Below are 144179 nucleotides of genomic sequence, written 5' to 3' on the forward strand. Positions count from 1 at the left end.
ATTAGATATTAGTTTTTATTTTAATTAGTGGCACTACATTGTATTTACTTGTAAATATATTTTTATTGGATAATATACAAAATGAACTGACTAAACTTTTGTATTATACATATTTTACTGCCATGATCTGAACAGGGAAATCTTTCTATGATTTTAGAATTATTTCGAGTCCGACATTGGATTTCTATAGTCGTATAAAGTATATAGTAGTATAAAGAAAACGAAAAAAAATTAAAGTAATTAATTCTAGGCTTTGGTACTTGGGAGTAAATATTTATCGTATCTATCATATACACAAAACATGGCCTTGAACTTGGATGGCAAATGTAAACAAAAACATCGCAAAAAATACCCACTGTAACCTGACCCCGTACCACCCTTATATTGTGTACTTTTCAAGGGGTTATATTAGATGGCAAGGGTCAAAAGCAAATGGTCAACTATGTGTGTGGTGAATCATATTGGTAAGTTTTACGCAACCTATATAAGGTTGGGCATTCGGGCGCGGACACCAGTCCAAAGCTCGACGTTGCCAACGCCATTGCAATTCATATATTTACAACTTATTATCTTTTTAAAATTAAATTGTTCACTTTTTAAAAATGCGTGTACATTTGTGTATTTTGGCGGTCATCTGCGGCGTTATTGGCGCGTCCGCGGCTAATTTGCGTAAGTGTTAATTTTGTATTTATTTTTATTTATATTTTATACGTTGTATTATATTATTGTTGTTGAATTAAAAACTTGTATAACAAATATATTTTCAAATTTTTCATATAATTTTCGGTGTTCGGCACTTAATATGTAATACTAAATGTTTAATGGTCTGTTTAATAAATATATTTAAGGCTGGGTTAGCAATGATGAAATAAATAATAACTGATTAAAACTAAATTAACAAATAAACTTAAAATTGGTATTAAGATTGTAATTTTAATAAATAATATTTTAATAAATAATATTGTCTCTCAGCACTTTTAATAAATAATATTGTCTCTTAATGATTAATTATCATAAAAAATAATTTAACTTTGATGATTGATTTCGAAACCATCTATAATAATAGTTCACATTTTTTGTGAAGTTACACTGGTAATTATAGGTGATTGGAAAAAGTGGTCCAAATGCGTAAATCAAATTTGTAAACAAACAAAATCGCAGACAGGAGGAAGATTTAATTTGAGAAGATCTAATTTCATGGTTTTATTTATTATTTGACAATAAATAGAACCATAAAAAACTACATGAATCCTAGATATTGTGCGTTCGTTTTAAACTATTTTATCGGTAGGATAATACAATTATTGTCGCTGAAAACTATTCATAAATCATGATAATTTATTTTCAGTGAAAACATTCAGGTATTGTAACCAGGTTTCAAATAATATAATGTATGCACTTTGCCTGATTGCAATGATGTTACAAAGAAAATAGCAATATATTAATTGTGATTTTATAAATACCTAAAAAGCAAAGTGCATCGGTTTATGTAAATGTTGTGATGAAAATATGTGATAGTTGACCTAATTAGTAAGTATTTAGCATTAATTAAATCCAGATTTGGTTGAACAAGCAATTTATGAATGGCACAATAGTAAAACCAAAGAAAGCATGCACCAGCTGGTACTTTAAATCACTTTACAAATGAAACCAGTTTGCTTGTTAATGAATTTATTCAAGAATGCGTTGTGTAAGCAACACCGCATTTAACTTGTACTTATTTGTTTCATCCAATATGTTTTATGTCAATGTCCAAAGAATTTATAAGAAATTAGACCTTCACAGGCAATTTTTCACGTCAAATTTTGAAATAATAATATTTCTCCAATGTCGAAGTTCATTTAAAAACAATAATGCACCTGGGCGATTTTGAGAATCCCACTATTTGCCTTTCGGCTGGCCAAATCAATCTGTGGTCGATTTGAGATGATCTAAGTGAATTAATGTTATATTCAGACGCTGGTTTTGAAGCCAAGGCGAGTGACAAACACACACACAAGGTCACCGACCTCAGACTGCATCTCGGGAGATAGCACTCGTTCTAAAGCCTAGTTGTCATTTTAGATTGGTCGAGTAGAAAGGCGAGTAGGATGCATTTTTTGTTTGTCTTTCTAATAAGAATATATAGCACTTATGGACACTATAGTTTGCTTTGCCATCACCACGAAAACGTAAGCGGAGAGAAAGTCATTATTCATCATGGAGTCTGAAGCTTGCATAACCCCACTTGACAAATATGAACTCTACTTCAGCTCAATACTAGGGCATCATTTGCTTGGCCTCGAGTCGTTTGCTTAACTCAATAAAGTGTCAACTTGGAAAGATTCCACCAGGGCTTGCAGCTTTGAGGTTAGGAGACGCGGAATGTCAAGGTTCTCTTAGTTCGGAAGGCTGGTGCGCGCGCGCCGGCTGAAGTTGTAAATTGTTTATCTTGGTTCCGCTTGTTATAGTGCTTCTTTTTCTTTTTGCTGCTAATACTATTAGATCCAATTTTATACTCTGGTCATTGACTGTTCCAGTAAAATAGAAACTCCCACGGGCATCGTCTAGCCAGTTGGTCTAAGTCAGTGGGTGGCTACGACAGTACAATATATAATTTTGATTTCACGTCTTATGGAGAAAACGTAAGAAAATTTATGTACTTCCATAGTTTAATAAATCTAAATGTTATAAACAGAAGTCGTCCTGTCCTCCGTACCGTACGTTATTGAATAACGTACGGTACGGTTTTCACCAATAGATTGTGTAATTCTAGAGGAAGGTTTAGGTTTACCATTTAATGTGGTTTTACCCCAATGAAGCCGAAACGGGCCGCTATAGTGCTATATGTACATATAAATGCTGTGAAATGAATTTACGTTTTGATGGGCAGCGTCGGCATCTTTGAAACTGCTGAAGCATTTCTGTAGTTCTAAGTAATTTTTAGATTGATAAATGTATTTCTATAATAAATAAGGCTATTATTACTAAAGAGGAAACTAAGATTTCTTGAACATTCTACAGCTGTCCTAGATAGACGCAGATATCCATCAACCATGTAATGTGGATGTTTCGCCAATAGGAACTGCTGATTCCGGTCCGATTTACCTTTCCTGTGCTCGATTGTTGACGATACAATTAATGCAAAAGTAACTAAATACTTAGTTATACATAGGTACCTATATAAGTACGCCCAAGAAGTATGTTTGCCTATATATAAAACTACTTATTTCGTTTTATATAGAAATATGTAGCCACATCCATAATCACGGTCTCGAAACGATTTAAAACAAAATTGTATAAGAGCAAGGAATGAGAAATTACTATAAAATAATTATTTATTTATTAAACTTTATTGTCCCAAGTAAAAACAATACTTATATACAAATGGCGAACTTAATGCTAAAAGCATTCTTTTCCAACTAACCATTAGTACCTAATCAATTATCCAACAATCAGTTGTCTTTTTTCATAGGCAATGGGCTACCATCCTGTAACGGCTTTAACATGCCAATTCCGCAAATAAGCCCGCTACCTTGTCTTTATCACATACAGTGCAAGTCTACCCTGTATGGGAGCTTTTTCCCATGTAAATGAATCTATATGTAGCCTCGTCTAGGAAAGTTACATCTATTCAGAACCTCAAAATTTCCACGAGAACTAAGCCACGGATACGTAGGCTATTATATTCCTGCAAGAAGATATGAAATTTTCCCTTAAATTTTATCGGAGCTTTTTATTCTGAAATAGACATTGTGCAGTCCAACTGCGGCATTGTACCTATAATAAATAGTATGTATTACTGCAATAGTAAACTGTCCATTACATAAGTAATACTTAAACATATTTTTTAAAATGTATAGGCGTGTGTACTGTAAATACAGCACATTATTTCCGTGTCGACATTAATACTTGTTTAGCATAAGTAAACTTATATTATTAAGGGGAAAACCGTGGCGGAATCTTCGGAAAATATTAAGAAAATCGATTAAATATGTACCTACCCATTTTATACCTTACGTGGATACATGTTCCTAGAATTATTACTTTGCGTAATGTGAGTTATGATTACCTGTAATGTGGTATATAGGTATTGTTTTATATTTGTGGTTGAACCTTGGCGTTGAACGCCATAACTAGGTACTGGGTGTACCAAGTCTAGATTTCTACGAAGTATTTATACTTCTTAGAAATCTAGACAGGATAGAAGGATATTAATCCTTATTGATATTTACCATACAAGTTATATTTGCCTATTAATCAGGCACGTGTCATCAAAAACCGTGTCGAAGTCTCAATGTCTTATGAGAATCACATTTATTTTGGAAATATGGATATTTTCTCAGCAAATTATCTTTTATTCCTTTACGTTTACGTACGAGTACGTGCTACTTAGTATGTAGTCTTTAACATGAAATTTTTTACTTTTCAAATTTTAAAATATATTGTAATCTTAATAAAAGCAATCAATTGACATTTACGGAACAACCACCGCTGAGAAGTAATGCCGAAAGAAATTATCTAAACAGTGTTGGTCACTATCATACCAGAAGGATAATTCTCTTGGAAATCTGCGGGAATTATTAAAGGAGAAAATATCTAAAAACAGAGAATTTATAGTTAACTCAGTTATTTATATTATATGGCAGTTGGACATCCGCGAAAGTGTTAATAGCATAGAAAAAGTGACCTAATTATAACAATATTGTTGATAGCTTGAAATCGTTATTTTTTTACAATTGCCTTGCCAATTATATCATTAACCAATCAAGCTTGTAATGTTTGATAAAACATAACGAATAAATACTTAAACCAATTGTATCTTGGTAAACTTTCTCAAACAAAAAAATGTTTGGAGCAAAAAACGCGCGTGCGCAGACAAAGATGTCCGGCTGATAACAATTATTTTCTTATCGCCAGTTCCCATGATTGTCTATTGTATAGCGGATGTATCCTATAAAGTAGGTGTCTTGATTAACCGCACACTGGATACTAGGTGTCACATCGTAATATTCGAGATGGTTCACGATTTACCGATATAAAAGCGAAACGACCACAGGTGAGTGTTTTGTTTTTCTCACTCTCATCACGAAATCTCGAAAACTACGAAATCAATAAAGATGTAATTTGGCACATAGATTGTGATTGGGGGACTTCCCCTAATGATTTTTGGAAATTTCATTTCTAAAGGGGTGTATCAGAGGTTGCGTCTTTGTATGAAACATTAGTATTTTTGAAGAAGACACATGAAATATTCACGCGGGCGTAGCCGAGGGCCCTAGTTAATATTTTATATAATAACAATTGCCGAATTTCTTAAATAGTAGCAATGTAAGTATTTGTGAAATCAATTCAAGTAAATGAACTTATGACACATGAGTTTCACAATGTACCTGATTTCATGAATTATACTCAAATAGTAATTATGATGAAGCGGTGGTGGTGTAATGGTTAAGACGCCCGCCTGTAGATCAAAAGGTCCCAGGTTCGAATCCTACTCGTGCCATATGAATTTGTATACAAATCTGACTCATATATGATTTCATCGAACCACTTGCTTCCGGTGAAGGAAAACATCGTGAGGAAACCTGCACACTGGTTAATTATTAACTTGTGTGTGAAATGGAAAAGGCAATGGCAAACCACTCCATTAATAATGCCAAGAAAGTTGTTGTGTGTGTGTGTGTGTTTCATTCCACGCAATGACCACGACCCTCAGCCATGAGGAATACGACTATGAAGAATGAAGAAGTATTTATGAACAATAGAAATTCCGAAAACATATTTTTTTTGTGGAATTCTGTATTCTTTTACATCTTCGTTTCAGTTCTTTGTAAAAATATTTAATTTTCGAAAGAATTAAAGAAGAAATTAAATAAACATCCTATTTAGAGAAGTTGATTATCGTTACATATCAAAACTTAACTTTTGTATTGCGTTGCATGCATTCCATATAGTTGTGCAACCGCTTAGTAAACGTAAAGGTCGATTAAGTAAGAATTCAATGTCAAAGCCCTTATGCCCTATCGAAAGCAATGTGAAAGAAAATTGTATTTAGGTATCTAATTAAAAATGTATTAGCGAAGCCCCGAAACTAATATACCTATTTTAAAAAGAAATCCCCCTGTCGCGTCTGTTTGTATGAAAACAATAAACTCAGAAGCTACCGGGCGAATTTTTATAAAGTTTTCACCAATATGTAGTATGATTTCTGAGGAAGGTGTAGTTATGGTTTTACCCAAGCGGGATAGGTCTAGTATTGTTATATACTAAAGTAGATTTAAATCTAGACGATACACTACCAATGTACAAAATAATATTCATATTCGTTTTGTACCAATTGACTGACGAGAATCGCAAAACTAAATCACATTTTTTTTTACGTTGCAAAGGACATAACCTACTTTTTATCGCGAAATATATTAAATACATACATGGCATCATGTGAGGTGATGATGTGAGATAAGGCAAGAGGAAAATTCCTTCTCCTATCTTATAGAAACAACTCACGTTCAGTTTCTTGCGTGGTGTGTGCTGACTGAGGCTATGTCCGACCAATAGGAAACTACCTTGGCGATTTACTTTTCGTAATACACTCGTCTCGGGTCCTCAAAATCACTCGACGCTAAGTATGCTGTTAATTGAACAATTCCATTCTACCCGTAAAACAAAATTCATCGGAATCCGCCCATTAGTTTTGTGAGAGAGTGTCATAAACATTCGTTCATCAGGCGTGACAGAAAACACCAGTTTCAATAATATAATTATTTAGATTTACTTGCCGTGATACGACCATGAAGCAGATTAGAGGTGTTTGAGATCTAAGTAAATGATCATCTTGATTGCGGTGTCAACAACTTGCGTGTTTTGTAACAGACAGACGGACGGAACCAGTCAGGGCTGATACTTAAGAAAAAACTTTCAAATAACCAGTGACGATATGAATTTCAGTTGCTGACATTATTATAGAGACCAACAGTTACATAAGATTTTTTTATTATTATTATCTTGACGTGATAAAGTTCCAATAAATTTTTATTTTCTAAATATTTAAATTTTTACCCACCCAGATTACCCATCTTTATGAGATATGAATGTAATAATTACCCATCTAGGAAGTATTTCATTTTAAATTCTCGTTTTATGACAATACTCATTTTTTCTCATGGTTTTGTCTTTGGCTGGAGCGTCGACGTGTCTCACATTCGTTGAACTCTTTCGTAGGGCAGAATAATATTCTTCAGTTCATCATGACAAAACACCGTGCGGAAAACTGCACACTGTTTGACAATTTAAGTTTACTAGGTACTTGTAAAAGTCTTGTCAGATCCATTTAGAGGTGAATTTCACGACAGTTTGAACGCGGCGTGTAGCGTTTCATTAGTGTCGCATATTTTTTTTAATAAAGGATTTATAAAAAAATTAAATATTTATAAAATTAACATTGTACCAGTACTTTACCGACGACCTTTATTGACGACCTCGATGGCGCAGTGGTAAAGTGCTTCCCTCTGAACCGAGAGGTCCCGGGTTCGATCCCCGGTCGGGTCATGATGGAAAATGATCTTTTTCTGATTGGCCCGGGTCTTGGATGTTTATCTATATATGTATATGTTATAAAATATAGTATCGTTGAGTTAGTATCCCATGACACAAGTCTCGAACTTACTTTGGGGCTAGCTCAATCTGTGTGATTTGTCCTTATATATTTATATTTATTTATTTATTTACTTATTTATAACATAGGATAATTAAATTGATTACTGTGTATGGTACAATTTAATAAAAACTAATGATAGCCCACGGCGGCGTTCAAAACGCTCGTGAAATTCACCCTTAGCGATTTAAATAAAATCTGATAATAGTAACAAATAAATAATTTAAAAAAGTAGTCAGCCCTAGTACAGTCACGTGTGGCACCAACACGCAGTCCGACATTGACCCGGGTCGCGCGTCTCGTGCGGTCCACCGAGCGGTCGTTTGCCACACTGTTACGCAACTCGCAAACAAACCATTCATTGGATGACGAACTATTCACTGTAATCAACAGTTTTTCAAGTTTTGTGGATCGCTTCCGATGAGATTTGGAACTATAATCTCGAGACCGATTCCTAGCGCGGACAAATATTTACCTAGTACTTGGTTTCGCAGATATTTTTCTACGGCTATGGCTGTGTTGTGCTCGTTTCTGTGTTTGTGTCCATCGGTCCTTCGACTAAGCGTCTTGCTGTGAACAGAAATTGATGAAACAATGTCGTCTATTTTGTATCGCCGTTATGTCATTGAGACTCCAAATAAATTCGGACAAGTCAACAATTTTGTTAGAATATAAATAAGCAAGAAATAACTACTCCTGCTACAAGTTTGCGTTAGTTAATTTAAGTGAATTTCATTAGGATTTAAGTAATACCTACGATTTTCAGTAGTTACGGCAATCGCCGGCAACTTTTACAATTTCTTCACAGTCACCCTTGGCACAATAATCTCGGCTTATAACTGGATTTACGGTGTCGGAATGTTTTTATCCGGTTTGTTTTTCAAGATCACAAATCAAGTTTTACCATTTTTGAGTTACTTTATATTTTGCTGCTGGAATTTCTTTCTTTTGTCAAGTTCCATTCAAATAATAATAGGTAGTATTGTTTGTTCTATCACTTTTTGTTAAAATATATAAAACTAGCGACCCGTCCGGCTTCGATCGGGTAAATATCTATACTTATAATAAAACTGTGACTGGACTATGTCTGTACATTGGAGATATTTACGAAAAATAAATAGGAGAGGACTATTTAGGGTCAATAGAAGCCAAAACATTTTTTTTTAGAATTTTGTCTGTCTGTCTGTCTGTATGTTTGTACGCGCATCACACAAAATCTACTGAACGGATCTGCGTGAAATTCGGCACAGAGATAGAATGTGGCCTGGATTAGAATATACTACTTTTTATCCCGAAATTCTATCCCGAAAGGGGAGAAATAGGGAGTGGAAATTTGTATGAAACTTTTGTTATTTTTGAAGTGAGACACGAACATTTTTAGATTTACGTTCATTTTTAGGTTGAACTTTAAAAAACAAGTATGTAATTATTTATTTTATAAGTAATTATTTCGAAATTTATACGGATAATTAGTTTTCCTACCTGATAATAGATGGCGCCACATGTGAACTCATAAAATTGAAAATAAAATCGTGGAAATATTTTTATTATAGTTCCCATTAAATATTTTTTGTTAGAAAAAAAAATGCTGTTTATTTCACTCTCGCCATCGAACTTTCACCATTGAATATAGAAGCTGAACTCGCTTCAATTTTAATCTGATACAAGATGGCGCTACAAGGAAATAAAAAAAGCCCGCCGTGTCCGCCGGGAAATTATATCAAACTCGAAATACGTACCGACCTTACTGAACACTGAAAACCGCATGAAAATCCATGTAGTAATTTTTGAGTTTATCGCAAACTGATAGACAGAAAATGATAAATAAATATATAAGGACAAATCATATAGATAGATAATAATGATAGATCTGTATGTTCAATACACCACTCTTGATTATTATTCTTTTAAAAATTGAGAAAATCTACGATTCGAACTTGAAATTTTTTTGGTCGTGGTAGAATAGGGCGCCAGTGTTGCGTTCACAGGCTGCGGTGCGACCGCGCGTTATCATGGCCGTATGCCTGTTTGCCTACTTATCTTAGTATACAATAGACGTCATGTCTCAACCCACACTGCAGTATTGTCAACTACAATTTACAAAATATCTACAACGTCTCAGGGCCATGTTTCGGAGATAGCCACACATTCACCAGCAAATGTCAATATTTCGCCACGATGCTCCAATGAAGGCCATTTCACTTGATGCTGAATAGATGGGTAAACATTCACAATTATTGACACTCAAACGTTTAAAAAAAATAAACTAAATATACATTACAATCTACCTATACAGGATAGTTCCTGTGTTCTCAGATATAGTTATCTAGGTATTTACTTCTGGTATTTGAAAACAAAAGCGATGTTATCTCTTCTCATTTCCTAAATATGCTACCATAATCATAATAATTGCATCCAGGAAATAGTTACGATAATGGGTAAAATGGTCCCAGAATGGAATCACCTGTCCGGCTGGCGCTTGCGCTGGCGTCCCCAACCTGCCTCCATTATTCGTCGACCTCGGTGGCGCAGTGGTAAAGTTCTTGCCACTGAACCGAGAGGTCCCAGGTTCGATTCCCGGTCGGGTCATGATGGAAAATTATCTTTTTCTGATTGGCCCGGGTCTTGGATGTTTATCTATATATGTATTTGTTATAAAATATAGTATCGTTGAGTTAGTATCCCATAACACAAGTCTCGAACTTACTTTGGGGCTAGCTCAATCTGTGTGATTCGTCCTAATATATTTATTTATATTTATTATTATATTCCTTACGAGTCCTAATATTAAACAATTATCACAGTACACATTTTTTTAATTTTTTTTGAAAATAAATCAAATTAGTTCAAGCCTGTTCATACATTCTAAGCAAACACGAAGTAGTCAAAAAATCAGAAAAGACATGTAAGTACTTATTCTTTAATTTCCAATGTTACGTAGCTGCAGTCGCCTAAAAGCCATTGAAAAATTCAAATTAAACTTGAAATAAACAGACAAACGAATAATAAAATATGAAAATGAAAAGAAAAGAATGAAATACAAATGAATAAACAAACCTTACAATATTTTGTGCCCATCCAATTATCCCTAGGTGTGGCCTCATCTCGAATCACGTGCAAGTTGTTAACACAATTACCAACTAACTGTTGCTATTAAGTTATAACTAGTAAAATAACCGATAATGGGCCTTAACAAGCTGATGAGCAACATGACTTTTCTATATACCTAAGTTATAACCTGTGGTTATAACACAAACGTTCATCTTTATCGTTCATTGTTCGAATATGCTCATGAATAAAGCGTACAATAAATCATGTGCATGATTTATTTGTTGCAATATTGTTTCCTTCTATAATGATGGTGCACAAATTGGAAAATCTATATTGAATACAATGTACTGTATATACGTAATTTATTTTTCGGTTTGAATGATATATTTTACTATTTATTTGAAGTGATTTTAAAAGAATGTAATGCTATCAAAAGCCTTGCGTAATTATGAGCTGTAATTTTGCATACAAATGAAAATGCAATAATAAATAAAATATAAATAAATATATTAGGACAAATCACACAGATTGAGCTAGCCCCAAAGTAAGTTCGAGACTTGTATTATGGGATACTAACTCAACGATACTATATTTTATAACATATACATATATAGATAAACATCCAAGACCCGGGCCAATCAGAAAAAGATCATTTTCCATCATGGCCCGACCGGGGATCGAACCCGGGACCTCTCGGTTCAGTGGCAAGAACTTTACCACTGCGCCACCGAGGTCGTCTCGAATAACATTACATTTGAAACTGTTGTTTTACAATGATGGCAAAAGGACGCTAAATCTTGTGTATCACTCCTATAACAGACAGACTGTCGCTTTTAGATAAAAAATATATAAAACTAAGTCTACTGCCGACTTTCAAAGAGCAATTGAAGAAGATTCGACGCCTCTCTCAAAGACTTCCACAAATACCGATTTAAGCAGCTTTCCACTTAGCCTCTGCTAAATCTTGTAACAAGAATATCCTTGTTCCAGCGTCGTACTTCACGGCATGCTCGGAGTCAGACCCGAATCTGGACCACTGCATCGAAGACGTCATCAGAGCGGGCGGGCCGCAGTTTGCTGATGGTATCCCCGAGTTGGGAATCGCCCCTCTGGACCCGCTGCAGCTGGGGAAAGTGGTGGTGAATAACCCTTCGCTAAAGCTGACCTTCACTGACACTGTCGTCACTGGCTTGAGGGGATTCCGGGTCAACGCTTTCAAGTAAGTCACATTGCTATCTCTGTTTGGTCTAATGGTTGACTGATAAAGAATGCTAAGTTCTTCATTTTGTATCCTACACAATTTTGTACATTAAAGTTTTAAATAAGTTACTAGGAACTGATGTGCTTCCGCCAACAGTGACACAGAACGATACGATCTTTTTGAGGCTGTCTCTGAAAGATTGCTTGGCCATTCGTCTAACATGTGACGAAATGTTTCTCGGCTGCACCGTTTCTCTCTCATCTGATCGATTTCCCGATTCCTTCCTCAGAACCCATGCACCGCTTTCCTTCTCTTTCCTCTTCACTTCGCACGGCCTTCGGCTTCTCCAGTATACCTATTCAACTGTAAAAAGTTAATAACAGGGACCCACTTACATTATAATTTTCACCTTAATTTTTCAATTGCACTTCTGACGATGCCAGCCCAGGAACTGTCAAAAAGTGATTCAGTAGATCATATACTTAGTTTATGTGTTAATAAGTTGTATTATTTGTCTTAAGGATGCAGGCTGCCAAGGGCAAGGCCATGATCGACTTCACAGCCAACGTGACCCTGAAGGCTCACTACGATATTGACGGGCAAGTGATCATCCTGCCCATCAGGGGGAATGGACCCGCCAAGATTAGGATCAGTAAGTATTTAATTTTATAAAATGTTGCCTTGAAAGTTATTTATGAAATGAAAGGGCAAATTACGTCTGTCGTATCCTATCCACTAAATTGATCGCGGCGACCTAAATAGAAAATTTTTGCAAAATCCTTTTTTTGTCAAATTATTATAGGTACAGCGGCATCGACGCTTTACCGGGATAAATATGTTATGACCCTAATAGTTACCAAAAACGTTATATACCTATCTACAGGCAGACGCTATCTGTGAGAATTTACTATTAAGATGGTTACGAGTTCATGAGTCAGCTGTCATAAGGTTGCCATTTGGTTTTAGTTTTCCTCGATCAAAAGTATCCGATGTCCTCAGCTTTAGGACACTGTGGCCTTTCTCGAGACTCGATTAGAATTTCAATTATTTCCTATTTTGCTTTGTAGCGCCTACACAGGTTATATAATAGCTGAATTGCTGCGTTACTTAATTGGGTGGTTTGTTATGAAGTAAAGTCAAGGTAATTAATGACAGATGAAAATTAAAAGTCCATTACTATAGACCATGATTATAAACAGGGATAGATTGTCCTTCACTGTAATGTTCTAATATTATGTGGGATTGTCAAATAATACTGAGAGAAACGGGCAGCTGATAGACACATTTTCGCCACTATTCTCCAAGCACTGCATACAGTCTCTTACCATATCGTGCACGCATCTTGTAATAAAAAAGAACTTGTGGGCGCAATTACGTGTTTTGTGTTTCATAGTAGCCCCCCGGGTGTCCTTGTACATTTGCGCCAGAGGTCAAATCTCGGTGTAGACACACCGAGTCATCTACGGACCGAGCTGACATTTTACCAAAGTATTTTTAATGAAATAAGAAAGCAAGCCAAATTTTAAACACCACTTCAAAATCGAAATCAAATCATTTATTCAGAAATTTGGCCTTCACAGGGACTTTTTCACGTCATATTCTAAATTGAATGATGTTTACCAAAGCTACAAACTACTAACATTTCGGAAAGACCACTGCTGAGAAGAAATGCCGAAAGAAACTCATTCAAACAGTGTTGGTCCCTATTATGCCAGAAGGGCTTACCATTTTTATTAAATATAAATTTATGTATAATTTTTTATCAGTAATATAACAATGTACACAACACAATAAAGTACATGGTCAAAAGGTATACTGAAACATATTATGATTGTGATCAAGTGCTGATGAAAGGAAATATATATACTCGTATTAACCGAACAAAAAAAATACTTTTAATAAAAGATCGAGCTGACCAGTTCCCCCGGCAGCACCCGTTCACGAGTTGACGCGTGAGTCAGCCATCGCGAAGCTCAACCACAATAGAGGGAACCTCCCGACCCGATCCACACCGCCGCTACCGGTTTGACCATTTGAGTGTGCATGACGTACTCGATCTCCATAATCTAACATAATAGATACCTATGTTACTTTCAGACACTTGAAGATCACAAATCACGTATATGTTTTACAAGTAAATGTCAAAAGCAAGCAAATGTGTCTCGTTGTACATTTTTCCCCGTGACGAATATAGAAGCGTTTATGTAAAATGCGTGTAGTTCCAATCAATTATTATTTAAATATCTCTGGATGTGTCCAGAGTCTTTACTATATATACCATAGTAAGTTATGCTTGACTCCCGCAGCGAACCTGAACATCGTGATCAAGTACGACTTCGACACGCAGGACGGGCACTGGGTGGTGACCAACTATAAGGACACGTACAAAATGGACCGCGCTCAGTTCAAGTTCTCCAATCTCTTCGGTGGCAACAAGCAACTTGGTGAGTTACCCAGACGATAGGTTTATTATCGTTAAACCAAGAACACAAATCACAAAGCAGGCAACGCGCATGATACACCTGATGTTACAGGCGTCCTCAGCATTTACCGTCAATTGGGCCGCAGAAAAAGAAAGAAGTCCTGGGTTCGAGCCCTGACCGCATTATGATACGAATAACCTCCTGACCTGATCATTGTTTTAGAGTTGTTATTTAAGTTACTTAGGGTACATCTTGTATCCTTCAGTTAGATTAAAAAACTAGAAAAAATTATGGGTCTTAGAGCTCAGTGCCTGTCTATAACTTGACTATGCCCCTATTTGTTTTCATTATCGGTCCTACACATACTTCGGTCAAGTTACTCTACAGAAAACTAACTATGACATAAAACTGCCGTAAATATTTCACCATAAACATTAAATATCTTGACATCTATACAAAATACTATTTCTGTACCTACTCTAACAATAATGAAACTCTTCATCCAATGACACACATTGTGCACCGGTCTTCCAGCGGAGACGACCCACAGGTTCACGAACGAGAACTGGGAGATTATAATGTCGGAGATCGCGCCCGGCGCCATCAAGGGCATCATCAAGAGCTGCGTGGACGTCGTCAACAAGTTCTTTAGCGTCGTGCCGGCCGCTGATATGTTCAGCTCTTGAATGGTGGGGCTTTTTGGGTACATCATCATCGTTAATCTTTGCATGTTCAATGTGCAATCATTTACTGCTTCGTCATCATAACAAGTCAAAACAACATAACATGAGTAAAATATCGTATCCATATTGACTTAACATCTCATTTAGATGGTAATATATATTGACATCAGAACATCTTGTCAACATTTAACCAACCAGTATTAAGATAACAACGCCTCACTAACAAAATATGTATTCGTAAGTACTTATAAGTAAATAACGATTATTCGCGAAAAATCAATAGATGTAAGTAAAATAACTACTTCCTGGTTGAAACTAACGAGAAAATTATTTATTTAATGATGTCAGTATTATTTAATAAGTATATTATTTTAATAATAGTCATAATCATAAAAAGTCCCTTTTCTTATAAATTCCACACAAGATTTGTAGAAAACGGAGGGGGGGGGGGCTTTGGCCCAGCAGTGGGACACATCAACAGGCTAGATAAAGAAAAATAGTCATAATAATACATACATAAATAACAATCAAAACTCTCCAAGGGACCTCTGTGTGATAGACCTCTCCTGGTGTATTATCCCCACGCAAGCCTCAATGGACCGGATTATGTGACGCGTGAATTCCAGGAGAAACGTCAAAATTAACGAGAAGGAAAAGTTAAAAAAGTGGATCCTAGGCTCCAACGTCTACGGAAGAAGATAGAGAAAGAAACACTTAAAAACCTCTGAAAAAAAGAATTATAATTTTTAATTTGCTTATAATCTGAGCCATGCTGAATCGTAACGATTTCTTAAAATTATGTGGTTTCAGCGTACATTGCTGATTTTTCCTTGCAGTAAATAAAAGATCTCAAACATCCAAGCTCGGCAATAGTGTGAAGCCAGCATATGTACTAGAGTGAAAAACTGACACGATTAAATATGCTTTCAGGGGAAATAATATCAAAGGCTATCAACGAGAATTGGGAGCCAGTGATCAGAGACATCGCGCCCGTCGCCTTCGAACAGATCATCAAATCCTGCGTGGAGGAGGTTAGCAAACTCTTCGACCGGGTTCCTGCTGACCAACTGCTGCTTGCATAAAGGCTGGAAGTAACATATGATGTGCGATGGTCGGTCCATGGAACTGAGAAAAGATATGGTTTACCTACGTTGCATTTAGCTCTAAAATCTAGAACTACCAACAAGCTAACTCAGCACGAACTTAGCACGACTTAGCATATTAAATGTATGAAATGCATCTCTTTAACTGACAACAAATAGTAGCAATTCCTCGAAGCGCAACCATTTTACGCAAGCTATTCGATCGCACCTTTTAGTTGCTAAGTTCTTCTGAGTAAAATGCCCTGTGAGTGTGAGTGAAAAATTCTTAGCCTTTTGAAGGCCGGTTCATACCGACTACACGTGGTTTACAAATCTATAAAAAGGCGCAAGCGCACGTGTCACTCAGTCGGTGAGCACCGGTCTTAAAACTAAAAATGCTCGCAATATTGTAATTCCGGGGTTTTTTTTATTCTATAAGGTACAGGTACAGTCGCATCCATTGATATGTATATGCATTCAATTTTAGACTTTGTCACATTGGCATAAGAACCGATGTGTAAACAAATTAGTCCTTGTCTGTACTTGGACCTCAATATACTTTCTCAGTTGCCATAACGTTTGCCTCGCACCGAAGTATGTTACAAGCAGTGTGTGCTCACTGATTTAATTAGTTATTTGCATAACTGCTATTGTTTGCACTTTAACGGGTTTAAAACGTTGCCTAAAGGATCATTTGTGACTGACGAAATTTCCCCCCGTTACAATCGTTTCCTTTAAAACCGTCATATTAATTATGCGACTCATATTCTTACTTGCAATAGTTAGTGTTTTGTAATTATGCCATGAGTAACGTACAGTCAACTACAAATTTATTGCAAAATGATTGACTGCATTAGTGCTTTATGTAGCTGACTAATTTCTTTTATTAATTTAGTTTGAATGACAAATCTAAAATTGTAATATCGAATCATAAAAAATGGAGGCAAATCTATTTAAATAAATAGATTATAATTTGATCTACAGTTATCAGAGAAATAAAAATAGTCAACATATCAAAAGATCATAAATAATGAATCTTGTAAACTACAGAGTATCTTACTACAAAATAATACACATCTTGAACACTATTAAATTGTTATATTCTTGAGTTGATATTCTTATGACCTTCCTGATAAACAAATCAACATTTTCAATGAGGTTCAATCATTATTATAAACTTTACATCATATTGTGTAACCATTTAGAAATATGCACATTTCAAGTAGGTATATCATAATATCAACTTCTAGGCAGGATCAGATAAACTTCAGAATTTGATAATGTGTTTGAAGGCTGGACTAGCACAAATTAGCTTAAGTAATGTGATAATAAGTAAGGTATAGTGTAAGGACTGATTTAGATTTAAGTATTTAAAATAAATTACAACCACAAGTTATTTTGCTTTTTATTTTTAAAATAACAAGGTTATAACAAAATATATGAACACATGGACATCCATATGACACAAATTATAGGTATATGAACGTTTTTACTTAATCTATAATATATAAAAATTTTATTGTACAATATTCAAAAGGTTTTAGACACTTTGATCATTGTAAAATGCTTGGATTGAAAAATTGTAAATAGTAAAAAAAAAATTAACATGTATTTTATTAATAAAATTATCGTGGACACATGGCATGGCGACCACCGTCTACAGGCACACTGGCTCCAGTGATATTGCTTGCTAATTCACTGGCCAAGAAAGCAATAGTAGCTGCAACCTCCTCCGGTTTTCCCGGCCGGCCCAAGGCATGTGTCTCCTTGGTTCTCTCCAGAAATGCTGCATACTGCTGGTCGTTCAAACCCCCACGCTTCTGCAGTTCTGTCAAAATGACTCCTGGATTCACACAATTAACTCGTACCCCTTTCGGGGCCAATTCAAGTGCAACACATCTTGTAAACTGATCTACAGCTGACTTCGAAACATTGTAAGCCAGTACACCAGGGAAAGACCTGATCCCATTGACACTAGATACATTCACAATGTTACCTTTGGTTTTGAGAAGGTGTGGGACTGCCAGCATGGTTAAGTAATAAATTGAGCGCACATTTGTATTCATTAACCTGTCGTACTGGGCTAACGATGTGTTTTCGATGGAACCAGTCTCAAGAATGCCAGCATTATTGACCAGGACGTCAAGTTGGCCGTATTTATCAATGGTGCTTTTAACGATATTTTCAATATCTTTTTCTTTGGTTAAGTCGGCGGCGATGTAGTGTGTCTGGGTGGATTTTTCGCAATCCTGACTAACTTTCTTAAGATTCTCGACGTTACGTCCCGTCAGAGAAAGCTTAGCGCCTAGTTTCGATAGGAACACAGCTGTAGCTGCTCCAATACCGGAGCTAGCACCGGTTACAATTACAACTTTACCGGCGAAATTCATGATGATTTTGCAAACGTATCAGCTTCTTGACAATATAATAACTAATCTATTATCACTGAGAATAACAGTTACGTAATCGTCGTAATAAAATTCTACGGTTATCACTCCAAACAAACAATAAATCTGATCACTTAATGTACCGTACCTATTTGTTGCTTATTGAACTATCAAGTATGTTCTCAATTAAAGAATCTATAAGAGACTCGCTGACCTTCAAACCAATCTTTATTACGATTGGCTGTTTAAAATATTGAAACAATTTTACCCAATAAAAAAAAATGTTATCTCAAATATAAAACAAACCAACCAAATCAAAATATTAATCTATAATGTGATTGATGCAGATTAATCAATGTCAGATTATCTGTCAATGTCAAGTAACGTGAAGTATGTAAAAAATGTTTCAAGATCAATAAGCCATGATCACAAATCATGCAGCCATGCAGGCTTTGTCAATGTCAAACTTTATCGTAACGCAACGTAAAATAATAAAATATTGTTGCTAACAATATTTAACTATTTTATGAAGAAATTGATATTAAACAAAATTTTATATTAGGAACTTGGCCTCATAGATTTAATTATAGGTAATAAACACACTGTCACATCTTCTCACAGATCGTAGGTACTCGTGAGTACAAAATGACATTTTGATTATTTTTAACGTAAATATGTTTCTATTAAATATTTTGGAAATAAACATGTAAAAAATCAAGAACATAACAACAATTCAAAATTTTTCGTGAAATTTATTCAAATTCATGGCAGTAAGTTAGGACAAACTAAATATTTACAGCTGGAAAAACTTCTTAGAAACTCTTACAAATCAGTTTATTGTTTCTTCAGAAAGAAGTTATTCATATCCACATCGGACAAGCGGGTGTGCAAGTTGCTAATGCATGTTGGGAATTGTATTGCCTGGAACATGGTATACGTCCAGATGGCATCTTGGCCTTTAATAACCATGATGACACCAGCCATGGCACATTCTTTAATGGTACTGGTGCCGGGAAGGTGATACCAAGAGTTGTCATGATAGATTTGGAGCCCACACCAATAGGCAAGATATTAAGGAACCCATTAAATTCACTCGTATTTACATCACAAGTTACATACTATATTTAATGGTATCATATTGATTCCAGATGAAATACGAACAGGAACTTATCGCGAACTGTTTCATCCAAATTCATTATTAACTGGCAAAGAAGATGCTGCAAGTAACTTTGCTCGTGGATATTTCGGCGTTGGTCGAGAGATGATTGATTTGGCTCTCAATAGAATTAGGGTGACAGCTGAGCAATGCACTCATCTCCAAGGATTTATTATCTTCAGATCCTTTGGAGGCGGGACTGGTTCTGGGTTTACTGCACTTCTATTAGAAGGACTCACCAAAGATTATGGAAAGTTGTCCAAAATAGAATTCGCAATATATCCATCTCCTCAAATATCGCCTATTATTGTGGAGCCATACAATGCTGTATTGACGACTCACGCTTGCATGAATACCGAAGACGTTTGCTTTATCTTCGACAATGAAGCACTTTATGATGTTTTAGCCAGATCATTAGATGTGCCAAGGCCTACTTATACCAATTTGAATAGGCTCATAGCTCAGGTACAACAGAATTTTAAAATTGTTGTATTGCTTGTTACACATATCTTACTGAAGTTTTATTTACCACTGTATATTTACAGGTGGTATCTTGCATGACCGCTTCCTTACGATTTGAAGGTTCTCTGAACGTTGAGTTGGTGGAGTTCAGAACTAATCTTATACCGTACCCCAGAATCCACTTCCCTTTGGTCACGTTTGCCCCATTAGTACCTCCCAGCAGAGGTTTGCACGAGAGTAATACCACTCATCAGCTATTGATGTCTTGCTTCGAGCCTGCTAATCAGATGGTGAAGTGCGATCCAAGACAAGGCAGCTACATGTCGTGTTGTCTGTTGTTCAGAGGAGATGTAAATACCAACGATATCAATTCGGCTATCAATCAAATCAAACAAATGAGGAGCATCAAATTCGTTTCATGGTCTCCCACTGGATTTAAGGTAAGACAAAAAGTAAAAACCTTACAATAGTACGTCTAGATCTAATAACTAGCTTTTGCCCTGTGTGAATTTCTCTGCGAAAGCGGAACAGACACGATTTTCATACAGATTTAACAATAATATTATTTTTTTCGTATCTTTTGAGATTTTGATGGATTTTACAATATATTCTCATAATGATTATTTTAGATTGGTGTAAACAACCAACCACCACTTACAGTACCAGGTGGTGATTTAGCTGCTTTAGAAAGAGCATGCGTGATGGTTTCAAACAACTCCGCAATACGAATTGCTTGGGAGCGAATCAGCAGAAAGTTCTCGTTGATGTATGCTAAGCGGGCTTTCGTCCACCACTATGTAGGGGAAGGAATGGAGGAAGGAGAGTTCAAGAATGCGTTGCAGAATGTGAAAGCGTTGTCCAATGATTATTTAGAAATGGATGGTTAATTTTGTCAGTGTATTGACAATAATCTTGCTTGATGCACGTTGTGAATAATATAACTTGTTGAAATCATGAAATTATGACAAAGTACTTATGTTATGACAATAGAACAAATAAATAATTTATATTGAATATTGTGGCTATTTTTACATATAAGTACCTATTTTATACAGAACGAGTAACCCCTACCTTCAACAAGTTAATTTCATAAAAACATGCTTTTCTGCATCTCATTCTTGAGCCTATATTACTATAGGCTCAAGTCCACAATACAAAGTGCTCCAATTTACGAGCAAATATATTCTTATTGTAGCTATATCGGTGGTCACTATTTTAACACATATATAAGAACTTAAATGTTGTAAGCATAAAAATAATAATTTTGGCACTTTTCAATAAAAAATAAAGAATGTCACTGTCAATTCTCACCCCGTTCAATCAAGTGTCATGTCAACTCGACCGACCGAGACGACTTAAAATCAGAAGTAAAATATTGTGATGTGACTGATTGGTGTTGTTTTTAATGTTGAAATAAAAATAGATAATAAATGTGAACTTCCGATAGTTGGAGTCATTGCGATTTATTCTGGTATCATATTCACATTCCAGGTAAAGAAACAGGAGTTACAGAACCGTAAATATAGCAATATTTTGGATAGGTTATGTCTGTATTGAAATGCGCTGAATCTATTTGTTATCTTCTTTGTAGCGCGCACTCTAAAGTTGACTAGATATCTCAATTAAACAATGATATTAAGTTTAAGAATCTGTAATAATAGGTGGAAATCCCTAGTCTCTGTTTACCTCCATGGATGGGAATTGGGCGTGATAAATAATAGAAAGTGATATGTATGTAAATAATACCTATACAAAAATTACTACAGTTTTGGTTCAAATTATTCAATAATACCTAGGGACAGTCAGAGTATAGATAAAGAGTAATGAATTTAGGATTGAAAACCTATTTAGAAATGTATCTGTTTGATATCATACTGCTACATAGAAACTAAACATAGCACTCATAACATTGATTGTTTGCACAATATTTGTACCTAAATGTGAAGTGTTGAGTAAACATTTGCTAATGCTAATGACATTATGAAAGCTTATCACACAGGCAATCTGTTTTGTGGATACATACTTATGAATAAGCTCTTACTTATAACATTATTGACTGGAAAAGATACATTCGTTGGATAAGTTAGCCATTGTCATAATTTTTTTACAAACATTGTCTTAGCAGCATGTTGATCGTGTCACACCTGTGCCGCTGCACTCAGCCGCTGCGAGCTGTGCAGAGCAAGCTGCTACTTTCCGGAACCAGGAATTCATTCAACATTGGCAGTAGGCAGCTTGTGACGCCAGTCAGGAGTTCTAATGGCAGACTGGGGAATAAGGGTTTTAGGGTAAGTTTTGTTTTATGTTATTTATGTGGATTTATGTGGATATTGAATCAATATCAACAATCACTGACAGGATCAAGATTGGTTTTTACTAGTAATAGTGGATTTGATAGTCTATCTAGACAGAGAGAGTAGACTTATTAGTCTCTAAATGAATAATGATAGAACAGGTATCATAATACCTGATGAAAAGCTCCCACCGGGTGGAGAGTGCAGAGTTTCCCTGGACAGTCTGGAAGTCTCCAAATAAGGCCTAGTTTTTTTATAGTAGGCAAATGAACATAGAAAATTAAATTAAACTTTATTTACAGTTAAGTGAACTAGTCAAATCAAACGGCATGGTTGCTCGCTTCTGTGCAACCACTCCCAAGCCGAGGCCTCCCAAAGTGGTTGGCTACTGGCTGCTGGGCTGCAGCGGCATGGTGTTCACAGCGGTGGTGCTAGGTATGGTGGCTGGGTACTTGATATTGCTGTACTGTGTATATCATGTTGTTAATCTGGCTTTGAAATCTACCAATGGTAGTAAGTAGGATTTTGTTTTGCATTAAACAAGGAACGATCTTTATATAGATTATATAGATTAGGAATTTTAAAATGTTTTTTATATATAAATCGTTTTGGTCTCTTATCATGTGATAATTAAAAAAAATAGGATTAAGTACAAACTTAGGACATTGTTAAAGATTCTGAACATGGATTCTCAAAATTATATTCAGTACTTAATTGGTTTTAGTTTTAAAATGAAGTAGGTAGCAGTCAACTAACTAGGGTTAGAGGCATGTCTCTTGTCATTTATTTATTTTTCTTTAATATATGAAGCACATTAATGTAACTTTACTTTGAAATAAATCATGTCATGATTTATTGTTGTTTTCTTTCAAAATTCTGTTAGCCTGTTTTAGGAGTATCAACTTTAAAATTCTAAAATAGTGTAAAGTTTTCAATTTTGATCTAGTCCTAGGCTTGCTTAAGTTCTCTATTTTTATGAACATAGGTACTTACATAAAAAAATAATTCAAAACAATACATCTTAGCATGGAATATGAGATTATTTAAAAATTTGAAAAAAAAAATACAATCTAGCCATTTTGTATATAATAAAAATCTGTCTAAATCTTGAATTTTTACATCATCATCATATTTTGATACCTATTTATATTTAACCGACCTAGACCAGATCTTTATACACTCAATTCCAGATAAAAAGCAGGTAGTTAAATAGGTTTTCGCTATTTTTAAAACAATATTTGTGGAACACACTGTAGTTCTACCTTTTGGTGATGTATCGGAATAAAAAAATATTCGAATGGGTTAACCTGTAACAGGTCTTTATATGTTATTTTCATATAATAATATTAAGTATTTTACATACTGAAATTGAATGATTCCCACTTCGGAAATGAATATTCATTAGAATATTTATTGAGAAAACAACACAATTACAAAATACATAACAATGCGAAATACAGAGGAGGAAAAGCAATATTTATTTAAATAAATGTGCTCGAATTTTGAAATGAACCCATCTCAGCCAATGTTGTTTACCTCGTGTTATATACGCAGTGTTTAGTTGTCATATTTTTTCAAAACGGACGATTATATTGGGGTGATTTTTGGTGTGGTGTTAGTTGGAGATCTGGAAAGTGACATAGATTTATTGATTATGACAATGGCTTTTCTTGTAATCTAAAAAAAAATGAAGCTTTAACCTTTGATGTGTTTGTTATTACAAATTGTTTCGTGTAAAATATACGTACCTAGTTATGCTTACTGTAGGTGGCGTAACTAGACTGACGGAGTCTGGACTGTCGATGGTGACGTGGCGGCTGCTGGGGGAGAAGTTGCCCACCACTGAAGAAGAGTGGATGAGAGAGTTCGAGAAGTACCAGCAGTATCCTGAGTATAAATAGTAAGTTCAATCGAGTGTATGTTCTACTACTTATTGATCTTTGAAACAAGAGTAATGAATCTCTCTTATGAAATACGATTGTTACTTTTGTGATGAATTGTGTACAGGTGTCGCTTAAAGGCCCGGCGGATTATTTCACTGGATGACGGATTAAGTTACGAAATAAGAAGTTATAAACATCTAAACAAAAACAAAAATTTTCGACAGCAAAAACCAGCACATAACGTTATCAGAATTCAAATGGATTTGGTGGATGGAGTTCGCGCACCGCTCGTGGGGGCGCGCAATCGGCGCCGTCGTGCTGCTGCCAGCCGCCGCCTTCTGGGCACGGGGACTGCTCGACCGCCCCATGAAGATCCGCGTCAGCGTGTACTGTGCGCTCGTGGCCGCTCAGGTGAGGACTAGCACAGTTTGGGGGTATAGGCTAGATAGATCTCGTTTTAGCCATATATATTCGTAACCTCTTTTTTCATGAAATATTAATTTTTAATATTAGTTAAGTATCTATTCATCATCATCTTTAGCATCTATAGTGATTTTAATAAAGATTTTATTTAGATAATTGAATGAGTTATTCTTTCGAGTCATACAAGAGAATTATTTCTAAATAAATTAATAATGTAAAGGGGCATCGATCACGTTAAAATTTACGTTGTGATAATTTTATTTGTGAATCGAAATATATTTCTAAACATGGATGGATGGAAACAGGCTGATAGACCAACGTTCCACACTTATATCAATCTGAAAAATATAATTTTCCATATTGACTCGACCGGGAAAAATAATGCAACAGAGATCATCGAGACAGGAGGGAGAGAGGTGAAAACCATCAATAGCCGGTACCGAACCAATAATGATCGCTCATCGCCTGAACAGGGTCTAATGGGCTGGTACATGGTGAAGTCAGGTCTGGAGGACCGCTTCCAAGGCCCGTCGGACGTGCCGCGGGTGTCGCAGTACCGGCTGGCGGCGCACCTGGGGCTCGCCTTCCTGCTGTACGCGGGGCTGCTGTCCGGCGCGCTGCGCGTGCTGCGGCCGCCGCGCGCTGTGCGCGTGCGCGTGCGCGCGCTGCGGGCCGTCACCGCGCTGGCGCATTCTGTCAAAGCTATGGCGTTCTTTACCGCGTTGTCAGGTGGGCTTTGTGTGTGGGTCGTGAAATCGCAGCTGAACGTTTGTTGTAAGATTTGTTTACGCTATCACCGTGCTTGCGGCGGCACACGAAAGAGATCTAATCTGCGTTACTCGATATGAATATTATAAAATTTACGTAGGTATAAATATACTTTGACATGATAAATTAAAATTAGAATGCCAGATGGCAACGGCAAACCGCTCCCTTAATAGTATAAGGAATACGACTACGAAGAAAGAGACCCGAATAAAACCTCGCCTAGCGTGTTGAACGAACTAGACGTAAATTACGCGTGACACGCACGGCGCATTTTCACTAAATAAAATGGCGGGGCGTTACGTCTTTTTTTCCAGTCTGAAGTTATCATTATGAAATTTATTTTCACAGGCGCGTTCGTAGCGGGTTTAGATGCGGGCCTAGTCTACAACTCGTTCCCCAAGATGGGTGACCACTGGATACCGTCAGACATTTTAGAATTCTCACCAAAGATACGTAATTTCACCGAAAACCCGGTTACAGTGCAATTCGACCACAGGATATTAGGTAAGTCCACTGAAATAGATTAAGCGCAAGGCACACCTAACAGGTGTGAAAATGTAACGAATACTTATAACTTTAAGATCAAGTTTCTGGATGAACAATTGATCTTCATATTGCTCGATAAAAACTCACCGTTTTTTCAGAGTCTATGCACGGGTGCGAAACTATTTTGTGATTACTTAGTTTTACAATAACAATTGCTTTCGTAAAATGCCGGTGTTTCGCTTGTCTCCCCTCAAGAATAACGCCAAACCAACCAACCAAACCACGATAACCAAAATCACGATGAACAACAATTTATAACAGGAACAACGACGCTAGCGTTGGCGACAGCCCTGTGGCTGAAGGCGCGGCGCAGCCCGCTGTCCCCCGCCGCGGCCCGCGTGGCCCACGCCGTGGGGGCCATGGCCTGGCTACAAGTAAGTAACCCTTTATATGTATGTGACGTTCCACAGGTAAGGTATGTTATGGTCGATTTATTTACGAATATTTCTAAAATTCGCTACTCAAAAACTGTTTAGATCAAAAAATACACATACAAAAATCCTCCATAAAATACCTTCTTACCTAGCTTGAAACGTCATCACAGAATATATAACGAAACACGATAATCAAATGTCAATTAAATCGATCAATTTTATTTATAACCAGCTACCCCCCGGGGCTTCGCTCCCGTGAGATTTTCGCAATAAAAAATTTAAGGTTATTTTCTACCCGTGTACCAAATTTCATAACAATCGGTCCAGTGATAATGCGTGAAGAGACAACAAACTTACTTTCGAATTTATAATATTAGTTGGGAAGTTGAGATAACAATTAGTATTTTTGTTCTCATTAAAGTATATTAAAAACGCTTCTTGACTACAACATTTGTAACGTCACTTGTGCCCACTGTCATACAACACAAGTGCCCAGATATATATTTTTTGACTTGATGGCATACCTTATGTACTATGTAGCTATTTATATAGAAACAAAATGAACCAGTAATTGTTCCCAACAGGTGGGGCTGGGCATCATGACTCTGCTGCACTACGTGCCGACCCCCCTGGCAGCGTCCCACCAGTCCGGGTCCCTCATGTTACTGTCTTTAGCGATTTGGTTGACGCACGAGATTAAACTGCTCAAGTATATTCCTAAGTAGGCACATTCAAAGTTTCGTTAGGCTATAAAACTGATTTAATTATGTCTGTATCTTTTAAAAAATAAATGTCGTTCTGTCTACACCATATATATACAAAAAAAAAAACTGTATAGTTTAGATATAAGCGCGAGTTTGGGCGTCTTCATTTAAAATCACTTTTAAAATATGAGATTTTTGGAAAAGTAGTAAGCCATAAGATTTATTATGGCAAAGTTTATTTGTAAAGTTAAAGCAATTATTTGATTAATTTCAAACGAGCTAAAACATTCTATATACTGTCTGTCAAGAAAAAGAAAAAATGCAGTTCGTTCAAAAACGGATTTGTGAACATACTAAATTTCTTTGCTATTGCAACCATTCCATAGAATGGTCAAGATTGGTCGATAAACACTCAGTATTGCCAGCCAAAAGCGCCTTCTTGACAGACTGTATGTTCGTTTTGAAAAAACCTCGGAGTGTTTGACAATAAGAGTCGATCTAAACTAACGACACCCTAGGAGATTTTCCGTCAACAATAATTCCACTATTTTTAAACAACCTCTGGTGTTACTATGGGCAGGTCTATGTCGACGAGAAAATGTGTAAAATAAGTTCATTATTATTTTATTAAAGTGCAACAATTGATTTGTTAAATTGATTTTGCACTTTTTGACTCGTATTTTTTATTTCAATGTTACATCGCATTTGTTCAGTCTTACTCTAAATGTGATAATTTCCAACGATCTCTATATGTTTACAAACAGGGATTTACATGTTTAAAACTAAACCAATATTATGTTTTCAAAACCCTTAGATAATCGAAATAGTTCTCGATTAGACAGAGAGATCCGATAAACATCCTTCAGTTTTGAATCGATTTTTATTGTTATTCCACATTTTTAAAGGAAATTTGAATACAAATTTTCAGTTTCATGCATATTCCCTATTCCATGCAAAGTTATGTATTATGAAATACTTTCAAATTTATTTTATACGTTCAGTATTTAGACAAATATAGACTGGAAATATAGGAAGAATTTTAATTTGACCTTCTATTTTAAAAGGGCTTTGGAGGAAAACAAAGGTTGCGGTTAAATCAATATTTACTTGAAACAATACTTAACAAATGACAGTACAGAATAAAACGATTTAAAAATTACACTTTTACAAGATAAAGTAAAACAGTGCTAACTCCTTTTCACACTTAGGTTGTATTCCAGAATGAAGAAGTTCCATGAAGTTTTAATTTTTAAAACACAAGTTTTATTTGTAAGGTAAATACATGAAAACGTAGTCGAATGGAACTATAATAGCCAGCCCAGTCTGTTTAAAAATATATTTTTTTTATACTTGATGCATCAGGGACATTCAACTGGTAATATCTCACAAAATTTAATTTGAAATTAAACACGGTCTCCTTCACTCTGTGATCATCAGTTACCATGATAAATAGGTCCAAGCTCTCTGTTAGTGTGAAAAGGGTTTCAGAAAGTGTCAGGCAGGTGTAACAGACAAACTCACAATTTACATCACATCACTGCAGGACGTGCGGTCACTCGGAACGGACAGTCTACGAAAACGAACGTAAATTACTTTTTTATATAAAACTCTCTTAAAATCTACGTTAACTTAGCGGAGAATTTACACAATCCTTTAGTTTTTAAGGTAAAATTAATTTCGAGATATTTCTTCCGGGACCTTATTAGTTCCTAACGTTATAATATCTACGCGCTAGCTTACGACGTAAAGTTATAATGAACTCTCGTCAAAAACAGTAAAGCTCAGTTTAGCTTGACGGCATACGCTGGAGCGTAAAATGAAAAACGTTGGAACTAAATAAAGGACACAATACTTCATCAAAACAGACTTTATGCGAACGAATTCAATTTTAACCCATTTCTTCACATACGCCGCTCGTAAATTTTAAATTTATTTCCTCCGAAAGTCGTATAAAGTCTGAATTTGCCTAATTATTATACCACTAGTCTCAAATAGTTATTGTTCCGTATCGTTCCTTCGTTAAATACTGGAAAGAGACAAAACAAAGAGTAACTATTCCAAGCCTAACCAGAGCTTAATATATATCAATAGTTTAATAACCAATCGTGGAATGGCTAGCGAAACCAAAATAGCTTAGAAATAATTTATATTGCCCAAACAGCTCAACGATAGCCAAAACCTGCTTCAACACTGTGCGTTAACTAATTTTAGTACAAAGCTAGAAGTGAACTTTCGTAGATACACTCTTCCGCTCAATTTTGTGTAGGGTTTAACTGTTAAGAGAATTAAATTGTTAAAATCATCAAGAAAAAACATAGACAACATTGGACAGAGGCGGCATAAAATTTCTGATAATCTGGTTTTTATCGTGATCGGAATCGCTATAAGTTTAACATGCTGTACTGTCCACATAAAGTTGGATCGAGGTTTAACTATTTAAAAATTGAATGCATTAAAGAGATAATTTTGCCCAGCAGTGGGACCTCAAAACTAAACTTGAAAAAACCTGTTTATGGAAGAATCAAGCGGAATAATCTAGCTTCGATAAACAACATTGAGGGCCACTTACTGATAAAATATCATATTGAAATCTGTCATGCAGATGCATCCAACACTTCTATACTTTATTAGCAGGCGGTGAAACGGGCCCTTACACGTAAAGCACGCGCGTGCGCACTCGAGAAATATCGTCACATACAATAGTAGCTCAACCACAAAACGGGCCGGCCTCAGCGAACCGAACACATTTTACATTTTTCACGTTAAACCCCTTCCACACGACACAATCTGATTGCCCAATTTGATTGCTGATTGAATTGGGTACAATCTGAGCGGACGTATACAACTATATCGCCAATTTCAATATTTGACTGAGCAATCCCAAATCGGGCGATACCGACCACCCAATGACTTTGAATTTCATACTTCCGTCCACACGACCCAATTTTACTGTCAATCTAATCAAATTGGGCGTAAAATTGGGTCGTGTGGAAGGGGATTTACTATACTTTGAAATTATAGTTTTAAAGTTAATGGTACAATATTTACAGAGCAATTTATATTGCATCACAAAAACATCTTATACTTATTTGTTTTCACGTAGAAGGACATGGTAATCGTAAAAAAAAACTTTACTTGCGCTATATATCTGAAGTGTATTGGATATGTACAATAAGTCAATAACAGCTCTGGTTATACTATATGGCGTTATAAAAGGAAAATGTTATGTTCTATTTCAGTCTAAAATATATACATATTTTTAAACATCTTTATTCTGGTCTCAGTTTGTCTCATTTTGCAAAAAGCAGCTTGATCCGCTGAAACCGGCAGCACCCGACATTATATTACAGCATGCAAATTAACGTCTAGCGATCATTAAAATAATATGTTATACGTAAGTATAAAGTAACTAATCACAATACATGGCAGTCGCTTTATGTACGCAGAGCGGAGCGGCGCGTGACGCATTCTTTTATATATTATATATATTCATGTGATACATGCCAAATTTGATGTTTAATGCTTTGACAATCCCTTAAAAATCGTAAACAAGGAAAGCTATAGACATCGTCATATTTCTCGTCTCGCTTATATAAAAAAGAAAATTGCGTATTAGAAATGCACGAGAAGTTTCGGTGTGCTATTCATAGCACTTACCCCTCGTGTGATCGATTTTACAACGCCATGAGATGGGCCGGGAAGTTATATGTATGTTCTATCTCATTTGGCTACGCTAGCACGTCGTCTTTAGTTTCCTTTGATAAAAATATTGATAAAGTCCAACAAAAAACCATATCTCGTGAAACTACTACAAATCAAATCAAATATAACGAATATTTGATTTGATTTGTAGTAGTTTCACGACTGAATTAACTGGCAGAAACATCAAATTTGACTTAGCGCGCCATTGCAAATAACTGGACCAGACATGATCATGTCATTCCCAGCTAGCCCGGCTTCAAATCCATTTAGCATACCACATATACTGATAAATAAATATAACCTACTGCAGAAAATGGCAGCGCGCCGCCAATAAATAAATAGTGAAATAGATTAAATCTAACTAAAACAATACAGCGTTCGCACACCGTTGGAGGTAAATGATACAACAACCATCTACATATAGATAAATATAAAAACTTGTGCTTGAGACCACACGACAGACGCGAAAACATTGCACTCTGTCGCTTTCTTTATCGACTCGAGCAGAGTATACCCTAACGAGCGTTTTCGTTTCGGTTCAGTCTCATCGAATACCCGCAAAACTATGTGCTCTTTCAGATGTTTTCACTTTTCTCATGTGATTTTATGGACTCATTGAGCTAGTCTTGGAGTAATGTTCTTATCTAACTCGACGACTTATTGACAGTCTGTTCAACAGTCTTATAAGTAAAAAATAATATACCCAATAAAAATAATATTCGAGGTTAAAATGGATGTTGTTGCACCATTCACCTCCTTACAAAATCTCATACGCACTTACCCTATATTCCGTCCCAAATAACTTTACACTACATTGGGGCTTCCTCGATAAATACGTGTTATACAAAAAATTACTTTATTACACCCTACTAAGTAGATATATGTTTGTGACGAAACTTAATATAAAATCAGAGGCCACAATAGTAGTAGACAAATCGAAACACGTAAGTAATTATTGTAAATTTAAAAAGTTGTAATTCTGTCAGTCCGTTGTTTCAAAACTGAAGTATTTACTATTTTAAAATCTCCAATAATTACTTACTAAAATTCCATTCATACAAGAAAATTACAATAAATTTATCCCAATAATAAATAAAATTTATACATAATATGTGCTCACAAAATCTTAACAATCTGTTATAATTTTAAAATTTAATTACATTTACCTAATATAAATGTATTATTACTGCAGTGATACGAAATACCTATATTAACTTTCAGTTGATCAATATGGTACCTACATATATTTAGAATATATCTATATATGTTTTATTCTGATATGGAATACGTAGCGATGAGAAAGCACGAGTATTCGTCCTTGTGATATAACGTATGTAAATAAATAAATCAAAAACGCTATTTTACGTTATACCCAAAAAATATAAGGAAAAAAGTATAATTACATGTAAACATAACTTTTTACTATAAATTAAATATATTAGCCTTTCAACTGAAATCAAGAACAAACATAAATTTGTTACACATAGAGAATAGACAACCAACTCATTCACTCAGACGAAAGAGCGTCCAACACAAAAATATCCGACAAAATATTATATATCTATCTAACTATGTACAGTTACCGAGTGCTAAGTAATGAAAAGCAGGCTTTCAAAGGATTGTAGAGAGACAAACCGGTATAGTGACGTCTCTTTCACTCAATTCCTATGCAACATTAAACATTTGGCTTGATTTTTACCGCGTATTAAGCGATGATATTCTTGCTAATGTTGACAAATATCAAAATAGAAACTACTTTGACTTTTTTCGGTTTCACACTTTTTCGAAGTGCGAGAGAGAAGGATTTACATCAAATCGATCTACTCCTTAAACCTGAAATGCATTATTTACCGCCAGGTACATTACAAGCCAACGAAGACCGAGGGAAGCGATTGCAAATCAAGAATTTACTTTATTACTCAAGACATAAAGTGCAAATTCGGTTTCAATGTAACAACTCACCCTTTCGAGACACACTAAAATCGCGCTAAACAGAGTAAACATAAAGTTCTTCTCTTTTTTGAATGTTCCTAATAGGTATCTCTTCCTTCGGTTAACGTTGACGATATCGCATACACAGCACAAAGGCGCGCACCCGCAACGCGCCGCCAAACGCTGCATATTGCGTTCGCCGTTCGCCGCCAACACAGTGAGTGTTCGTCAACCCATGAGCCGTACATGCATGAAGTACAAGTAGGTATATCTGACCCAATATCTTATAACGTCTTGCGCAAACGTCGCATTGATTAAGATTTTAGCTAAATAGTAGCAAAAACTATACTAATCAAGCGACCTTATTTGTACAAACAGAATTTTTGCACTACTTCGATTTTAGACGGGCTCACAAGGTTATTGACACAAAATATGTATGTATACTACATAGTTATATGCTTGTGACAGCTGTCAAAAATGTGCATTGTGCACGTTTAAATCGTTCACATGTCACACAGGTATATAAGGTTTTTGTACAATGTATAGCCTGGATTACCTAAATATGGCAAACAATATGTTAACAGTCGGACCTGCATGGCGTCGAATCACGTCTACATCGTAGTAAATGCTATTCAGGGCGCATCACTTTAGATAAACTTCACATAAGGTCTACACATGTTTGTAAGTTTGTCTTTAACTTCAGTAAGATTTATAAACTATCGCCATAACATTGGACCGAATTGGAGTATTGTGACATATATTTTTGTCACAAAATACTGTACCCAATTTTGTAGTGTCGCAGAATTGGAGTATTGTGACATATATTTTTGTCACAAAATACTGTACCAAATTTTGTAGTGTCGCAATGCCACCAAATATTATAAAAAAAAATGGTTTATAAATCCTATGATGTCATTCAAATTTTACAAATTCCGAACATTTTAATAATACTACCTTTGAAGGTAGAAAGTTGTGAAATTCTATGTGAAGCTCGTGCAATCACGAAATCTCCCTTGAAATGTCTTTCCTTAAAATGTCATTGTCAAAATCATCGCCCACAGTTTTTTTTTTCATAATAAATCGAGGGAATGGCCTTTATTTTATTAGATACAGTGTCATTTATTTATTTTTACAATAATAACAGAAGTAATAGGGACTATTGTTCTAAATTGCAGTATAGGGTACATAGTTTTAGTTGACAGATTTACTTAATACAATAAAGTTATGAATAAAGACCAATCTTGACACAAATGACTTAAATCTTAACTTTAGTTATATTCACCAAATTATACATTTTATCTTTATTTTAAACTATATTTTGTTTCTAAAGGAGTAACCGGCAAAGTGGATGAGAATTGAAAATTAACTCAATATCGTTCCTTCATTCACAACTTTGTCAACTAAAATCTCTCGGATCTGATCATAGATTTATTTAAAAACAAGCAGCATCTATGTAAGTAGTAATGTTCCCAATTTTCCCATGTTTTATTTTACAGCATTACATCAACCCACCAAAATTAATTGCGAATTCGCCCTATTACTGCAAAAAGATCTATGCAAAGTTACCGTCATGCGGTCGGTACATGAATTTTGTAAATATATAAATTAACTATACAGGCGTGTTTGAGTGTGACGGACATTAGAAGACAGACACAGCCGGAGGGCGCGACTAGCTGGGCTCGGCGCTGACGATGACCTGCACTACGTACCCGGGCGTGATGCGCGCCTCCTCCACCAGCAGCCGGTCGCCCAGCAGCTTCCCGCCGTAGAACCAGCGCTGTCGCCATGGCTCTATGTTCTCTTGTGCCTGGAAGACCGAGTTTTGTGTTCATTTTGTGTAGGCGCCACACTATCGCAGAACTTTGACATATGTCGACGCGAAGGCATGAAAAAGAAAATGAAATAAATATACCGAATACGCCAAAGATTGTGCGAATTGTTCGCGGATAGTGTGTAGCCAGCCAATTCTAATTTTGATTATATAAACTGACTGAGAGTTTCCCTGCGGTATGCGATACTGAATCGATACAGTCCTCTATTTTCTTTTCCCCAACCTGTTTAAATGTCGCACTGTCCCATATCTTGGCTTTTTTATATTTGGTACAAGTATAACCGAAGCGTAGTTAAAGTCTTTTGACTTTAACTACGCTTCGGGTCTATTCAGTAATACCTCACAGGCGATTTAGATTATCATGCTAATTGTAAAGTGCTAATTACTAACTAGACTAGAGTATGTATTAATTAAATATCTAAGTAGATCTCACAAATCTTCATTTATACCAGGGATCCACTACGATACACTTGATTAATCAAAATAAATAATTAAAAAACCATTTTAAGATCAAGTATATCAAGACATGTCGCTTGACCTACCTATAAGCTATATTAGGCATGTGATTTTAGCAACATTGGAGGCCACGAGCGCTCACATCTTTGAATCAACAAGGCGCGGCGACGCAGCTGATGACTCACGCGATACAAAACATAATAAATTAGCTGCAGTGCGCACCTCCGATTTAGAATATTGTCCAATCGATCCACGGTAGCGACTTGTTTGTTAATGCCTTGGAAGATACGGCGCGTGAGTGTCGATTGACAGCGCTCTCCTAATGGGGACTAGATTCAAATGATTAGAGATTTAATTTGCAAAAGAATTATCTCAATCAGCATCTTATCACATGAATAATAATTACCACTATATTGCAAACGCCAAAATCAAATCAAGTTTTATTTTTATTATTACTTTTCCAAAACAATCACCCATCCCATAATCACCCCCCCCCCCCTAAAAACTATTTTGGTGTTGCCTGCTGTCTTAATACTTAATATTAAGCAAAAGTGAGTTTATTTGTTATTCTTAACTACTGTTCTACTACAATCGGAAAGATATGTAATTAGGAGTACGGATCAGACAGGGTGTAAGTAAAAAAAGTAAGCTACTAAACCACAAAGGCAGATCCTATATAGAACTTTCATCCTGAAAACATACTGTTTCATACCTACACCTGTCAAGTAAGTACATTTAACACATTTAATAAAATCTAACTCCACAGTAGCAATAAACAAAACAAATGCCCCATAAATGTTGATGCACATTGGTGTCGTCATCGCAGTTCAATGGCACATTGCTACGTGCGTGGACTGACAATGGTATAGTGAGTGTCCACCTGGCCATAGTTATTGTATGTAATTCGTAGATCAGCCAATCAAAAAACGTCGTGTGAATTGTATGATCGGTGCCGCAATTTTCTTTATAAGTAGCTGTATCCTTATAGGAATTTCAAAATCAAAAGTCCTAATGGGATATTTTAGAAGTACATACATCAAATTTTACCAAAAACTGTCTATGTACAATACACAGTCCACAACAAGTCAGCTGAAAATGTACTATTTTGACTATCAGCGACAAGGCTATGTATTCCTGCCGCCTTATATGACGTGACTACACGAGAGTAGGCCTACTATATTCTCAAGGAGGCTTGACGTCAGGCGGCCGGTTGTAAAATAACAGTCGAATCATCAAAGTTTAGTTTTTTTTAACATTGAGTCTCGGCTTCGCGGCGGCACAGCCCTGAATGCAATCGGAAAGAGGCGAAGAGGAAAGGGAACAATGAAGGAAAGAGACTCACATGCAGCTTATTCTTGCAGTGCGCGATGGTGTGCCTGGAGCAGACGGCGAGCTCGACGTCCTTGCAAGTGCTGGAGAGGCGCAGGCGCAGCGCCAGCTCCGCGCCGGCCTCCACCGGCTCCGACCACTCCGCCGGCGAGTCGCGACCGTGCGCCTCCTTCACCATGTTGATGGGCGGGGACAGGCAGTATATTGGCACCTACCACACGAGAATGTAGCAGCGTACAAAAACAAAAGGGACAGGAAATATATATTGCATACACACACTCAACAGACATTTTACAAACTTAACACAAAGAAAACTGTGTTAAGTTTGTAGTGTTGTTTCTCTCAAGGGGTACCATATTTTCTAAGACTGTTTTAGATGCTATTTTGGCGTAGCTTTTGTGATTCCAGAGGAAGGTTTAGGTATATAATTTATTATGCTCTTACACAAGCGAAGCCAGGACAGGCCGCCAGTAATAAACAAAGTTAACGCTGCAATGAGGCAGTTGACTTTGTTCATTTATTGGGTTAATGAAAATGAGATTTTTATTAACAAATTAGACCTTCAAAAGCAATTTTCCCTATCAATTTACAGAATGATCAATATTCAATAACATTTACAAGAGAATTATTATTGCTGAGAGAGTAGTATGAGGAAAGACTGGAAAAAAACTCAATGTTTCTTCAAACTTCAAATAGTCATTAATTATAATTCACAATGCTTCGATAAGTAGGTGAATTTGTAAATAGTTTTAAGACCAAATGTACATCTACAAATTATGTGAAATAAATGAGTAGGAATGAGAATGTTGTTACTGCACCTTCAGTAACAATTTTAAGAAAAGATTACACAAAATCTCCAAACTTCAAGACCGACAATTAAATATGTAAATAAGTAAATAAACTTGTTAAACAGTAAATCTAGCAAGTTACAATAAATTTTAATTACAACAGGTATTCAGACCACGAAGTAAGTTGATCCTCAAGCACCTAAGCACTAATAATATTAGAAAAAAATATTAATTCACTTTTACTAAAAACTATTTATACATTACTAAGAACCCCACAACATAGAGAGTAGAAGTATTCAAGGTGAGATAAACATTGTATACTTTATGGACATGTTTGACAGACAAATATGGCTTAGTGATAATTTGCAGAAAAATTGGCTGACCATGGCAGTATTCATAATAAATGGCATGGTAACAAATGACAGTACAAGTCCTGTCTGGCAAATTAATTAACATAGCACACTATATCATAATGTTTATATCTGTATAATTGTACCTATGTTTAGCAAATAAATTTATTGATTAAAATATGATTGTTTATTCACAGCAATGGTTGCTCTGAAATGTTAGTTGTTTGCCTGGTTGACAATTGATGAGAAAATGTACTTTTATAGGTATTATTCCTGAACTTGGATGATGATAATAAATATATTCTATTAGACATTAAGTTTTAGATAAAATATTTATATTTACCTATACATTATATTTTGAGGCATGAAATAATTCTAAATATTATTAATTTATATAATATAGAAAATTCCAGTCAGTATAGAGTTGAGGATGACCTGTTTTTAATTATAGTGTTCTACATCTAAACACATTCCTGAAAAGGAAAACACCACAAGGAAAGCCACACTTTAGGATATCCAACTAGCAGGTGAAGGTAAACCACTCCACTAAGATCAAGAAAGTTACTGGATGAGTGACTGACCTTTTACATAATTACATTCTTTACCATTGAGGAATACATCTATGGAAGTAACAATTATAATAAAATAATTCCAATGCTGGTTGCATTTTACCTGGTATCTAGTTCCCCACTCATCATAGCACTCTGTCAAGTACCCATTAGGCACGGAGACACTAGCTCCGTCCAGGATCGCCTGCGCGAGCTGGAAGTCCATGGCTTCAGCCGCCACGGCCGCCGCCCGCAGCGCGTCCCAGATCTCCTTGCGACCTTCAAACGCTGGCGCAGTGTCCCAAAACTCATCTCGTTTACTCCGCAATTGACCCTCTGTCAATGGAACGTCACTTTTCCACCTGATTGTCTCATGACACAATAACTGGTTTTTCCTCAGGCCACCTGTAGTAGAATAAGTAAGATTAGTGAACGTAGCGTTGATCCACGACCGTCTCCACGGAGACAGCCTATGCTCACGTACCGGAATTGGGCCGCGATACGGTCCCCGAAGACTCCTCGATCGGTCCGCTCCTGCTTCTAGTTATTCCTATGCATCCACCCATTGTGATCACATCATACAATTGCTGTTTTAACAAATATTTACAAAAAAATATCTAACAAATAACATATTTTATCTCCTGTGCACTTCTGTCAAAAAAGATTAGCTGTTCAAGTTTTGTGATTGCATTGATTGCGTTGTGAAAATGACAATCAGAACAAATTTTAAAATAATGTATTTTCAAAAGATTTAATTACTTTAAATGATTTTTACATTTGATACAAATTTTGCTCATAAAACTATTTGATGGTAGTACCTAGTCAAATAAAACCTAATTATTTTGTACGTTCATTTACGAATTTGTATTTTGTTTTGTAGGTATGTAGAATGTGAGTGGTTAAAACTAAACGTACCTAGATATTTTTACAAGCAAAATATAGCAACTAGCAACACAATCATTGCGTTTTATTATTGGTGTCAATGTATACGTAGCGGTGTAAATGTAACAATGAAATTATAATATCAATTATATTAAATTATATCATTATATTATATTAAAAAAAAAGAAATGATTTAGGAAAAATGTAATGCAAACTTTTAATTAAAATATTATGTTTGAAACATTTGGAATTTTTACATTTGGAATATAAACTAAGCGTTGTGCCGATCTGTCAAACTGACAGAACAGAAAGATTGTCATTGTCATCTGTTATTGTTTTGATTCTCTCCGCTTCTTGTTTTTTTTTGTTGTAAAAAGTAGAATTCTACTGTACTTTTTGTAATAAGTTTCATTGAAAAATAATTGTATAATGTCTGAAAATAAAAGTTTCTCTATTGACCATTGTATAGTGCAAAACGTAAGTCTCAGGGGGAATAATCAAGCCACAAGCATAGTTTTTTTAACCAGTGTTCAAACAATTGATGATTTGTGCTTATTATTTCTAGGTTCCGCCGACTGCCTACTATATACCTAACTATATATCGGAAAAGGAAGAGACCTCTTTAATAACAAATATTTACTCTGCGCCGAAACCTAAATGGACTCAGTTGTCCAACCGGCGACTGCAAAACTGGGGAGGGATTCCTCACACCAACGGCATGATAGCCGAGACTATACCATCCTGGCTGGATGACTACCTCGACAAGATTCATGCATTAAATGTTATGGATGGTAAAAGGCCTAACCATGTCCTAGTAAATGAATATCAGCCTGGCCAAGGTATTATGCCACATTTAGATGGCTCTTTGTTTCATCCGACGATTACTACCTTATCTATAGGCTCTCACATAGTACTGAAATTTGTAGAAACAAGTTCTGAAGAGGATATAAAAACTTCAAATCATGTTTTTTCTTTACTTTTGGAGCCGAGGAGTTTATTGATACTGCAAGATCAATTATTCAGTTATTACTTGCACTGTATTGATGATATCACGGATGATGTGCTAGACGATACAGTAGCCAACCTCAATATGTGTTCAGGACCTTATGTGAGGGGATCTGTGGCACGCCGTGACACCAGACTGTCACTCACCATCAGACATGTACCAAAGACTACCAGTTTTAAACTTAACATTGGAAATAAAAGATGAAATGAATTGTTTTTTTCGATTATTTATTTTAAAGTGGAAACATCTACTTACTTTTCATTTAATAATAATTTCTTAGTAAACAAGAATTCACATAGCTTATCACATTCACATTGATTCGCACGGAAATAAATGACACACTTGGAAATAACAGAAAGAATGTGCAAAGAATGGGAATAAAAGCTTGGAAGTGAATTGACTCAGGAAACACTTCTTTTAGATCTGTAAAGAAAAATTGTATCAAAATAATAACATGTTTTAGTAGATTGCTTGTTTGTTGCAATACAAAACTGCTTGTTCATTGAATTATAAAAAAGTATAACAACTGTGTTGTATTCTACATTCAAATCAGACCCAAAATGGAAAATTACAGAAATCTAGTTGGTTCCAATTAAAATTAATGAGTAACAAAATTTTTGTAATTATGTAATTTTTTTTGTTCAAAATGAAATTTTTAAAATTATTTTTGAATAATTGTGTTCCTCGGGGTGTAACATTTTTGAGAATTGCAAGACCTTACTCTCAAGGGCCGCCAACCATTGAAAATCAAGATGAACCACCCTTGGATGGAAATAAGGTAATAAAAATTTTGAATGTTAAATCAATCTAAAATTATAAATGTGAAAGTGTTTGTATTTTGTCTTTGTCTATTTTTCACATCAAAAATCGGTCCAAGGGCTTTGCCATCTCTTTCTTCTTTTGCATGGCATCAGATTTTATAAGTAATCTTGACATAACTTTTCAGACTGCATATCATGTCTAGTCGCATTCACGCTACTGAAATAAACTTATCTGTTAATGAAATATCCTCACGTGTTATTTATCGACGGAAAGTCGACTATAGTTTCAGTCAAAATATCTACCTAACCTCTTATGCATAAAAAAGTTGAATGTATACTTTATGCAAAGTATGTTTTGTCTCGATTTGTTAATGTCTACTAACATTGTAAAGTGCAATAGTGACAAAACATACATTAGCTTAAAATATTCTTTGACTTTTTTAACCCCCGACGCAAAAAGAGGGGTGTTTGACCGCTAAGTGTGCCTGTCTGTGTGTGTACGTGGTACCGTAGCTCATCAACGGGTGAACCGATTTGGATGCGGTTTTTTTATTTGATAGCAAATTTTTATGTGGTGGTTCTTAGATATGTTTGATCAAAATTGGTTCACCTTGCAGCGAAATGAATATTTAAAGTCGGGGTTTGTTTTAAATTTGTCTAACAAATAGACTTGTTATGAATATGTGGACTGTTATCATAGACTCGTCGTGAAAAAGGTCTTATAATAAACAAAAATCATAATCGAATTTTCCGTGAGTGTGGTTAAATTTTCTTGGATATTTTTATTTTTCGTGAACAATCTCTTGTTTTATTATTTTCAATGAAATTATTATAACATTTTTCTTAAAGCCACAAACACTAGTGTTATTTTCTTTGAATGTTTCAGAAAGGCTTGGTGGTGGGGGTGTACGAGTCGGACGGGCAGTTCGAGCTGACAGAGGTCGCCGCGGAGATCGACCAGAAGTCGGAGGGCAAGCTGAGCCAGCAACTCTCTGAGTCAGTATATACTAGATATAATAATGTTTAGGAAAAATATACATGCGTTAGGTTGGTATACAAACTCATGTGGTACCTACGAGTAGGATCTGAACCTGGAACCTTCAAATCAGTTAAAATTGTCCAGTACCTTCCGGTCTTAACCACTGGACGACCACTACCTCAAATAAAGCTGACGTGCGTCCTGCCTTTTGGTGATTTTATCTGATCTTTTTTTTTCAAGTTTACTCTGTTTTTATAGAGAACCCCCAACGGCCTACACTAAACACTAAGCTTGTAACTCGGGCCCGATGGACACAAACACAGAAACTTACAGGTGTGTTATACACCTAAAACTGCAGACAAGTATTTGTGACCATATGGCCCGCGCTGGGAATCGAACCCAGGACCTCCAGATCGCGGACGGGCGTGATGACTGCGCCACGGAGGTCGTTAGTGTCTCTAAGGAGGAAGTTGGTTTAGAAGTGTGCTCAACGTAGTGACTTCTAGACTATCGTGCCAGCTGAAGCTGGGCCGGGCCTTCGCGATCACGGGCGTTGAGGGCTACAGCGCCGTCGCGCTCGCCAGCTTCGGGCCCAAGGACGCCTGCTTCAACCGAATGGAGATGCTGGACGAGTCAAAGGTATGTGGAGATGGAATTACTTCTTACAGGCAGCAGTTCACTCGATCGTGAGGTTCCCTCTATTATGGATTTTCTTATTCGTTTTTGGCCATGTAAGATGGATGGACTATGGAAAGCCACTCTAACGATGGAACACTTTTTATTCGTTTATTTACTGGACAAATGAAGGAAGCAAATTATTAAGTATTGTTTTGTTTTGTATCTAGTTACTATGTAGTTAAATATTTTTTCAACCTAGCTTTAATCATGATTTATTAAACTTAAGTTTCCTTAAGCTGTTCCCAATGGCCTTGCAAGGAACACGGATCCACTAACACAGGAGTTAGTATAGTGGGCGGCAGATAAACCTGACCCAAGTATATCTGCCCCCGACTGTACTGACCAACATTTGTATGGGAACAGGAGAATGTCCGCTGGGGAGTGGGCGCGGGCGTACGACTGCTGCAGTCGCGGGGGTGTGGGGTTGTGGAGGTGGACGGCGGCGGGCAGCCGGACGCCGCAGCTGAGGCGGCACAACTAGCCGCTTGGAGGTACCTACTCCACACTAGACTTGCTACACTATTCTGACCCCAATAGATAAATACTGATCTGACATTTAATTTACATATTTTTGTTTAAATTGTAATATTTAGAATAGGAGTTCCGAATATGTTTAGAACTTATTTAGTATCCCATAACACAAGTCCCGAACTTATTTGAAGATAACTCAATCCGTGTGATTAGTTTGAATAAACATACAGTGACTGGTCAGATTCCAAGAGTTCCGGTCGTGCAAGGAGCCTCTCGTGCAGCTGCGGCCGCGCGCGGCGGCGCCGGGCTGGGCGGCGGGCGCGGCGCGCGGTGCGGCGCAGAACTGGGCGCGCTTCCTGGCCGACATGCCCGCCAACAAGATGACGCCCATCGACCTGGCGCAGGTCATATACTAAACATACATATTATGGATCGTTTACATATTTTTGCTACAATTGGCTATTTGAATGGATAAAAAATAAATACATAAAGGTAAAAGTTTAATTAAATGTCACTTTAATTTACAAGTGTTATTAAATAATGTACCTTTTATATATATTATTCCTAGGCGGCCCTCGACGTCCTTTGCCCTCTGGGTGTGGTGGTGGAGGCGCGCGATCGCGAGTGGATCGAGACTCAGGACATGCGTGCCTTCCTCACAGTAGCTCAAGGCTCTTGTGAAGAACCCGCCTTCTTGGAATGTCGGTATACGGGGGCCAAGGAAGGCGCTCCGCCTGTATTGCTGGTGGCGAAAGGCGTCACGTTTGACAGGTAAAAGTAACGATGTATATAGTACTTTGATGTTTCGATCTTGCCAAGGCGTTCGATCCGACTGATGATTCGACCATCGACCTAATTGTATTGCGATTATAACAAGTAATGGTAAATAAATGAGACGGTTTATATTACATTTTGATCTATAAAAATCTACTGGTGAAATAGGTATTCCGCAAGGACCTATCCTGGGTCCATCGATCGCAATAATTATGAGAGTAGAATATAGTTATGTTATGTTACAGCGGCGGCCTTTGCCTGAAGGACGCATCACTAATGTGTGAGAACCGCGGCAGCATGGCCGGCGCTGCTGTCGTGCTAGCCACTCTCAAGATACTCGCTACTCTCAAGGTCAATACAGATGTATATGCGTTTGTGTTGTCACTACTTTGCGTGTGAACGGCGTTTAATGGGAACAGATCGAATCATCTGTGTTCTCCCACTTTACATGAGCCAGATTGGTATACCTACACATTCATGTGGCGCGAATAGAATTCGAACCTGGGACTCGATCATCGCGTCTTTATACTAGGCCACTATGCCATTTTTATCATTTTTTTAACGAAAATAAAAAAAATGGTACTAAAAATTTGCTCCACTATTGATTTTATCTACTTAAGTATAAAGTATTATACTTTTCTATTGAATACAATTGTGACAATTTGCTAAAAAGTAAACGGTGGCCTACAAAATCCTTGTTGTAGTGACCACATTGTGTAATGGATGGACTTTACGTAGGTACTGTTAACTATTATGATGTGGTATTACTTTATTTTTCGCTATAAATAAAAATAATTTGAGAACATTGTGTTGAAGTTGAAGGTGGCTCTGTTCTCACGAATAAATGATTGTATCTCGCAGACGCCGATCAACGTGGTGGCCCTGATCCCGCTGTGCGAGAACATGATCAGCGGCCAGTGCATGAAGGTGGGCGACGTGGTGCGCGCGCTCAACGGCGTCAACATACAGGTCAGGGCTGCGTGTCTTGTCGATCGTACTCGAGTCAGCTTTTGGTGGTCGAGACCCTCAGCCGGAGAATATAATCATATTATTGTTTAAGTAATGAACAAATTATTTGATCAAATGTGTGAAAATTGCATTGTACATAATGTACATAGGTTGATCCGCCCCTTTTGTGTTTAAAGAAATTTATTTTCTCTCAAAGAAATTTACATTTCACTTACAGAGAAAAAGAAGAATATTATTAAGCATATTTGTTGGTGTGAACATTCAAATGCATGCACCTATGTGCATTTGATTAAAAAAAAAGTATGTAATTGCGTATCGGTGTAAAAGATGCAAAACAACATTAGAGTGCTCATTCACTGGCATGCAATACAAATAACACGAGGATGAATTAGTACCAATTAATAGTCTGTACTGTAATTTGATTGTGTCGAAAGTAGTTTACATCTTCCAGATAGAAGATACGGATATGGAGGGTCGGCTGATGTTGGCCGACACGCTGGTGTACGGACAGACTATCTACAAGCCCGCACTAATCATAGATGTCGCTACTTTCACGCGTGAGTTGTAGTTTGCACAGGATGATGATGCTATTTACAATACATATGCTGTTACTTTTTTGGACGAAGCAACTTATATATTCGCCATTTCTGTCCGAGGCCTAGCTCAAAGATTACTCGAAAAACGTTAGAAAAATAATTTCTGCTTCGTCTACATTCCTATTTGCATTGATCTTGGGCCTTTGGATAGCTATTGTTGTCTAGCACCTAGACAACAATAACCAAGGCTAGGAGTTCTTTAATCGCCTTCTACGACATTGGGTGGGAATATGGAGCGGTTCAATTCTATGGCTGAACTACACGCAAAATAGCTCTTATTTGTGTGGACTACGGTACCTACCACGTAAAAACAAATTATTTATGTAGACTTTGTGGTGTCGTGTTTTTTGAAGATTATGTCACACCAGATATATCATTTTATTAAAAAGTATTATAATAGTGCAGCATAACATAGTGATGTGGTGTGGTGAGGCAGGCGGCGTGCTGCTGGCGACGGGCGGCGGCGCATACGGCTGCTTCAGCAACAACGAGGCCGCGTGGCGCGTGTTGCAGCGCGCGGGCGCGCGCGCGGGCGACCGGCCCTGGCGCTTCCCGCTCTGGGGCTACTACCGCCGGCAGCTCGTCGGTGAGCCTCACTACACTACACTCTACACTATCTGCAGGAGGCCTCTAACTCTATCTGGAAGAGGCCTCTAACTCAATCTGGAAGAAGCACACAACTCAATCTGGAAGAGGCCCCTAACTCAATTTGGAATAGGCCTCTAACTCATTTTATGACCATAAAATAAATCTTTATGGAATTCTCATCAGACTACTACTACGAGTCATCTAAAGTTTATATGTAACATCTAAAGCACCTAACGGATTGGCTATCATTATTTATCTTGTTTCTATCGCTATTCTAAATGATTTCGGTACCACTTATTGCAGATGATCCCTCTGTGGACCTGAGAAACAAGGGCTCGGGATCGGCCACTTCTTGTCTTGGCGCAGCTTTTCTTCAAGTAAGTCAAATAAAATATTTCTTTTATGTACTATACCATTGTATCATATTACATACCATTCGTGTTGTGTTCAGAGGCAAATAAATTGGCTTGAACGTCCCTCACGAAGCAAAACCAATGACGTGTTATTACATTTTCCATTTCAAGTTGTGTGCGCACGGAAAGGGGCGGGGCCATGGCGCCGCTTACCCCACTTGTCTGCCTTAACCTCGCGTATCGTAACTTTTCCATTAAAGAAAAGAAATAATGTTACATGTAACCGACATTATCAGAATCAGCAAGCGGTGAAACATGTTTGTTTATGCTTCGAGGTACCTATTTAATCGCAGCGTTATCGAATTATCGATAGTTTCAATCGAAAAAGGCCGTACTATCAATGAGCTTATCCATAGTACGGCCCTTTTCTTTTTCCTATTTGAAGCAATACTACTATTGATAAAAAGAACAATACTACTGCAATATTACATAAACTACAATCGATCGTGACAAGTAATATTGCAGAGCAATACAGTCTATAGTCGTATAGTATTGTTCTTTATCAAAAGTATTACACTAACATCGGCTATCGATAGTATGCAAAACTATCGATATTCTATCGAAACGCTATCGTCAATGGAATATCGAGCGAGAACATTAGTATCATGTCCTTAGCGCTTCGTGTGCTGCGACTGGATGCACGTGGACGTGACGGGGGTGGGCAAGGTGGCGCACTCGGCCCCGCCCTACCTCCGCAAGCACCGCATGTCCGGGCGCCCCACGCGCGCGCTGGCGCTGGCGCTCGAGGACATCGCCGCTGACGCCGGGGAGAAAACCGAAGAGTAACAATACTGAGACCGTAGTGCGACTTTGCATCTCACAATCGAGTCTATTCGCAGTCAGTGAGTAGCTAGCCACAATTTGATTGGTTGTTCTACGAATCGATTCGATAGTGACAAGTGAAATGCAAACCCGCACTATGACTTCGAATCGTACTTTTGAAACTATAGATTATACTGAGTCTAAGAGTAGACAATAAAAGAGGGTGCTGTATCTTCTTGACTGACAATTTTCGACTTCTTTGTATCATACACAATGGACGGTTGCAATTCAGTGTTTAGATAATCGTTGAAACTATTATATAATGACATTTTGTTTTGCGAATCATATTATCCATTTTAACTAGAATTTCATACTAAATACTCTCAAAAATTATCTAAACGCTACCTATACTATAAGTTTTTTAATAATTTGAATTTTTTGAGTGGTCTGGTCTCAAGCCTAATTTTCATAAACTAGTGGCGCAAAAATGATTACCGTCAATTTCGTCAGTTTCACGTCTACACGTCAAGTTTTTACGTGAAACCAATACATGCATTTCTAAAACTGTCTCGCTACTACTCTAAATGAAAATTAGGCTTTTCCAGAATCACGCTCATATTAAGTTTAAAAGTTCTGCTTAGGCATCTTTATATTACTTCTGAATTTAGGTGTCTCGTAATATTTAATGTCATTAATTACAAGTCTGGTAAGAATCTAGTCTCGTTTGAGGACACTGACAAGAATGTGTGTAAAAAATATAGAATATCAAAGATATGGTTTAGTTTAGGGTAAAATGTCCGATTGGAAATATAGGTATACTTCAAAATTAGAAATATAATTACACGAAGCGTTTGTGAAAAACAAACACGTATCGGACAGAGTCAAATCACAATGTGTCAGTCCGGCTACAATAACATTTCTATGAAAATCATGTAATTTTTCTCAGCTGTTTTGTATATTGTGCAGTTTTTTTATCTTTTGAAATAATTAAAATCATTTATACAGACTGCTGATTTTACTTATTCAAAATGAAAATAAAAATAAAAGAAAACAAACATTCAATGAGATTTGTATAGACTGTATTGTGAATATTAAAATGTGGCTTGAGTTTTTATAACAAAATAAAAGCCAGAATTTGAGGACATGCCCATTTAAAATGGTTAGAGCCTATGGTTTCAGCGGTAACGCGGAACGCACAGCTCGACATCGAGAGACAAATATATCGTACGTCGGTCAGAGGGCGCACTATACAATATACATAGACAAACTCCAAGCCGATGTAGATTGTATTTGTAGTTTTACAATAATACATTAATTAACTAATAACAGGGTAATTATGACTAAGTAAGTACCTATTATAAATACACTAACAACAATAAATCACGATTCCGTAACGGATAGGGCGCGGCGCGGGGTCAACGAACTCAACGGAGGCGAAATGAAACATCGATGCTTATTGACCTAAAAATGAAGAAACATTTATTTTCAGTATGTCTTTTGTAAAATTTAATAACAGAATGAATCAAATGTGAGATAACAGAGCGGAGTACTTTCCATTTCGATAGAATTAGTTTCACCAACAATAGAAATATAATATTTATCAAGTCATTTACAGATACGATACAATTAATGCAGTACCAATAAATCTAATTTATTCGTTTATTGAGTTAGTTAAATGTAAACATTTATTACGATGCAATGTACACGGATGAGGGCGGCCGAGCCGCGGAAACGGGCACAGTATATTTTTTTTGGGATTTTTTTCAATTTTATCTTCACGTACTTTATAAATATCTCATACTTGAAAAAAATTTACATTAAAATGTATCGGAAAGGTGCGGCCGCTAGCACCGCATAACCTAGGCGCGACGCAAACACACGCACGCACACATACATAATATTACAGATCGGAGCGACCGACACAAATATACACAAATATAAATAATGAGCCGACACGAACCCAGACTGGAACCATCACTTTGCGACGCACACCTATTCGTTTCCCTTTGTACCGCTACAGTTAAAATTTTTCTTACATAGTAAAATTAACGGAATACTTTAAAATCTAAATTAAACGGCGGCCGCGCCGGGCAGCGCCAACTCAAACGATGACAATATTTAATTTATCGCAAACACTAGAGAAATGCAGGTCCAATACGATGGTAATATTGTGTGTCATGAAACAAAATGTATAGTTAAATTCTCTGCTTTTTACACACACACACTAGCCGGCGGCTCACTTCGACGTCATCATGGTGACGAATTCTGAAAAGAAACAGAATGCATTAGTCAGGCACAGTACAATCTCGGTAAATTCTAGGTAAATAACACGGACGCGAAAAACATGAAAGTACCGTAGGCAACGTCGGTGGCTTCGCGCACAGTTCATTTTGGAATGAATTCTACATTTACTTTCCGCCATTTTGTTAAATTTCTAACCATGTTTTTACACGCCCATGATAAAATAATTAATAGAAGTAAAAATAGGCAAGAATTGTTTCACATAAACCCTTGCATAACATGTCTAAGATAAAATGTTAACACACAAATTAACACAACGAAAATGACCGACAGAGAGACAAAGATGCACTAGAGACAGAAACTCTATGAAGGCGAGGAGCGGCCACCTTGAGAGGAGGTGACGTCCCAACAGACAACATAAACCGAACAAACTTTACCTCGTCATGCCACTACAAGGGGATTATGTGAAATACCACCCTCCGGTTACCGTTTTACATATTTAAAAGTAATAATAAATATTGAGAATAAAATGCCAGCCAGTGCTGTGTAAATCCGAAATTGTGCCGTGCGTGAACACCTAAGTTAATTGCGATAAAGTTTCCATTTCGTAACGTTTGCTGCTCGTTCGTCAGAGTCGGGTGTGAAGCATATGTATGTACAGTCAAGCACTGGGCTACGCTGGGAACACCAGGTGGTATTTCTAAAAGAAAACTATACAAATATTAGACACATGCGGTTGGTTACTGTCCAGCGAAATGGCAATAGGGTACATTAACCCGATATCTAATTGTCCTCATCGCTTACATAGAAGTCATTTAATTTAAAAATTACAAGGTAAAGCCAATAAAAACAGGGGACTACGCGAGAGGTCGAAAGTACGGCAAATTACGGCCTAAAACTTGACCTTTTCCGGGTACTAAAGAATCCGGCTTTTGCGTCTAGACAATATACCAATGTCGGAAGATAGATGCCCCTCATACCCATTTTATTGCATAATTGTTATTTACGCCAGTATGTGACTATATTCTTTAGCACAGTTGATAGATCATACTTGAGCGAAAAGGCCGACACTACAAGCGACAAGGATAGATCAATTCAGGTCAACGTCCGTTATTGCCAGCTCAACTGGCAGCGGGCATAGTGCGCGCAGGACCAGCGAAGCCCTTTCCTTCGCTGGTCCGTCGCTGGTGAGTAGACAGAGATCACAATACTCAGGTGGTGAACGTCCCTAATTAGAGTGAGGGCAGGGTAGCTCGGGATGGGAGCAACTAACATATCCAAGGAACAGTTATTAACGAGCAGCAAACCATTAAGATTAACACTGGCATGTACCTATTGTCGTACCGCACTCGACGTAGGCCGTTGGGGTCATTGCTACACACTACTAGGGGAAATCGTTTCGAGATCACAGCGAGTCTTTTCTTATTGTTAGTTACGGAACTAATATCACAAGAACGGGGGCGGGCCGCGGGCTAACGGCTGCCGTCGCCGCGACCGAATATGATTTGGGCGAGTGCATGGAAGTCTGCAAGAGAGAGAACGCGGCTCGTCACTCAGTTCCTGAGGCCGGCCAGACCAGCGCTCGGCCCGACTGGCCGGCTTGCTAGCATAATCAGATGAGTAAGATATGTGCGGATTTCCAATATATTTGCACGAACTTGCTTGATGATATTCTCATGTTTTTGTGAAAAAAGGAATCTTTCACATTTAAACAAAAGTTCGTGCAAACTGGGCTAGTTGTTCAGCACATGGCCATGTATTACGTCAATCTTATACAATATTGACTGTGGGATCTCAATGGTATTGAAGCGTTACGATTTTCCAATGAATTCTTACTGTTCTGATCGTACTGCGTTTGTTTGTGTACGTAGCAGAGCGGCGGCCGCGTGACGCGCTGGCGACCACCCAAATGCAGTTTTTTCATCATAACGTAACATAACACTGATGCCATGCGCAACGGGCAAGCGTCGTTTTACCAAGCAATGAAATACGCTAATTGTTCGTGATTTACAACCACTGTGACTCACTGGTGGGTTTGAGACCATAGCAATACTCGGGTGTCAATATTAAATACGGGCAGAATATTGGCCGAAAATCTGGGCAACATTTGATTTTTTTCCTAAGACTAAGAGAGTCGTAGTAGACTGACCTTTTTTGATAATGTTCTTGTAATATTAAAATAATATGTTTGACCAGATTTTCGGTCTACTGTGTGTAAATTAGCTACGCCAATCTCATTTTATCTACATTTGATATATTACAGAAAGAAAGTACATAATTGGAAGTGTTTGTATTGTACCAATTAATTTTCTAACCTAACTTCGTTATACCTAATTGTATTTAATATAAGTGTAGTTAATCGAGATTATTTAAACTAGTATATAGTATAGTGCTGAATAGTTTCGAACCCATGAAAACGCGATATTCGTAAATCACAAGCAAAGATAAACATTGCGCTCGGCTGCGACTTTTTATGAGGAAAAATACCTACCATCATATAATCATTAATCTTGTAGACATGGCAAACTCTACCAAGTAGACTGATTAATCTGAGAGACGTCTTTATAATAAGTTAGCCGACACCGAAGAGGGTGGTATTGCTTCTTTTTGTATATACTAACCGCTGCATACATTCGAGAAATTCACTTGTGATTTATGTGTAGTAAACATCTGACAGCGAAAGATAAATCATTAGTTTTTTTACAAACATTCACAAGTGAAATTCTGCAGGTGTTTTCAAAACTAAGGCTGGCTTCTACCAATGCGTTTGATTGAAGAATGAGTGACGAAAACAACAAACATGACTGCTTAATTTCTGTAAAGTGCATTAGTAACCAGACAATTTTCAGCATTGGTGGAAACGCCTCTTTGACACAGATTTCGTGTGCTTGTTGTGCTTACATTGTTTAAACCTTTGCAAAAACGATCTGTATTCTCAATTATAGATACATAGTGCTTATAAGTATTGTTTATATCAAGTGTTTAATCAATTGATGATAGATGAATCACAATCGCATTGCAATACAAACTTCCAAGGCTTGTATTGCAACAATACTGACCTGAAAAGACTTTTTACACCAATATCTTGTCCACTGACAATACACATGCTATAAACAACACACAACCTTCACCTATTCAGTGCACGCGTACTCAACAAGCAGTACTGACCTTCGTAATTGACCTGACCGTCGCCGTCGATGTCGGCCTCGCGGATCATCTCGTCGACCTCCTCGTCGGTGAGCTTCTCCCCCAGGTTGGTCATGACGTGGCGCAGCTCCGCGGCGGATATGAACCCGTTGCCGTCCTTGTCGAACACGCGGAACGCTTCGCGGATCTCCTCCTCGCTGTCCGTGTCTTTCATCTTACGCGCCATCATCGTGAGGAACTCGGGGAAGTCTATCGTGCCGTTGCCTGTAACACGATATGGAGTAATGGTTAATGTCTGAACTAACAAAAGTTGTATGGTTACTTCTGCTAACAGCTACTTCTTATAATTGTAGCTTCAACAGGCGAAAGCAATCAGACAAATGGGTATACAATTATCATCACATGCACAGTCGACAATGTGCTATTCGCAGCGATGACTCCAGTTCCAGTCCATCCAGATGTTCGCTATCACCGTGCACACGCCCGATCAAGCAACTAATAGGAATTAACTCAAGCGCTGTCAAGAGCCAAGATTTATGAAGTATTAAAGTACACAATCAACGAATAACTTGTTCATTAATGGTCCATTAATATGCGAGAATATTTGCGATCCGGTGTTTGGATCCTGCCGCCGTACACTTCCACGAATAGACAAACAAACAATAATTTCTGGGAAATCTATAAAATTTGGACTTTTGTGTTGCATTAGAGAGGAAATACGTAGTTGGAGAATTATAACGTTCAATACAAATATAATAGGTATCGCGCGTGACTGCAATACGGAGAGGTGACACAGAGACATTCAATTCGATTCGAATACAAATAAACCAGTTGAAATAAGCGAATTACTATTAGTTTTAAAAAGTAATTTATATGTTCATATAAAACAACTTTGTTGTTTGTTTAAAGATGTGAAGCACTATTAACTGAAATCAACTTATGTAAAAAAACGAGTAATGAATATATAATGTCATTATAAAGAGCGGTCAGACACTTGTTGACCTGGCCATAGTCATATCCATTAGCATGTGCTTACTTTAACAAAGCACGCCCGTGAACCCGTCGCGTGACTAAAATAACGTTAAAAATGAAAATTAATAATGGAAAGGACCTTATGGAATATTTCGGCGGGGCGCCATAAACCATAACAGGTTTATGGGTTTGTGTGTATAATAAAAAGTTGAGCCTATACCTAGTCGTATGTGTGCGGACGTTCGAATTATTTAGTTACATTTGGCGCCCAACACGATAATTTCATTTAGGCCAGCCTTATACAATATTTATTAGTGGTGCAATATCATATATATACTCTATATGTATGTGTACTTTATTTATATTATGAATATTATACAGGCACGCCACCAGTGGTAAGCACATGTTAATTTCGTAAAACTTATATACAAGTACCATTCAAAGTCTTGCTTGATGCTTTATGAGCAATGCACCGCTCAAAGTGGAGAAAATTTAGCAGTAAGCCGAACGTAGTAGTTTCGCATTCATGGCGCGAGGATCCGGTGTGATCATTAAAATGCTATTAGTTTGGTGCAGTGCACCAAACTAATTTATGCAGTGTATGGCGCGCTTTGATGCAGTTTGCATGCTATGGGTTACTGTAAAAAGCTGGCCTCAAAATGTATCGTTCTCTTATTGCAACAATTGTCAGCTACAATAAATATAATATTATTTGAGGCAAGTCTTGTGATATATCGTTTCTCTTCTGATGTGTCAGGAATTTTTTGAAAGTTAAGCCGGTTCCGTACGCTGTGTATTCGAGACACTCACGAGTACAGCACGCGAGTCAATTCATCATAATTTCAATTCGTGACGTGAATCTGTCATCGCTTTGCTCAAGTAAATACGAGCTGTTACGTTGCTAAGAGAGTCTTTACCTTTCGCCATCTGAAATACATTAACGACGGCCACAGATTACAACTTTCGAAATACAACAAACTCAGATACAGCGCGATAGAATAAAAAAAAATACACAGTAAAATTTCACACCACGTTATTTCTAACCTGCTATTATTTAAGAGCACAATCGATACTAAAACCCGGTCGATTGAAGATTGCACACCCGCAGATTATATCATGCTCTTGCTATGCGTGACACGCATCCGTCATCGGCTCCGGTGAGTTGAACGCACGCCGCCGCAAAAATAAGTGCGGGTTAAGTTTGGCGCGGCTAATTCTGGGTTAACCTTTGCGAGGTGGTTCGCGTGGTTATTTATATCGCCGCTGAGCTTTCGAGAATGCAGGCCGGCCGCTAGCCCGCACCTGGACAACACTATCAATCGTCGAGTTCGTACTACCGCTCCCGTCTTCTGATCCATTATTTATGTCAACGGCCAATTATATCCAGCTTGTTACTCTGTGAACTAATCTCGTAAAAAGTTGTTTTGTCGTCTATTAAGTGACAGTTACCACTCACAGGCGTCAGGCTGTCCATGCCTGTGAGCGGCATCAGTGGACAATCGGACGCCATGGATGTGAAGATATTACAAAAATGGGTAAACGAAAAGCTAGATTAGGTCTTAGAATCTAGCGTTCTGTGTTCATCTTTTTATATTTGGCCTGCGGAAATTAAAATTAGTTTACTTTATGCTCATTTGTATTCAGCGGGCATGAATCTGTAATCTCTCCATTGTTCTATTGTTGGCTCAGAATTGGCAGTTATTCTGGCATTTTAATTACGAAGCAGTCTTATTCAGTGACGTATTCGTCCCGAACATCAGTTTCCAATTACTTGTTAGTTAATTTAAACGGTGTCTTTGTTTATTGTTCTATGAGTACTTAATTTTTCATGGAATATGTTTATTTTCATATCGGCAGTGTTGTAATTTGCAAGAGATAATAAATACCCTTTGCTCGGCACTCGTTCTTCAACAAGTCCTTTAAACACGCCTCCTATGGCGTTAAAACAATGTTCTGATTGCCCACAAAATAACAAAAAATATATACAGAAATAGTCCACTGTAGGAGCAACTGAAAAATGTGATTTGGAATTCTATGGCATAAGTTTTTTTTTATATTAGCCTTTTGATGTGTCCCACTGCTGGACAAAGTCCTCACTTTCCTATTTCCACTCACTATCTAGGGCGGCCAGTTGCCACCCCCGTAGTAAACTATCAATTATCGTACCGCCATCATCTTTCAAAATATTTACAAAATAAAGATAATTTTACAAAATATGGACTCAATCAAAATACAGCCAGATAGGAACGTAATCGTAAACAAAGCTTTTCAGAGGATGACATCATGCGCTTTATCAGGACCACCTCTATCATTAATAACTGTCTAACATCGCTAACTCGTATGCTATCATCGGCCACGTCCTTGTTTTTTTAAGACTACCAAAATTGCCATTAATCAACATATAATTTTTAACATGGAATCAATTTAGAGCATTCAAATCGCTTTGCAAGCGGATGCATCGAAAATGACCTTTGATTCGTCATTATAAACTGAGAGATCAGAAAGGAAGCATGAAGACTTCTATTTCCAATAGTTCCGTACCTAATAGCCGCATACGCGTAGCGAAAAAAGCGGGTTCCAACTTTTACTTCATCGGTTATCTTTACATTAACATATTGTCAGTCGAAGTTATAATAAAAATGTTGAGAATATCACTTTTCTTCTATCAATCATTATGTAGCTACCTTGTTGTGAACTCTTAATCATAAACGTTGAATATTATCGGGCCAAACAACATCTCAATCCGAGCTAGATGGAAGCAATCAATGGAATCAATCAGGCGGCCCGAGCAATCAAACCGGCAATCTAGACGCGATCGTGTAAACACCAACACTCTGGGAAAGTTCCGGTAATTAACGCAAGGCCACCACAATAGATCGTCTTCATATATTATCTGGCAATCGTGATGAGAAATAAACCTCTGTGTTACGTAATAACGTCTGAAAATTGTACGACTCTTACAAATTGCGCCTCATGAGAAGAGAATGATAAGCAGCGTGAAATACTAAATAAAGTATCGCTTCTCTTTTAAACTCTACACGGGAAATATTTGTTACTGTGAGCCTCTTGAGAATGAAAATTCTTTGCAATACTTATTTTTATATTTTGACGATGTACACAATCTATTTCTTTATAGGTTTATGTACACATCTAGTGAATGATTACGCATTTTATTTAACCGTATGTGACATTGAATTAGTTTCATCGGAGCGCAAGTGTATTCTAAAAGGAGATTTAAAATGTGCAATTGCAATTGATCGGCTGCACGTAAATTAAACTATGAAATCATTCGGCGCATGTGATCAAATTAATTTTATAGCCAAAATGGTCATGCGTTGGTGTATGTTGTTATCAACTAGCAGCAAGCCAGCCAAATAGCGAATATATTTTTAATTACATCCTCAATACTAAAGCTTTTCTAAGTAACAATTGCAATTGAGAGTTGCGAAATTATGGTCTATAAAAACATGGCTGTAACGGGTGGTACCGGCTCCGAAATCAGGCTACCACGATCGAAGCTAGCATCGCGTGAATACGAAGCCCTACCAATACGCAGCAAGGCCGGCTGACTCAGCGGCTGCCGTCAGCCTTTAGCATACCACTACATTCCTTATACGAAGCGTCAATATTTTTAATTACCATCCAACTAAAACACCCACGGTATTGCGCTAACTTTCCAGTGAGAACGGTATGCGGAAGAGGCTTTTTATCCTAATATTTTCCCGGCGCCTGATATTTATATGCAAGGTTAGTGCACGTGTTATGAGCATATTTGAATTTTAGTGTCGGACATAGCTAGCGCGGCGACTGGTGCATCCGCAGACGATGCCGATGAGTTTTCACGAACGAGGTAAGGCAGGGCGATGCTCCTCGGCATCCCGACACTGCAAGTAAAATGCGACAACCGTACTGGCTAGGGGCCAACGAAATATGCAAATTCATTCGCGTTCTGCAAGGCTCCAGACGTTACGTACGATGTCAACATTGTTAAAGCTTACACGAGTTACTTTTGCTGTCTCTTCAATTTGACTTTAATATTTCGTTTGTCTTTTATATTGCAGATGAGCAGAGATTAATTATTTATAGTGGTGCTGTAATAAATACGGGTGACCAAGTCATGATACACTTGTTTCAAAATAGAAAGCTTTATTCAGGCGTGTGATTCACAATCTTAAAGGGCACCCCGTCGAGCAATTAGGACGACAATGGGTCAGCTATTTGGGCAATGTTCGGGGGCGTCGTTCCTGATGAAATCGCCCGATAGCGCTCGAATAGTTTGGCGAGCGACCAACTAAGCCTCGGGATTTACCCACCATAGCGAAGCGAGTTATAGCCCTTCACAACGGCTGACAGATGTTTACAGCATACACTGTTTACGCGGCACAAGGCCGCCTGCAAAATAATAGGAATGGCAATTAGAAACACTGACAAATAGACAATAAAATTGAATGGCAATAAGTCCAGTAAAAGAAGAAATCGTTAATAGCCGTTGGATCAAGCAGTTTTCAAGGACGACCAGTCAACGTTGTGGCTTTATGTAAATGCCTATTTCATCCCACGAAAACGAAAGTGTAATTAATCTTGAAAGGGGCCGGTAATCCGCACATGGATTATGTCACCAAGTTACACAACACGCTTCGTTACTCTGATTTACAACAGCCGTGATCTGGACGCAAACCAGAAGAGCTAAACGAGAATTATCTTTGGTCATCGTAAATTAGAGAGTCGTTAACTTAGTTATAGTGGAATGTGCTACACAAATGTTCATTTTGTTAGCATTTTAGGTAACATAAAGAAACGTGTCGAGGGTATTAGTGGCAATTAGAAACCAAAAACAAGAGGAAAACAAGTGCGATGGAAACTGCCGGAAGACAATGGATGACGGTCAGCACGCGAGGCACATAATAATGGCGAGAAATGTCGCACGTATCACGGCCATTTTAGCTTAGCCTCTATTTTAGATAAATTATTCACATAAAACTTCCATAAAGTATAATGCCTAATTAGTTTACTATTGCGTCACCCTGGATCACCCACAGATGATATCATTGTGAACTGCCAGTTAAAATCTTTATATCGTAGAATGAAATCATCTTGAGTTATTGTACATCACATCTTTGCAAAGTCTGATGAAGAGGCTTCCTCAGCTCCAGATCGAACGAAAACGAACGAAGAAGGATATTTACATCGTTTAGCGGAAGTTTAATCCATCCATTACTCTCGCATTTTAGGAATTAAAAGGGCAGGGACATCATAGTGCATGCTCCAATCATAGCCCCATTAAAATTAAGTGTGTTGAGAAAGTATCGAACAATTGGGCGATCTAGAACGAACGGCGATCGGTTCCCAGTCGATCGATGGCGGGTTGCTTGACCGGCCCGTAACCTATTTTTATTGTGATCCCAGTCCCGGATTAGAAGCGTAAACAGGCGCATGCGTCGTGCGAACTCTTACATCTCCGCGGACATAAATTATCCGACAAATGATAGATAAATGTCGTGAGTGTCACAAAGTACCTATAGATATGATGTAGTGGAAATTCTACGGCGATGAGTATCGATTCGTATCTTTTAATATTATGTGACTCATGAAGGTGCGGTAGCGTTGATAGAGCATATATGATTCAAGAAAAGTTTTAATTTTGAAATAATATTGTCGAACGAGTCGAGATACTTACCCCAAATATATTAAAAAGAACTGCAAAGCATTTAATGCTGGGATTCTATAAATGAAGTATGCTCTAATAGTTTCGCTCATCTGAACTATCTCATTGAAAGTTCACTGTTTATGATTTATTACCGTGATTTGTTCTCATGGACGCGCTCGTTTATCATGCTTCGGTTCTATCCCCTACGATGTCTGCTATCAATCATATAGTAGTTTGGATGCAACTCGATTGTGCGATCGTAGTAAACGTGATTTATTCAGGGGTTAGGGCCGAGTAGGGTCAATCGAACGCGAAAGACGACACGTCGACGAACGTACTTAAATAAACCAATTGACCGCTTGTCTGTCTTTGCAGCTTGATGATTACACTACGACACCACCTTCCTTCGTCAAATTGTTTCATTCAGTGATAGTAGCTTCGCCATAATCTAATTTGACTAAAATGTAAAATGCTATTTAATCTGTATATATTTTTCAATTACCCTCACATTGATTTTCTCGAAAGATTTCTTCGACACATGTGCGAGTGTCGCGCAGAAGAAATCTTTTGAGCAATCCTCAAAATCTCCGAGCAAAATCCAGCAAATCCTAAAAGTAAACTGCAGGGAAATAGATTACGGAGATTTGAGCATAGGATTTGGATGTCAGGTCGAGTGCAGCCGGCCCTCAGAGGCGGCCGAAATATAAACGTGCCTTGGTATTGATCGCCACACGCCCGCCCCTAACCACGTCAGCTGACGACCAAATATGCAGGCACGCCATATCTTGAGTGGTTAATATGTAAATAGAAATTAATCATTCATTTATGTCTATATATAAAGCATAGTTGTCAGATAAGAGTATAATTAATGAATCATGTTTTGGTAAAAAGATGTTAATATTTTCTCTCTCCACCTTTGGTGGGTGAAGGTTTATCAGCGTTGCCTTATCTGTTACTGAGGTGTTTTTAAGTTCAGGTAGGTAGCGAGAAAACAGAACAGTATCAAATTCTTAGCATCTCTTCCAAACTAGATAGCGTGGCAATAAATTTCAAGATGCGGGCCAACATTTAACGATTGGGCCAAAGCCAGTTCCAATTTCGATAATCGCTATTAAAGGTCATGTCTGGATTAGCGTGCGTGGTCAGCTGTCGAAGTCTCGTCAGAGTGCCGAATGTCCCTCGGCATTGTTCCAGAAATAGCAGAGTGCCGCGGTGCCATCCCGCTATCTCCCTCTGGCGAGTGAACGACTCCTTATCGCTACGCCCATGACATCACCGCAAACTCTATGCCAGCTAGAGAGCTTTACATATCGTTTACTAACATTTTTTGGACTGAATATATTTTGTTGATTGTAATCTTGATATTTCTGCCTACATGCCTGAAGATGCTTCCAGTTATGAAGAAACAGAAGATTAGCAATGTAGCAAAAAATGATTCTGGTGAGCATCAAAATTCTACTATTGGTATTGGGTGAAAGCTTAAGGCAATATAAAAGCAAAAGCAATCTTGTTTAAATCAGAAACGTACACATGCATTTCTCGAATCGTTGCATTTGAACATCCTTTGATCATTCGGTTGATACGTTAAACGAAATTTGCACTCGAAAAGCCGTAAAACAGTGCTTTTACGAGGTGGGGTCAATGAAACTTGGCGAGTTCAGTGGTGCCTGCCCTGCGAATCATACTCAGGCGCCAGAGACAAGAATTCACATTACACTACTTGCACACTATTTAGCGGTTATGATAAAATAAATGATCAAAGTAATCATTGAAATGAACAATAGTTTTGTTGGGTCCTTTTCAATATATCCAGCTTTGGATTTATTTCATTCCAAGAAACTTATGATCATGACATAGTTTAACTACTTTTGCGAGTCAGAGCTCCATTAAATGTATCATTGTTTTTTCAACTTAGCTATTGAATCATAGACAGGCACTATTTGGAGAAAGGGAAACACAGATACTGGCATTTCTACTTTCGTTTATCGAGACACGAATTGATTATGTCAGATGCTTTATTTATGAAGGACGCATCGTAATTATAAGTGATATTTCTTATGGGGTTGGGGTCATTGGAACTAGACGAGGGGCACGTTTCCTCGGAGTATTCAGTCACCGGCGCGGCGCCAGAAGCCCGCCCACGTATCAAGTTTTAGCATAAATTGCTCTACTTTCTGCAAATATCTGGCATTGTTTGTTTCATCATCCGAAGAAAGTTGTCAAAAAGCCTGTCGTTTCTGCTAAATAATATTTGCTCCCAACCAAAACTTCATAAAAATTATTTATTGTCATATCAGACATATATTTTTCATAACGTGCGAACAATTTCCTGCAAATATGTCAAGAAGAAAGTAAAAAGTGATTTCTTGCGATATTTACGGTCGTTAGCGGTCGTACGTAATGCAAGGCTTGAATTTTTAAATTATGTGACGACTGTAAATTCCCCGCGAAATCATGTGGTCGTGCGTAACGTAAATATTCGCAGATATAAAACAGACTAAGTTTGCCCCCGAGCAAACAATCTGTTAGAACTAAATAAAGAACTTTATAATAAATCCTAATTTATAAATGTGAAAGTTTGCTTTTTATTACCCACCTCTTCACGCTCATCTACTCAAAATTTTTTTTTTATAATTTTGCATACATATAGGTAGTTTGAAGTACGGAGAAGGGTCTTTTACCCCGGAAAAATAACTGAACTATGTTGTTTAAATAACACTTCTGTGGGAAATTCCCACGGGCGAAGCCGCAATTAAAGGTACCATTTATGTCCTTCTTCGTACTTCAAACTACATGTATGAAAAATTTCAAAAAGATTGGTTGAATAAATAAATCGTGAATGAGTAACAAACACACATTTAAAACCGCAGATGAGATGATGGTCAGATAGCTTTTGTGCTAAATATTATTGAATTAAAAATAATTTTACTTATTAGTAACTTCTGTAAAATCGTATATATTTATAAAAGAATAACCAAGCGCAATCGCTGTAAACATTCAATACTAGTTTATCATATGAGAAGAATTAAAACACATGTACTCGGTCCTATAGATGGACGTTTGCCCAAAATAATATTTATTGCGTAAAATCAAGTAATAGTAAAGAGTAGGTAGTCTTATTATGACGCGTATTTATTTATTGTAATAGATTCATTGGGAATAAGATATTGATATTATTATATAAAAAAACAAACAAAACCGATTGCAATGAGATCTGGCGAGACGGTAAATTGGTTAATTTACATCAGAGTCCGATTTCAGGCCCGACATGGTTGCAGTCACAGCATGATACGTTTGTGAAATCACTTCACGAAATTATACGGACGCATGGCTGCTCACATAAATGAACAGATCATTCCGGAATTAGTAATTGTTTTAGCTATATTAGGTAGCGTCGAGGAAACTAATTCAATGACAAATACAGTGATACCATTTCAGGGTCAATCGAAAATAATTGTAAATAGGGAATAAAATAATAATAACAAATGAGGTAGTTTTTATAAATAAACTAACATGAACGAAGGACCACCTAGTATCATTAGGGACATTTTGTGACCGTGAGACAGTTTCTTGAAACTGTACGTGTGAAGAGTGTGCCCTTAATTACATTGGCGATGCGCTATAACAAATCTGTTAAGCCAGATGTTATGCTATCTTTTTTATTAGAAACTTAAATATATAATAATCCGACTTTGACGGGAAGTTGGACATTCGTAGGTTTCTTGAATCAATGAAGCTATGGATCTATTCTGCTCATATTGCACTTAGTTAGGATAGGTTTATTTTAGGCGAAATCTACAACGGATTTTATACGTAGAGTAAATCTTGAAAAGGTAGGAAAAGACACGGAAGCGGTGTCTCAGGTTTCAGCTAGATGATGATTATCTGGTGATCATAAGCTGGGTTCCCACAAATAAGCCGAAACCGGGAAAACCGAAAACCAGATTTTACCAGATGGCGAGACGAGTTGGATAAATATCTAACAAACTGGTAAGATTTGACACAAGACCGGATCAAATGAAATAAAATGGCGGGAGGTATTTGCACAGCAGTGGGACCCTTGACGGCTCGTAATAATATTTTTTATATTTAAATTTTCCAACACGACTGCACCAAACGGACTAATTACAGCTATCGGTACAGGAAACCGGTGTTATCGGGGTTTATTTCCGACAGGACCAATTAATTCGCAGCGGCATTGTGATCTTGCGCGGGCGCACCGGATGGGCCAATAACTAACGTGGCCATACTATTGTTGTTTGTTGCAAGAAATCCGACACGCAATGTCACGGCCGCGGCGCGTGACACTATGATAACTTTTACAGCTATCGATAACGAAATGAAAATATTTATTTAAAAATACGTCAACTAAATAACCAAGGGAGACAAATAAGAATGGAAAGATTTCTCTGATAATAAAGAGAAAGAGATGAGACCACCCCGAGTGAAAGTGTCCGATCAAATAGGGTTATATTATTTGTCCAAGTCAGAAGAATTAATTTGTGCATATATTCATTTATATTATAATATTAATGCCAATTACAATATACCTACATAGCAACAAGTATTTATTATATCCTTTTACAATTTACATCGAAATCACCTAGCAATTAACTCACATACATTTCCGGCGAAATTGATAATCACGCGATAGTGACTTAAATTATCTGATATTTTGTGATTAGCTAATACAATTTATTGTGCCCCACATCTGACTGGAAAGTGTACCTTTTTTATAAATGAAATAATCATTTCCGTTAACGACTGTAGCACCATATTCAAATACGATAAGTTACTAGTAAAGTTAATACGAGATAACAAAATATATTATGCTATTCAAATTTTTTGATGAAAAATGTAGCTCGTAGCTAGGTGGCTACTCAAGAATGGATCCAGGAAGCACAATTAATTTGTGCCGAATTTTATACAGGCACATTAATCAGGTAAAATTATTTAGTTATTAGTTCTTAGAAGCCAAGTTTATGAGATTCTTCTCTTTTTGAAGAAACATATATAAACCAAAGACGCATTTGAGTGGAACAAGCAATCTCGTCACGATTCGTTACACGCAGAGCACTAGACAAACAATAAGAGGCGGCTTTAGCTCGGTTTTGTGTTACCGCACAATTAGAAGCTGGTGTGGTGACGCACTACAAACATGGTTTTATGTTACGCATGTACAGTGGTGAGCACATAAAGCTGCCTAAATCCATTGCGAATTCGACGCTATTATCAATGCATAAATGTCTGTGCGGAGTAACCTGACGTTCGGTTGACTTAACTGTAAGCTACGGATCGGATCTGTGACGATGTTGTATCTATATGTCAATGAACATCGTCAATGTCTTGCTCGAAGTAGGGTGGTAAATGATATATATGGTAAATGATATGTATCTATATCTACAATTCTTTACAAAACTTTATAGACCTAATAATAATTTATATCATTTTATAGTCAGCTTTGCAGGTAATGCTTAATTATTAAAGTCTGTGGGTGAGTAATAAATGCGTTATCAATACATATAATAAAATTGAAGAAAGGTCAAATTTGTACATTGGATTTTTTTTTATTCTTAATGAAATATACTTAGTTACTGATATAGATGACGAAAAAATAGTTTTGGTTATTTTTGTCTGTCTGTCTGTCTGTCTGAACGCGCATCACTCGAAATCTAGTTTATTATAAAAATAGAAACATAGTTCTGCTGTAAATTGTTACCTAGTAACGAATTGGGAAAAAATATTCTAGTGTCAGAAAAGGTGCCCATCGTAAAAATTGTCACAGGAAGTACTTTAACACGTTACGCATACGAAACTAGATACGTCAGAAACTGAAAAACAAAATAATCGGAAACAGCCCATGTAATAATAAGCATACTAAATATAGCAAATTTGTGAAAAATGAACATATAGAATCGTTAGGTAGTGATGTCACTACACACGCCATCAAAACGTGTATTTTAAAACCAGATCCTAGAATAGACATAGATCAAGATTTGTTATCAAAATTTAAAGCAACGCTGTTTACAAATACGTAATACCGAAACTATAAACTGACTTGAGAATATTTGTTTTATCAGTGCATTACGTACCCAGCTAAAATGTGAGAAGTATATCGACAGCTGCGTTCATATTGCAACACATACCATGAGAAAAATATCACCCAACAAGATTAAACTGTCGATAACAAAAGGTGAGCTACTTAACATAATTTTATTTATAAGCGTTGAAAGAAGTGTGCATACAATGAAAAATATGAGAATGCAAAGAGCAAGACTACTTAGAATGCCATTTTAAGAAATCCACAAACATTATCTGCCTATCTCTGCGGATAACGAGCGTTCTAAAGCGTTAAATTGATTTGCGGAATTAACAAAGTCTAGCTAGCAAGTAAATTTTAACAGGGATGAATGTATTATGTAGCTTTTTCGATATTACTCCTCCATTGTTTTCATAAAAAAAGCATTCCTGTTTGACAGATTAGGCTTCATCATCCAACGGGATCCTTGTTCTGAGGAATGTTTGTAAATAATGGATTTTTTAATAAAATAGGGTTGACCAATTTGTAAACTTTACTGAGTATTTTAATAATATTATCAAAGTACTTGTATTTTAGACGCGTTTCTTCGAGTGGTGCTGATTACGAGTCAGCAGCAACAGCTGCTTTTGCTTTTTTAACTACTAAGATAATCTCAGATGTGTCACACATCTCAGTAAGATCTATCTGATAGATTTTGGAAATGTTTTAATTGATATAACCAAACTTTTACGAATTTACTGGAGGTTTTGATATAGTGGACATTTTGATATGAAGGATTGGCAACCCTATTGACAGTAAGCAGAACGCGAAACTCGAGTTGTTTGCCAAAATCTTCGACCTGCTTTTGATATCTCGAACAACGGTGAAAGTATCCAAAAAAGATGTTCAACATGTCAGAAATGAACATGCAATTACATTTCAAGGTACATTTGGGGAGATTTACGATAAGAATATGGGGACACGTAAACTGAACACAAATATTCGAATTATTTATTACACTGAAGTAACATGAATATTAAGTGGACAATAAGCTTTGCTAGATACCTACATGCAAATAAAACTTTATGGTTATTTGTAATTATTGGAGTGGGCAACTATAGCGAGATAAAAGTTTTGGCATTTCAAAATTCAGTTTTGGTCATTATACAAAATTATTGCATCATTCCTATGGTACATATTTGTTTATCCAAAAAGATCCCTACAAGACTAGTTACTTCTAGTGTCTTATCCGCGCAGACAAAGTCGAGAAAAAATATTTTCCCAGAAAACAAACTGGTAGAAAATGTAACTACTCTTGCTGACCCTTTTTTAAGTAGGCCTGCGCGCCAATCTTGTTTAGTAACCGCAAACAGTGCAGGTATGTCGGCACTAGGTCATCCAATTAAAGGCTAGCTCGTTTCTAAGCTAATGAGTTTCCAATAGCCTTCGCTCCGGCGGGCTTTCAAGTGGAACTATGTGTTAATATAAATCTGTTCATATCGGTCGGGCCCTATGGAACGATGGGTAAATTTCTTTAATCAGTCTACTTGTCCAAACGGTTCCCTCCCTAGTTGAGTCCGAAAATTCTCCGAAATCTCTTTAGTCGATAGTTGATACTTAAGATTGATTTAGACGACTTAATTCCTCCATACATGCCTTCTTGTGTCGATCGATACTTATTTCTTCGGTGCTTTTTTATTTCGATAAATGTTGTGTAGAGTAAATACATAAAAATACTTAGCTCAAAGTATTTGATTAACCTAAATCTTTGCTCAGATAAGGCCTATAAGACAACCACAGATATCCATGTTTTCAGAGGAAACCCAAACATTGTTCGAACATATACAACCGCGTGCTTTATCAATTGTTGTGGTTGTGTGCTAACATTGACTGCTCCCGTGCAAATATGGAATATCGTTATCATTATTTCTTTGTTATCTAGCGTTTTATTTAACTTGCCTCATTTCGAATACAGAGTTCAGCAATGTAATCACAATGCGATGTTTTGTAAACATTTGTGTTGTGATATTGTTTATTTCAATATTTTTTAGTTCTTTTCCGATATCGGGGCATTCAACTTTGTATAAAAGTAATTTGCAATTTGGACGTATGAAATAAAGTGGAAAAAATAATTATAATTTTGTCGATATTTTCAATATATCCTTAATCGGAGTGAGTTTACACTTCCAGGTAAAATTTCAAGATAAAACTTGTAATTAGGTACGTGTAATCTCTCATACTAAAACGGCCTTCTAAATATATTTCAGCCTTCATTTTCTGCGGAAATTACAAATTGTTGTGCGATTCTTTCAATCAATCGCGATTTCATGGTTCTAAATATATTACTGTTGCCTCCAATTCCACGGATTTGCAGAATTAAAATGTCATTAGAAAATACTTTTAATTTCTTGTAATCGAAATGAACGTGACAAAGATTATCTTGTTGATTGTTGATAAATATGGGTTATTAAGTCTTAATCGATTGCCACTGTCGATGAAATAATAATTACCTACCTACCATAAATAAAAATACATATAGGTAAGTATACGAGAAAATTTTCATTTAGTGGTAGTACAGTAACAACAAACAATAACAGTCACCCACGTTAAGAAATTTTCAACAGATTCTTCAGCAACTTACTACAAGTTTTGCAGAGATTTGTTACAGAGGAGCAACTTTACTGTCCTCAGTTGCTCCTCTGTACCAAATCTCTGCAGAAGGCAGTTAAGGATTACTAGGATCTACATATAATTCGTTGCTTAGGTACCTAAATGTAACATCGCGAACTACGGACTTTAACTGCTACAAGCTATCGGCGGCTCAGGCACAAATCACCGATGCTGCTGATGTGAGCTTTGCATACAACATACAAGAAAAAACCAGCAACCTACATTGAATTTTAACATAGAGCTGACTCACCGTCTGCGTCAACTTCGTTGATCATATCCTGAAGCTCAGCTTCTGTGGGGTTCTGTCCTAGCGACCTCATGACCGTGCCCAGCTCTTTGGTCGTGATCGTGCCATCGCCGTCTTTGTCGAACAGTGAGAACGCCTCCTTGAATTCGGCGATCTGTTCTTCTGTCAATTGATCCGCCTGGAAAGTCAACATTTCGATTAACGTTGGACTAAATTTAGATAGACTTTAGGAATCCATTGCTTTTACTATAAACAACATTTTACAAGCAATCGATGAAGAACAAATACCACATAATTGATGTGAATAAGTACTGAAAAATCTCTATTATCAAAATGACAACAGTACGATAGGTATATTAAACAAGAACTTCATAGGTATACAATTTATAGTACACACGTATGTATGTATGTATATAAATGTGTATTATAAACTGCTATAACAACCCAAAATAAATGTAAAAGGGTACCAACACTTGTAGCCACCATTTTTCCTGAGCGTCGAAACAAGAAGAGAATGATACTGTAATGGTAATAATGTTCGGCGCGCTATCAGACAGATATGTTATCACTATCAAGCAGATTATTCGTAATTACCCTGCTCGGCGTCGACGTCATACTGCGGTATTGCTATCGAATACTGCATTACAATAAAATTTATCAATAGCCTTAGCTGATAACATCCTATAATCTATAGCTCGCGAGTCTGTTTAAATTGTCGCTAAAAGTATTGAGTTTAAAGTTTAATCTTATCAAATTATAATTATATATCAACTATAATAAAAAGCCTCGTGTCACTTTCGCCTATCTCTGTGCCAAATTTCATCAAAATTGGCCCAGTAGTTTTTGAGTTTATTCATTATAAACCAAAATACAAATATTTCCTCTTTATAATATTAGTATGGAAGTAGATTTGCCTTTTAACAGTCTTAATAAATAATAACATGATAATTTTAGCATGAACTTGCAATATTTAAAAATCTTTAGGTGTTACCATGGCAAACTAGTGTATAAATAAATATAATAGAGTATCAATTTGATCATATTTGTCAAGTGCTATTCATTGTCTAAGAATTTCTAAATTTAATATTTCTTATCATTTTGATAATGGCTTGTTGAGCAATAACATACTATAGGCTCCGCTCTTGTAAGGACTTTAGGTTAAAAGTTCCATAAGTTTCACTGTAAATACTTAATATTTTTACTGTTAAGTACCTAGCTTTGTTTTTCCACTTGCAAAATTTGAATTAATCTAATAACTTACTAGTGTAAAGGGCTTAGTGCAGTAGTAACATATTGTTAACGTCAATATCCATAATATACACATACAAAAATTTTTTGCATCAGACACAGCAAAGTTTATCAGACAAGGCCACCTTAACAATACGAGCATTATCTTTGCAATCTGCTAAAAATATGGCAATTACTCCATGAGACACCATTGTTTGCTAAGAGTTGTTCCGCATCACGAGACAATGCCAAGACACGGACACTAATTAGACAAATTGCTACATAATGTGTGACAGAGTCAGAGGGAAGATCCAGTAAAACAATAAAACTTTTTTGTTAGATAAAATCTCAATTCACTAACAGAATATAGATTATAGCAGGAATAACTAGTTACAATTCAAGATAATTTACCTACATTATTTGTAAAAAGTAATGCAACAGACAGGTTGTCCTGCCAGGATACAGGATACTAAACAGAACTGTTACATGTGACTTTTGAGGTGTTTTATGAAAAATTTTAGAAGATACAATAAACCCAATGTTCTGCAAGTTTGAATAAGAATTCATAACAAGTCTTGACAACTATGAAAGTTTTAAGAGTTCACATAGGTTAGTTACTGTTTAGTATCCTGTATGTTGTATGACTTGCTACAAATAATGTAGGTATATACTGTAATAGATATCCCTAGACATAAATAATCTTGAAATGTAACTTGAAATGGTACTATACCTACTGTCTATGATTACATAGACAAGATGTCTTGTACAAGATCTCATAATAATGATGTAAATTCGTCCTCCTAATTTAATATATGTATAAGACCTATATTTGTTAATTGACATCCTTGGAGAAAAGGCTGTGGTGAAGTTTATTGTGCCGCTTCTTCTTCACCTGCGCTTTGGAAGTCGGCAGTAGACTTAGTTTAAGTAATTTTTTGATGTTAACAAGTGATGTATATCATCCTAAATTGAATAAAGAATTTTGAAATTGAATTCATAAAATCTCATTGAATGTAGAATATTAATGAGAAACAAAAAGGGTAAAATAAAATGACTACATTAGCTTGGAGATCTAGCCTCTAGATGACTCATACTGTCCAAATAGGACTAACTGACTCCTTTTAGATACTCGCTAGCCTTGAATGGGGACACTGGACGGGGTACTACGCCGGCATAGTATTTACATGCCAACAGATCGGAAACATTGGTCCATGAATAATTCTATGCAATACTAACTAGAGGCGCTTTACCATCCCTCAATTGTGAGGTTCCTACAGCAACGATAGAGACCACAGGGACGCGGCAAATGAATTGCGTATGAAAATATTAGCGATGAGTCAACGGGCGTTTGACAGTTGCGCCCGGCCGATCGATCCGTGTCAACAGGGCGCGACGCGGCTTTCTACACCCCGGCTCACACAAAAACCACTTGTTTCAAACGAACAACACATCGAGCGCCATTTTAAACCGTCATCAACCGACCGGCAACTACGAGTAACGTCATTATAACCGGCACCACCTACGGCACAAACTATGGCGACCTTACTTGAGCCTCTTTTCGGGAGACCCGAGAAACCGTTGCGCCTCGACATGCATTTTTTTATCTGCAAATCTCGATTATCACTCCTCATCTCTGTTGAGTCAACGTCGCTCTTCCGCAATGCGGTAAAAAACGGCCATCACAATAATATAATGGAGGCCGTCATCACTATAAACACCGATACACTAGATCCCAGAAATATACTCTGTCACGGATCGAGGACGATCTCCCGAATTCACTTCCGACACCTTTTTGAAGAAATAACACTCACCATTGTAGATTAACTTGGATTATCTGGAGCTACACTAAAAATCACAGACTACGCCGCAAACGCGACCGCACGGACCGACGATTGAAACGATACTGCCGCCCTCAATCGCGCGAGCGGCCGCGCCGGGAAACTCGCGACCGCGATTCGCTTCGAAGTCGGTCGCGAATCGTTCCGAATCGTAGACTCGATTCACCGTATTTTCATATCCGTTAATCGATTCTAGTATTTCTTTACCGCACTCGTGTTTAGTTTTATATGCGTGTTTCTCGAACGTCGAAGTCCATGTCTCGGGACGCACTGCACAGGATTACATTTAATCCGCAAAGGATAGTCGGTTTTATATCGGGCGGGTGCGGCGGCGTGAAGTAGCGGTCGGCGCGCGCCGATTGGCCGTCGCGCACCTGCAATGCGTCACTGCGGGGCGCTAGCGAGAAGCGATGGTCGCAGCTAGAGCGCCAGCGGCGCAGGCGAGCGGCTATAGAGACGTCGAGACGAGCTTCTCCAATGTTGGAGGCGACGGCCGCGCAGTGACGATGTGAGCATCACTTGCTGGCCCAGTTCGAGGGTGCGACGCAGTGCCCACCCGGCCTTCCTTATAGGGGGGAGGGGCAGCGCAGGCTTGTCCCGATCAGGGCGACTCAATCAAACAAGGCCCCGACCTAACAACAACAAAGAATTTGTTTACATTGTAATAATAAAGTCACACGGTCACATAAAGCAACAAAAAAGAACCCGACAAATACTTCAAAACAGATTTATTTTAATTACATAAAAATAATTGAAGATTTCATGTTGAACATCTAATCATGATGGTTTTATTATACGTAATATCTAAAAATTGCAAGAAGGAATTGTGTCAATCCAACGCCATCATAATTTTATCGATTACTTATTAATAAGTAGGTAAAATGACATCATTATTATTCCCCACACTATTGTGACACAAACAACCGGAAGAACGTACTCTTACTTGAATGAACTTTAAATAATACTTCCGCGGGTATATTGTTGCTATTTTATTTAGCTAGGCGTTTACAATACAACTATAATATTTTAACTACCATGTTCCGTACGGTAAGGCTTAATAACTCGTTTAATCATATTACGTATAAAACCTTCGTTTTATACGTAATACCGAAAATGTGCTTATTAGATACTTACTGATGGCGGGTACCTGTCTATTATAGTTTAATTTGAAACATCTCTGCGAAATTACAAGTTGGCATGTGAGTCACGTGGTTTTCATAATCATTAAGTACACACACCCACACAACACGTCATAGCTATTAGATATTGGATGCCAGCCTCAATAAACACGCAATATTAGACCTCCACAAACAAACGCTTATGGCGTGTATTTTCAACTTTATTACTTAGGTCATAAGGCGAGATATTATCAGGGGTATATTTCTGAGTATAGTTCGCAGGCATTCGCTTTAGATATTGGAATTCCTGTGCATTCTCTTGGTGATATAAATATGAGGGATTGTGGGAAATGGGACGAAATATGAATGTAAAGAGCACCTATCTATCCTATTGACATGGAGCAGGCGTTGGTATTGAATGGAAATCGGAATGCTGTAAGAATCATTCGAGTTTTAGATTTAATTTACGTACGTACATTGCGGTAAAGATAATTCGTGTACATGAACTTGTAAATAAATAGTTATAAATAGGTAGGTAATCTAGTGTCAGCGAAACAAGATGAAACATAATTACTTTATTATGGTTTACACAGCCGTAGTTTCGGCACAAAATGTTCCACATTTGGGGTCGTTTTATTATCTGGGTCGGGCAGGCTTCAACTCCCAGGGGTTCTCCGTCTGAACTAAAGTAGGTGGAAGTAAGCAGACACGAGCGGCTCCCTAGGGAAACTATTACGTTACAGTGTAGCCGCAACTCTGATGCTACTGCGTAAGTACACGTTGGTACTAACGTCAAATAAAACCAGGAATATTTATTTCTAGTTGTCAGACAAGGGATGCATATCATCTGATCATGACTTCACGAAATCATTTTTTTATCTAGGATAAAAATGTGGTGGTTATGCGCCGGGATGAGAAAATCATAACAAAATTTATTTTGGAAGTTGCGTAAATAAATTTCAATCTCAAAATCGCTGTAATGAGGCTTAGCTCGACATCGATAAAAGTTAATATTCGAGATTTGCAGAACGCGCCGTAAAAGCTAGAACAAAAGTGATTTAATCCGCGCCGGACCGCAATCTGCCGGATCCGCCGACTGCCGCCTTTATTGAAGCTCGTTGTCCCTCGCTCTGGATTGCAATCTACTTGTGAATATTCATCCTTTTTCGGGTTTCGTACCTCTAAAGGTAAAAACGAACCCTGATAGGATCACATCGTTGTCTATTTACCCATCCTTTTAAAACCCGATTTCTCAGGAACTATTAGATGTTGAAAATAATAAATACTGGAGTCTACGATGTTTTTCCACTGTGAAAAACTTGTATGTCAATAATATGTAGTATAACTTGTATGGCTATAAAAAATTTGATCATTTAAGTAGTTCACTTACTTTGGGGTATCGCGTTCCCTTGGCTACAAGTTGGCGTATCGTTTTGGTCGTAGCGCCTACATCGCAGCAGGAGCGCTGGCGTAGGCATTCTCATCGTAGCCCTTATTACTAATTCGTAGTAGTCCTGGTGCACCACACCTGAAAATATTATGATTTGATGCCTATTGAAAAGGTCTCACAAGTATAACTAAGTTTATTTTTAGAGATGAGATGACACAGCATAAGTACATAGCATTCTAAGTTCATTCATTGACAAATAAATGATTGATTGATCGATACGTTTGACACAATATTGTTAGGTAATGCTTTTAGCATTTAATTCAATACTTTTACGAATTATTTTTCGTGCGATAAAGTTTAAATAAATACAAAGAAACCATTGTTTCGTCGTATCTCGACGACTCAAGTATTTTTTAGTAATTTTGTTAGGCCTGTCTGTTTAAGAATAAAGAGAGGTCGTTATTGTCACGGCATTATAACCTTGACAGTATAGCAATGAAAGCAATTTTACAATAAAATCAGTGATTGTACCCCATATTGGCGTACCCGTGACTGGCGGTTCCTGGCATTCGGTTTTAACCAGGGCCTATGTCTCTAAATACTATTGCTGCATGATAGAAGGTTTATTTGATATTTCTCTAAACACTGTCTTGTTTATTCATTCCTTTTTTTGTTGTCCTGTGGTAACATCGTATGTTAGGTGTAATGTTGTCTATTTTTGCCACTGTTATTGTAAAGAACGTCGGTAAAAAATTTTTGAAAACAAAATTAGTGTCTAGAAATGTCACATAGACATGATTCAAAAGCACAATTATTTAACAATTTATGGCATTATTTAATAATAAGGCAATGATATAACGAGCTCTGTGCCCCGATGACATAACAACGAACATTACCATCCCGATATAAACAAATTCTGTCCTTGGGACCCTCGCTAGATTGCCCTCAATAAACCGAAAAGTTCGGTGAAATTACCCAAGTATTTAGGTTCCTTCTAATTGTCAAATAACTTTATGATTGGTATATAATTGCGAACCAATCGGACTTTGGGGATTTAGATATAGTTCTTTACGGTTCACTCTATATTAAGAACCTTGGTTATATAATTTCTTGTTTTGCCTCAACATTAAAAATGTATTTTATTGTGATCTGCTCATGTTATTTTCTTTTTTTCATAAATCATCCTTTTCATAAAATCAAGTTGCATTTCTTGCAGCAAAATTTTGAAATGTACCTACTATAGACCTAACCATTTACGTAATACTAAATATGGCAATATAGTGATTTATTATTATCATAATGTGGAATATACAATAACTTAAATAATAACATTTTTTGGAGATAATATGTTGCTGTGTGATATTTGTCAGAATATATTTATTAACACATACTACACTCAGAACAGATTAAGAAAATAAAATATACTTATCACAATTCTAGTACCGCCATGTAAAATTGTATAACTTGAACAAAAAATAAAAAAATAAAGCATGGGAAAAATGGAGGCAGTGACACGTGGCAGGAGTGTCGAGTACCTCACACCACGTTCAATTTCAGTTATAACATTTTTTGATGTATTACCGAACTGTATTGTTGTGTGTCGATCGATAGTTATTTAATTGACATGGAATACTGAATTGGTCGAAATGTATAACGAGTTTTTTATTGTTCTTGCTTTGGAAATAATTATTACTAACTATGCGTAATTAAATTACAGTTAGGTGCAATTATTTTTGAGTTCCTTGATAACTTTATGTGAAGTTTTTAAACATCGAACCTGATCATCGATTCCCAGCTCGCTCCTATTTTTTTTTGAAATACAAGTTGTTAATTAACAGCCAGTTTTTTTTTAATACTCTCCAACCTTAAAGAATTTTCTACGTAATCGTTCAATCTTCTATGAAAGACTGTAGTGAATTTAACGAATTAACGTTCTTGCCCTGTGTTATCTGCAGATATTATTCTTTCACGCGAACTCATTGCATGTTGTGGGAAATTTTCAATTAATTTATTTACGTAATCGTTCGTGTACAAAGCTCGCGAGTCCCAACTTCCGGCGCACGGCGCGACACGGCGCGCTTCCGGCTGCTTTCCGCCGCTAAACTCGAAGAAAAATATTCTTTCCATTCAGGGTTTTTACGACATTGGCTTTATGAAACAGTTAATATTTAAGACACACGCTACGACTTTTGATTTACGACGGTTATGCTACTACGATTTGTGTTAGTGTTTCTAAACCACCTGATGGCCCCAAGGATGGTTTAAAAATACCTTGTACAGCACAAGATACAGTCTTTCCACGACTTCAATGGTAAAATTAATTGGAACCTCCAGTGCTTATGTCTCCTCATATTCATGGAATGATTAGACAGGTACGGCAAACTTTTTACATATTATACTTCGTTTGAGCAGAGCTGCAAGCCTTTGCTTGGATTATTTGAAAAATTTTGAAAGTAGATTTATGTATTTATTAACAAGAGTGTGTTATAAACCGTCCAATTTCACAAAATTTCGTTGATAAATAAATTGAACAGAAAAAATGTATATGTATATCAAGAAGTGGAAGAAAGGCACATTATTCAGGATTAGGCAATTACCTAATACCAAATACTTAGTAGGTAAACCAACCAGCCGCTCCGTCTAATTAGCAGTTCGTGTGGATGAACTTTTTTTTATTATTTTTATTTATTTATTTTATTAACTTAACTGTTTTCTGCGAGTGCCGCTGACAGTTCGAATGAGATAGCGACGCTACCGGTTGCTGGACAAAGTTTAATAAAATCAAATAGTTTATTCAGATATTAGGCCTTCATAGGCACTTATTCACGTCATATTCAAAATTAAAAAATATTTATCAAAGCTACCACCGTTGAGAAGAAATATCGAAAGAAAACTTGCATAATGCCAGAAGGGCTTATCATTTTTAGTCAGAAATTAGACCACATGAGTCTTTATATCATAGTTGCAATACGACTATTGCAGCCAGTACATACGTATTTAGGCACAAGTTTCAATTGTTTCGTGCTATATGTATTCTATTGAGCCACCTGGTGAGGTTTAGTATATGTGTATCCTTAAACAGAGTATTACGCTCACAGCTCAATTCACGAATTTTTAGCAAAGTTAACGGCGAAAAGTATAGGACATGTAACACAATTTTTAATTAGTTGGTAATCCATTAGGAGCGTGCCACTTGGGCACACCTTGGTAATTGGTTGGCCGCGAATTAGTTAATTACTGCGTTAGTCCTCAATTACTGCGCCTTGTGGAAATGTTATTCACGAATGTATTCATATTATGTATCTTCTTCGAGCGCCTTTTAAAAGTTCATATTGGTTTTCCTGTTCTCTACGAAGCTTTTAAATAAGTGATCAATAGCACATGTTTACATTTAGTACTCTATAGGTTATTTTTACTAAATATAGTTTTATGAAGCTTATCTCCACGGTTTGTTTTATTCCTCTTATTAATTATTATGTTGGCTTTTAAAAGTAATTCACGGGCCATGGCCGGGTCCTATGAGACTTGCATGGGGACATGGGTCTAATCTGTTGGTCTAAAATATAAAGGCCTTGTGAGACATTTGTTCTAAAATAGTTCTAAATTTGTTAATATATTTTAATAACTATATCATTGTCGTATTATTCCACTTAGAGATAAAAAAAAACGTACAATTTAGTAGTTTACATTCTCATGAACGCTATATTATTGAATGAGGGTTTATTTTTGGCAGTCAGTCGGTGTTAATATTTCATAGTCATTGTTGACGTAAAACATCAAGTCAGAATGAAGCGAGTGTTGATTTAACCAGTGCGAGCAAATAAGCTCATTGTTTAGCTTCGCCGCGTCGGGGGTCGCATGAAAACAAAGCTTTCGCACGCACAATGCGAACTTGTAAAATATTAACTTGGATAAGCTTTTGTTGTGTCCGATTCCGAAACTGTTGTCCGAATTTCTGATAAGTGTAAATATTAGAAGTATTATTTGTCTTTCTGTAATATTGTTTATTTCCAATTGTCATATAGTAAAATAAACTTACTATGTCGTCTTTTTCTCTTCAAAGGCAGATGGACCTAGTTCGCGAGAAATAATGCCATATTTAGCTGAATAGTGGTGAACTGAGATTATAAATAAAAGAAATAAGTACCTAATAAGTAAATACATAGTGACAAATCACACAGAGTGAGCTGCGCCAAAGTAAGTTCGAGACTTGTGTAATGGGATACTGACGCGACGAGACTATATTTTTATATAAAATATAAAAACAATAAAGTAAGTATATCGTCAAGTCCAAGACCCAAGTCAATTAGAAAAATATCATTTTCCATATTTCCATAACCGGAGATCGAATTCGGAAATTCGGTGGGGCAATCCGGCAGTATAAGTAGTATAAATAGGTCCTAAATATATAAACTGGTCGACATATTATGGAAATAAGGAAATATTTCTAATTATTCACATACTAGATCAGCATCCCTGGAAATTAAAACGTAAGTTATAATATAAGTTAAAACTACTGTAAAAGGCGAGTTTATTGCGTGCAGTGAGCACAGTTAGCACGCGAGGAATTACCGCTTCTAATTACAGGTAATGCGCCGGACGAGTATATGCAAGTAACTGCAATGCGTCTTGCACTCGCTTTAGATGACGTCATTCACAAGACGGCTACGAACTTCTGTTATAAACCTCACTGTCGCATCGCGTCGTGAAGTAGTTCTCGTGACAATTATGTTATTATTTCATATTAAAAATCTTATTCATTCTCGAACATCGATGTTACTGCTACGAGTAACATTGGTGTCAGATTTTATTAATGTCGCTTAAAGGCATCTGGCATGACTCTTTACGACTACCTACCTCATTATAGTGGCAAGTAGTCGCATAGACACTAGGAAACTAAACTCTCCACCAATGTGCAGGTTTCGTCACGATATTTTCCTTCACCGGAAGCAAGTGGTCTATGAAAACACAACACAAACATGTGTTATGTCCTGCCTGATCAAAATGAGGTACTCTATCATGGTCACGCCCAACCTAGGAAAATGCGATGAAACCTTTTACGAACTAGGTTAATAAAACGACATGGCATTAAAGTACGCCTCACATAGTGCTCCCAAGATACGTCATTTTTGGGTCACAACACAACTGGGGTCGTGACCTGTCGTATCCCGGCTGCAGTCCTGAGGGAACTCCACATTACGTGAGCCGTACGTTACTGGCGTCCCGCCTACGGTGATAATTACCCTGACGTGAGATGTAACTTCACGAAAATGTTTCGGTGCTGGTCTGGGACCCAAAGAAAAACAGAAAGTGCCAGCTACTGCTTCTCCCGCGTAGGCTGTAGACGTCAATCACGGGAAACCTGTCAATATATCAGATTCTAATCCACCGATACAGGCACGAGTAATCCTATAAGGGTTTCGTCTTTTTTTGTACGGAACCCTAAAAAGGCAATGAGTCGCTACAAATACATTTTACAATACCAATGGTTAGCACGGTTTATGTACTATTGAAGTGAACAGTGGAAATAAAATATCGCAACAAAATATGATTGTTTGCAAGAACAACGGAGCATCCAGGTAATTGGTAGCAAAAGTTTCGGTCCTGGCGGAAATATGAAGGAATTGAATTTGAATCGGTCGCTGCGGGCGCGACGAGATCGTTTTTATTACGAAGTTTTGCACTCTATCGACCTTTTAATAAAAAATATATAAGTACTCTCTTACTTATTTTTTCATTATTTTTATTTGATGAAGCACACACTTAACTCCTGGTTTGACGTGAAACTCCTTCTCTTTCTATTTGACTTATATATTATAAATTTTAATAGATAACTTTGTCTGTGTGTCCTTGATTTGATTGACACGTCGATTTTTGTATAAGTATTTGTTCACAGCGTTCGTTACATAGGATCTGAGAAAAAATCTGACTTAAAGAGCAGGCGGTTTGGATGCCGGATCCTGGACCTCGGAACTTGCGTGGACAAAACTGAATTCGTATATATGTAGATGGTTTATGTACATAATATGTAGATATCATGAGCCATGTAAATCTACAATTTCTGTGGAGATCGCTCTTTTTTTTAGTTTCAACAAAGTTGAAGCATGTCAGGGGCAGAAGCCAGTGAATTATCATTACGGCCTATGCTGCAGACTGCGTAATTTAGAAGCAGGCCCACTGCGCCAAGCCGGGTGCCAAAGGCCGGGGAGCCAAATGGTCTCCGGCGACTGCCAACGCGTCAGCCTCTCTCGCAGGGTTGTTCATAGCTGTTAGCTTATTGGGAGATTAGACGGCTGATTGGTCGCCAAAGATAAGTGTAATATAATAATTCGAGGGCCATCTATCGTTTTATTTCAGTGACAAAGAATATCACTGTGCTAGCAGCAAATGGCATGATGAATAGCAAAGAATACATTTACCCTTTGAGTACCTTTTAGAATATATATAAGGTACCAGCACAAATTTAATATAGGGATAAGCCGGTGTAATTTTTCTAAGTTTGGAATAATTATTTTTAACATTTGTGCTTGCTGTAAAATCACAACGATTTTATTATGATCGTAGGTGTATTGGTGCGGCTCACATGTAATGTTGGTTAGTTTGTTACTCAATTCTGACAACAGTGTGGTACATCGACGACATGGAACATCGGCATCCGGAGGCTCGAGTCAACGGTTTCGATGGACCAGTCATCGGGCACACGGCTTTCGAAGTCATGCAGTAAACCCAAAAATAACTATACTATCATTATATCAATAATAACAAAAGGCATTCTTTTTATATACCTAATCTCGAGGTTCGTTTATGAATTTTTAGATGCGCATGTGTAATAATAATCATCTCAAACCCGCAAGCCGTAGGCAAAACTTTTGAAGTAACTAATAATAATTATAATTATTAACATGAAATCCTGGAGACCCCTGTAATTAACTAATCTACAAAATTACGTTACCGTAGTCCAAAGCTAACATAATGCTGCATAAAAGTTCCAACTTTAAACTCGGAGAGTCAGTTTTAGTTTCGCCATAAAATCTTTTAAAGTCGCAATGTCATATCTGTCTCGCTCCACTGCAGTTTATGCTATAATTACTGAAGCAATTACTTATCTTACGCTGTAATACTCGTAGTTAAGAATAAGTTAAGAATACCTCGTAAATATTACTTACAGTTTGCGAATGTAATGAGGTTCTGCGGATAAATCTTAAATTATACTTTTATCTTGTTATACTTACCAGCACGATGACAATGAATCTACAGATACTTAAACGGATGTAAATATAATTGAACGACAATAGTAACATTTGTTATTTTGTGTTATAAGAGGTATATAGTATTGTATAGGCTTTAAAAGTCTCTTGATTTTAAATATGAAAATAATTTCAATTTTTCTGATTAATTCCGGTGTCATTGAGCGTCGGTACTCTCAACTAATCAAAAGGAATGTCACTTTACCCTGGATAGAGACGGGTCTGAAAGAAGGCCTTTGCCGAACAGTGGAATGTAAGTTCAACAGGATTATAAAAAGACAATTTTCTTAAATAATCTTTCGTCGCATTCATGATATTAAGGTAGCAGAGAAATCTACTTCAGCGAGTTAATTTAATATTACGTAATTAAGTGGTAATTACTTTTTTAATCAGCGCCGCACCGGGGTGTCACACAGGAACATGGCCGCGAAGTTATGTTTACTCCGTAATGTGCAGTTTTATGTCTTTAAACTACGGCTCAATGCGCCACTGGGTTTCGTTCCTGCAGAAATTAGAAATACGACATTGCGCGGTTTTACATACAAAAAAAAAATTTTAATCATTTTTGAAACCAGACATTTCGCCTAAAAATCAAATAATTCTGAATATCACGATCGTATCTCGCAGTGCGAAACGGCAACCAAAATTCATTCCCTGTACCACTCTTTACCCAACTAATTCCACTCAGCGCTTTCATTTGAATAAGAGACATTCAGATTCCAACGGTTTTTACAAGTGAATTTAATTTTCAAAATAATATTATCCTAGTATAGGATCCCGGTGCATTCACGACATAATTATTTTGGGAAACAAATTTCAATCGCTATTTATATTTTATAAATATAAATAAATAAATATATTAGGACAAATCACACAGATTAAGCTAGGCCCAAAGTAAGTTCAAGACTTGTGTTATGGCACACTATCTCAACGATACTATATTTTATAACAAATACATATTATTTAATTTAAAACATCCAAGACCCGAGTCAATCAGAAAAAGATCATTTTCCATCATGACCCGACCGGGGCTCGAAACCGGGACCTCTCGGTTCATAGGCAAGAACTTGTACCACTGCGCCACCGAGGTCATCAAAACATTTTGACTGAAATAATAAAGAACGGTACTAATTGTTGATCAATTCAACGATCAGTACAAAACGTTTATTCTTCAATTTAGATGTACAAATGCAATGTGTAGATATTACAGTAAGCTAAGTTAATATATCTTTTTATTCATTTATTATTCTTGTATTTAAATACATTTTAGTTTTGTTGAATGTATTTTCCTTTCAAAAAGATAAAAGTAGGTACAAAACTCTTTGCCGAACCATTCAGCTTATTACTGGCACACAAAATTCGGCATCTATTTATTACAACAACATAAAGCGCTCATAATCATTAACGTCCCAGATCATAAACCCTCCGAGAGCTCTGAATAGCGATAAAGGCGCACTTCCACCGCCTTTCACTGGTTATCAATAAGCTTATTTGAAAGCTCAGTTTTGGTCACGTCCCGCTTCCACGCTGAAGCCTTCAAGTGGATTCTCTACAATATAAATATACCTATGAGAGAGCGAACATAATAGAGTTGTATATAATAAAGATACTTCATATTATAGTTTTTATGTATAGCAAAACACCGATTTTGCGAAAATATGAATAAACATTTTTTTCTGAAAACTTTACGATACCAATCACATATTCAAAATCTGGGCGCGAAATAAAAGCATTTTAGTAATCGATCAGGAGCTCCTTTGGATATTTTGGATATTTAATTTTGCTAATGTACAAAGTTATTCATTATTGAAAATATTTTTAGCTCCGTTCTCAGTAAGGCAAAAATCGTTATAGTGTAAAGGTTATTTCTATATTTTCTATATTTTTATATTTATTCATAAATAAATCGTTTAAATTATTTTCTGCATTTTTCTAGTAAAAGTTAGTAAATAATAATAATAAAATCTAGAATATATAAACTCCATTTGTATCTCAGTTTCTTTCAAAATCTTCAATCAGGTGTAAAAATCCCATTTTATTCCATCAGTTCAGCCTATAGCAGAGCCACTAGAACCGCTTGGAGCTCTAGTGACATAATTTCTAATGTAATATTAATGACGCCGCTTTACAAACCGTTTGAAAGCCTTCATTGATATGCACGTTTGAAGCGTGGAAATGTGTGACTAATAGCATGGCTGCTCAGATTCCTTGTTAATAATTGTTGTAAGGGACTGACTAAACTAATTGACTACAAGGTCGGTTGATCCGTACATGCTTTTAACAAATTGTTCAAGAATGCATGGTATAACATATAAGATTCAAATTTGTTAATAGACGTCCTTGGAAGGCTGCGGTATAGTTTGTTTCGTGGCTTCTTCACTTGCGCTTAGGAAGTCGGCGGACAGACTTAGTTTCAAGTAATTTATACCGTTTTGGTAATGCTTATATGTTTCATTATTTTCAAAAATATCTACAGACTTTACTTGTAATAATGTGCGTAGCAAGAAAGATGCGTAGCTGATATCGTAGAGGATTTACACGCTCGCGTAGAGGCCCTGCGAACATTGACCGAGTCGCGCTGTTATAGAGAATGGTGCGTAATCGCGCAGAGCTATTTTAGACAGGCATAGAAGTAATCTTGTTTGTGCCATCAAAGAGGCCACGTCGGATATAAACATCACACCTTTCACAGGCTTCACTCTGAGCATTGTACATATTTATAGCCGACGGCTGAGATATGTGTGTGTATAAAAATTTGATTCCGTTTTTTTAGTCTGTAAATAATTATTTTTGGCTAGAAATTATGATAGTTCAGAGTTACCAAATTTGTTGTATGACTACGAATTTATTAATGTTGAAATTATTTAGGATACGGAAGTTTTATATTATGCTGTGATTATAGGATATCTGTAATTTCAAGTAATATGTATATCCTACTGCCTAGTACCTATATATTTATGTAGTTTACAAAAACTAATTTGACTAGTCCAAGAGAATGTTTTGAAATAACAAACGATGTTTACAGAACGTGTATCCTATTTGTATTCAGCGGGTCTCGGAATAAATTAAAAGTTAATAACCCGATGAGGCTTCGCCGGGAAACCAAGTGTTTACTGTAACGGCGCAGAACATGTATAGTACAGAAGGCAAGCTGGATACACTACTAATAAATAGCTTATTTTGTTATTAAAAAAAATCTTGTGTCTTACGATGCATATCTAATAGATAGACGACATGATGCTCACTTTTTATTTATCTGCCTCGCGTATAGAGCCAATGGTAGCCAGACTACTCCGAAAGATCAATAAATATCAATATCATGTATATTGATTTTTATCATAGTCCGATTTTGGGGGCTAACATGAAATTTAAAACAAGTATAATAAATACGTCATTGCGTCCACCCGTTCTCTCATTATTTTACACGATGCGCACACGATATGGAAAAACGTGACAGTATGTGGACGCGTTAGTAACGTGCTATGTGTTCGTATGTTTCGTGGTAGCCCTTCTGTTCTCTATCATGCTTGATAAAACCAAATTGGGATTTATTTTAAGCAAATCTATTTTATGCAAATTGAGTGAAACCTGCAATTCTTATTGGTATCTTTATACCTTTACCTTTATACCACCATGTAATGCCCTGTAATAACGGCAATGCGCGTGCGCGGGGGGCGGAAGGCGATAATAAAATAAGGAGCTACCGGCGCCCCCCCTCCCTCCGCCTCCCTTCCTCTCCCCCTGGGAGATCCACCTCGGCCCGCAGCTACAAAATCAGATACTAATCAGGCGTTGCGATCTCGGGGTATAGTCTCGTCTGTTCCATTGACGTTATTGTGATTATTATTTGAGCAAGTTACAGGGAAATGGGTCGGAAAATTCTTTTGTACTATAAAGAAAGCTTTTCCTGTTATTCGGTTAAGTAGATTTTTGAGTAAGTCGTTGGATAAATAGGAATTTAATGACGTTACGAATTTTATATATATTACGAAGTATTAAAAAATATGATTTCATTCTTACATAACTCTATTGTTTAAAATAAATCAATAAACAAACGACGTGTGCAAGGAAATTGTACAAACTATTAAAAATGTACATTGTAAAGAATCCCTAGATAATCTTCAAAACTTCGAAAGTTATTCGTCTTTCTACAGTCTTCCAAACTTTAGAACAAGCTTTAGAGCTTGTTCATGTTGCAAAAGAAAAACATCGCGTATTTTATTTTAAGTGACCTACATAGAGGGTTCTGGCCGGGCGCAAGTTGGACGGTTTAATACTAAACCGAATAATGTAGAAAAAGGCGAGCGATGGGGTCGCGCGCCAAGCACATCTACATCGGGACAAAGGCCGACAATTAGCAAACGCTGCCGTAGCACAGATTCACAAGTACTACAAGATTACTTTTACAAAAAACAAGATAATTTCTCGAAATTCCGAAAAAAGGGTTTTAAACGTGAAATGTAAGTAGGCATTTGGTTGCTACAGAATGTACTAATACCAGTTTAATTATAGACAACATGTTACATAAAAAAGAAATTAAGTGTATATATTACAGTAATAAATCTAACCAGAGGTCAAACCTTGTCACAAACGGGTCCTCGCTCTCATCTCTCATGTCTGGCGTCAAACAGCAGAGTCGCATCGTTGTGTTTATAAAGGTACTGGCAAGTAAGCGAGTCATTACAACAGGGTACTGTGACAAAACTCCTCAGGCCACAAAGTCGATGATCAAATTACACTTTTCGGAACATAATGCATGCAGATTACTTACAATGCCCTAATATTGCACAAAAACCATATTAAAATTGCAATCATAATGATTAATTTTTACGACGACCTCGGTGGCGCAGTGGTAAAGTTCTTGCCACTGGACTGAGAGGTCCCGGGTTCGATCCCCGGTCGGGTCATGATGGAAAATGATCTTTTTCTGATTGACCCGGGTCTTGAATGTTTATCTATATATGTATTTGTTATAAAATATAGTATCGTTGAGTTAGTATCCCATAGCACAATTCTCGAACTTACTTTGGGGCTAGCTCAATCTGTGTGATTTGTCCTAGTATATTTAAATAAATAAATAAAAAATAAGAACAAATTTCTGTCCATGAATAGCTCGTAAAATGTATATATACTATACAGGAAAATAAGTTATCATACTAGTTTGTCTGTACAGTGCGCCTGGCAAGCGAGTGCGTGCTCCGTGCCAGCGCGCGTGCCAACTGCGCGCTTCTAATGTGTGGGTTCTATCTTAAATATTTGGACGCAATACGGAATATGCATTACATAGGCATAATATGTAAAAATTAAGAAACTTTTTTACTCTTGTTTTATCTGTATGTTCTTGTATGAACAATCGTACGTGGTCGAGATCATACAACCCTAAAAAGTTTATGTATGGAACAAATATCCTTTGTCTATTTTTTGTCGTTAATTTCCCCGAGTTAATTGAATATGAAGTGGTCTCAAGTTTGCTTTTATCTCTGTTATTTGTTTAATTATTCGACTGTCGACTGTAATGACACCCAGTTTTACAATTATAACGAAATTGGTCTCAAGGTACCACTCCGTATTTAATTTAAAATGTGTATTAAATTTGAGAAGACCGTTACAATAATACAGGTATATTTTATAGGTATTTTACGCAGATACTGGGTCCCAACATATCATGAGGAAGAAACCGAGAAAAATGCAAAGCACGCCACGTTGTCTAAATGTCGGCGGCACAGGTAAAATTAAGTCGACGTCAAAGTTGACTTGTTGCCACCCTTAATGTACAAAACTCACAAGAACATGGGTCTCCTGGAAGGAATTTCATTTGAAATTAGTAGAACCTTATACACATACTTATATACAAACTTTAGTACATATTTTCTTATTAAGTGTGTCTTTTTCTTGTATCTCTGTGTAAACAAACTGTAAAATAAATAAATAAGAACACTGGAAAAATACTTGATGATAATGTATTCTTAGTTCAAGTTAAACATCGATTTATATCTTGAGACGAACCTAATATTGCCTTATTCAGTTCCGTGTTACGCTGACGCCCAAATTGAAAGGTTTTGATTCGATCGAGCGGCAACCTCCCTCGCCGCACCGGGTTAATAACGGGTCATTCATTATGGGAGCAAATTTGTTGGGTGAATGAATGAAATGAATGAACATTACCTGTAATGGCGTGTGTAGTTCATAACCTCCCGTGGATGTTATATGAGGTGACTAAGAGATAAGAATCGAATTTATGATGGGTAACAATAGCATTTCCAAACTCGGTTGACATCACCATGCCGGTCGTAAAATCACTGACAAATCTTAAAATTTTTGTGTTTATTTTTTTGCTGGACTCAGGCGTCGCAGAATATGCGAAGACGAGAAAGAGAATTCACAAAGTGGATTTATCATCATATTTAAGCATCATAAAAACAGTCTACGAGCAGTGTAGGCTTTATATCCCTTAGTTGCCTTGTACGATATCCACATACGAAAATCCCATTTGTAATTATATATTCAGTCGATCTGACCTGACCACCGCTGGACACCTGCCGTTGACACGCGTCGTGTCGGAAGAACTGTTGTTTTCTATCTGCCACCGACATCGTGGACGGGTTTTCAATTATTTTTCTGCTTCATTATGTTTACCCTTATCTAACATCCAGTGCCGGGATTTTCATGCGAACTTCTACAATTGCGCCAATTTACTTGTATACTAAAGTAAATACATATATCTTAGTAGACGACCTCCGTGGCCTGTGGCAGTGGCTACTCTGGAGGTCCCGGGTTCGACCCCCGGGCCGTGTATCAACTTTTAACGATAGCTTTAAGGTAGCGAACAACTGTTGTAACGACAATTTAATTAACGGTAACTTTAGCGTTACTATTCTTATTGGTGACGTTATTCCAGTTTACCGAACTCATTATAACGTTACTTCTATTCTACAGCGGTAACGTTACGTTAATCCAAGTTCTGTAGTAAAGCCCCACGTGGCTGCAGCGGAAATTGGTAACATCCTGCCTACATCTGCTACGTGATGGGAATAAGCTCATACTTCTAGGCAGTTTAGTGAAATCTGCGGTCTATGAATACAAACTCTATGCGAGAACTTTATTAACAAGACTTATGGACCATGAATATATGATTCAAATATTATGAAATAAAGAAAAAAAAATGTATTCTTGTTGGTGGGCAGATTTTAAAAGCTTCAGATATTGAACCTCTTTGATATCCTCTTAGAGATAGTAGAAGGTAGAAAAGATTCTGGAATATTGAGGAACGAATAACAAATGCAGTCTCAAATCTGAAAATTTTTTCACATTTTTAACTATGGAATATTCAAAAGATACAAAAATATTCCAGAATGATTGCAGGAACGTGTAATTAACATTTTATGACGCTCTTTCTTCCGCGTTTGTCACAAATAGTGGAAGTGCTGGGCGACAAAAAATCAAGTTATTAGCATCTGCAGAATTATTGAGGAAGTTTGCAAGAATTTCAATAAGACGGAGCATTTTATCGGAAAACACTTTTATTGTTTTTCGTAACGATGATATTATATTGGCATTTATCGTTCTATAACTTTACTTATTTCGCATTAAGGAATATTTTCTGTTCATAACATCGTTGTTTGAATTTGTTTGCACCATCTGTATTTGTTTGCCCGATGTTTGTGTGTTTAATATGAAATAATAGAAAATAGTATATTCGCCACTAAATTACAAACAAATATTGTATTTTGGTTATGTAATTTGAAGAGAATAATATGAATTACGCCCGGAGCAAACCAATAGTATAATCATTCATATCGAGTGTGTTATCTGACGTAACTTGTACAAGTACCTACCGCCCTCTAATGGCAAGTAGTTGCATACACACTAGTGACCTAAATTGTCCACCAATGTGCAACCTGCAATTTAGTTAGTTCACTAGTGTATATTCTCAAGATATTTTCCTTCAACGGAAGCAAGTGGTGGTCTATGAAAACTACTATACATGAGTATGATTAGAATATAAACTAATGTGACACGAGTGGGATTTAAACCTGGGACCCTTCGAACACTGGCGGTGTTAACCACCTATTTATTATAAATAGACTTATATACTGCGGATACAGCAAGCACTCCCCATAACACAAGCCTCGAATTTACTTTGAGGCTAACTCAATCAGTGTGTTTTGTCCCTATGTGATGGTCTGGATCTTATGTTGTAAAAATAAATTAAAATAAAAGCATTCTATCAAAATCGTACATAAGTATTTTCACTGATAACATATTCACAGAAACCGATGAGACGTTTCAAATATTTATAATACCTACATAATACAATATATTTACACATTTAATACAAGATACACCAACATTTTGTACTATATGACACAATGTCCTTTGTAACACAAAGCCGATTCACGCGGGCGCTTTAATTCAAAATGAATTGGCTATATGCCTTTGTGGAACACCAAAGGCAATTTAATTACACCCAAGTCGTCGCTATAATTATGTCTTAGTACATTAATAATAGGACATAACAATGCGCTAACAGGGAGTGTGGCCGCATGTACATTGTGTGTCTGAATTGAAATTGAGTATGCAATAAGTTCGGCGCATCAGTGTATCTAAAATTGTTACGTTTTCGTTACTATTTATGCAGGGTATATTGGACTGCTGTCGCATTATCTCTATCTCTCTCATTTGAGCGTTTTCCCGGTTATTTCCTCAGCAATTGAGCGTCGAAGCCCACAGTCCGCTTCCTTGACTTGCAGTATTATCTGTCACAGCTGAAATGAATATGAATTTATACCCCCCAAGAATACAAATGTCTATTTATTTCCTAATAAATACCTACTCACGTTTATAATTTAAGAAATTCCGCACACATAAATTTGGTTTACGTAGAAACCTATTCCCGAAAAACAGTAACAAATTTTATTTACATTTTTTAAAATGTCCACATTAAATAAATAAGTATATTAGGACAATCAAACAGATTTGTCCTAATATATGTATTTATTTATTACACCCAAGTCCAAATAATTTAGGGACAAGTCGTTGCCCTTGCCACAGCCGCCTCACCTCACGGTGCTGCCTCGCTCCTCAATATGCTGCTGATGAATCGAGTTACGTCCCACCTCCGTCCAATTTGTATGTCTACGGCTAGCTGTGGCTACATATTCATATCACACGTTAAGTTAAAGTTACATAAGCTACGCCCTAGAGGTCTGCTCCCACTACTTTTAGACATTCGCGTTGCATAATTATATACTAATCGTTCGCCGCGAACGTAGACCTCGCGAATACATTTTTTTTTTTACAAAATTGTAAATATTTCAAAAACCATTTAACCGATTTTGGTGGCCCACGAACTTAAAAATTCTATTGAAAGATCCTATATACCTTTTAAATTTTATCAAAATCGGACCAACGGTTAATAAATACGACCTCTAGATACACACAGACATACGAAAGCACTTTTGGCCAAGCTGAAACGGAGAGCTCGCTCGCTTCGCTCGCTCAATCAATTAAACGTCAGGTATTATCTAACTTTAACTATTACGACTTAAAAGAACTGCGTTAGCAAGACCATTTTCATTCAGTCAAGGAAGACTTTTGTTTTTATGCTACCTACATATTGACAAATTAAATAGGTACTCGTAACAATCAGTTGTGTATAAATTTACAAATAGGGAATCCATTTACATATGTTAGTGGTCAGAATATCAATAACGATTAGATAGTGCGCGATATCGACGCCGCGCCGGTCAGCTCGCTATATTTAGAATACAACCGAGCGATTTGACGACATGGTAAACAAAATAATTCTAGATACTTCTAAATTATAGTTTTAATTGTATGTTGGTTATGCGGCGAAAGTAATTAATAGTTAACATTTCCATGCATTTATGAGATTGTTGTATTCCGTCACCTGCTCACAAATAGCAGGCTATATTTTTATTTTATTTATTAAGTACAAAAATGTGTGCATTGTGTCTCGGTTCTCCGCGATCGATAGGATTATTCGGCTATTCTATTGTTCATTATTTGTCTTGGAAAAACCTGCTACTAGAGGTAAGTATCAAGAATAGTTAAGAAATAAGTATTAAGTAGTATATAAGGATGGGTCCATGACTCCAAAACATGGAATTTATTAGTAAAACTATAGTCAGAATGATATTTATGGGCGCGTCTTTATTAGCAGCCTCCGGTAGGCCTAAATCACGGCAGAGATTTACGATAGCAGGGCCACGTTACTTTCCTTTCTCATAAACTTGGATACACAAGGTAACACTATTAGTTTTGTGAGTACTTACGCTACATACTTACATATTGCATACACTTTACTACGCAAGGTGCGCACTCGTCTAACCAAATTAATATAATTTTTCAGGTATTTTCGGTCCAAAAGATGAAAAAGAGTAACGTATACTGAGTAATACTTTTACGAAAATGTTTATTCTGATTTTAAAATTTAACAAATATAAGAACCTGACGTAAATTAATGATCACCACATATAGGTTTTTTTATACGAAAACAAAAATAAATAATTTCGTTTATACGTAATCCATAATGTGGGACGTAAATAGTCACATAAATAAACCTTTACATAGTCTGGGCGCGGTCTAGGTCGTAACGGGATGTTTATGTCCTGTCTGGGGGAGGGTGTGTGGCCGTCCACAAATTAAGATATAGTCGTAAGGACTAAAGGACTATATCTATGCTTTCTTTATTTGTTAGGTTCGGTTTGATACTACAATATGGAGTTCTTCAAAAAAGGGCGTGAAAACGTTCAGGACCTATAAAGCGCATTTGCCCCTGGTGTTGCAGGCATGCATAGGCTCCGGTGATCACTTCCCATCAGGTGGGCTATATGCCTGTTTGCTTACTCAGTAGTATATAAAAGTGCAGCGTTAAATTATTTTGATGAAGCTCTTTTCCAATAACTAGTAATTTTAGCTAGTTGATTGGATGAATATCCCCGACACCATACCCTAAATACATTATTACATACATTACATATTAGATACACATTACTTATTTGTAAGTATTTTCCTATCTAACTTACCTATGTACCTTGGAATATATGGCCCATCCAAGAATCTTTCGGAAAAGCTAGATAACCAGACGTAGTATAAAGAACAATATTCTTGAGTTGCCAGATATAACACGATCGGTTATTACATCGATTTTTGTATTTGTTATTATTATTTGTATCAATTAATTGTAAAAGAATATTTCTAATTTTGAAACAGGACACCGCGTCACATTAACTCTATCGGGATATAGGCGCAGATCGAAATTTCTAGATAATTTATCGTTCATTTCCATAATTTACAGTTGTGTACAATTAGCTGGCAAGTCCGCAGCTAATGGCTACTGCAAGCGGACCATGGCATGTTGGTTTCGTGACTAATGAGTGGCAAATGTGTCGTTTGTGCAAAAGGTCAGAATGACTGGGCAGTTTAATTACAATCGACCTGTGTGGTAGACATTGTTTTGAAGTTTTGGGAAACAGAGGCAATGCAAGTAATTTTACAATAATATTATTATTATATTAACAATAATAGGTTATTAGCGGACGTACAAAATTAACGCGGGCGAAACTGCGGGCAAAATCAAGTCCGTAATAAAAATAAGCGAGTGAAATGCCTTTAAGCCACTTCTCTCCATGTTTCACTTTGAATGTCCCATTAGTAGGACAAAGTACATAATATACCTACTTACAAGCATGGGTTAAAGAGCAAGTATAGTTATAGAGCAAGTTTCACCACACGCCGACTAACCCTCCCTTTGAGACGATTAATGTCAACAAAACACGACCCGCAATGGACGCAGCCGCCGTGAAGGACCAGAGCCGAGAACAAAGGTGAATTAGTCTTGACCTACTTAGCTTTAAGTAGTTATTGCTAGTTACACTTTATGAAGTCGCAGTCGCCCATGAGGGATTTTTTTCAGTTTCAGTTTCAATGTGGCCAGATCACTCAATCCTGACCCAATTATTGAAACCACATGGAATAGTTCCATACCATAATCCACATGTAAACACAGCTAGTAAAGTCATTCGCGTAGAGCTTCTACGGAATTTGCTACGAGTCCTTTGATCGCCTACGAGATTGTAGATCCTCTACAAGAAGGGCTACGACGAGTTTTTACTTTAGACGCCACATGTATTTGGTCACGTACTGATATGCCCAATACGGTGTACGTTAGTTTTTGTACGCAATTGACTTTATAAGTAACTAGATGCGTCTCGCAGCTTCTAAATTATGAATAGGACGTAAAAAGTGTTACTCATGAATTGTTTTATGCTAGTAAAGATTTTTGAAAATTAGTTTCTACAAATAAACTTACAAACACATTCTCTTTATTTTAAATTAGTATATGTGTGTCACACTCACACATGCTTTCAAATGTGATTAAAAAAATGAGATAAAAAAAATCTTGGCTTGAGCGGGAATCGTACCCACGCCCTATTAACCGTTATTTCATCTTATTACTTATTTTAATTTACTTCCTCTTTATAATATTAGTAAATATTATAAAGAGTAGATTATCTGTGTAACAACCATAAAAGAAATCTCGAGACTTTTATTCAACAAAAAATATTATAATAAATCAACGAAATCCCTAACAAAGACAAAAGAAAGGCTAAAACTTGAACAACTAGATGAAGGGAATCCTCAAAAAGCGGCTTTTCGAAGCAAAAATACGAAATATATTCTAATTCAAACGAAAGACAGACGCGGCTAATGAAAATTCATGCGTCGAGCCTTCGCGCGGCCCACAACATGGAGCGCATACAAATGACGCCATCAGACAATACAACTCACCAAATTATGTTTATTGATAAAACAGCAAAATAAATGTCGTCCTGTCGGCCGGACAAAGGAAATCGGACCACAAGGCCAGAGTTAATTTTAGAGTATAATATATATCGGAGCTGACATATTAGTTATTTTGTTTACTTGATTTAATAAAATGTTCCTAAAGTGTAGGCTGTAAGACACAAATAAGCAATCAATTAATGAAAATTTGATAAGTACCGTTTATACAGTTTTAATAAAATCTGTTACACTATTACAGTTTGGCGAGTCTGTGTAAGAACAGAGTAGTATCATGTCATTTATCTGTGGAATCGTTCTTTTACGAGTTTATACTATTTTGACGACCTTGGTGGCGGAGTGGTAAAGTTCTTGCCACTGAATCGAGAGGTCCCGGATTCGATCCCCGGTCGGGCCATGATGGAAAATGATATTTTTCTGATTGGCCCGGCTCTTGGATGTTTATCTATATATGTATTTGTTATAAAATATAGTATCGTTGAGTTAGTATAACACAAGTCTCGAACTTACTTTGAGGCTAGGTCAATCTGTGTGATTTGTCCTAATATATTTATTTATTTATGAGCTCAGCTGTTATAGAAACAAAACTTTTCTGTATCTTTGATAATTTATTCCTCAAACCCCCGCACCCCTGTAATGGCTGACCCTATTTATACATGTATATCGCATAAAATATTCATGGTAGCTCCACAGCGCCGCGCCGGTTTATCATTATACAATTGGCTGTAATGACGTTTAATTTATTCACAAAGCCCGCCGCAGCCTCCGACCCTAAATACTGCCTGTAATGGCGCTTATTTACTCCACTATTGAATAAATACCTTTTTAAAATTAATTTGTACATGAATTTATAATAAGCCGGGATAAACGAAGATATAATCATCCCTTTTACTTGATATATAAACACTGGCAAACATTTCTCAAATATGAAAGATTCTATTCCGAACATTTATTATTCATTCAAGTAAAATTAACTGTATGTAGCCTTTGTAGCCCTTTTAATACATACAATTATAAATTATACAATAACTAATTTTCTAATTCTATAAACTATGAGCGGAACGGCGCGCGGCGACTGCGAAAACCATTGCTTGCTAAAGAGTGCTATTCTTATTGATTTATTTTTATAAACAAAATGACCATGTAACATACTTTCTTGCCAAAAAAAGGTTTATGATATATTTTTTAAGGTTTTATCCCTGTATTTATAGTCCATGTCATTAGGTAGCTACTGGATTACAAAGTATATCGAGCATGCTTGCTCTTATCTGAGTTCCTACGAGTATGTTGCGCCTCACTCACTGCCCTGGAATTGTTCATTTGACGATCAACAGCTTGTACTCGTATATCTTTAAACCTTTAAAAATGTACAAATAAAGTTATTTTCTGAATACTGATACATTCCCGTTTGCCTTTTCAGTTTTAGAGTATCGGAGCCCTGAGTCCGCTGTCTCAGTTTATTTACTCAATTTCGATGCGATACGAGTATATGTAGCATTTGCAACAATTTATTGAATGCCGTCCACACGCTCGCTGCTAATCGTAAAGTTAGCAATGCCCACGGCTCGCTCGTCGATAAGGACATCATTCCCGCAGTCCGCATTGTTATTCCTCCAGCGACCTCCTTTGTGACGTTTAGAGCACGCGATGCCGCATCTACCATCTCTTTTACTCTCATAAAACTCTACCTTTATGTAAGTGAAATGGACGTGGAGATGCGTGCGGTTTGCGCCCAGTGTTCGTGTTGAAATCCTTCTCGCTGTCCCATTCTTTTATCAGTTTTGCGGGAGGAGTGAAAGGGAGCGAGATAGCGGCGCAACAGTTGTCGCACGTAGTATCGATCGGGATATGTACGGCCACGTGCCGCGCTTTCTCTGCCCGCCACCAGTGAATATGCGGAAGGCGCCAGTTGTTCGTTGTACGTCGCTTGTTTTGCTTAAATTTTCCATTGATTTGCCCCTGAGAAGTTTTCGTTGGATGCGTCACAATTGGTATAAATAGAGGTTTTGGTACTGGCAGTTATTGCTTCATTTATTTTTCCGTTGCGTCCGCTCGTAAAATGAAATAGAATGAACTGCGACTCTCAGACACGACATCTAATCATAATTGCTATCTATAGAGCAGAGCTTCGTATGGTAACGGAAGAACATTAACAAATTTAAGCCGTTTTAGGTGATTGATGTCCAAATTGACTAATTTCAATATTGGTCTTGTTATTAGAGTGATTACCGCTTGCCGCTCTATCAATTTGCCTTCCATTACTGTCTATCTATCATTCCAATTATTCTAGAATAATATCGCCTGTAATGTATATGTCGTACGATGCGACTAAGGGACATAGCTTTGGTAGATGATTGAGAACAATAGCATTCCCAAGGAGAGCTGGCGTTAGGCAAGCAAAGGGTTGTAAAATCAAAGCAGACTCTTAAAGATTTTAAAGTAATTATTTTAAGCCCGCTCCGGACTTCGTGACGTTACAGCTCCGAGTACACCTGGGAACATCCGATCTTGTGAGAGGGTACCAATACAACGAGTGAAAGTTATGGAATAAAACGTGAAGCCGTAATAACATATATTTAGCTTTATATATAACACTTAGTCTGAATGAAATAACGTTAGGATTTTTATCGATCTTATAATAACACCAGTCATTATAAGTGTCTCGTTCTTAATAAGAGGCTTTACTTTTTTACGCATCCCATACTGGTACAACTCCAGGCAACTTTGTACCGTGTATCTTTCAGACGCAAACAATAAACCAACATAATAGAACTACCTACTTACAGACAATTTTGTTGTTTTGCAATAATACGGACCTAGTAAATAACCTCCAATATACATGATCTTGTAAAACTTTATCTCTTCATCCGCAGAGTCGGGATAAAGTTGGGTGTCGACATCTGTCCGCCATGTTTGATGAACTCGGGTCATTGAACTTTCTTCATTTGTTCTTTAATAAAGTTGATGAAGCCAGACGGACTTTCTCAGCGATGGCAAAATGTCGGCTGCCAACTGAATATTGATTCGGTTTATTGAATGGAAAACTTTGTAACTTGGAAAACAGATCCATAATACCGGAATAGTTTTCTTTAAAGAATATGACACCTAAATTAGTATATTTTGGAAAATTAAATATAGGGAAGTCAGGAAGCGAGTGAGATTTGTTTGGAGTTACTTTTTATCCCCATGAGAAACAGGCGTGAAACTATGTAGGTATGTATGTAAATAATAGTGAGGTTTACAGCAAACTTTGGCCACATTCCGTGTGTACTCGTAGATGGTTGTAATAAGCCGACGAGGTAGCGTCTTTACTACATTAAAATATGTTCTTACTTAATTAATATGTTTTAAGGATAAAGGAGTTAGGAGTTGCGTAACTAAAAGACGACGACTTTTACGACTTTTAGTTACGCATTTCTGTAAAGTGCTACTCAAAAACTACTGAAAAAAACCCGTGGGATATCACATATTAATAAGATATATTTGCCAGTAGTGGGTAGTGTAGTAGTGTCATTAATTACTGGTATATACAGAACTAGAGTAACAATTGCAAAAAAGTAATAACAACGCGGGTTTTAATAAAGATTTAACGATTCTTCCGCACCATCGTCAAAGGTCGAATAAGGTCAGATTTGAAGAGATTTCATGAAAGATAAGACGGTCAGACACCGCACAGTAAAATCAGTCGGTGAGCGTTAACTTCAGTTAATTGAAAATATTTATTGTACTTGCTTCAAGGATTTAATATAATAAAATATGTGGGACAAAAGTTCTCCATGTACATACTATTCCGAATAACAAATTTTACCAACTCTCCAGTACATTTTGCGAAAATATGCAACAAACATTCACATCCAAACTTCCGTATGTTTAAAAAAACTCTTAGCTGAATATTATTCTAGGTCCTATTTACGCAGCATGGGTCGAGAACATCCTTTATCCAGAATTGCCCGAAGAGGGTTCCCGGGTTACATTACACAGGCATACATTTGGTTAGATACTAGAAATATGCCGCTTTGGGTAAGTTTTATAAAGCTCGTCGGTGGGGCTTGCGTATCATCTCCGCAGATGTTGAACTATTTGCGGAATTAAATTGAGTACTCGTGAAAATATTTGTTAACGCCGAAAAATGCCCACGTGATTTCTGTCACCATCTCAAGCTTCGATATGGTTGGTTTGTGTCCAACACTCGAATAACTTTCTTGTTTTAGATAAACTTAGATCATAAAAAATAATATTAGAAGGAAGCATTCAGTAACGAAAGATTCACGAGGTAACTGATATTTGACAGTTCTGGTTCCTGGAAATGGATCCAACGCTCACGGTGCCATTTGATGAATATAGTTGTTGGGAACTAACGAAAAATTGCACTTTAGTATAATCTACGTAGGTATTTAGTCTATGGTGCCTGAGCAGTGTCTTTGGAATGTTTTCTTTGTTTCGCGGGCGAGACGGTGGTCGGCCTGAGTTAGGGTAGCCAAGTACATTATATTTTATCAATCTGATTAAAGGTAACCGTCATAAAGAGTTTCTGATTTAGATTTCAGAAGGCATACGCGAGACTTCCTCTTGAATTATTGATAAAAAATTATTAATCTTAACTTTGTCTATAATTGTTATAATTGGACTTTTTTAGAGCATTGTTTTTAGAGTTTTCCGGTTAGACATTGTGCGAAGGCCAATATCATATCCCATATCCGTGTCCCTAATTACATGTTGCCAACATACGTACGTACGTCAGTATCCCATTCAAAGCGATCGTATAACTTCTTACTTAATTGTGTATTAACAGACACATTATACTTCCGAAACGTCTGGAAAAAAGGTAAGTATGTGCGCGTTTAATACCTGTCGGTTAATATAATTATGATTGTGTAATTTGTATCTACTCAGAACTATACATTTATAGCTGCAATGTGGTCAACCTGGTTGGGCGGGGTAGACAGTTTACTGAAAATTGTCTCTCGCAGGTCGAGCGCGCTGCGGGCGCACGCACGGTATCCACTGACCTACATTCGTAAACGATCCTAATGTTAACGAATATTACAAATGGAACGGTTTGTTTATGGTTTTAGTTTGTCATAAACACAATTCACTAATCAAATCGGATCCAGTAGTTCTCGAACCCCCGACTCCGCAGTCTGACATCCTCTTGAGTTAACGGTTTCCACACATATATAATTGACTGACACACTGAACATATATAATTTTACATAAAAAAATTGTAAAATAGCTTTGAACACGTCTCGATTATTTTTTCTTAAAACTAGATCAAAATCGGTTACTATGTTACTACGATGCCACGGACAGATATACAGATACACAGACACGTTAAAGTTTTAACTCCCCTCCTGTCGTCGGGAGGGAAGTATTTAGAATTAATAATCACGTTGAAATGACATACTATTTACTTATTCTTATTTTATTTTTCTGCAAATTAATTTTATTATAAGAAAAAAATTATTTATGTAACGAGTGTAATTAAGTTAAATATCACTGGGTGAATCGATAAAAGGAAATGAAGCGGTGAACTGAAAAATGAAATATGTATGAAGTTGCGCGGAGCAACACGGCTGAAATACTTCGTCGGTAGTTTTCATGATTGTTTTATTTAATCTTCCATATAATTTTGTATCATTTGAAATGAATAGAACGCTATACAACTGCAACATCCGACCTTAACTATATGCATCTCTATTATTTTTTATTATGCATTTTTATTTCTTATTGAGTTCGTTTAAAATTAAAAATAACGAATTAATAATAAATATATAATAGAATAAGATAATAATAATCATCTCCTACGTCTGTATGTCAATCATCGCAGCTCGCATCTATTAGCAATCCTTATTGACGTCAACAATTCACTCAATAAAAACTGACTCAACAGACGACTATCAAAACGTAGACAAAGAAGAAGAAAATGAAACTCACGTGACACGTCCATGTACATTTTGTTACCATCAATCAGACCATTAAAAATTCAAAATTCTTTATTCAATTTAGGATGATATACATCACTGGCGACTTCCAAAACGCAAGCGAAGAAGTAGCGGTGCAATAAACTTCAACGTAGTCTTTTCTCCAAAAACGATAATTAACAATTTTAATTATATAGATTAAAATTGTGGAGAAGAACAATTTTAAATTTCAATATGATCTGAACAAATTTGATCTTTAAAATTAAATAGTATTGGTTATTTAATCAGTATGAGAATATGGAATGTGAAAAGTATATAAAGTTAAGCATAATAGGCAGCTTAAAACTATTAGCTCAGACTGTAGCACAGACTAACATTAGCTAATCAAGCTCAACAAGCTATTTGTAAATGAGGCGCGTCACGCGACCGGCTGGTGACTGGCGGTGCACGACGATACATTAGCATGAGCGATTGGACACTTTGCAAATTTAATTTATATCGTGTATGAAATTAATATTATTTTGATACTTAATATCATGGAATTGAAACACGTCATGAAAATTTAACATAAAAACTCCGTTACTTACTAAATCCATGGAGAAAACAAAACCGGTCATAAACAAAACTTCATATAATACATCACTATCCATGGTAGAAAGTAAACAATATTTGTTGAAATGGAATGCAGCCTTGCCACGGGACATGTCGCGTGAACCAGGGTCTTTATGGTCACCGGCACGCCATCGTAACTCTACACCGCAGCGGCTGTCTCCAGAATGTTCCAATTTATTACTATTTTTGGCTTAGATCACTGATAATAAAAATTATAGCCTTACATATTATAAAACAAAGTCCTCAGCCGCATCTGTCTGTCTATTCACGATAAACTCAAAAACTACTGCACGAATTTTCATTCGGTTTTCACCAATAGATAGTGTGATTCCTGAGGAAGATTCAGGTGTATAATTTATTATGTTTTACTCGAGCGAAGTCAGAGTTATAATTTTTAATAATTTAGGGTTCAGGTTACATTTTCAAAATTTCATTATTATATTATGTTTAATGTTGATTCTATTTTTACACACACATTGTGGCGCTCAGTTGTTAGATAGTCGGGAGCGACTGTTTTACACTATGTAGTAATAAAAAACAAGTAATACATTTTATACTTATTCAAACAAAATATCTTAATATAGTCGCAATTTAGCACTTCTGTGTACATTTCATTACGGCTGCTCTGCAAAACATATAGTTTCCTGGCGTTCCCAGATTTGCGAGTATAATTCCTGCCAACATTATTATTCATATGCTAACCAGAACCGCCGGGAACGGGCAGATAATAAAACTATGTTTGCATTTACGTCATTTTGCATTACACTCAGTTTTCATTCTGACACAATTTAATTTCCAGACATTTTGGTTTTACTTCTTTTTTCAACAAAAATAAAATGGCACACTTGCTGATTAATCCATACTAATATTGGAAATGCGAAAGTCTGTCTGTATGTTCTGCATGCGTGGTTAAAGAACCCCGTTGAAACATGGGCTACTTGTCTTTCCTACTAAACTGATATTTGGGCAACAGAGATAGAGGTAAACATAAAAATTTTATAGGCGTATGTGTAGAAACATATTTTGAATATTAAAGTTTTGAAAATACACATATAGATTTTTTTTAAAACCTTATAACAAAATTTGGTAAACATGTAAGAAGAGCTCTGAGAAGAGTTCTGAGAGAAAATAAAAAAACATTCAATAGAGCCGGTGCCGGAGAATTTTTAATATACATAGTAAGTCAAGATCTTCAATTACCTATCTACTGAACTAATTACTTATCTACTGAACCTTGAGAAAAATTAAGTATTTAAATAAAAATAACAGTTAAAGCAAAGGCGGCGGCGCGACGGAACGTACCACATAAATCAGGTTGACGCTCGTGTCTCTGCTGTGCTGCAATGACGGTCTGCACTCTGTACTAATGCTTGCTATTTCTCAGACATTTTGCCTCTATACCATCCCTGGATTGGACGAATAGCTTAGCAAGTTCAATTACGTAATATATTGAATGTTGTTTGTTTGTAACGTTTGAACTAAATTAATTAGTAATCTTCTCTTTAGTCGTAATTCCTCAATCCTGAGGTCATGATCGTTACGCGGATTTAAAAACACGCAACGACGTTCTTGGCATATTAACGGAGTGGTTTGGCATTGATTCTCTCTCTATTTCACACACAAGTTGATAATCAACCAGAGTGCCGTGCCGTTTCTTCACGATGTTTTCCTTCACAGGAAGCAAATGGTGGTTGAAGAAAACTATACATGAGTCAGATTGGTATACATTCTCATGTGGCATGATATTCGATCGAACCTGCGACCTTTTGGGCTCACAGGCCTTAACCGTTACACAATACCCCAATAGAATTTTAATATCTGTAATACGTATGTAAATAAATGTATTCAACCAAAGTTTTTCTTTATAAAAATGAAGACTCTATATGATGAATAAAGATATTATCATAGTGGGAATAAAGTAGTACAATGATGAAAGATTTTTTTAAACTTAAACTACTGTGATGACTAATATGACAGTTTCTAGTACCGAACGCGCCCATTTGAATAGGTGACAATTTTAGATAACTCAGCTGAAAAGCTGAGACTAATATTAGAACAGACGAGTATTCTCGTCAAGTATGAACGAGTATTTCGCAGCATTTCAAAAAACAAAACAGCGATAAATGTGATTTATTTATAATAATAGATATACAAGGGCTGCGGCGTGCGAGGATCGTAAAATGTACAACCTTGTTAGCATATTTTCTCGAGCTCAATTTTATTTTTGTCTTGAGATGTTGATGTTCGTTTTATCTCCTTTGCAAGATCATTATCAGACCTTCCCAAGTATATATATTGTAGCAAGAGTAAAGACATTGTGAGGAAATCAATAAATAACAACACCCTTTTCCTTCGCCTTTATTTGTATACCTAAGGAATTACATATTTTGTAGACGACCTCCGTGGCCTAAAGGCCATCATGCTGGACTACTGAACTGGAGGTCCCGGGTTCGACCCCGGTCAGGTTTAGATGGAAAATTATCTTTTTCAGATATATATGTATTGTATTTAATTAGATAATATCCTAAAGTATATCATAAATCTCGAACTTACTTTGGTGCTAATCTGTTTGTGTGCTTGTCGTCCGCTTTTGTTTCGTGCGTCCTACTTATTATGAGCGCAAAATAGGTTCTAAACAACGTAACGCGATATAACCTAAATCAGATTTTAACAACATACATACAGACGGAGAGAAAATAAATATTTGGTTTCAATCATTCCCATAAAGATTCATCATAATATATTTTTTAAAATATCTCCTATGTATATGTACAATTATAATATTAATATAATAATATATTGGTTACGTACATAGTAATATAATATATTGTATACGTACATTTTTGTCGCCATGACTGAAATCGGTCGAACATCATCATTGTTAGATGTTGTCCGACCCGTTTCGGTGTATAGATGTAAGCTTACAACTCTAAGTGAAAATAAAATGATTGGGCCAACGGTTCCCAAACCATTCACACCTCGACACGTCGCATAAATCCGCGATGGGATGAAATAAAACTGAATTCGCAGGGGTGCGGATTATCCGCAGCGAGACGGATTGCAGCGCGGCCGGCGCCGGCGTCGGAGCAAACGACTTTCACTGTGAACCGGTGAGGGGAAATGGACTCGTATTTTAAAGTAAAATGGAATTACTTTTTTATAACTCGAGCATTTGCTGCTGCTGAAATTTTGGGAATGAAGGTACTATTCTAGTTTTAAACAAGTTTCTTTTTTGTTTTTACTTACTTCTCTTCACACTTTATCTACTTGATCTAAAAGTTTTGCATGAATAGGTTTTTTAAATAGTGATTAAGAGTACGGAGAAAGACATAAATAATAAAAACAAATCTGAGAATATAAGTTGTTGATATGCGTCACGTGACGAGACAACTTGCAACTTCAACAGCTTGAAAAGATGTTCACTGCCCATTAAGTAGACATGTTAGCTGGAAACACTTACTTTATTTGCAAGACCATGAAATGAAAATGTTGATATTTTAAAATCTCTTTTTGTAAGAAAATGTAGGATAATGTTTCAAATTCGCTTACATTGAAGCCTGTTTCCATTGTTCGGTCTAAGCGGGATTACTTTATTGAATAAAATACCAGCGGAACTGTTTCAAAGCAACAGCGCGTTACAGACTGACACATGATCGAATAGACGCTATATGTTTCAAGAATCACGCATTCTATACACTCACGTGAGCTTGAACTTAAATAGTGGATCTTCTACACCTAATAAATATATGTTACAGCTGCTGGAAGTATTATATAATCTGTGCTACAACTGAACGCTGAAACGCGGGTGCCCGATGTCCAATAAATAAATAATAAATAAATAGAGGGGAAAATCACACAAATCCAATATGTACACCTATTCTGTTACCGTGGAATAAATATATAAAATATTTGTCTTTTTTTCCCAATCCCAATTTATTTGTGGCCAGCTCTCATAATAATCCTACAACACAGGGAAGTTGGTAGTCTATGGTTTGTAGACTAGTACGTAGCGGGAGGACGATCATAAATCGTGTTAATATTCCTCAGACGCCGCGGGGCGGCGGCCTAGCGCGCGGGAGGGGCGGGGGGGGGTCCAGACTCCAATAGGGATGCGGCCTGACAAACTTGATAACTTGACTTGATGATATAGTTACTATACCGAAGCAACATTTTTTGCATTTATTGTTATATCTGTCACTTTATTTCATTTGCTTTCAATATACATCAGATGGGCCGCACGTCTATTTGCTTGCTCAATTTTCATAAACATGATAATATAGGTCACTTTTGTATTAAAAATCAATAAATGAGAAGCTTGCTATCCACTAAGTAATTACACTAATTCATAAAATTATATGTTCAATTTTATAAGTGTAAATTTCCAGTTATGTTTATTATGTAATACCAAATATACTCATTTAGTTTTCGAATTACCTACCATAAACTAGAGAGCAAATACACGATGTTTTCCTTCCGCTGCTGCTTCGAGTAATGTAATGACAGCAAAAAAAAAGAAATACCAACCCTATTCCCTCGCCTTCCTTATTACGCGCCATATCCGTAGCTTCCTCGGTGGCGTGTTGAAGTTAAACTCCCTTGGAAGCTTTACGTTTGCCATCAAAGCTGATGCTGGGCTTTGTCAGAACTAGTAATTGCGGAAATTGTTACTTAACTGTCTGTGCCTTTGTTTCTGCTGAGGCGAAATTAAATATTTTGTCTTTTAGTTATAAAGGATTCTACTACGACTATTCGTTCGTGTCAATAAAATTAAAAGTAAAAGACATTAGGTTTTTGAGATCTAACATGAGAGAGTTAACAAGATTTATGTAACAGTTTAAGTTTTTTTTTACAAAGTTAAAATAACGTTTTTATTCTTCATTAGCCTGAATTCTTGATCATGGTTGGTGTGACCCACTGCTGTGCAAAAACCTCCCAACTCTTAATTCAATGCGCTTTCTTCTGGGTTAGTCTGAATATAATAAATGAAAGACATTTTTTAAAAAGAATAATGAGATGAAAAAGCTTTCGTAACGAGCTTATTGACGAACCCACGCCTTGACAGGGGCGTGCTCTTAACCACTGCTATATAATATATCGACACATGGCAGTTCGGCTAAATTAATTCATACGTCTTACGCATGGGAACGAAGATTCAATTACTGTTCGATTCCAGAATTTCTTCATTCTAAAAAATAATAGTGATTTTTAAAAACATAACAAAACAATTTAAACACAGAAAAAAATCTTAATCATATTGTCTTGCAAATAAAAGCGAGAATCTAAAATAGAGATATATAACATGTGTTAGCAGGCAATCGCAGCAAATTGCCGGTAGCAGGTGCGCTCGATCCTCGAGATAACTTTGCTCTTAGATCAGTTGAATCATCAACTGATCTTGGCTGGACTTGAGATAGCTTTAGGATTAAAATCTATTTAAACTCCGCGTTTCGAGTTACGCTCTTGTGATGATTTCAAAAAGTTGTGTAAATCTATTAAAATTCGAGGAAACAAATGAACACTTGAGTTTCAAATTATATTATTATATTATATTGCATCAGAACCGGCTATTCTATACCAGCAATAGTATATACGCAAGCATGGAAAACTATCGAAAGCATCAGTAAATATCGATACTATTGTTTTTTTTAACTATCGGTAATCTATAGAAACGGTATCGATAGTTGACTATCGATTCATTGTAAAATTCAATCAATAGAAGGGCGATAAATTGTAAAATTTACGCATAGGCCGATAAGCCTGTCGATCTCAATTCCACCACTAAACGTCCATCCAGACCCGTGCTTCATCTATTGGTGGCCTTCGAGTTTCGCAATTCTTGTCTCTATCTAATTTTTATATGACTTATATCTTTTTCATAGTCGTATTCCTCATGGCTGAGGGTCGTGGTCATTAGGTGGAATGAAACACACACAACAACTTTCTTGGCATTATTAATGGAGTGGTTTGCCATTGCCTTCTATATCTATCTAACTATAGTTATTCTCAAAATAAAATTTATAAAGTATTATATTTTTAAAGTAAGTTCTTTGTGGAATTTCATGTTCCGAAATTCATTCATTTGGTTGGAATAGAAAAACTCAAATATGTTTCAAATAGAGTATTTTCATATACTAACAAGCAGGCAAACAGGCTTGCAGTCCACCTAATGGTAAGCGGTCACCGGAGCCGTGTAGTATTATCAAATTGTAGCACAAACAAAATGTCTCGGTCAACTGTTAAACAATATCAATACGACTTGGACGCAGTTCACGTAACAGCGTAGCAGATTTGTAGCGGCTCGTAGCCAGTCGTAGCACGTCTACAACGTCGCCGCTTTGAATGCAAATTGAGCTTTTATTGTTTTTTATTATATATTTTATTGCCGTACATATAATGTTATCGGTATTTATTGCTGAATGTTGCCTCGGGTGTCCCTTTGGTAATTTTATACAAAATATAGACTATATGTTATGATTATGACGCATTACGAACTCGTGAGCGGAATAGGACCTGCTGTACCTTCCTGTGGATATCGTACGTAGTGGTTATGGGATAAAAAGTCGGTTTTCATCCTTTCGTTATTACACTCTATATAAAATAATTAATTACACAAAAAAAATACAAAAAGTACATACAGAAAATACATTACATTCCGTTCACAAGCATGGAAAAGATTTTCTTCATTTATCAAATTATTTAAGCAAATAGTTCCAAAATTTTTCTTCCAGCCGAAACGCAAATACAATCAACAAGCATTGGGGCAATATCGTAATTTATTTCACCCGTTTCGGCGCACATCATTCGGAATCAGCCGCAAAGCCAGTAAGCCCGCTCTGAGGCGCCCGCTCGATGTGTTGACAACCCGCAGATTACCCGCGCCGGGTGGTAAAGCTTGTGTTATACAACTTGCTATAAAGGCAGTAGACATAGCTTTAAATGCAATAGTCAGCTTTGACATTAACCTTTGCCTTTGCCTTGACTGGTGTAAAGGCAAAGTGCCTTATTTTTAAGTACATATTTGACATTATTAGAGATGTGACGGAATAGAGGCAACGAAGAACGAGATGGCCGGACCATTTTGATGCGACAGACAGGAATTAGAGGAGTTACTAGTCGTGTATGAATGCCATGCCTTTGCTTTGCCCACGGTTACTTCAATTCAAATTAATTTATTCAAAAAACAAACACAAAACATATATAAAAAATACAACTAGGTAATAAAAAAAAAACTTTACATTGTGCTCTCAATTTGAAAAGGACCCAGCTCAGAATATGTTGCTTACCCCGTGCGAGGTAAGCAGCGCTGGTCTGCCGCTGGGACCCAACATATTATTTATTTAGATCTATTGTGTTTTTTTTTAATATCCGTAATAATATTCAGTTTCAACATTGCCCTGACTTTATTTGTTTAAATAGAGAACACAAAATGAGTACTTTGTTTGCATTGTTAACGTTATTTGCCATAACATTAATCAGTTTCTTAATGTGGACAGCTGAAAAGCTTCCAAGCTTTCATTTACATTTAGTACATTACTGCAGCAGAGTTAAATTGAGGTCCGTCTCTGCTGCTTGCAGTATACTACGGAAGATGGACCGTATTGCTACTTGTGTCGCTGACAAACTGAGATATAGATTACGGAAAGAATTGAGCTTCCCCTTTTCATTTTCATTCGCACGATCAGTTAAAATATATCATGTGCCATGCCATGTCATGTTTTACCATTAAATCATTATTATTTAGTTGCATAAATCTTGTGAGTCGCTTAAAAGCGACTTGATTAAAATCTGACATCAGCAATTAAACGAAATTAAATGAAAGAAAAATCAGTATATTATGAGTCATGTTAAAAATTTAGATCTTAAGAAACCATTGTGAGGATGAGAGCTCTTTTCGTCCGCATCAGATTACTGTTGTTTTGATACTCCACACACAACTACTGTAGTCTATTTAGTTAACTGCTGCAGTCCCCGATTGCGCTTGAGTTACTCGCGAAGCGCTCTCTGTTTAGATTGGATTGACATCTTTATTAGTAAGGTTAAGAGCTGAGAGCTTGTCTGGTGCAAACGACGGTATATTGTATTTCACACGAGCTGTGTTTAAGTTTCTCTATGTACTGACAACTATATAAAATACGTATTATTATCATTACCCTGGGAAAATACTATAACTACCTTGAGTAATGATCGATACGACAGGCCGGCGTAATTACATTGAATTATAGTAGGACCTTCCCTACAGGTTTTCAGGTTAAGTATATTCCCACACAATGTTTTCCTTTTGAGAATACCAAATTTAAGTGCTTTCTACGGCTTCACTTGAAAGATATCTACATACAATTCAAATCGAATATATCTGTCTATGTTTGTGTATAAGAAAGCAAGAAAAAATTTGCAAAAATCATATTTGGTGCTTAAAGAGAAAGTCAATATAAAGCCAATAAAAAATACTTTTTGTTATTTCAAGAGTATTTACACATTAATTTTAAAAATAACTCATTTTAAGAATAATTTATTTATCTTCCTTCATAACATATTCACATCTATACATAATCGAGGTTAATAGCGCGGAGCAAGTAAGACTCCATAGAAAGGCAGCTCACTTATTCATAAGCTATTTCTTCCGCTCGAAATGCTAAACAGCTTGTCGCCGAAGGGACAAACTGAAGAAGATACAGATGAGAGTGAATAATGGCATAGATATATACAAATGAATTTAAAAATTATCTTACTGATTATAAAGATTTAAAAGTTTGGATGGTTACATCACGCTGCGTTTCATTGATGGATCATGGTGTTTCGCATAGCGCACAAATATTATAAAGTTTGACCGAACTAAAATTGTAAGATTAATTTAACTTTTACAACATAAAATACCAGCGAGTTGGTGAAATTAAATAAAATAGTTAAAAAATCTATATTTCTGTAGTATCACATTTTATCTACAAGCAGTTTGAACCGCTTCGAGCCGGTTGAGTCCGGATAGCGATCAATGGCGGCATCTGCCTATAGGAATCAGGTCAAGAGCCACTCGGCTTAAGGTGAAGGTTCGCGATCACCGGGTGCTCCCAGCTGGAGGGCCTCAAGGGTCTAATATGAAATATTAGATTTTGTTCGTGAAGTCATTCGGGAATCTTCAGCACTTGGTATATCATAGATATAATGCTCTTTGCGGAGAATAGTTTGAAGCCGCGGTTAGTATGTGTCAAAGCCGGCTGCGGGTCTATCTACCAAGTGATCTGGAGGGAAATGGAAATTCAAACATTATTTTATAAAGGTTTTTTATTACGTTACTTTTGGATTTAAATACTTCTTATAATGAAATCAGGTTGAGATTTTTAAGTTTAGATTTAGAAAAAGTTAATAAATTTTGGTTGCGGCATTATCGTTATAGTTGCGCGTTAGATATATAAATACAATGTTACCCGGGTGTCTGGAAACTCAAGGAAAATTAAAAGATCGTGTCGGACATAATTCAGGTTTCTGAGTCAGAATGATATTTCAAACCTGTGTTGTTTTAGATACAAACAGTCGTAAACAAAGTTTAACAATAAAATCCCACTGACACAACAACAACGTAATCCTACAGTCTACTACGTGTCCAATAAAGTTTTTATGGAGCTTATGCGGAGATGATTGCGACTAAATTGCATTGAATTTGGTAAGCTGACTTAGTGTTGACAGTACCACGGTGAAAGCTATTACGAACACGAGTTTCAAAGTGCCTTCAAAGTTATTTAACATAAAACGTAGCGTTTTTACTGCCCAATTCACTTAGCGAATTGTTTTTGCGAAATTCTTAACTAAGTTGTTGAAGTTCCGCTATCAAATCCAATTGTTTTTGTTTAAAATTAACTGTCAAGATAGAATCGGTACTCGCCATACTGAAGTTTATTTTTGTCACCGTCCCTGTTTACTTGCCCTGTCAAATCCAATCTTGAAAGATAGAACTTTTTAATTTTTTCACATCCAACCATCGCCAACGATTTTTGATATTATTTCTATTTTTCTGTATATAAAGGACATATTATTTTTTAGTAACATAGAAATCTAATCATTTTTATTCATAATCTGTATTAGTTTTCATGCATTTCAGGTGCTAAATTTCAAAGTACATTGCTGCTTTTTGTATATGAGCTTCGTATCAACGCAATAAAAAACAAGCAATGTATATTCGTTCGTTCAACCGTTTGTTTATCAGAGCGTTCATGAATCCATAAACCTGCTCCCTTAATATAATCTAAAAGATTTTCTTTCATATTGTAACACCACTATTAAAATGGAGCTGCAAGTTATTCGGAACAGTTATTGATTATACCATTTTGTCCAGGTTTAAGATTTAACAGTACCCTTGTATTATGGTGGTAACTTATTTACTAGATAGTCGATTATTTTAGAGTCTCATTTTACAAGTGTGTTAATAACAATTGCGCACAAATTTATAACCTCTAAATTTCAACGTGAAATGTCATCATCATATATTTATGTTTGAATCATTCGACTATCAATATTCTCAAAGTTTTAGTAAATACGTACGTATTAAGTTGAAATTTTTTGAAAATTTCGAATTCAAATTCAAATTCAAATTCAAATCATTTATTCAGAAATTAGACCTTCACAGGCACTTTTTCTCGTCAATCTTTAAATTTATAGTTATTTCTCACAAGCTAGAAACTACTGGCATTTCGGAACGACCACTGCTGAGAAGAAATGCCGAAAGAAACTCATTTGAACAGTGTTGGTCCCTATCATGCCAGATCGGCTTACCATTATTGTTTCTTACAAAAAAATTTTTTTTTTCTTTTCTTTCTAATAATATATAAAAGTACATAATGTACATAGTCAAAAGGTATATCAAAACAGGTTATGATTGTGATCCGAGTGCTGATTATAATATATATATATATATATATATATCGATGTGAAACACAATTAACTTACATGAAAATATATGAGAAACGAGATGACCAGTTCCCTCTGGCAGCACCCGTTCACGAGTTGACGCATGGGACAGCCATCGCGTAGCTCAACCATAATAGAGGGAACCTCACGACCCGGCCCACGACGCCACCACCAGATTGACCATTTGAGTGAGCATGACACACTCGATTCCCATGACTTCATAATTACAATTCTTATTCGTCGAAATAGAAGTATAATTCAGACACTTGAAGATCACAAATCACGTACATGTTTTACAAATAAAATTTAAATGCCATACGAATTATTATAACAAAATTCAAAATTGTGAATAAAATAATAAAAAACAGTAAAATAAAAATTAGGAGATCATGTGTGGAGTGGCAAAGTTGTCGGGAGGATCCAAGCGTTTTTATCAGTCAAATAGGCGTTAATTGTGTAATACGCTTTATCCATTAAATTTTTCTTAACATAAATTTTAAAATTTTTCATTGGCAGATTAATAGCCTCTGCAGGGAGTTTATTGAATAATTTTACACTTTGACCCACGAAAGACCGCCGAACCTTTTTAAGCCTGAATCTATTCATACAAAGTTTGTGCTTATTTCTAGTGTTTACACTATTTACTTCGTTTAATTTTTTATATAAATGTAAATTTGATTTGACAAAAATAAGCACATCAAAGATATACTGACATACCACAGTGAGGATGTTAATTGATTTGAAGAGTTCTTGAAGAGAATCTCGAGGTTTTAACCCATAAATAAAACGGATAGCTCTTTTCTGTAATACAAAAATTTTTCCTATGTCAGCTGCATTACCCCAAACTAATAGTCCGTAGGACATAATGCTATGAAAGTAGCTGAAATACACAAGTCTAGCTGTATCTATGTTCGTACACTGTCTGATCCTTCTCACTGCAAAAGCTGCCGTACTAAGTTTTTTGGCCGTGATTTCAATATGTTTATCCCACTTTAATTTGTCGTCCACAGTAATGCCCAGGAATTTAGTACTATGTACCCATTCCAGAGCTTTACCATTTACTGTTAAAGGTATAACATTGTGCGAGTTATTTAAGAGAGAAAATTTAATACATTTTGTCTTCTCTGTATTTAGAGCTAAGTTGTTGGTTGTAAACCAGTTAAGCACTACCGACATGCTATTACTTATAAAGTTATAGTTTTCACTTTTTCTATCGACTTTAAATAATAAGGATGTATCGTCTGCAAATAGAACTACTTCGCATAAATGTTGGGCAAGGCATGGGAGGTCGTTAATATAAATCAAAAATAAAAAGGGACCGATAATGGAGCCTTGAGGTACGCCTATGTGAACAGGTGCACTATCGGAAATTGTTTTGTTAATTTCTACTCTCTGTGTTCTATTATCTAGGTAAGACGAAAGAACACTAAGAGCCGCGCCAGTGACACCATAATGTTGAAGTTTATTTTTGAGTATATTATGATCTACACAGTCAAAAGCTTTCGATAAGTCACAGAAAATACCTACGACATCTTGCTTGGATTCCCAAGCTTCATTAATTATTTCGACTAAAGTGGCTGCTGCATCAGTAGTTGAACGACCTTTGGTGAAACCGTATTGACGATTATGTAAAATTTTATTTATATTAAAATACGACACAAGTTGACTGAAAATAATTTTTTCAAATATTTTACTTAGAGTGGGTAATATAGAAATAGGTCTATAGTTTGTGGGATCATGTTTAACGCCTTGTTTAAATAGAGGAATTACTTTACTTATTTTCATTAAGTCTGGGAACACGCCTTCAGATATACATTTATTGAATATTATGGTTAGGTGAGGAGCAATCAGGTCAATAATGCTGCTCAATACTGAGACGGAAAACCCCCACAGGTCCTCAGTGTTTTTAACATTTAGGGCTTTAAAAGCAGATATAATTTCATCTGGTGTAATATGTCTGAATGTAAAAGTGGACTTAGGGTCCGGAGCATTTCTTTTTAATAGATCATCTGCCGCATAGGAGCAAGAGAAAAGGGATCCTGTGATATTCTTAGAAATGTTGGAAAAGAAATTATTAAATTCGTTGGAAACTTCGTCATCTGCACTTATGGTTTTACCGTCAAGTTTTAATACAAAATTTATGTCGCGCGTGTTAATTTTACCAGTCTCTTTATTTATGATGGACCAGGCGGTCTTTATCTTATCACTCGAATTTTTTATTTTATTAGTTAAATACAAAGATTTCGCGACAGAACATACTTTTTTAAAAGTTTTAGAATAGCGTTTAACATATGTTATGAATTCCGCATTAAGATTGTACTGTTTTTGGCCATAAAGTTCATAAAGTCTGTTTCTACTAATATAGATACCGTTTGAGGCCCAATCACAAAAGTTAAGTTTATCTTTCTTGATGAAAGTTTTGATAGGAAAAGATTTTTTGAATTCTTTTTCTACTATATTGAACACCTCATTGTATTGGTCATTCGGGTTTTTTGTGAGGTCTACATCTGGCAATTTGTTATAAACGGATTCGCGAAAACGCATTTTACGTTGCTTAGTTAGAGGCCTACAAGTTACAGGAGCGGTGCTTAGGTCAGACTCTCCGTCACGTATAAGTGATACCTGTTGACCCAGGTGGTCAGACCCCAGACAGGCGAACAGTTTTTGATTATAAACAGCGCAATCGCAGAAAACGTTATCTATACATCTGGCTGAGGTCGAGGTTATTCTAGTGGGTTCAAAGAATGTGTGCTTTAAGTTAAATGAGTCTAGTAGATTTTTAAATCCATTGGTTTCCGAACATGAAACTAAAATGTCTATATTAAAATCACCGCATAAAATTATATGCTTATTGTTAGATGTAACTCGCCTGAGTGCTTCCTCCAAAACGTCTAAAAGAGTTTCGCAACAAGCTGATGGAGGTCTATAAGCAGAAATAATAATATATTTATCCAACTCCACACAAGAAAGTTCTATAGTACATTCAACTGATAGACTTACTATGTCTTTCCTTTCTTTATACTTATAACTCTTATTTAATAGTATTAATGATCCTCCGTGTTCGGCATTTTGTCTTACAAATGCACTTGCTAATATATACTTATCGGGAAAATTTAATTTAATTTCATTTCTAAAAAAGTGTTCAGTTACACAGAAAATATCAATACTATTATTTTCTAAATATAAACAAACTTCATTGAATTTGCTGGTGAAGCCCTGGATATTTTGATGTATAAGATTTAAATAGGAGGGCTTCACCGCTGTCTTATTATCTAGTTTAAAACTAAATTATTAGTACTTGTACTAATATTTGGTAATTTCGTTATATCGGCTATAACGGGTCTATAAATATTAAATGCTAAGAGTTTAGCAATGGTCAGCTTAAATCTATAAGATAGGTACACAGTACCATGGTTATATATGCAATTATTTATATATTTATTCAGGTCCAAAATGTATAATTTTTTAAATTTCCAAGTCAAGTTGTATATACATGTATTTATGGAGTGTATATACTTATTATTAGAGATATTTTTTGTAAAAGGAAATAGACTAAATATTATCTGACCAACACCCGAGTTCTCTATTTCAGATAAAATATCAATGCAGATAAAATATCGATTAATAAGTGAATTTAATTGAAATCATGATCACCGTTGCTGGTTTCGTAGACCCTCTACGAAATTACTCGGCTACGACATCATTGTTAGAAAATGCTTTTAGTATTAAGTCCTTTTGTAATTTTACAAATTTTGTACAATAAAGTATAGATAAAACATAGGCTTATCTGTGAGATAAATAAATAAACTTTTACAAAAGCGTTGTCTCAGCAGAATTTCAAAATGGTTACTAAGGGAACAGATATGAGATACAAAGGGGCGAACACAAGCATTTTCTTGGCCAATTTGGGCGAAGTGCGTCGTAACCCTTCTCCAGCCGCTGATTTGCGAGGCACCCTTTGAGGCATATTTTATAGAGAATCGCGGAGGATACACCGAGACATCTTGTTGCTATGCTGTTTCAAGCGAAACTCGAGTTGTTAATTTTGATATTTGAGTTGAATTTTGCAAACTGGTTGGTTCTATATTCGTTGTTTAATATTTTACGACAAAAAGGGCTTTTATAAAACAAAGGCAAAATTATATTGGAGTTATATAACTGCGAATGGATGATATCATTATGTCCAAAACATTAATCAGAATAACTGATTATTACGATTATAATATTCTAGAAATATAATGAGTTATATGTTATTGTTTTTAGTGTCTGTGGCAACACAAATAAACATTTTCTATGTCTATGTCTAGATAAACAATTGCACATGAAAATATTTTCACCTACGGTTAAAGTATATATATATATATATATATATATATATATATATATATATATATATATATATATATATATATATTATGAACAAATCACACAGATTGAGTTAGCCCCACCAGTTATATAGATAAATATCCAAGACCCAGGTCAATCTGAAAAAGATCATTTTCCATGTTGAGCTGACCGGGGCTCCAACCCGAGACCTCCAGTATAGCAGTCAGGCTTGATGTCCATTAGGCCACGGAAGTCGTTAAAAAATTTTTATGTTGTGGTAAGTCGCAGAAAATGAAACTAAGTTACAATCCCACATATCTGTGAGGAACTAAAACCAAATTCGTTCTTTCTTATCGCGAACCATATACCGTGCACTAGCAGACAGACGAATAAATAGAAGTGTAAATCTATCCGCCCCGCGGATATCGCAATACATCAATCATGTCGCGAGCGAGCGGGCTAACTGAGCGACGGAACGCCACACGACGCAGGGCGGAAATAAATACATTAGTAGGAATAATTTATTTATTTATTGTTATTTAAATACAACGGTACATGTGTATCCTATTACAGTATTTAGTTCATTAACATGATGGACATGGAGAGACCGGCCATTACGTAGGGAACTAATATCTGGCTATGCCCATCCCGCTAGGCCCTTTATTGGTAAATATAAAGTACATTTGATAATAATAATTGAAATTACGTTGTCTTTTATGGCTGTCCTAGATTGGCGGGCGTCAAGCGACAGAACGACCGCGGAAAATTTTAGAGTACAAAAATATCTACCCTAAAGTGAATTTGGTTTCGGGAACGAGTATAAAATGAGTATAGTGGTGTACCGTCCCCTTATTCCCGTTCCCAGTTTGGTTCTCTTAAAGCTGGAGAAGTTTTCGAGCACATTGAAACGGTATACTTCCATGATATAAAAAAAAGTTTTTAGAAAAAAAAAATTGGACGTACATTCTCGCTGTTCGATCTTAAACCATGTGAAAAAAACACACTACTAAAATACTTTATTGTATCAATTTCAACAATTATATAAATAAAGTCTATTGAAATTATATTATTAAAAATAATTTCAGATGATGACCAATACAATGAACCTAAAAGACTACTTACTGACTAGCCTTCAATCAAATGGAAATGAAACAAAGCTTTCAAGTTGGGGATATTTTCACAATTAGATATTCTGTTCACATAAGTAAGAACAATAATCAGTTAAATAGAAATCAATACACGACAGAAGAAAATAGTTCCTTCATGAAAAAAGAACAATCTTATTAGGAATCAATTATGTATTATTGTAACATTTGCGCAGTAGCTGTCAACAACAATTGTCCTTCAACAATTCTTACAAGTAAATGAGTTCCCATTGCCGCCGTCCAATCAATCGGGCATGAATAAAACAACTCTCATTGTGTCGTCGCAAGGATATCGTTTCCCTGTTGCTTTTCCAAAGTCTGTAGAAATGTATTCGTGTATAAAGACAAGTTTTTTACAAAAATGACATTTTATCAGAGAGATCTTATTGCATTGAACGCATGAGAAACAAAGTAATGTCCGTGCATTAAGTCGGTGAAGAGTTTCCTCTTTGGTAGCTGAGCCTAGGTGTGCCATCAAGTCATGCTTATCATAGTAATGCATTGCCATGGAAACCGGAGCGACGTGGACAATTTGTACACTAGGAACCGTTGGACAAGCGGAAATAAATAGAATTGTGGCGACATATACCACGCCACATGCACAACGGCGCAGATGTAAAACCCGACCAAACGCAACTAATAACAAGCCACACAAGTGATCCAGGACACTACGGACAGATGGCACAACGGTCGACTCACTATGGACAGCTAACAAGCCTAGACCGCGCAGACAGTGCGTTTTCGATTGGAAGCATAAATACAACCTCCGACATGACACCGTCGGAGCCGTGCGGTTCCCCAGGCGCAACACCTAGCCTGGCGGGAAGATCTTCCCTTTGTGGCGGTCGAGCATAATCACCTAGCTCCCGCTACAGTGGTGACCCCGACGTGATTGAAAGCAGCCTTCGTCATCATCACACCCGACGTGATTGAAAGCAGCCTTCGTCATCATCACACCCGACGTGATTGAAGCAGCCATCGCCAACGTCGTACTCTCCAATCTTCACCATCACTCCTCGCACCCTCATTGGTCTCAAGTCAGCAGCAAACAGTCACTCTCAGCAGCAAGCCATCACTCATCTTCAAGGGCATCTACAGGACCATCGCAGCCGACGCAACGTGCTTCCTGGTTCTGGCACCCGCAATTCTCTTCGACTTCATCGACGCCGACGCACCCTGCAGCCCACGTCTGGACGCGCGCACTCACCGGCGTGGCAGCCATGTAGGGACCGGTGCCAACAAGTCATATTCCGCTCACGACAGTCTCGACTCACCGCAGACTACGAGCTCAACCTACGCATCCCGACTCACTGGGACATCGAGTAACATGGCACACACGAGAAGCACAGACTGCACATCAAGACTTCATCAGACCTTCGGTCTTGGGGAGGAGTAATGTGGCGACATCTACCACGCCACATGCACAACGGCGCAGATGTAAAAAGCCGACCAAACGCAACTAATAACAAGCCACACAAGTGATCCAGGACACTACGGACAGATGGCACAACGGTCGACTCACTATGGACAGCTAACAAGCCTAGACCGCGCAGACAGTGCGTTTTCGATTGGAAGCATAAATACAACCTCCGACATGACACCGTCGGAGCCGTGCGGTTCCCCAGGCGCAACACCTAGCCTGGCGGGAAGATCTTCCCTTTGTGGCGGTCGAGCATAATCACCTAGCTCCCGCTACAGAATACTTGCAAAATTTGATTACAGATAAATATCTGCTCAGGTAAACCTAAATAAAAAAGCTTGTTAAAATTAAAACAAGGTCAGTTATAGTAGGTGTCTCGTATCTCCATGCTCCGGTGTGAATTCTTTCAACAAAATCCACATAAATGCAGCCTTTATTCCATTTATGTTCAGACTCCGCATGGCTCGTTGCAATTACGCAGCGAATGTGCTCGCAGGTGCACTTGTTGCTGCAAACGGTAATCGATAAATTGGCTGCACGCGACCTCGGCGCGGTCTTGTGTGCTCGTTATCATTTGTTATAACTTACAGTCTCTTGTTTTTATAAATGTGATTTATGTTTTACTTACTTCTCCTACATAGTGTTGGAATGTTTTCTGCCTGTTTGTGGCCAAGCTAATAACATCGATTGACCGAGTGAGAAAACAATCGTATTTTGTAAGGTTGATTTTCATTGGAATATACGTAAGTTTAATTTGTAGATTGGTCTTGGCATGATTATATTTGGAGTCTTGGTCTCGGAGACTCTTATTATAAAGTACTTAGACAAAAAAGTTTATACCAAAAATATAACTTTTGGAAAAAAATATTATGAAAAATTACGTTTATTTCTTCGATGGTACGAGCACGCTACTATCAGAGAATAGAACGACGTTGTAAGAAGTGTACAGGATATCAAATAGACAGATGCTAGTGCGTTTGGCAGAATATGGCTGAGTAGCGGGGACTCACACGCTATACCGCGACTTCACATAATTATTAGTTTAATTCAATATTTGTTAAATCTAGTAAGTAAATCGTTAAGTCGGTATGGTAAAACTGGTTGTACTTGAGGTCAGCCTCAAGGCGGTGGCCTAGAGACACCCGGGTGACCTTGGACACGGCAGGATTAGCAGCTCAGCCGGGGATTACCGCTAAGACGCTTTGAGCGCTCGATTGTGACAAATCGGTTAATTTGTGTTATAATGGAATGTTTATGCAAGGATTTGGCGGTAATTGATTGAGCAAGTGAACAAATTGTGTAATGAGACTCTAAATCTGGGAGTTCTAAACATAATTTAAAAAAAAAAACTAATTCTGAAACAAGGATTTAAATAATATTTAGGAGAAAAAATCACTTATTGGTGATAATGTGTCGGAGAATTAAGGTTATGCTGTGTATTGAGACATGTTAGTTACAAACCCAAATTAGCTCGACGATAACCTAATTAATTAAATAATAACTGTTTGTTATCGTATTTTGTTATATACATATACTGGCATTTTATATGTAACACACATGTATCGGCTGCGCAGTGCGGTAATTTCATCACTAGTTCGTCAGCATTCAGCAGCAATCATCGATGCAGCGTGGCGGGGTTGGGGGGGTGGGGGGTTGGCGGGACGTGGGGTGTGGAGCGCGGGGCGAGGCATCAATGACGCACCTGTGTTGTGCAGGCACGTCCCAACTCAGCGCTCTGAAGTTAGCTAGGGAGGCTCACCCGCTCTAGGTGAGCAAATAAGATTTGCAAGACGCGATCCTATGCTGTAACTGTATAAGCAATCAAGATGACATATAAGACACATTTAATTCTTGCTTATCACGCTTTTAATGCTCACTTGGAGTTATATGCATATATCCTCCTTCCCCTATGAAGAGCTCAGCTTAGTTACTTGAGTATGTTTCAGGCTAAATCGCCTGATGGTCAGTACAACAAAGATAAATGAATTATCTTGGGTCAAAAGGCTGGAATTACCGTGGTCATTGGACGGCAGAAATGTTAAAAAATAATAAAATTAAATCGTAACATGAAAGCTATAGCTTTGTATAGATATACGTAAAAAGGAAGTCAAAGAACATCTCAAGTGTCAAGGGATTTGACTGAAAAGGCTGATTGCAAGTCGCGTGAACACGTAAAGCATTGAGCTTATTGCTTCTATGTTTCTGGAACACGTTCCGTTTGCCACTCCCAAATGTTGTAGCCTCCTGAGGCTATTTATTCAAGACTCGGCTTGCATTTTGAATGTATCTAAGCTAACATTGCTGAACTGTGCAATGAAAACTTCTTCCTATCAGAGGCTATTTTATTTGGCGAGATTGTCTTTTTTATTTTTAATGTGTGTGATTATTATATAATAATTTATATGTAAATTTGGAAACAATATTCTATTATTTTTTTAACTAAATTAATATGAAAGACAAATTTAAAAAATAAGTCGAGAAGTGGACGCAATATTCAATATTTTTACCTCGGACTGCACCTAATGTCAGAGCGAACTAAAATATATTGTTTCGACCGGCCCAGGTCACATTTTAAAAATTTAAACAAAGAATATCCCAACATCCGCATCCTTCCTGCAGCCATCGTCAGAGCTATGAAACGAGGTGCGCCCGGCGCAGTGAGGTCAATGTCGGGCCGCCCCCCTTTTAACCACCCCTCTTAAATTGGCTTAACTCTAACTGAAAACGGTTTGAACGCTCCCTGCTGTTTAGGCACACATTGCGTAGTTGAAGTTTATTACAACTGATAGATTATTTAACGTGTAGTGTATAAATCTATATTTTAAATATAAGTCAGCTATTAGTTGCTCCAGCGATTGCAGTTGTTTCTGGGATATTATACTTGCCATCAAGTGGTTCGCTTGCTCGTTTGCCGATTTTTAAGGTGAAGAGTTTTCCAGATAAGGGAAAGACAGATCTAAATATGTATTGTGTGAAAAGTATGATCTTGGATTAGAAAGTATTCAATATGCCCCACATGAAACAAGGCTTTATAAAGAAAAAAAATTCACGAAGAAATAACGTGAAATGTTAAATTATCGCAACCTTCAGCCCGGGCCAGGTGTACCTACTAAAGTTGCTCCCCGCCCCTCCGACCCCGCGCCCCTCCCCCGCATCGACTCGTCCTTGGCCGGATGCATCGTGCAGCACGCACAGGCCAATATAAAATAAACCTATCGATTTTTGTTTACTTCCTCACTGCGCCGTTCCGAGACCGGTGTCCTAGGTGCACGACAAACGCATTAAGGCTGCGCGGCGTGTCAATCAAATACGTCATGCATTTGTGGCTTTTGTTGTCGCCGCAATCACTCGTTTATGCACAGTATGGCGTCACGTCGGGCAGCGTTCGTCGCTCACCTATGGCGCCGGGTAATTCAATTTTGTGGGTCCTATCCTACTCCAAGCTAATAGAGTTTGTTGAAGGATATACTGTACGGCATACGTTGATAGAATGTATCGCATGAATTTTGATGGAAATTGGAACAAGGATAGCCACAACATTTACTTTGGATAGGTACTTGCTTAAATATTGATTTTCCTTTCGATGATTTTGGAATCTCCACGGTTCTATAAAGTTACATTTTGTTTGCCTGAAGAGAACGCGCTTATCTCTTAAAGTACAAAGTACTTGAGTGTGCCAGTTGAACTAGAAGCTTTCCGGACGTAACGTAACGCCTAGCTCTAATAAATAAGCACAATTATATATCGAATATTGTTAAACCTTTTTCTTCCACTTCCAGACCAGAATGGATGAATATAAATGATCAGCAATATAACATAGTACATAAACATGTACAGTTAATGCTGCGCAGTACCTTCGTAGTGTTAGAGCAAGGTCGGGGCGCGTCAAATGTTCCCGCATTCACCTCGTTCTACCCTTTCTGCCAAATGAGCTTTCAACAGCTTTCGTGTACGTTTAGTACTACTCAACTTATACATAGCTTTTCAAGTATCTATGTACAGCCAAAGATAGTTTTACTCTTGTTTGTGTACCTGTATCACGATGTTTGGATTTATGGCAGTAACTTTAAATTTATCCGTCAGATAGAATTAAGTACATACGGGTAAATCGAAGTAAACTATAGTTTCAATTAGTAATTTTTTACTTTATTAACGTTATAAATAGGTCGTTATTTTCGTGTCACGTTACAATACGTAAAAATATTAAAAGCGAACGCAACATACACGAAAATATACTTAAATAAATATAGAAAGGTAGATGCGTATCTATCTTTAGTATAAACAGTAGTCCCAAATGATACGTCATGATTTATTTCTTTTCATTGGGCAGTTTTCCTACATCGAGTTAAAAAAACATATGTACCTAAATATAGGTTAGATTTATTGGTCGTCCATTTGTCCACCCACGTAGCTATTTTGCGGGCAATCTGTCCATGATTATCGATCATACAAACTTCGATGTTCGTGATCCATCACAAACTCCAGAACTTGTAATTTTGGATACATGTATTTATATTATGGGGGAATTATTATGCCGATGGTGGTATTGAAAATTATAATTATCAGTTTTTTAAGTTGAGTTTGGCTTGAACGTTGAAGATTCAAAGAGTACTGAGCAGGTATAGATAAGGTACAAACTTAACACAATTCTTAGTTATTCCGTCTCTAGTTTAAACATAAATCACGGGACATAATAGTGAACATACTGATAGAGAAACAAATAAAAGATAACAGAGATGAACTAATCCATAGGCAGTTGTCTTTATCTGTATAAGATGTTACAGAACAGAGACTGCTTTTTGCCGAGCAGTTTAGCAGCCTATATTTTTACAACATTACTGAACAATTTATGGATTTTGTCTGAAATAAACAGTTATTTATTATTTTAGCATTAATTTGTGACTATCTGTAGGTGTTGGGAAATAAATAAAATGAATATTTAGCAACTCAATGTGATGAAATAGATCGTATCGAGGTTAGTAGCGGCTGTATACCGGTTTACGATTGCCGCAGGGAAGCATAGTATGGTCGTATTGCGGACTTTCAGAATGCTGCGTCAATCGTTGTATAAGATCCAGGTTCCCCATTGCTACGTTGCCGTGCCGCTCCGTTGTTTTCCATAGATTTTCACATTGATGTGCCTCCATACAATTTCAGCGATGCACATTGACGGATGTCAAAACAACGGTTCACGACTGAACAATGAGGCCGCTCTCTTACTCGTGTTAAAACATAGACCGCAATAAGGAAAGATGGTATTTATTATTCTGGCACCGTCAACAGATTAAATAAGAAGAAATGGTATGGAGGAGTACTTACAATGGGTATATTTATAAGAACTAAATATTCTTAAAGGAAATTGGAATTATATGAAGACAACAAATAAGAAAACTGCTTTTAGATAGATATACAGACACGTTGAATTTAACTAATTTTGTTTAAAAGAATAAGTACTCATAATCAATTTTATAGCAGTGACAAAGTTCTACAAAACGTTAACTTTTATTGAAAGATATTTCTCAGACTTAAACACTTAATATCTTCGCCGCAATTTTCTGCAATAATGACGCAACCTATCTCAACAGAAACAACATTGTCATTATAATAATATATCGATGAACTTAAAGAGTCCTCAATTCATCGTCCTATGACGTTATCCCGAACGACCTTCGATCACAGACACTGCCAGTTTACGGCTTCATCAACCACTACTTTACGACCTCTCACAATGTATCCATTGTATCTATCTATCTGTCTCCATTTCATCAAACACTTTACTGCCATCTAAATCTACTCAACTGCAAGCTATTCGGCCAGTCGAAGGCCATAAAACCATTTGTTTTATTAGTAATTAACTATTAACCACCACTCTTTTGAAAATCCAATTTCATAGTGGACTATTTGGTACAAATACATATCGACTTGCACTGGAAGTCTTCATATGAGAAGTATTCACGTTTGATCGTCAATATGACATGATATAGTCTGACGAAGGCGATCGGATCATGACATAATGCTATTTTAAACACTATCAAACTAGATCTTGGCGGATCCAAATAGATATATAGGTACTTACAATTACATAGCTTAATTATAATGTGAGCTTTGTATTAAAGACTACCAAAACTTAATCTTTAAGACTAAAACACCAGCTATAGGTATACTTGATTCGTCACGATGTGATTTAGTGTAGGAGTAAGTATTGTAGCATAATAAATGACACGATATAAATTTACAAAACTTGTAATTTTTATAGTGTCTATAAACAGTTTTTAGGGTTCCGTAGCCAAATGGCAAAAACAAAAACCCTTATAGATTCGTTCATCGTCGTATATCACAGCCACTTTTTTCTATTCTAGTCTATTGTTTATTATGATTTTTATGGGATATGTGCAAACAAAATAGCGGATAAAAACTTGTGGCAGTTATACGAGTAAGTCGTAAACGACGACATGGGTGGAAAGCGAAGATTACGATCTCGGAGTGGTCACCGCGGCCATAACGTTAATAAGAGCCGTTAAATTATCCCATTTAACTCTTAGGTTAACGTCGTAGAAACGCCCGACTATTAACTCAAAAATTGCGGTTCAGTGGTCAAATACAGTTTCATTCCATCTCTTGCCGTACAGCTACTCTAAACTGTTTGAAGTTGTCGCTACGACCGAAATCGGTCGGACATCGACATCATCACTCAATTATGTAGTCTACAAAACATAAAGGAATGACTTTAAAACAGATATAAGAACATTCTTCAATGTAATTTTCTTATATAGGTGGACTTTAATAATATTTATCTAAGTTAAGTACTTAATAGTTACATAGTCGTATCATTAAAATAAATAAGTCCTTACCTATTTAAATAGGTAAGGAAACAAAATAGTAAAGTTATGCTATATAACTAGTTACTATTTTCTTTTCAAATATTTTTCTTTTTGCTCCTAACTGGAAATATCCAGCGAAAACCAGGTAGGGTATTAATCATCTCCTTTGCACATTTCCATGAAAAATTGTAGGAGCGTATCCGTGCAGCGCAGGAAGACAGGGTCGTGGTGAACAAAGCAACCCTTCCGAGTGCCGTCCCCACACCGCTCCGCTCGCCGCCCCGCCATTAGCTAGGGTTGTGGGCACCACACCAACTCAAAAAATCACTCACATACTTTTTATAAAAAAACATATTTGCCACAAACTTTTGTCGCTAGAGAGACCTTGTTGCATTCAAAACATGACAAAAGAAACATGTTTATTTAAACGTGGTGTAAATCGTTGTAGTATTCCCTATTGGGAGTCGATAATTGATGCACCATCAGGTCATGTTGTCATTGAAACTCAAGCGGAAATTTGCAAGATTTGATTCATACAAATACATATCGGGACAGGTGAAACTAATTAAAAGTTTGATAAATAAACATACCAGTCCACATATTCAATCCCAACAATTTTAGCAAGTATTAAAGAAATTATGTAAAATAGTTTGACTATTTTATGTATTATGCATGACGATAATTTTCCTAATTGTAAGTGTAATTTTTTTGTCATTGGTGTATGTATTTCAAATTTTTAAATCTTGACATTTTTCGCATTGGTAATCACTATTTACCTGCTTAATACCTAGTTGGCAAGAAAGTGCTGTAATTAGGTACATGAACTAGCGATAAGGGTAAAGAAAGAACCATATTTCTGTAAACAAAATAAGTAGAGTAGGTAGGTGCTTTAATATATTTTTTAAATATTTTTGTTTTGAAACAGGACAGTCCAGTAAAATGTCTACATTTACTTTTTCGTGTCAACCCTATTCGGCGACAACATAATTTATGTGTGCGCTTTTGTCGGCGTCTCCAAGTTTTTACATTTTACACCGTTACCTTTGCAAAGCATATAGTTTTAGCGCACGGAGTTTACTCAACGCAGACTCTATGTGGTGGTGATAACGGCTAATTTAAACTTATAGTGAACTTGTTATGAGCCAAGGGCTCATAACAAGTTCACTTCGTTCATTGTACTTACCAGTATTTTTTCTCACTTTTCAGACATTGTTATCTTATGTTTATGATTCAGATTTTATTTCTCTTACCTACAGTAGAAAGATAAATTAAGTACTTAGGTAAGTATTTACAATTGAGGTACTTAGACTGGTACATTTTAAACTTTATGCCGCGGGCGAAGCCGTGGGCAACAGCTAGTTTAAATAAAAGCGATATGTGCTTTGGGATTTTAATAGGTATGTACCCAAAAACAGATGTAGGTAGCTTCGCTACTAGGAGCTACGTTTTCTTTTTCACTACTTCTAAAATAAAAAGACTATACTACGATGAGCTAAATCTCGTGCTTAGCTGACTATGATTTCTGCCGCGTCGGTGGCGTCGTCGCATAGGATGATAAAATTGAAAACATGCAGATAATAGAAAGAATAGAAAATACTCCACGACAAGAAACAAACATTTACGCAAACTAATTTTCTTCTCTTGTTTCAATGTGTTGGAAGGAGTAGGACGCTATAAGTATTTGTATATATCTGTTCACACGCCAGCTTTTTATCGAATATTTTTATCTCATTTTGAACGTTGATGTTTGGCGGGACGTAAGTATATGTCGAATGTCGAAAGCGATAAAAATGCGCCAACGTTTCGTGAGCTTTTTTACGCTCGTGCAGACTAGGGATAAAATAAAGACGTTCCGTATTTTAAAGCTCAAAGGTCGGCCATTTAAATGCAATTAACATGGGATCCCGATATAGCAGAGCTGGCGCCACCTGGCACCGTGACAGGCTTCAAGCCACAATAGCTATGTGGATGATTTAAATTGTCGTGGTTTTGGATTGATAATGTCGTGCTGTTCACGTCAATGTATTATTAAATCAGTTGGAACCTAGATCGGAATCACCACGTTATTATATGAATAAAATGTCCGACAATGAATCTATGAGAGCCATGCTCCTGCAAGCATTTCAAGTGTCTTTGCTGAGGCCTTCCTTGGAATGTGTGCCATGCATGACCCACCACGCGGGCGCAATGTAAATTGAAGGAAGATTACCGAATTATAACAGCCTCCGTTTTCCCAGTGGTCAACAACTAACGCAATCAATCAGTCAAGGGATGCGTGGGCGAGGGTTCGGTCACTCCAATTATCACCACACCACGCCGCGCCTCGCTTCGAGGTAATTAATCGCTACTTGATTCAGTAGTGCAAATAATGAGGGCATCGCTTATTATGTAGGTGTGATCGTTTTTTTACTGGATTTGTTACTAGGCATGTATGTACTAGGCAGGTATGTATGTACATAGGTACTACAGAGCACCTTGCTAGGTAAAGAAAGAAAAATCCTTTGTTTGGTTTAATGTGACGTGACAAATAATTTAAATTTTGGTAAATAGGTTTATAGGTAATATTTAAAGAATTTTAGAATATTTTGATACTGCTGCTGCCATCTACTGTAATGTCTTCGTACTTTTATTCATTGATCATGGAAAAAAACTTTTAATAAATTAAGTTAAAATTGCATGTTCAATTCTAATGAATACATACGTTTTTATTTAATTTTATTATAAAGTTAACTTAGCTTTTTATTATAATGGAAATCTGATTGACGTACCTACGTGAAAAGAAACGTGCTAAGATGTTGTCATCTGTCAAATTTGGCCTTCAATTTGCTGAGGATCTTTTTGCAACTCCTAAAGGGTTTTGCAATGTTTGAGTGAATTGTAAGTTAAAATCAATGGTGTGACATATGAGTGAGGGAGTCCTCGTGTTAAAATGACATCGAGGGGTAAGAATGTAGTACGGAGTTACGAGACTGAGATCGAGAAGAGCCGAGAGGAGTCTAATTGGAAGAAGGCAGTTGAGTTGGCCCAGCAGCTCAAGGCGAGGTCTCCTCAACACGGTGGGTATAGTTTCTGTCAGGAAAAGGCCCTTATCGTTGAGTAAATAGCGATTATTTTGGCAAAGAATACCTGCATCTCGAGTAATCATGTTGCTCGAGTTGTCTAGCCATAATTAATGTAAGTAATCTTTAATTGATCTCAAGGTGATAGTTACGTGTACATTGAGACACAGTGTCGGTTAGTTCTATGATCCGGATATCATGAACAGTCATGGTGAAGGATAATTTTATATATACTTGTTTATCAGTCAATTGACATTATGAAATAACTTTACGTGTTTATTTATTGATTCATTAATAACAAACTTCGTTTATCAATTTCAAAAGATTCCTCATACACTGTACATTCATATATTGGCATATATTGGCTAAAGACTATTGACTAAAGACTATATTATATAAATGTTTCACTATCTGAATTAATCAGTAATTTGTATATATTATTTTGACATTCACATGTTATCTATTTTTGCCTGTTTGATGTAACAGTAATGTTTATTCAAGAAAATATTTTTCATCAACATATTGTTTGTTTGATACGCTTGTCTCTGATACTATCAGTAAACAATGTATTGAAAATTCTTTAATTTTATATTTCACAGTGTCACTTAACAATGCACTACAATAATTTTGACATGTTACTTTTTATATTCTACAGAAAGCCTTGCTCATTTTCTCATTGGTGAAGGCAAGCTCGAAGCATACCTTGAGGAATGGCCACCCTCGAAGGAGAACATCGAACGGGCACAGCGGGAGCTGTCAGACTCCAGGGGCTACCTGACCCTGGCTACAGATGAGGCGGGCAAACGTGCAGGGGTGGCACTGGACTCCCACCTGCTGCTTGGGAAGCTGAGCTATGCCTGCGGATCATATGATGAAGCATTGAAGCAGTTCAGCTTGGCTGAACTTAATACTTTAACAGAGAAGGAGTTGCCACTGTAAGTAACTCAATGATAACAGGTTTCTCATTCATTACACTAATTAGTTAATCCCTACATACCTTGTGTAAAATAGATTTATTACCTCTTTACTTGAGTAGGCAACAATAGCTGTCTGTGCATTATCAATATATTATTACAATGATTAGTTATTATTCCTATTGTATTGATTTCTTCAATAAAATCTGTTTTCAATTATTCATATATGAATTGATGAATTGTATCAATGATTATGTTGTGATTGTAGAAGTGTCTATTGCTTGGTGAATCAGATTATGACAATGAATCACCTAAAATTATAATGAATCAGTTTAGGAGGGATCTATTATATTAGTATAATCAATTACTGTTAAAAACAGCATTAAATCCATGTTGTTTTTGGTTGATTTTATTAATAAAAAAATCTGATGGAATAGTTATACAAGATTTTTTTCTTCTTCCTGTCTATTCGGCTCTTTTTAAGGACATTGTCTTGAGGTTGAATTACCTCAAGAAGAACTGAACTGTCAAGAAGAATTAAACAATGTTCTTGATTTGATTGATTGAGCCCGAAATAAATATATTTTTTATTGTCATAACAAGTTAATATACCTCTAAGTTAGGTAAGTCCTCTATGTGTCGCGGTAAATAATAACCCATACGTATATATTTACTGTACATACTGTACATATATATAGTTCTGTATATAAAAAAAGTTTTGATTGACAAGATCCCCCTTTATGTCACTCAGAAGCATACATTTCGAAGTAAACTCAAATGTTTTATTAATACAGGATGTTGCGCGCGCGCCGCATAGGAATGTGTGCCACACTTCGATATGGACTCATAAAACTGATATTGTAATCGCCGACATTGAGTGACGTACTTTGTCCGGGCATACAATTATACATTGTGTTTACTTCACAGCATCTCAATTGCTTACCATAATTTTAATACTTGGTTATTGTAATTTTTTTTCTCTTTTCGATTTCATTGCCAGCCAGTACGCATATTATTCACACCGGCTGGCAATGACATTATTGAAATTACTCTTTTAGATATTTTAAATATCTATGGTTCATTACCGAATTGTTATTGGGAATAAGAAATATCAAATGACTAAGAATGTCTTTTTCTTTTTTGTGTGTCTAAATAGTACAATTATTAAGTTGTTGACCAATCATTGGTAACAACAACCACCTTTTTACAAAATCCTCTACTATACATCTCAAACATGATGAAAGATGAACCATGGTTTGTGCCTCTACAGTCACACAGATTTTTGGTCTAAAAACGCCGAAATCTAATTGTAATCTATCAAGAATATTATTTAATTTATCGTTCCGTATTCCCATGAATAGGAGGAGTTTGCGGATCGTGGCGGAGTCGTACGCGATCAAAGGGTTCTGCCTGGAGCTGGCCGGCGCGCCCTCCAGCAGCCGGTACAAGCAGGCCGAGAAGGACAATGAAATGGTGAGAGAGACGCCTTATTTCTCATATGTAATTGATTTATGACATTATTATGTACGTTTTGTACATTTAGCTTTTTTTTTTGGTGTGACATATTTCAATATTTTTTTGGAAATACAACTTTTTTTTATTTATTCAAATTTTGACATTTTTAATAATGATGTAAATTCGTCCTCTTAATTTTTAATATATGTGTAAGACCTATATTTGTTAATTGACGTCCTTGGATAAAAGGCTGCGGTGAAGTTTGTTGCGCCGCTTCTTCTTCACCTGCGCTTTGGAAGCCGGCAGTAGACTAAGTTTAAGTAATTTTTGACGTCAATAAGTGATGTATATCATCCTAAATTGAATAAAGAATTTTGAATTTGAATTTGAGGTACAGTTGGGTGCAGATATAAAACTCCCCCCATCTTACTAACTCACTAAAACAGAGGGGTCAGGTTCGTTTGCTCTCGACTGTACATTGCACGATTATCCTTACCCTTATTTAATATAAAACTACTCAAAAAGTAATGGCATTGTATTCCGGATTTTTTTTGGCGGTATAAATTGATCGAACGAATTCCTCCTACTCACCGGTATCTTGATATCAGATTTCACATTTTAATCTTAGAACAATATTTCATAGTTCTTTTAATTTTCCCTTTACAGATCCGAAGTTTCGAGCTAGCATCGGAACTGACCCTACTGTACCTGCAACGCACAACGACGGCCCGCGCGGGCCCCACACTGGAGACCGCGCTGCAGCGGGTGCCCATACTGCACATCCGCGCGGGGCGCCTGCAGAGCGCCATCGACAGGTCACTGAGCGGCTAACACTAAACTAAACACGATGAGCGTAGCCAAATCAGATTACTACTTCTCAGCCAATCTCATAATTAGGACCACGATTAAGGACAAACAATATTAACGTTTTTTTCTCGTGTATTTATAGTATCGTTTTAAGACGTAAAAGATCTTTAATATTGTAATAATTTAAGACAGAAGGCCCCTTAAAGTAGGGACTAAATAAATTAACCAACTTGGTATTACATGGATCTCACAACTTTTTACGGTAGAAAAACTGAGCTGCGAGTTTTTGTTTTTTTTTTACAGCATGTTTTTGATGACATTAATTCTATTGCACGTGTACACGTCCGTATACCCATATGTGTTATAATTCCATACAACCGTGCAGCAAAATGGCAGCATTTTGGTGTGCACGGGCGCATTAATGTTGTAATCTGTGGTCCAGGTACCGCGACATGCTGACGGCGGTGGAGTCGGTGTCGACGCAGGCGCTGCGGCTGACGCTGACGCGGCAGCTGGCGGAGGTGCTCATGAGGGGAGTCACCGGACAGGTGAAATCTCTTCTCTACGCAACTGCTCAAAAAAATTGGAGTGTTGTTTTCAGGGTTCATTTTTGTTTATCTATCACTGTTCTTTTTGCATTTTTCCGATTACATTCGAGGCTGTGATGGATCGAAGTCCAGGGCTCGTATATAAAAAATAAATCATTAAATTTTGAATATTTGGCATTTTACAACCGGTCGTCTGCCTGAAGTCAATTCACTTTGGAAATGCTTTTGTTGCATTTTAACTGTTAAGGTCATATGTCGCCTCGTACGACGTTGCAGGAGGATGTGCAGTGGTCCTATTATATATACACGTCGCCATTCAGTTCATAGTTGTATTTATATGAGTTTATTTGTTCCACCATAATTCAAATATCTTGTCTGATAGCGATGTGCGAGTTATCATTACACATTACCATACTTGTGACGTTATGGCTATGTGACATTGAAATAAACAAAAATGTCAACTTCAAAATTCAAGTGTTCTCTACATACGAGCAGTATATTAAGAATGTTATTAACATTTGGTTGGTTGCAGGTGTACAAAGCGCCGGAGATGGGCGCGCCTGCGCAGACCGCGGGCCCCTGGAAGCCCCGGAAGTACGCCAGCATCAACCAGGTACGGGTCTACCTCACCCTCGCGTTTCTGGTGTCGTCCTCGGCCGTCACGTTGCAAAACGCGGAATCGGTGTGAAAAAAATTTGTGCTTCTAAAATCTTTAAATTTTGTGCTGTGATTTTACGATCTATTGTCAGCCTGATGGGCAATCCCTTTTGGGTATTCTATTGTTGCTCATAAACAGTTAAGATTTCCCTTAGTCGGCTCGTACGACATTCGCGGGAGGATATGGAATACAGAGTACAGAGCTACCAATTTCTGTAAACCTATAATGTAAAATATCTTATCTGTACTGTAAAATATTTATAAACGCAGTTCGAGTCCGCCTATGTTTATCTTTTATTTTAGTTGTTACTAGCTACGCCCCGGGGATCGGCTTCCGGGAGAATTCCGCGATAAAACGTACTCTATATTCTATTCTAGGATATATTCTATTTCCATTACAAATTTCATCGAAATTCGTTTCAATCACTCCGATTCAAACTTTCTAATATTATTGAGAAGTGGAATTTGTGAATAATTGATTGGATAAAGTTGGAACAATATTCTATCTGTGTGGTCAGTTCGTCCCCCGCAGCGAGTACGAGGAAGTGGTGCTGCTGCTGCTGGTGGGCGAGGCGATGGCGGTGCGCGGCGCCGTGCTGTCGCAGAGCGCGGAGTTCCTGTCGGCGCGCGCGCACTCGCTGCGTGCGGCGGTCGCCGTCGCCGACCTGCTGGCGCTGGCCGCCGTGCGCTGGGGGCAGCTGGCCTTGCTGCTAGAGGTGCTTGCTTCTACTTATTGTGTTAGGGACCTGGCCCTGGGAGCAGCACAGCCTGATAATAGCTCGGGGTTATCTTATAGTAGCTACAAATTAAGCAATTGCGGGTTTTTTAGAAGCCATGATTATTTTATTTTATTCTATTTGATTGTGATTTTGCTGTGTACATAATTTCACCATCGAATCGATTCACAGTGAGACGCAGCGAACTAATCACAGTGCGCTATTGTAACGTGACGACACCGCGACGTGATCGATTCGCTGAATCTCACAGCGCATCGACTCGGTAGCGAGAAGTGTAATGCGAACCCATTTTGGCTCGTATTCTCGTCGTTAAACACCACCAGTTGTTGCGTTGCAGTCGCTGGAGCGCGCGATGAAGTTCTCGTTCGGCGACGCGCACGTGTGGCGCCAGCGCGCGCTGGCCACAGCCGCCGCCGCGCCGGCGCCCGCCGCGCGCCCGCCGCTGCTGCTGCTGCAGCCGCACTACGCGCCCGGTATGCTTCTGCATCACACGCATTGTCCATCTATATAAATCTAATCATTTACTTAGAAATTAAACCATCAAGGGAAATTTTTTCATGTCATATTCTAAATTTTAAATAATATTCACCAAAGCTACGAACTACTAGCATTTGGAAACGACCACTGCTGAGAAGAAATGCCGAAAGAAACTCATTTAAATTGTGTTTTTTTTTTATATTTTTTCAAATATAAATTTTATATTTTTTCTCAGTAATATAACAATCGACACAATAAAATACATGGTCGAAAGGCTCCATACTGTCGTTGAAACTTTGGCGGATTCGGTATACATTGCTGATTTTTCATGTGCGGTAAATTAAAGCACTCGTGTAATCAATCATCCAAACATTACTGTGTCTGTGAGTCAGAGACAGACGCGACAGAGATATTCTCTGTTGCGTCTGTCTGTGCGAACTAATATTATTACTCGATGCCGAGGCTTCGCTCTCATGGGAATTTCGGAATAAAAACTACCCTATGTGTTATTCCAGGTTGTATACTACCCGTGTGCTTTTTATTTTATTTTTTTCAAATTTAATTAGAATCAGTAGATTTTGAGAAAGGGTAACAAACACACATACATCCTCTCAAATTGTCGTGTTAGTATGATAATGTTAGTAATTAGAGTGCGGCCGCAGGCAGCGGCGCGTGGAGCGCGGGCGTGCGCGCGCGCGCAGTGTCGCGCCGCGCGGCGATGCTTGCGCCGCGCGACGCTGCGCTGCGTCTCGTCGCCGCCACCACCTGCTACCAGATGGGATGGGTGACGTATTCCCTTCCTTGTTTACTTCCGCCACATTGCACTACTTCAAGTGATAACAATGAGTGTATTTTCTGCCGATCAAACCATACATCTAAAAAGAAAAAGGATCTCTTCTGTTTATTGTGTTATTATTGCCAATTTGCTTTATGTATTTTCCGAGCGGTAAAATCGATTTAAACCCAGGGAAATAAGATGTTCCTAATATTAATTTTGTTGAACTTCAAAATTCCTTCATTTAGTCCACAAATTAATGCATTTAAAGCTACATTTTTTATGCATCGAGTTGCCAATAAATAACAATAAATATTCGTAAAAAGCATGCCAGTTGGCCAGATGCCTATAACGGAAGTCAAACACCAGGAGCACATTTGATAATAAGACTAGATGTGTATCAAAATTAGTGATATTTTTCATATATATGTTTCATAATCAAATTTATTCAAAATCTCTTATTGTTATTTATATCTACAATGTTTCGTAGGTAGAAGACGGTATCGAGTTAGCAGAAGAAGCGCTGGCGATAGAAGATTCAGAAAATGGGTCTATGCTGGCGCGGGCGTGTTTATATTGTGGCATCGGACATCTGATGAAGGCGCAGGTAATCTAAGAATTGTGTGATTGTATCGTAATCGATTTGTTTCGATTCATGTTTATTAAGTTTTATTATCGTGTTATGACAATATTAGAGCTACACATTAAGTAACACATTGATGTTTAGGAAATTTTAGCCACCATACTCGATGTCAATATATCACGTAAAGTTGTAAAGACGGCACGTTATGAAGTAAATTGAAATTCTTTTACAGAAAACCAACTCTCGAATTGAGAAAGAAGCGGCGCACGCGACGAGTCTGAAGTTATTACTCCGGGCGGTACAACTGGATGACAACGATCACCTGGCGTTTTACTACCTCGCTCGTCAGTACATGGCCCACGGGATGCTCAACGAAGCTATGGTGAGGCTCGCGTGGGATCTTGACGTTTTGTGACAACAAATATAACGTTTTCAGTCCAATCCAGCTGGGAATTCGCAGTTTAAAAACACCATACTATACTTTTAACACGTGTTAATTGTACAATAAAGATATTACAAACAATCGTTTGTATCCATAGGACGCGACTCGAGCGTGCCTGAGCGCCCGCGCGGAGTGCAGCGGCGGCCTGCGCCTCGCCACGGTGTTGTGGTCGTGTGCCTGCGCCGGCGCACGCGGCCTCCGCGCTCTCTCGGCCGCCAGGCTCGCGCGCGAACACTATCCTAACGCTGATTGGCCGCTGTGGAGCTTAGCAGCTTTACAATTATTGTGGGACCAGGGAGAGGTAACTTAATGCCTATATTCCATCAAGGTCTAAATTAACTTCTTCTTTTGTGTCGGTGGCATTTGACACATAAATTCATTGTGAAGTTGACAAATATTTTTTGACGTGACAACGTCTTAAATTAGGTTGCGGCTGGGAGTCACTTATGAAAAAGTGTAACGCCCGGTAACGTTACGATGAGTCACCGAACGAGAGAGAGGCCCGCCGAATGCCTTGCGTCTCTCTCCCACTCAACTATGATCGGTCTGCCGCGCGCGTAAAAAGACGTTGTCACGTAAAATCTTCGCCCGTAAAACCGACTTTACAGGCAACCATTTTTTTTTCTTAATCGGCGCGAAGGACCATAAGAGTCCTCTATTGGCGATGGATTATTCAAAATGTGTGTGTGTAACAGTTGAACAAACAAATGTTTTAACAACTCTTCTCGTCTAAGGCGGCGCTAGCGACGGGCAAAGAACTGTTAACCCTGCTCAATAGCAGCGAGGACGTGTCCGCGGAACACAACGGCTACGCGGAACTCGACGCTCTGTCCGACTCGCACGACGATACGCACAGTGTCAGAGACGCAGGTATTTCTATTTTATTTAGGAGTTTGTACCGTGACGGTAACTATTATTTTGAAGTTGTCTTTATCTTGACAAGGTTTTAAAAATGTTCTACTGTGAAACTTAGTGACTTTAACTTTGTCTATTGACTTTGTGGTTGAATATAACTTTGTCTAAGTAGTAGGCTTTCTAATTGCTCTAATTTTAACATCAAATGAATGTACTGAGAAGATCAAGTGAAAAACTCAGTCTTCACTCACAAGTTTACAAACTGTTTGAGTTTTTCACGTAACCTTTTGTACGTAACCTTTCACGCGATTTCAACGCGCCCTTGATCGGATTTTTTATTATGAATCTTAATATTTGTCAGCGTCAGTCCGAGCGGAATCGGCAGGCGCGTACCGCGCGGAGCGCACGCTGTCGGAGTGCGCGTCCTCCGCGTGCGCGTCCGCGTGCGCGCGCGCGCCGCGTGCGCTGTGCGCCGTGCGCGCGCGCGCCTGGCTGCTGCTGGCCGACTTGTGTCTCCGGTAACGGGCTCCGAGTTAATCTGTGTCTTAAATATTTTTTATTCATTTATGTGCTTAAAAATTTGAGTCAAATCGATTTCATACAAAAGAAAGTTGTGTCCCTTTTCTCTATCTGACATTTAATGTAAATGAACGTTATATTTCCTTCAGGTTGGATCGAGTGAGCGCAGCAGCGGGGTGTGTCTCCGAAGCCGCGGCGTTGATGCCGTTCAGTCATTTAGTTCTATATACGGTCAGTGGAAGTTTTATTTGCATTCGTTTTTACATGCTTTTATTTGTTTCACTTCATTTTTATAAGCCTGACCTGATCCCAGGATCGACTTCTAAAGAGGGAATACCTCCGTTTTGTTGTTACACGTTGTTTGCTCTCTCTAATCGTAGTATAAGCTTGGGTAAAAAAAACCATCGTAATTATTTACTTTCAACTGTCCAATACTAATATCGCTTGTATAGATTTACTGATAAATAAAGCAAATTTGTCGCACCGTATATAGAGAGGGTTGGTCCACGCGGCGAGTTCAGAGTGGGAGGAAGCCAGACAATGCTTCCAGAATGCGCTCGCCATACATCCCACACACCTCGACAGCATCGTGCAGCTGGGTGAGTACACGTGTACTTGGTGAATCAGGCAACTCAACACTAAATGGAACAGAATCAGATCGGTTATTCCAGTGATTGGTGCGTTTATTTGTTGTATCTTCAGATGACTTTTTGTTTGTTTAACATCTGTACTGATCTATTAATTTCCCACGGGAAAAATACCCGTTTCTGGGTTGGAAGGTACTCTATGCCTTGCTGATTTTATATGAGAGAGTGGATACTATTGTTACCGTTTGCTTGATGGATGTTTGAAATAAGTAGTCAGTATCATAATTACTTTACTGAGATAGGTTTCGTTCTAAGTTCTAATTTTATTTTATTAACTGAATGTACCATCGAACAGGACGTAATGAGGCTAAAAGGGTCTCGGCAAGAAACTATCTTTACATTTTAAATTTGTTTTGCTTTGAACTTTAAGTCCATGTCCTTTTGCTTAGATTTCACAATTTCTTATTCTTATGTCACCTGCTTGGAAACTTTTAATTGGCTTTCTGTTTCCTACTCTTGTTTCTATGTTTTTGTTACTTAGCTGTAAGTCTTCCTAAATAGTAAATAAATAAATAAATAATAGCGCCGTAAAACTTTGCACACATGTTAAGGCTAAGGAGAAGGATTTAGGGTATCATTATTTCTGGAAGAAAGAACTGTTTCTCTGGGGAATTCACACGGGCTGATTCGCTAATAAAAGCCGGTAAAATGATTAGGAATGGTTATCAACCAGGCGCGGCATACTACAACCTGGGCTGGCTGCGCCTGGCGGAGAAGTGTCTGCGGGAGGCGGCGCAGCTCGAGCCCGCGCGCGCCGACACGTGGCGGCGGCTGGCGCTCGTGCTGGCCGCGCTCGGCGAGCCCGCCGCCGCCGCCGACTGCGCCTGCGCCGCGCTCGCGCTGCATCCACAGGTACGTACAGACACTGGCGGCGGCTGGCGCTCGTGCTGGCCGCGCTCGGCGAGCCCGCCGCCGCCGCCGACTGCGCCTGCGCCGCGCTCGCGCTGCATCCACAGGTACGTACAGACACTGGCGGCGGCTGGCGCTCGTGCTGGCCGCGCTCGGCGAGCCCGCCGCCGCCGCCGACTGCGCCTGCGCCGCGCTCGCGCTGCATCCACAGGTACGTACAGACACTGACGTGCTGGCCGCGAATTAATGGAAATACACGAGAAAAATACAAAAATTCTGAATAAGAATTAAATACTGGTAATTGCGTATGCATGCCGTGTGTGTAGCGATGAGCATCAATTGTATGTAATTATGGCTGGCTGCGTCACGTATGCACGCAATTATGTTCTTGATGGCGAGACATGTTGGGCCTTATATTATCTGTTACATCTTTTACCATGTTTCACCTAAATAAATCATTTCATTTCAACGTATTGCTATGCATTAAGTCTACACCTTAATTCTAAATAATATTTGGAAGAAATAATAATGTTTATCGTATACCAGGCCCCGGCGTTGCCACTATGATACGGTATGTTCTCCGCGCTCGAAGGCGGCGCGGGCGCTGAAGGCTGACTCATCCCTGCATATCATCCGCGAATCCACCAATCACACGCTTCCCGCATTTGACCAATCAGTGCCGCACTGGATCTTCACATCCCCGCGTTCGACCAATCCGCGAAGTTGGGATTGGGAAATTGTTGAAGTGTCAATCTAAAAAGGCAAGATTTTCATTGGGATATATTTGTTCTCGTAAATTTTTCAATCAAAATCATTATTGTTAGTCGAAATCCCTTTAGATTGATGTGATTACTATCAAGTCAAAGTTAAGGTCTAACAAAGTTTTAGTTTTTCCTGTTGAATTATTCACCATTAAAATGGTTTATAAATATAATCGGAATTATTGTCTACTAATACCGAACTAATTTAGATAAATTCAGATATAATACGTCATAATCTCCATTAATAAATGTGGATATCCGCAAAGATATCTTGAGATAATATTATTATAATTTTTTTAAAATATTGCTACAAGGTTCGATGAAAATGTAAGCAAGTACCTTGCCCATCTGGCTCTCTTGCCTGATTAAAATTAATTGCTTATTAATGTTATACCTTGGAAATATTACAAGTGTTTTTAAGTAGTGAAGTCGTCAGCTAAATCGATAAATTTAGTTTACACGGGCTTAGTAACTATCAACTTAGTTCTCGACGGTAACAAATTACATGTAATATTTGCCAGATTTTTCAGGCGCGCTATACTTTAACAGATTCATACATGTCGGAGATAAGTTCGTGTAAACTTAGCATTATATTAGAATTAAGAGTATCCACCAAATCTAAACCCTAGCTAGACTAGACAACAAACACTTGTAGTAATGTCTCTTTTTACTCGACTGAATATACTAAGGTACTCGTGCCTCGGAATTGATGTAGGCAAATTCTCGATTGGTTGATAAATTTTGAGCAATTTAAGAAAGACTAGTAACTATTGCCCATAATTTGTTACTTTATTATGTCGTCTTTGATTATACCGCTCAGAAGTTGATGCAGGGACTGCTTATTTCATGCTTCGTTTGCATATACTAGTTTATGTGTCGTCCAAATTTCTATCATGTGATTGTTCTAACGTGTACCCATGTAATGGACGAGTATTAACTTGTAACTTGCTGAGTTTATGTGAGCTATTTTGTAAAACCCGAAGCATTGTAGCAATACAGTCGTTCCGTAATATAGTGCTATTAAAAATAATTTACACGTAAAGTTAGTCCCTGTTCGCTTCACTCGTTCATTAAATAGTGAGAAATTAGTACCTAGTCTAGACTTAGTCAGGTCTGACGTCGTGCCCCAGACCCAATAGTTATCTAGGTTTGTATTTCTATACTATGTGGTACAATCGATAGGGGTTTTATTGAATCGATTCTAACAGTTTCTTCGTTTGTATTTAAAGCGGTGGTGGCCATAGGCCCACCCCTTTCACACGTTCAAGTCCCAGGATTTACACACGACATGAGTTTGTATAGACTGTTTCATGTATGGTTTCATAGACCACCCCTTGCCTCTCCTTGACTATTTAGTCAAGAGCAACCTGCACTCTCGTTGACTATTTAGTTCACTGGTGTGTTGCGCCTACTTGTCACTAGATGGCGATAAATAAAGTCTTTAGGCGACTGGAATAAAACGTGACACAAGTGTTAACACACTTGATAAGAATAAAATGTATCGGTCTAACAGTGTCCATTTTAAAATGATAATTTCCGGAAAAATACAGTAAATTGAGATACCATATAGAATCTCTATCGATTTGTATGCTCTATTGGATGCAATGAAACTATAAAAGACAATAGTAGATTTATTTGTACGATTGGCGTTTCCTAGGAACATGATTAAATGTAATCTCGATTATAAGTTCATCTTCGACCTCATAAGAATCCACATTATTGGTTTATATAATGATATTGAGTAGCCATCTCGCTTTACTGAGCTCAGACGAACGGAATAGATGGCGATATAGAATGAATATATGAATATGTTGTATCGCCCAGTTGTAATCTATTTTACAATTATGTACATTTGTAATTTATATTGTGTACCTATAATATGTTATTTATGACTTTGTACATACTACCTACCCCTAAATGTGTATATGTGCAAAATGTGCTTTGGAAATATTTAATTGTTTGGTTTTGTGACGTATTTATAAGTTTAACAGAACTACCTCCAGATTTACCGATGCGCTTCGTGTATCAAAACCATTGTGTAACCTTCAAGTAAAAGACGTCGATAACACTTGTTTATTAGTGGAATGTCGCCAAAATAGTCGCGTACGATTTTTGTATTAAGTTTATAATGGCCGCAGAAAAATATATACAAAGTGCAAGCGAAAACAAACTTTACGGTATGGAATATATTGCTTTGAACTTTAGACTTTTCGTGATAATTACCTAATTCAATGAGTATCAACCTTAGTTGATGACAATGGAATCGATATCAAATGAAAATCATGACGTAGATAACATTTTAATTAATATAGTTTTAAAATGGCACTTGTTGAAAGATTCTACTGGGTCATGAAACATCAGGTTTTCAATGAAAATTATAGCAGGGAGACTTATGCCTGTACTTGGGATTGGCTCTGCCGTTTCACACAATTCTATCTTTAGCAGGTTCTTGATTGTGTTCGATAGTTTTACTTCTTTGTTGCCATTGTTTTTTTTTGTTTGGATAGTTTTACGTGCGTTTCATATCGTTCTAGTATACGAGATTTTATGGTTATGGTAGACGTGATTTTTCTGTTTAACAATTTTTACAAAGTTGTAATCTTTTTATCATTAGTTAAGCACACGATATGTTAGGTGTTAGATAACATTTGTTGTCTTTGTCCCACTTAAGTAACAATTTATCAAAGAAAAGAGACAACAAGTATTTTGTAACATGCACTAATGCTAGAATAAATAGTCAATTCCTTCGTGTTCGTAATTTAATATTTTCAATGGAATGTTAGCCGTTTTTACGAAAACTGAAGGGGTTATGATCGTCGTTGTTAATTTCTTATTACGATAACAGTGCGCTGGTAAACATTAATGATACTAGACTTCTTTCACGGATAGTTCTAATATTATCATAAGATACCTCATTTGTCACATTAAACATCAATTGACATAATCACACTGTTTGAACCGATTGTATATTGCCGGAGTTGGGTTTGCGTGCAGTATTTTGCCAATTTGTTCGTTTATTTATTTATGTACACAACGTGGTTAATATAAAACTTTAAAATAAGAAACTAGTATTAGATTCCTCCAGATAACTAGATTTCTGATGACCCGCAAAAATAAACAAGAGACGTTCTTTCTTATATTTGAATTTCTTCTTCAATAAACTGATAAAATACTGGACGCAAACAAATGTGTATATCGTATACGGCTTGGATATGATGTCGGTGCTCGTAGCGTTCATAATAGCTAGTCTGGTCAGTCGTTGTGTTGTTATTACTGACGTGTGGGGGGCTGTGCAAGGCTTCTCGTACGCGGATTTGCTCAGTTGACAATAACTTGGTTTCTCAGCACTTACAGCAGTGGCGCAGTGGTATAGTGCTTGCCCCTGAACCGAGAGGTCCCGGGTTCGATCCCCGGTCGGGTCATGATGGAAAATGTTCTTGTTCTGATTGGCCCGGGTCTTGGATGTTTATCTATATATGTATTTGTTATAGTCTCGAACTTACTTTGGGGCTAGCTGTGTGATTTGTCCTAATATATTTATTTATTTAATGCGACGTAAAAGAAATTGAAATTAGATTTTTGATTTCTGAATTCTTTTTAGTCAGTATGAAACTAAAAGAATTTGCGACGAAGAGTTAAGACAATAGTTTCAGAAAATTTCAATTGACAGATAGAGGTACAGTGTGGTTGGGCGCATAGCTTACGCATTCATTACAATTCCTTTCAATAAACGTGCAAGTGCATAGCTACTAATTTGTTGTCAACGCGGCAGTAGACTAAGTTACCTTAACTATTGTTATCAGATTACTATCATAACTATATACTACGGTGGTTGTTTTACCGAAAAGGTTCAGGGGTTGGGTGGTAGCCTACTTTGGTGTCTGTTCGTTTGTTTGTATGTTTAGGCTTCGATCTCACAAACTTCTAGAATTTTAGTTTTGTATCCTGTCATTGTTGTATATAAGTTTTGGAAGGGTTTGGAGATCGGTGCCTAAGATTTTATTTGCTTTGGCTATATTTCCGTTTATAAACCATGTGAGAAAATTGACACTTCAATAAATACTATTTTGTCTCTGTCACACACTCGAAAAGAGCGTGTTGTATAGTTATAATAAGCGATGTGGTATCGATTTTCTCGCATGATTACGAAATAAAATTATTGATATTTTAATATGGGTCTTAAGGGTACAAAGTAAACTTAATAATTTGTAACGGGTCTGGTCATGGATAACCATATTGTTAAAATATATCTATGCAGAATAAGACCTATATTTGAATATTTGTTATTTTCATGACTACATTGATGTTTAGCGACTTTTATAGCGTACACGCTTTAAGTTTAATAATATATATAAGGAAAGACGAAGCAATGTTGGCAATAATGTGCGATAACGCACCTTAAATTATAGAACAAATTAATGTGAATCATATTTCATACAATTCCATTTCATCATTAGATGTTTGTGCAAGTGATATAATATACCTGCCTATGGCTATACTAAAATAAATTTATCTGTAAATTTGACTGTTTTAGACAAGTATTTTATGGAGACTCGTCTTGTGCATATAAAATTATCTATATACCATCAGTAACTATATCTTAGATAATCGTCTGTCCCGCTCGTTCGCTACTGTGTAGTAAAAAAAGAGCGAGACAAATAATGTTAAAGTACGGTTGTACAATGCATTCTTGACCAAAGTAATTTGTCGGTCCGTAGTTCCCTTATTTATATGAATATCGAAATTTTCTATTGTAAATTTAATCGTTTTTAAACCACTGGTTAACTTGTACTTCTAGTGAAGTTTATTCTGTACAGCACGCACCATATGACTTTTGATAAGCTGGCTTAGATCAAATATTGAAACTACGTAAAGTGTTTTAGAAAATAAATGAAATTGAATCTGGTTTCTAAAATTGTTTAAGACAGATACCGTTCTTTTCAACTTTATATGGCGCGGACTGTACTTTTGTATGTATAGCGAATGTACTGTGAAAATATTACCAATATCATTTACCTATATGTATAAATATATATAAACTGTTGTGCTCTTGTGGATACTTTAATACGACGTAGATGTTGTTCTGCATTTGATGTTGATGTACATAAAACGTTTAAGAATATGAAATATAATAATTATTATGTTACATAATAATGTCTTTCATTTTACTGGACACTTCGTTTTTTCCGTGAGAATAATATTGACAAAATTATTCGTTACCATAAGAGAGGGTTGCACCAGTCAACTTTGACGTTAACTTTAACCTGCACAGAAAAATGCAAAGTACTTATGCTATTTTTTATAGTATAATGGTCAAACGAGCTTGCGGTTTGCCTCATGGTTTGTTGTCATTTTGTTGTGTGCTACTCCAGCTAGAAATATGAATAGAACCTATAATTAGTTCCTAATCAGCTATGTATGTGCCCGGCATAAAACATTTGTGCCTGTCGTAGTTTTTTTTTAAATGGAAAAAC

The 144179-nt window shown here is 37.0% G+C and overlaps 9 protein-coding genes across 13 annotated transcripts; 6 read left to right on the forward strand and 3 right to left on the reverse strand.

Moving 5' to 3' along the window:
- Positions 1 to 494: 494 nt before the first annotated feature.
- LOC128671826 (circadian clock-controlled protein daywake-like) lies at positions 495 to 17472 on the forward strand. Of its 3 annotated transcripts, none has more exons than XM_053748604.2 (6): positions 495 to 669; positions 11678 to 11906; positions 12410 to 12540; positions 14195 to 14332; positions 14846 to 15014; positions 15925 to 16065. In XM_053748604.2, exons 1-5 carry the CDS (start codon positions 603 to 605, stop codon positions 14995 to 14997), a joined length of 717 nt encoding a protein of 238 aa, XP_053604579.1. In that variant the 5' UTR covers positions 495 to 602; the 3' UTR covers positions 14998 to 15014; positions 15925 to 16065. The 3 variants fall into 3 exon arrangements, with proteins under 3 accessions (XP_053604579.1, XP_053604580.1, XP_053604578.1); XM_053748603.2 differs by having other exon boundaries at positions 496 to 669; positions 14846 to 15000; positions 15925 to 17472; XM_053748605.2 differs by lacking the exon at positions 14846 to 15014 and having other exon boundaries at positions 15925 to 17472.
- On the reverse strand, positions 17468 to 18781 carry LOC128671825 (dihydroanticapsin 7-dehydrogenase-like). The gene has a single exon (XM_053748601.2). It carries the CDS (start codon positions 18464 to 18466, stop codon positions 17702 to 17704), a length of 765 nt encoding a protein of 254 aa, XP_053604576.1. The 5' UTR covers positions 18467 to 18781; the 3' UTR covers positions 17468 to 17701.
- A 286-nt stretch (positions 18782 to 19067) lies between these two features.
- Positions 19068 to 21095, forward strand: LOC128672022 (tubulin alpha chain-like). Its single transcript, XM_053748909.1, has 5 exons — positions 19068 to 19233; positions 19313 to 19526; positions 19612 to 20084; positions 20165 to 20521; positions 20711 to 21095. The coding sequence occupies exons 1-5, from the start codon at positions 19228 to 19230 to the stop codon at positions 20966 to 20968; spliced, it is 1308 nt and encodes a 435-aa protein (XP_053604884.1). The 5' UTR covers positions 19068 to 19227; the 3' UTR covers positions 20969 to 21095.
- Positions 21096 to 21418: 323 nt separating this feature from the next.
- LOC128671954 (uncharacterized protein) lies at positions 21419 to 28110 on the forward strand. 2 transcript variants are annotated; one of them, XM_053748806.1, is made up of 9 exons: positions 21419 to 21572; positions 22204 to 22369; positions 22678 to 22810; positions 24143 to 24275; positions 24483 to 24669; positions 25155 to 25410; positions 25798 to 25953; positions 26257 to 26369; positions 26954 to 28110. In XM_053748806.1, the coding sequence occupies exons 2-9, from the start codon at positions 22208 to 22210 to the stop codon at positions 27092 to 27094; spliced, it is 1281 nt and encodes a 426-aa protein (XP_053604781.1). In that variant the 5' UTR covers positions 21419 to 21572; positions 22204 to 22207; the 3' UTR covers positions 27095 to 28110. The 2 variants fall into 2 exon arrangements, with proteins under 2 accessions (XP_053604781.1, XP_053604780.1); XM_053748805.1 differs by having other exon boundaries at positions 22207 to 22369.
- A 48-nt stretch (positions 28111 to 28158) lies between these two features.
- Positions 28159 to 38709, reverse strand: LOC128671956 (uncharacterized protein). The gene is made up of 4 exons (XM_053748807.2): positions 38494 to 38709; positions 38134 to 38414; positions 36337 to 36534; positions 28159 to 34514 (listed from the first exon to the last, which is right to left on the reverse strand). Exons 1-4 carry the CDS (start codon positions 38573 to 38575, stop codon positions 34377 to 34379), a joined length of 699 nt encoding a protein of 232 aa, XP_053604782.1. The 5' UTR covers positions 38576 to 38709; the 3' UTR covers positions 28159 to 34376.
- Positions 38710 to 39202: 493 nt separating this feature from the next.
- On the forward strand, positions 39203 to 40424 carry LOC128671957 (uncharacterized protein). Its single transcript, XM_053748808.2, has 2 exons — positions 39203 to 39368; positions 39457 to 40424. Exons 1-2 carry the CDS (start codon positions 39321 to 39323, stop codon positions 40099 to 40101), a joined length of 693 nt encoding a protein of 230 aa, XP_053604783.1. The 5' UTR covers positions 39203 to 39320; the 3' UTR covers positions 40102 to 40424.
- LOC128671953 (cytosol aminopeptidase-like) lies at positions 40395 to 47894 on the forward strand. Its single transcript, XM_053748804.2, has 12 exons — positions 40395 to 40675; positions 41545 to 41654; positions 42144 to 42276; positions 42679 to 42806; positions 43028 to 43190; positions 43355 to 43557; positions 43806 to 43911; positions 44422 to 44529; positions 44981 to 45086; positions 45562 to 45711; positions 46017 to 46090; positions 46742 to 47894. The coding sequence occupies exons 1-12, from the start codon at positions 40544 to 40546 to the stop codon at positions 46910 to 46912; spliced, it is 1584 nt and encodes a 527-aa protein (XP_053604779.1). The 5' UTR covers positions 40395 to 40543; the 3' UTR covers positions 46913 to 47894.
- Positions 47895 to 48340: 446 nt separating this feature from the next.
- LOC128671958 (calmodulin) lies at positions 48341 to 71221 on the reverse strand. Of its 2 annotated transcripts, none has more exons than XM_053748811.1 (4): positions 70870 to 71221; positions 67835 to 68009; positions 52298 to 52540; positions 48341 to 49153 (listed from the first exon to the last, which is right to left on the reverse strand). In XM_053748811.1, the coding sequence occupies exons 1-4, from the start codon at positions 70870 to 70872 to the stop codon at positions 49125 to 49127; spliced, it is 450 nt and encodes a 149-aa protein (XP_053604786.1). In that variant the 5' UTR covers positions 70873 to 71221; the 3' UTR covers positions 48341 to 49124. The 2 variants fall into 2 exon arrangements, with proteins under 2 accessions (XP_053604786.1, XP_053604785.1); XM_053748810.1 differs by lacking the exon at positions 70870 to 71221 and adding an exon at positions 68303 to 68441.
- A 56121-nt stretch (positions 71222 to 127342) lies between these two features.
- Ttc7 (Tetratricopeptide repeat domain 7) lies at positions 127343 to 138697 on the forward strand. Its single transcript, XM_053748576.2, has 18 exons — positions 127343 to 127676; positions 128335 to 128614; positions 129955 to 130066; positions 130715 to 130863; positions 131298 to 131403; positions 131936 to 132016; positions 132579 to 132776; positions 133135 to 133270; positions 133937 to 134058; positions 134540 to 134656; positions 134865 to 135014; positions 135172 to 135375; positions 135809 to 135944; positions 136291 to 136447; positions 136598 to 136679; positions 136942 to 137047; positions 137769 to 138155; positions 138491 to 138697. Exons 1-18 carry the CDS (start codon positions 127550 to 127552, stop codon positions 138550 to 138552), a joined length of 2712 nt encoding a protein of 903 aa, XP_053604551.1. The 5' UTR covers positions 127343 to 127549; the 3' UTR covers positions 138553 to 138697.
- Positions 138698 to 144179: the final 5482 nt, after the last annotated feature.

Source organism: Plodia interpunctella, chromosome 8 (genome assembly GCF_027563975.2).
Source record: "Plodia interpunctella isolate USDA-ARS_2022_Savannah chromosome 8, ilPloInte3.2, whole genome shotgun sequence".
Classification (NCBI taxonomy): domain Eukaryota; kingdom Metazoa; phylum Arthropoda; class Insecta; order Lepidoptera; family Pyralidae; genus Plodia; species Plodia interpunctella.

Coding starts and splice junctions, on each gene's coding strand:
- LOC128671826 (XM_053748605.2), top strand. CDS start 603: ATGCGTGTACATTTGTGTATTTTGGCGGTCATCTGCGGCGTTATTGGC. Junction 12,541..14,194: donor ACCCGCCAAGATTAGGATCA/GTAAGTATTTAA, acceptor TGACTCCCGCAG/CGAACCTGAACATCGTGATC. Junction 14,333..15,924: donor CGGTGGCAACAAGCAACTTG/GTGAGTTACCCA, acceptor ATATGCTTTCAG/GGGAAATAATATCAAAGGCT.
- LOC128671825 (XM_053748601.2), bottom strand. CDS start 18,466: ATGAATTTCGCCGGTAAAGTTGTAATTGTAACCGGTGCTAGCTCCGGT.
- LOC128672022 (XM_053748909.1), top strand. Junction 19,527..19,611: donor TTTGGAGCCCACACCAATAG/GCAAGATATTAA, acceptor TATTGATTCCAG/ATGAAATACGAACAGGAACT. Junction 20,085..20,164: donor TGAATAGGCTCATAGCTCAG/GTACAACAGAAT, acceptor GTATATTTACAG/GTGGTATCTTGCATGACCGC.
- LOC128671954 (XM_053748806.1), top strand. CDS start 22,208: ATGTTGATCGTGTCACACCTGTGCCGCTGCACTCAGCCGCTGCGAGCT. Junction 25,411..25,797: donor GTTCTTTACCGCGTTGTCAG/GTGGGCTTTGTG, acceptor TTATTTTCACAG/GCGCGTTCGTAGCGGGTTTA. Junction 26,370..26,953: donor GGGCCATGGCCTGGCTACAA/GTAAGTAACCCT, acceptor TGTTCCCAACAG/GTGGGGCTGGGCATCATGAC.
- LOC128671956 (XM_053748807.2), bottom strand. CDS start 38,575: ATGGGTGGATGCATAGGAATAACTAGAAGCAGGAGCGGACCGATCGAG. Junction 36,535..38,133: donor AGTGGGGAACTAGATACCAG/GTAAAATGCAAC, acceptor CTCGTGTGGTAG/GTGCCAATATACTGCCTGTC. Junction 34,515..36,336: donor ACTGCAAGAATAAGCTGCAT/GTGAGTCTCTTT, acceptor TCGGTCTTCCAG/GCACAAGAGAACATAGAGCC.
- LOC128671957 (XM_053748808.2), top strand. CDS start 39,321: ATGTCTGAAAATAAAAGTTTCTCTATTGACCATTGTATAGTGCAAAAC. Junction 39,369..39,456: donor ACCATTGTATAGTGCAAAAC/GTAAGTCTCAGG, acceptor TATTATTTCTAG/GTTCCGCCGACTGCCTACTA.
- LOC128671953 (XM_053748804.2), top strand. CDS start 40,544: ATGAAATTTTTAAAATTATTTTTGAATAATTGTGTTCCTCGGGGTGTA. Junction 43,558..43,805: donor AAAGGCGTCACGTTTGACAG/GTAAAAGTAACG, acceptor GTTATGTTACAG/CGGCGGCCTTTGCCTGAAGG. Junction 45,087..45,561: donor AGATGTCGCTACTTTCACGC/GTGAGTTGTAGT, acceptor GTGGTGAGGCAG/GCGGCGTGCTGCTGGCGACG.
- LOC128671958 (XM_053748810.1), bottom strand. Junction 52,541..67,834: donor CAACGAAGTTGACGCAGACG/GTGAGTCAGCTC, acceptor ATCGTGTTACAG/GCAACGGCACGATAGACTTC. Junction 49,154..52,297: donor CGGTCAGGTCAATTACGAAG/GTCAGTACTGCT, acceptor GTTTCTTTTCAG/AATTCGTCACCATGATGACG.
- Ttc7 (XM_053748576.2), top strand. CDS start 127,550: ATGACATCGAGGGGTAAGAATGTAGTACGGAGTTACGAGACTGAGATC. Junction 133,271..133,936: donor GCAGCCGCACTACGCGCCCG/GTATGCTTCTGC, acceptor GTGCGGCCGCAG/GCAGCGGCGCGTGGAGCGCG. Junction 134,059..134,539: donor CCTGCTACCAGATGGGATGG/GTGACGTATTCC, acceptor AATGTTTCGTAG/GTAGAAGACGGTATCGAGTT.